General features: G+C 33.5%; 20 protein-coding genes and 1 pseudogene across 24 annotated transcripts in view; 9 read left to right on the forward strand and 12 right to left on the reverse strand.

The window, feature by feature from the left end:
• Window positions 1-14,472: 14,472 nt before the first annotated feature.
• Window positions 14,473-15,093, forward strand: LOC18016085 (TIR domain-containing protein). Its single transcript, XM_006398139.2, has 2 exons — window positions 14,473-14,930; window positions 15,081-15,093. The coding sequence occupies exons 1-2, from the start codon at window positions 14,473-14,475 to the stop codon at window positions 15,091-15,093; spliced, it is 471 nt and encodes a 156-aa protein (XP_006398202.2).
• A 3,947-nt stretch (window positions 15,094-19,040) lies between these two features.
• LOC18016086 lies at window positions 19,041-22,555 on the forward strand (annotated as a pseudogene).
• Window positions 22,556-24,449: 1,894 nt separating this feature from the next.
• LOC18016087 lies at window positions 24,450-25,235 on the reverse strand. Its single transcript, XM_006398141.2, has 2 exons — window positions 24,972-25,235; window positions 24,450-24,867 (listed from the first exon to the last, which is right to left on the reverse strand). Exons 1-2 carry the CDS (start codon window positions 25,148-25,150, stop codon window positions 24,450-24,452), a joined length of 597 nt encoding a protein of 198 aa, XP_006398204.1. The 5' UTR covers window positions 25,151-25,235.
• Window positions 25,236-25,576: 341 nt separating this feature from the next.
• Window positions 25,577-29,003, reverse strand: LOC18016088 (decapping 5-like protein). The gene is made up of 7 exons (XM_006398142.2): window positions 28,679-29,003; window positions 28,013-28,113; window positions 27,774-27,818; window positions 26,783-27,673; window positions 26,386-26,550; window positions 26,104-26,226; window positions 25,577-26,023 (listed from the first exon to the last, which is right to left on the reverse strand). Exons 1-7 carry the CDS (start codon window positions 28,887-28,889, stop codon window positions 25,844-25,846), a joined length of 1,716 nt encoding a protein of 571 aa, XP_006398205.1. The 5' UTR covers window positions 28,890-29,003; the 3' UTR covers window positions 25,577-25,843.
• Window positions 29,004-31,190: 2,187 nt separating this feature from the next.
• LOC18016089 (abscisic acid 8'-hydroxylase 3) lies at window positions 31,191-33,717 on the reverse strand. The gene is made up of 6 exons (XM_006398143.2): window positions 33,426-33,717; window positions 33,015-33,333; window positions 32,420-32,806; window positions 32,162-32,327; window positions 31,839-32,064; window positions 31,191-31,729 (listed from the first exon to the last, which is right to left on the reverse strand). The coding sequence occupies exons 1-6, from the start codon at window positions 33,623-33,625 to the stop codon at window positions 31,624-31,626; spliced, it is 1,404 nt and encodes a 467-aa protein (XP_006398206.1). The 5' UTR covers window positions 33,626-33,717; the 3' UTR covers window positions 31,191-31,623.
• A 22,661-nt stretch (window positions 33,718-56,378) lies between these two features.
• On the reverse strand, window positions 56,379-58,230 carry LOC18016090 (glycine-rich protein A3). 2 transcript variants are annotated; one of them, XM_006398145.2, is made up of 3 exons: window positions 58,128-58,230; window positions 57,307-57,586; window positions 56,379-56,853 (listed from the first exon to the last, which is right to left on the reverse strand). In XM_006398145.2, the coding sequence occupies exons 2-3, from the start codon at window positions 57,560-57,562 to the stop codon at window positions 56,600-56,602; spliced, it is 510 nt and encodes a 169-aa protein (XP_006398208.1). In that variant the 5' UTR covers window positions 57,563-57,586; window positions 58,128-58,230; the 3' UTR covers window positions 56,379-56,599. The 2 variants fall into 2 exon arrangements, with proteins under 2 accessions (XP_006398208.1, XP_006398207.1); XM_006398144.2 differs by lacking the exon at window positions 58,128-58,230 and adding an exon at window positions 57,989-58,030.
• Window positions 58,231-59,248: 1,018 nt separating this feature from the next.
• LOC18016091 (F-box protein SKIP31) lies at window positions 59,249-61,645 on the reverse strand. Its single transcript, XM_006398147.2, has 8 exons — window positions 61,416-61,645; window positions 60,792-60,995; window positions 60,605-60,678; window positions 60,419-60,494; window positions 60,153-60,263; window positions 59,895-60,069; window positions 59,647-59,814; window positions 59,249-59,538 (listed from the first exon to the last, which is right to left on the reverse strand). The coding sequence occupies exons 1-8, from the start codon at window positions 61,476-61,478 to the stop codon at window positions 59,468-59,470; spliced, it is 942 nt and encodes a 313-aa protein (XP_006398210.1). The 5' UTR covers window positions 61,479-61,645; the 3' UTR covers window positions 59,249-59,467.
• Window positions 61,646-62,833: 1,188 nt separating this feature from the next.
• Window positions 62,834-64,975, forward strand: LOC18016092 (WAT1-related protein At5g45370). The gene is made up of 6 exons (XM_006398148.2): window positions 62,834-63,143; window positions 63,533-63,595; window positions 63,714-63,830; window positions 63,920-64,361; window positions 64,454-64,605; window positions 64,724-64,975. The coding sequence occupies exons 1-6, from the start codon at window positions 62,929-62,931 to the stop codon at window positions 64,887-64,889; spliced, it is 1,155 nt and encodes a 384-aa protein (XP_006398211.1). The 5' UTR covers window positions 62,834-62,928; the 3' UTR covers window positions 64,890-64,975.
• Window positions 64,976-65,828: 853 nt separating this feature from the next.
• Window positions 65,829-71,619, forward strand: LOC18016093 (urea-proton symporter DUR3). The gene is made up of 10 exons (XM_006398149.2): window positions 65,829-66,208; window positions 66,823-66,930; window positions 67,027-67,122; window positions 67,225-67,307; window positions 68,187-68,407; window positions 68,806-69,068; window positions 69,387-69,625; window positions 70,065-70,495; window positions 70,592-70,816; window positions 71,171-71,619. The coding sequence occupies exons 1-10, from the start codon at window positions 66,038-66,040 to the stop codon at window positions 71,440-71,442; spliced, it is 2,109 nt and encodes a 702-aa protein (XP_006398212.1). The 5' UTR covers window positions 65,829-66,037; the 3' UTR covers window positions 71,443-71,619.
• Window positions 71,620-72,000: 381 nt separating this feature from the next.
• LOC18016094 (ATP-dependent Clp protease proteolytic subunit 4, chloroplastic) lies at window positions 72,001-73,884 on the forward strand. The gene is made up of 3 exons (XM_006398150.2): window positions 72,001-72,471; window positions 72,996-73,502; window positions 73,636-73,884. The coding sequence occupies exons 1-2, from the start codon at window positions 72,080-72,082 to the stop codon at window positions 73,477-73,479; spliced, it is 876 nt and encodes a 291-aa protein (XP_006398213.1). The 5' UTR covers window positions 72,001-72,079; the 3' UTR covers window positions 73,480-73,502; window positions 73,636-73,884.
• A 541-nt stretch (window positions 73,885-74,425) lies between these two features.
• LOC18016095 (replication protein A 70 kDa DNA-binding subunit C) lies at window positions 74,426-77,393 on the forward strand. Its single transcript, XM_006398151.2, has 2 exons — window positions 74,426-74,909; window positions 75,005-77,393. Exons 1-2 carry the CDS (start codon window positions 74,605-74,607, stop codon window positions 77,097-77,099), a joined length of 2,400 nt encoding a protein of 799 aa, XP_006398214.1. The 5' UTR covers window positions 74,426-74,604; the 3' UTR covers window positions 77,100-77,393.
• A 20-nt stretch (window positions 77,394-77,413) lies between these two features.
• LOC18016096 lies at window positions 77,414-79,284 on the reverse strand. Its single transcript, XM_006398152.2, has 4 exons — window positions 79,208-79,284; window positions 78,706-78,856; window positions 78,313-78,591; window positions 77,414-78,220 (listed from the first exon to the last, which is right to left on the reverse strand). The coding sequence occupies exons 2-4, from the start codon at window positions 78,826-78,828 to the stop codon at window positions 77,573-77,575; spliced, it is 1,050 nt and encodes a 349-aa protein (XP_006398215.1). The 5' UTR covers window positions 78,829-78,856; window positions 79,208-79,284; the 3' UTR covers window positions 77,414-77,572.
• Window positions 79,285-80,469: 1,185 nt separating this feature from the next.
• On the reverse strand, window positions 80,470-82,743 carry LOC112086404 (transcription factor MAMYB). Of its 2 annotated transcripts, none has more exons than XM_024155314.1 (2): window positions 81,734-82,743; window positions 80,470-80,838 (listed from the first exon to the last, which is right to left on the reverse strand). In XM_024155314.1, exon 1 carries the CDS (start codon window positions 82,691-82,693, stop codon window positions 81,755-81,757), a length of 939 nt encoding a protein of 312 aa, XP_024011082.1. In that variant the 5' UTR covers window positions 82,694-82,743; the 3' UTR covers window positions 80,470-80,838; window positions 81,734-81,754. The 2 variants fall into 2 exon arrangements, with proteins under 2 accessions (XP_024011082.1, XP_024011081.1); XM_024155313.1 differs by having other exon boundaries at window positions 80,470-80,809; window positions 81,734-82,742.
• A 551-nt stretch (window positions 82,744-83,294) lies between these two features.
• On the reverse strand, window positions 83,295-84,634 carry LOC18016097 (protein GLE1). The gene has a single exon (XM_006398153.2). It carries the CDS (start codon window positions 84,632-84,634, stop codon window positions 83,306-83,308), a length of 1,329 nt encoding a protein of 442 aa, XP_006398216.1. The 3' UTR covers window positions 83,295-83,305.
• Window positions 84,635-85,029: 395 nt separating this feature from the next.
• LOC18016098 (cyclin-dependent kinase F-4) lies at window positions 85,030-89,417 on the forward strand. Its single transcript, XM_006398154.2, has 13 exons — window positions 85,030-85,247; window positions 85,695-85,898; window positions 86,269-86,789; window positions 86,884-86,962; window positions 87,046-87,114; window positions 87,193-87,282; window positions 87,373-87,511; window positions 87,636-87,738; window positions 87,873-87,925; window positions 88,018-88,084; window positions 88,182-88,290; window positions 88,394-88,826; window positions 88,916-89,417. Exons 3-13 carry the CDS (start codon window positions 86,782-86,784, stop codon window positions 89,131-89,133), a joined length of 1,368 nt encoding a protein of 455 aa, XP_006398217.1. The 5' UTR covers window positions 85,030-85,247; window positions 85,695-85,898; window positions 86,269-86,781; the 3' UTR covers window positions 89,134-89,417.
• A 2,377-nt stretch (window positions 89,418-91,794) lies between these two features.
• Window positions 91,795-94,827, reverse strand: LOC18015961. The gene has a single exon (XM_006398156.2). The coding sequence runs from the start codon at window positions 94,594-94,596 to the stop codon at window positions 92,026-92,028; it is 2,571 nt and encodes an 856-aa protein (XP_006398219.1). The 5' UTR covers window positions 94,597-94,827; the 3' UTR covers window positions 91,795-92,025.
• Window positions 94,828-96,209: 1,382 nt separating this feature from the next.
• On the reverse strand, window positions 96,210-99,453 carry LOC18015962. Its single transcript, XM_006398157.2, has one exon. It carries the CDS (start codon window positions 99,216-99,218, stop codon window positions 96,435-96,437), a length of 2,784 nt encoding a protein of 927 aa, XP_006398220.1. The 5' UTR covers window positions 99,219-99,453; the 3' UTR covers window positions 96,210-96,434.
• A 2,226-nt stretch (window positions 99,454-101,679) lies between these two features.
• On the forward strand, window positions 101,680-103,129 carry LOC18015963 (probable disease resistance protein At5g45490). The gene has a single exon (XM_006398158.2). The coding sequence runs from the start codon at window positions 101,790-101,792 to the stop codon at window positions 102,924-102,926; it is 1,137 nt and encodes a 378-aa protein (XP_006398221.1). The 5' UTR covers window positions 101,680-101,789; the 3' UTR covers window positions 102,927-103,129.
• Window positions 103,130-103,279: 150 nt separating this feature from the next.
• LOC18015964 lies at window positions 103,280-106,358 on the reverse strand. 2 transcript variants are annotated; one of them, XM_006398160.2, is made up of 2 exons: window positions 106,233-106,358; window positions 103,280-105,750 (listed from the first exon to the last, which is right to left on the reverse strand). In XM_006398160.2, exon 2 carries the CDS (start codon window positions 105,714-105,716, stop codon window positions 103,500-103,502), a length of 2,217 nt encoding a protein of 738 aa, XP_006398223.1. In that variant the 5' UTR covers window positions 105,717-105,750; window positions 106,233-106,358; the 3' UTR covers window positions 103,280-103,499. The 2 variants fall into 2 exon arrangements, with proteins under 2 accessions (XP_006398223.1, XP_006398222.1); XM_006398159.2 differs by having other exon boundaries at window positions 103,280-105,759; window positions 106,233-106,342.
• Window positions 106,359-124,718: 18,360 nt separating this feature from the next.
• On the forward strand, window positions 124,719-129,259 carry LOC18015965 (probable disease resistance protein At5g45510). 2 transcript variants are annotated; one of them, XM_006398161.2, is made up of 3 exons: window positions 124,719-124,887; window positions 125,168-128,706; window positions 128,888-129,259. In XM_006398161.2, the coding sequence occupies exons 1-3, from the start codon at window positions 124,863-124,865 to the stop codon at window positions 128,900-128,902; spliced, it is 3,579 nt and encodes a 1,192-aa protein (XP_006398224.1). In that variant the 5' UTR covers window positions 124,719-124,862; the 3' UTR covers window positions 128,903-129,259. The 2 variants fall into 2 exon arrangements, with proteins under 2 accessions (XP_006398224.1, XP_006398225.1); XM_006398162.2 differs by having other exon boundaries at window positions 128,972-129,259.
• A 78-nt stretch (window positions 129,260-129,337) lies between these two features.
• Window positions 129,338-130,820, reverse strand: part of LOC18015967 — a 4,386-nt gene continuing 2,903 nt past the window's right edge. Inside the window, 1 exon segment of the mRNA XM_024155240.1 lies at window positions 129,338-130,780. Coding sequence (XP_024011008.1) covers window positions 129,467-130,780 — 1,314 coding nt within the window. The 3' untranslated portion in view covers window positions 129,338-129,466.

Here is a 130,820-nt window from a genome sequence, read left to right on the forward strand (position 1 = left end):
TGCTAAATTAGATACTACTGTCATTCAGCAAGTTAAGGCTAAGATATGATACATCTGGAAAGTGATTAACAAAAATTCACGTATTAGAATTGATATGGTTTTATTGGATGAGGAGGTATGTCATTGGACACTAATTAGAATCAAAATAATGTCTTTTATCATATGATGTCAATATTAAGTTCAAGTAGTGATAATATTTTTTCTCTAACAGGGATCAAGAATTCACGCCTTAGTTGATGAAGAGTTGGTAAAAAAAGTTACAATTATCAACGTGGTGGACATTTTTTAAATATCTCTTTGTGTATTGTTATTGTTTCAGGTTTTAATCTATCTACCAAGCAGATTAAAAATATTACATTGCAGGAAATTCAGGCCTTCTTAGAAAGCAGAGGACGTTCACTAAAGAAATGGAACTGTATGCCAAAACCAGATAATTTCATGGAGTACAACGGCAACCGATTGATTGATGATGAACTCAATTACAATGCTGAGGAGCAAAAAAATGAGAATGAGAGACTTCTTGCCATGATAACAGATGAGCAGAAATGTGTTTACCAAGAGATTTTGGATGCTGTTTTGAATAACAAAGGCGGTGTTTTCTTTTTATATGGTTTTGGAGGTACTGTTAAAATATTTCTTTGGAGTTACCTTTCAACTGTTAATTGATCTAGAGGTAAGATAGTATTCAACACTGCATCGAGTGGGATTGTTTCTCTGTTGTTAGAAGGTGGTAGAACAGCTCATTTGAGTTTCGAAATCCCAATAAACTCAGATGATTTTACACAATGCAATATGCCTCCTTGCTAAGAACTTGCCAATTTGATGAAAATGGATGACCTTATTGTATGGGATAAAGCTCCGATGATGAGCAAGTATTGTTTCAAAAATTTAGATAGAAGTCTAAATGATATTATTAGATTACCTGTGAAAAAACCATTTGGTGGGAAGGTGGTTGTATTTGGAGGTGATTTCCAACAGATACTTCCGGTATTCCTCATGCTGGCCGAGCAGAAACAGTTATAGCAACAATCAATTCATCAGAATTATGGGATGATTGCAAAGTTTTACATATTACAAAGAATATGAGATTGCTTGCTGGACTAAGTGATGTCGCTGCCGTTGAACTTAAGGCATTCTCAGAATGGATATTAGCTGTTGGTGATGGTAAAATCAATACTCCAAATGATGGAGTTGTGGATATTGATATTCCAGAAATTTTTTTAATCAAAGATTGTGGTGATCCAATGAAAACTATAGTGAAAGAAGTGTATGGAAACTTAATAGATAGTCAACATGCTGAAAACTTTTATCAACATCATGCTATTCTGTATCCCATTAACGATTATGTTGATCAAATTAACTATTAAATGTTGTCATTGCTGCCAGGTAACATATTAATTGTTCTGTTTATATGTACTATATATACATATATTATTGAATTCCAGTTGTTTACTAAATTTGCTGAATTTCCTAGAATGTTTATTTATAGGTGAAGAACATATCTACCTGAGCGCTGACAGCATTGCACCCAGCGACAAAGACCCATCTAATAAGGTAACATATCCTATAGAGTTTTTGAATGAAATCAAAGTATCTGAATTGCCCAAACATTGTTTAAAACTTAAGATAGGTGCACCAGTGATGTGTTTGCGTAACATTGATTCTAAGGGAGGTCTATGTAACGGCACTAGATTGATTGTTACACAATTGGCTCAGTATGTCATAGAGGGTAGAATCATAACAGGAACCGATAAGGTTAGAGATAAGGTTCTCATTCCTAGAATGATTGTTACACCTCCAGAAACGAGTTTTCCATTTAGAATGCGTTGAAGACAATTTCCTGTGACATTGACATTTTCAGTGACAATCAACAAAAGTCAGGGACAATCTCTTCAAAATGTTTATTTATTCCTACTTAGAGCAGTGTTCTCACATGGACAGTTATATGTTGCATTATCACGAGTGAAGTCTAGATCTGGTTTGAAGATTTTGATTACTGATAAAAATGGTAATGCGCAGAAGAAGACAATTAATGTTGTGTACAAAGATGTGTTCAGTAAGATTTTTAAACGTTCTTTACGACAATCTATTTAGGTTTTTTAATGTTATTGCAACATTATCAAATTAGTACGTTTATTATGGTCCAATTTCATTCTGAAGTACGCTTAACGCTTTGCATTGTGTTCTACAGTTTTTTTTTGTTATCGTTAGAATATTAGTGCATGCGTGAAGTTTTTTTTTAAATCAAAACCACGATCAATTTTAATATCTAACTATCAAAAGTATTAAGTAAGTATAATAAAATATATGGCCAAGTAAATAACTTCCAAGTAATCAAATGTTGTATCCTTTATCCTTTTTCTATGAAAAACTTATTACACTATGTAGCATACCGTTCGGTTAGTCTGTTGTACAATGGCAATTTTACTACAACTATATACAATAATTGGAAAATATATTAATTGAAAGGTTAGAATGGATAGTAGTATTTGAAAGATATATATCCGACATTCTCGAGGATCACATCCGCTGTCAGAAGTGGAGAGAGTTAAGTTGATGTAATGATTTCGTTCATCTATTCTATTGTTTTGTCAGAGAATTTACGTAAGGAAGTTATTAATCTAAATATGTTTTTTTCTGTTTTATGTTAGGAAGTTATAAACTTGCTTGTGCAAAAAACTTCCATGTTGTCACGATGGATATGAAAATGCTGATTGACGTATTTCTGTCTCATATGTTAAAGCTACATATACATTAAATTTCTGCTTTTGTCAATTTTCCATTAAATTAGTTATTATGCTTTTATATGATTCTCTTCCTTTGTCGTATAAACTTTGCATTATTTATGATTTATATTTGAACTCTGGAATTTTTGAACAAATAGCAATATGTATATATTTAATACTCATCCCTTTATTTTGTTTTCCCTTTTATAACGTTAAACGGTTGGAATAATATAAACATGAGTATAATAACATTATAATGTGTGGTGAGAAGATAATATGATTTTCAACCATCTTGGTAATAGGAAGGATTAAAAGTAAAGTAGTTTATTCATTTATTCATTCACTACAACTTTTTACAACTTATAACTCAAATTTCCGTTCTCAAATAGTGGGAGTTCTTGAGTTGACATATTTCTCCTCTATTAAATACTGCACCGTAAACTTTCTTCTCATTTATACCACTTACCTCTTTGTTTTTCCAATCACCATTTATTTCTCACTTAGCCAACTAACGCAACAGTTATTTAGCATTTACTAATTACAAAAATCACAATCTTTCAAATAAAGAAACATAATTTTATTCCACTCTTTTTCTCCTACAAGAGAGATCTCCTCCTTTTATCAATCACAAAACTCCAAAGCAACATCATTTTCAAAAGTCTGGACTTGAACAAAACAATGGCAACCTATTTCACACTTGATAAACTTTTCTTCAATATTGCTAATCCAACGATCATCGTCAAAGTTATCCGACGATGGCGGAAATTCAACATAGTCAAGGACCGCTTTGAAACACACTTGATTCTTAGCGATGAGAATGTAAATGCAGTTTATCATTACTTTTATTAATACTAATCATTTTACCCAGTCTAAGTTAATCATTTACAAAACAAAATATCGTCTTAATACATTGTTAGGGTTATAAAATTGAAGAGATCATCGATTTGGATCTCATGACTGTCCTCACTCAAAAGTTTAAGGAAGGAGATTGGAATCATGTTTCGTTATTTAAGATAACCATTTAAGATAACCATTTCATCATCATCATCATGCATGATTTGGCTGTTTCATAAATTTTATCAACAACCATTTCATCATCATGCATGAACAAACCATTGTAACCAAGATTCCGGAATTGAACCGTAAGCATATGATGGATTTCATGCCCTTCGAAAATATCATCAATCAGAAGATATACTCTCAGTACTCTGCCGATTTGTATTCTGAACCATCATAGTTTGATAGAGTAGAGTGTTATCCCTTATATTTTATTTATTAGAACGTATTCTCGCAGACTTGATAGGTGTTATAATGTTTGTTGGTGACTTGAAGAGTTTAGAAGATGATTTGGATGCCTTGGCACATGGACCATGGAACAATTTATAAATTAAAATAAGGGACATGAAGTAAGTAGTTAAATTATTATACATAGGACCAAAGGAATATCAGTCATTGATGATATGGATATTATAAATTCAAACAGCTTCAGGGAAATTACAGTGGAACTGACTGGATGAATGGCTGTGGAATTTTGGAGAAAGTGGGAAAAAATTGGAATATATAAAACAGTGTTGATCTTTAGGATGTTTCGCGTTTTCTATGATTCTCAAGGTTAGTTATCTTTACTTTGCTGGATTAACAACAATGATACCTAATGTTTTAATGGTCATCAATTGGAAACAATGTTTAATATATAGTATTATACTTTGTTATAGGCGGTTTCTTCATTAGAAATGCTGATAACCAATCTCAAGTACTCTTTAATCCACATATTAAAAAAGTTTCTGGATTGGTATAATACTATTCTCAGTAAACTTCTATTCATTTTATAATGCATTTGTGGTGAATCTAAATTTTGTGGTTCAATTTTAAAGGTTACCATTTACCATAATATCCTCTGTCAACTCCGATTTTATTTCATTTCCTAAACTCTACTATATCTCTTACAATTCTCTTATATTTGGGGATCATGTTGAGCCTTTTACTTTTCTATGCTGAATCTTTTAAAAAAATTATCAGTTTATGATTTTTTTATCTTATTTTATGAACATTACTTGATCTGCTGTAATAATTTTTATTAAATAATTATTACTGTATGCTGGCTATTTGCTATTAATAGTGTTATTATAATTAGTATCATATGATTTTGTGTTCACATGTACTTATAATTTAAGTTCTTAAGTTTTACCAAATTCTTATGCTAAGAATAGTATAAACTTTACTCAGTGTGTTAATTGAAGATTACTATATCTTATAACATCTATTGTTACCATGAAGAGAATTGCAGTTATAGAAGTTAATATATTGTACTAGATTCTACCACTTGTACCCGTAGGGGAATTACTTTTAATTTATCAAATTTCTTAATAAAATTTATGTTTTTATTTTTATTTAGATATAATTTTTAAATAAGTTATAATAATTTTTTCTGTTTATATATAATTTGTTTCTATTGATTTTTTTTTTTAGTATTATATATGATCACAATTAAAAAATATTATTTTAATCTGTTCATTTATATTATTTGTATATTTTAAATATTAATGAAGTTGAAATTTTAAATTTTAAATTTATTTCATAAAAATAAAAAATAATATATACGTTCATCTTTGTCATTGAAAATTATATATATTTTAATATGTAAATTAAATTTAAATTAATATTCGATTCATTATTTTTGTAAAAATATAATAATAATTTATTTTATGATTTTTAGTAAATGATATATCCTATATTTAAGAAAATCTATAATATATCTAAATTTAAATTTAAATTTTCGTATTTATATTAAAATAGAAATTAAAAATATATTATTTAATTGAAATTAGAATATCAAATATAAATTAATATCTGATTTATTATTTTGTAAAGATAATAGCTAATTTTTTAATTTTTGGTAAATAATCAAATTTTTATTTTAAAAATCTAAAATAATCTAAATTAATTTGAATTTAAATTTATAATTTTTATTAATATTTAACTAGATTAATCTGTTTGGCAACAGAAATACCAGTTATCCAAAAATAAAACAATTTAAAATAAAAACAAAATCCTATTTGGACACAAAAAGTGCTTCCCTTTTAATAGTATAGATATATTATGTACATTATAATTTAACTAATCCAATATTTTATCATATAATGACCGAATATACATATTTTTTTAAAATTTCTTAACAATATCTTTCAAACCCTAAATTATTGCTATGATAAGTTTTCAATATATATACAAACACTAACAACATATTTAGCCTACACATCTTATCGGAAAATGAAACCACTTGATTACATTGAAGACTTGAACAACAGCTCAACTGAATGGTGCAACTGTGTTAAATTGGTGCGAAAGTGGATTGAATATATTGATGCCTCAGGGCGTAAGATTAGAATTGCTTCTTACTGGTTCGAAGGTAAAATTTAGATTGGTAAATGATTTTAACAAACTTCACTAATTCCCATATCTTCTGACGTGTACAAAAATATACAAATTCTTTCATTTCTAAAGGACCATACAATACACGCTTAGGTTAGACGATAATTTCATGATATATTCGAACATCTGGTCATCGAAGGTTCATGGTTTGAGATTGAAAATTTTGTTGTCAAGAGTTTATGCAGAAATGAGAGTAGAGTTTCAAACCGTTTTTTAATTCAATTTATAATATACACTTCCGTAAAGAAAATTCCTTATGTTCAAGGTTAGTTATTTTTATTATTTTTATCGGTTTTCAATTTACATATCATTGGCAATAAATAATTTTATACATTTTATTGCAGTTACAAGAACAACAATTAATGGATTACGATGCTCTTTCGAATAAATCAGGTTTTTAATGTAATCTACACATAATAGTATCATGTTTTAAATTTATTTACATCTTTGCATTTTTTCTTTGTAAACCAACCCTAAATTTTTGAATTGCATGGATTTTTTGATTGACCAGTTAATCGACAGAAAGATTACAAGAACTATGTCATGTTTTTTTTTTACCAAATACTCACAAATTCTCAAACAAGATACATCGTTACAATTATGGGTTCTTTTGGAATTAGGTGTGATCTTCATCTATACTTTCTTCATTATACATAAATAGAATACATACAACAATACACAGCAAATATAAGTCCATCAGAACACACACTATAAACTATCAATATTGTAAAATTCAACCCAATACACTTAACATTATACCCAATAACATTCAATCTTTAGAAATACGTTCAAGCCGACACATGCGTGCGAGCCAGTATTCTAGTGGTAGTTAAAAATATTCAATTCCATGTTTTCTTGGAAATACTGTTTTAACCTACTAGTTTAACCTTTTTTACTTTTGCTTTTGATATAGGTACAGAATATTTACACAAGACAATGCAATAAATTGAAACAAATGGGCTGATATAAAATATTCAATAGTTTAGATTTTCTTCTTTACAGTTTTATTTAATCATATGGTAACATAATATTGTTTTCCGATAATTTCAAACTAATATTCTTTGGAAGTTATTATGTACAAATAAAATTATATAATCATATATTTAGGATTTTTATAAAGTTATTATAATATAAAGGATATTTTTAAATTGTTATTACTTTCTAAAACCAGATGCATCTTACAATCTTTAAAATTTTCGTATATTCGTGTCAACCCTAATTATTCCATCTATATATTTACATATTATTTTTGTGAACTGCAACTTCATTTGTTACGCTGATACCAAACCCCTATTCCCCATCTCTACTGCTATGAACATGATAGGTAAGTCTTCTGCGTTTCACTTTTATCGATTAAGAAACCTTATATATTATATTAAAACAGAAGCACTTTTAGTGTTTGCTTCCAAACACTCCCCAAATTTTTTTAAAAAAAATTATATATAAATTTAATTTCGAAAATTAGATGTTAATTTAGATAACTAAAAATTTCCTTAAATATAGATTATATCTATAGATATTAATTTAAATAGACTTCCTTAATTATAGGTTTAATTTAAAATTTCAAATTTAAATAAGATTTTCAGAATAACATATATGATTAACAAAGATTTATTCATATTTTTTTAATCATATTCTATCAGATTAAAAGTTTACATATTGAAAATAGATAAATATTAATATTATATAATAATTTGATGGAACAAGTTAAAAAATTTTTTTATAATTATGGTCTTATGCGGGTTAAGTTATCAAAACATGCAAGATATTAAGAGAAAAGTATTTCAAAATTAATAAATATTTATATTATATAGTATTATGAACAGATATGTTAGAATTATGATTTTATAACCATAGTTTTTTCAGATTAATAAAATGAACGAGTTAGAAATATGGTTTTATAATAACAGTCAGTTTTTTATTAATAAAATAATCGGGTTAAAATTATGTTTTTATGATCATGGTCATAATTATAATGAAAAAAAAATAAAAATATATATATCTATATACAAAAAAAATTATATCACTTATTAAAAAATTATATCTATAAAAAATATAAATTATATTACAAAATTTGATTAAAACAAAATTCGCGTGCGAATGCACGGGATAAAATCTAGTTGTTGATTAAAACAGAATTACAAATAATATCTTATTATAGTACAATATTTGTTTCCTCTCGCAAGTTTTACCAAGTCCTTTATCGCTCCCCTGTTGGGGAAAACGACCTATGTCACCCTGAGAACTATTACATAGTAACCAATCACCCCAGAGTTTGAACCTCGTCGCATATCACCCCACTATATAGTTTGTAAACTTATTTCCCCCTATTTTTCTATTTTACGACGTTTTTAACCACTTTATCAAGTTTCAAATCTAAAATCCCTCCAGACCGAGTTTTGTGTTGGTTTATTGTTGACCAAAAAAAGGTTAACCACCTAACTAAACCTTAAAACCAAATTATGACCCGATTGCAGCCAATAATCTGTGATTTGACCCGATTAAAAATCTTAAACCAAAAGTTGACCTGATTTGAAACTTAACCCAAAATTTGACCCGGTTCCACTTCAAAATCGATTTGACCCGAGTTAAAATCCCCAATTTCTCAAGATGAACCCTAAATCGAATTTGAGAGAGTTGGAAATCGGGGTTTAGTGAGGGAGAGCTGCTTCGACGAAAATTCAGTGCTCTGCGACGACGAAGAAGCTTCATTTCTGGACGACGAAGAAGCTTCTTTCTGCGTCGACGAAGTTTCACCTGCGATTTCGACGAGGACGACGAAGCTGCTTCAAATCTACCTGCGATTTCGACGAGGACGACGAAGCTGCTTCACCTGATAGTCTGAGGTATGTTCCTTTTACTGTTTTATCTACCTGAATCAAAGTTGTTAATGTCGATTTTGACGAGGACGACGAAGCTGCTTCACGTGGTCGGGTTTTTTTATGATTTCGAATCAGATATAAACTGGATCGGGTCACAGCTTGGTCGGGTTTTAAAATCATCTTGGAATCGAGCAAACCTGGTATTCTATCGGGTTTACATCATAAACCATTGAATTCAACGGTTTTGGTTAAAAACGTCGTGAAATAGAAAAATAGGGGGAAATAAGTTTACAAACTATGTTGTGGGGTGATATGCGACGAGGTTCAAACTCTGGGGTGATTGATTACTATGTAATAGTTTTCAGGGTGAAATAGGTCGTTTTCCCATCACTGTTTTCAGAGATTATTCGATTTCATCTACCAAGAACAAATTCTACAAAGCAAAACAAGGTCGACAAACTTATAAAAAATACAAAATTTATTGCTTGGATGGAGTGTAACAAGGTATACGCAACGGCCAGATTCCTACTCTATACTGAACTATCTCATCAATTTTTCTGGAATGGCACATTGCATGAATGGAAGCCTCGGTTAAAGGGTTCAGTGAATCCAACTATTCTTCAACAATATTCGATTTTTGATGGGGAGGTATTTTATTTGGGTTTTTTGTTGAATATCATTATAGATCCTTGCAGTTATGAAGATATCTGAACATTTAATGGTGTTATATACGACACTTTCAAAGAAGCTTGCTATGCAAGGGACTTATATCCGATTTATTACATTTAAATGTCAAGCTTAATTTTGTATTGATAACTGCATGACAAATCTTTATTTTAATAAGTTACTCCTTTTTTAGATTTTATTCTTCTTCCTTTTTTTACAGTACATTAAATGTTGAATTTATGAAATACTAAGTTAAATCATTTTCTAAATCACAAATACTACATTTGCAGCAGTTACATATTACATAATTAATACGAGAGTCAACAAGTTGAAGCTTGATAAAATATAGTGTAACTAATAATTTATATCATCTTTGAATAGTGAGTAAACCGTTATGATCATAAGTTTGAAGTATTGTTGATGCAGATTAATTGTAAAGTAATATTTCAAAGGAAAAAATATCTCACAAATTCTCAAAATCACTCAGAGAATAATTCAAATTTTTAAATTTTCAAATACAACTGACATACATAATATAGATCATTCCGAACAAGTCCTTTCAAAAAAATGCAAATGGAGAAATAATAAACCTACCTTTGCGGTAAATTAGAAAAAACATTATAGATTAACATGTGGACTCCCACTTAAAAAAATTTGTATTTGTTACACAATGTTGGTTCTCAATATTATACATAACTATTATTTTACAGAATTAAAGTACTTTCAAAAAATTTCAAAGAATAATAATAAATCTAAATTAGCAATAAATTAGGGAAAACATTATAAATTAAGTACACAGTCAATACTCTCTCCTGAATTTGATAGAAAGTACTAACTGTGTACTTCATATCAAAAGTGAGCATTGACAAGTAACATAATTAAAATAAAACTGTGGCGGTACAATGAAATAAACTACTTCTCCTGATGTTATTTTTTATAGATGCACAAACAAATTATTACGTAGGAAAACATATTTTTTGTATATCTATGAGAGGATCACATCAGAAGAAATAGTTGTAGTATGGATTGTACTTGAGTGAAGAAATTTTTGTTTGGTTACTTGATGAAACTTCTCTTCTGTTGTTTATTTATAGAATGAGTAGAGAGTGACTACTCATGTTTTATCTATGTGTTTCATATTCCCCAAAAAAAATTTCTAATTAAAATATATTAACTAACATTTAATTCATTTATCATAAATTTTCAAAAAAATACATTTACATCTTCATCTATATTCGATAAAATATTTATGTTCAATATACATATTCTGGAAAATAGCTTAAAAACAAAAAAATTAAGGTCTATACTCCGAATTAAATATATTATTCATCTACACTTTCTTCATTACATATATATAATTGTAATTACGTAAAATATATTACTGCAAATATGAGCTAATCTGAACACACTCTATAAACTATTAATAAACTAATATTCAGCCCAATAAAATTAACATTGTACCCACTTACATTTGAATTGTAGAAAAACGTTCAAATCCACACTAGTTGATAATTAAAGTAAAGTATAAAAACATATTATTTGCAATACAAAATATAATAAACTTTAACGCTTAGTGTGGATTTTCTCCTAATAAAGATCAAAGAGAATATACGAATTGACGTTCCACGTTTCCACCAACCCATAGGGAAAAAAGAACAATATAAAGACGTTTTCTGGGGTACGTACGAAGGTTGTGTATCGGTAAACAATGAATAAATAAGAGTTAACCGTTGGCTAATTCTTTCCGTGCCCCAATGCCTTTTGAATTATAGTTATTAATTTGACCCAAAAAAAGAAAGACTTAAAATGTATATTGAACCGGCGACTTAAATATGCGCAAGAATTATCAAGCGGTAGATAGAAAATAACAAAACAAAAAGGCGACTTAAATATGCGCAAGAGTATTATTAGTGACAAAAGTGGTTTTGTTGCCACGATCCATTAAGACTCCATCTTGTTATCGTTAAGATTCAGACAAAAAGAAATTGAATAAGATTGGTGGACTGGACTTAGAAAAATACCAAATTGCATTGTACGATGAGTTATAAACTAAATTGCATTATTGGTTTTTTTTCCACAGGGGCATCGGAATTATTGATTGGAAAACATTATGTTTAGAGGAATCTATTTTTGGTCGAACGATTCCTTTATTAAGTGGAGATGATTTTAAAGCAGCAATCTGATGCAACAACTATTGCTTCGTCAATGACTCCTTCCTACCTTCAAAGCCGAATTTTGTTTAGCTGTTTAATTATGGTCGTACAACCGAGAGTAATTTTCCTAACTACAATTAAATCATAAATGCTGTTATAACAGTAGAAACGGTGAAAATTCAGATAAGCTATCTTCCATTGCCAATCGATGTTTAACACATCACAGATAATAATTCTGCATTTCAACGTTTCAAAGATTTATTTATTTTCACTGAGGAAGAACGTAGGGTTTTTAGTTTTAGTGAGAGTTACCATGATCTCTAATTGGAACCCTCTCTAATTTGACCATGTATTGTGTTTGTAACGATGGTGATTAAAGTTATAATTAACAAGAGTTAACCAATGTGTAGTCGATCTTACTAATGTCATGATTTTTGTTTTGAAACAAAAGAAAAAATATTTTCCATAATCGATTATCATACTGAGAAGATTTGTCTAATGGAGAGAAATATTTTTACAGATCTTGCTCATCAAAAGAAGAGTAAATAAGAGATCACCAAAACAAAAGTTTTTGACTAATGCAATTCAGTATCTACAATAGATTATGAGTGTATAGAGTAGCAGTTTGATGCTATGTTGATTAATATTTAATAGTATGGGATGTAATGACATTCTTAGATCTCATTGTCATCACTTGCAGACACATTAGGAATTGAGCCTTTTCACATGAAACTGGTTGAAAAACAAAACTCAATAAGTCACTATCTGATTGATAATGTTATTGTAAAAAAAAAAATCTTATATTTTTGAACTTAGTAGATGATATTTTCATTTTAATAAAACTCTTTCTACAAAACCTTTTGCAAAATTCAGGAAACAAGATAAGCTAACGAATGTATACTGTTTTTGGCATGAGAATGATGATATGCTCAATTCTTTCTTCTTTTTTTTTCTTGATTTTGGCTAACATATTTATTCTCTCTCTTGATGGATCTACGTCCTTGAATGAGCTAAGCCGGGAAGAGATCAACCAGATCGTTTTTTTGCAGCAAACACGAACAAGGAACGTATCGTTGGGTTAGCGGGACTTCCGAGCATGAAGTATTCTAGTTCCGGTTATCAATACCCGCCTCCGAAGTACGAAACGGACATCGAATGGTTAACTCAGGACGTCAAAGTACCTGATGAGAAGATTGAGGCAATGGAGCAGCGGTATGAGGAGTTGGCGACCGCTCACACCGCGATTTGAGATGAGGTAGCTAAGATGAAACAAATTATGGAGTTGCATTTTCTGGATTTATTTAAATAGTTTTGTTTTTTTTAGTTTAAGACTATTTTTTTAGATAATTTATGTTTTGAAAATTATGTTTTTTATTTTGGAATTTAAATTTAAATTATAAAATTAATTAAATTTATCTATTTATTAAATTAAATTTCTTTTATTTAATATATAATATTTGTTGGAAAGTCGTCAGAAATGTTTATAAAAAAAAAAACGTTGGTTTTCTGTCAAAAATGATATCTGTCGGAAAGTCGTCGAAAATCAATTCGTCAGTTTTTCGTCAAAAAATTAATCCATCGTAAAGTCATCAAAAATAATGTCTTCGGTTTTCTATCAGAATTTTCGAACACTTTCCGATGACCGTTTTTCCATCGAATTTCTGGCAAAAAGTCGTTGGAGTAGAGGTCGTCGGAAATCCATCATACTGACGGATTAATCCAACACGTAATATCCATCGGAAAGCATCTTTTCTCACGGATATTCGACAAATATGGCCGTCGAAGGCTGTTTAAGGCTGTTTTCTTGTAGTGTTCAATGAATTAACATTTTTCCCTTCTTAAAAGCCTATTAAAATTAATATAAACTATTCATTATTTCATTTGACTACACTCGAAAGTATATCGCAATCAAAGTTATTAAGCTGTAACATAAGATCACGTACTAACTACGAAACAGCAATCTTTAATAATCAATCTATAAAACATTTCTGACGACTGTATATGGTGATGATGAGGTTATAACTCTCTCTCTCTCTCTCTCTCTCTCTCCCTCTCTCTCTCTCTCTCTCTCTCTCTCTCTCTCTCTCTCTCTCTCTCTCTCTCTCTCTCTCTCTCTCTCTCTCTCTCTCTCTCTCTCTCTCAGAGCACAAGAAAGAGAAAAGGAAGGCTTGTTCTCTGTTTCTTCAAGCTGTTATGAAATGAACTTGAAAACCACAAAAAAAAAATCTAAATTCCTTGAGCATATAGATTAACCTGCACAAGAGATTAGGGTTAGACTTGATAAGACTGTGGTCCTTCATAGACCATACCCACCAATACCTTGCAAGGAACTTTAGTTCGTTGCACGACGGTCTTGTCCATTATACATGTGCGTCCAATGCGACTAAACAAAACCAAAAGTGAATACAATAATGAGCTTAAAAAAAAAAGAAACATTCCCATTTGGCACGGGCTTGTTGAAATATAAAATAAATAAATCCTTGTAAGGCCAAAGTAAATGACAACAAGTGTTGTCTTAAGAATATATCAAGAATTAGATCGTGGAATGAACTTAGCATGTTGTTGACCTGTCAATGTTGTCCCATAATACTTAACGAGAAACTATGAAACTTCATTTTCTTACACATATACTGTCTCCTTGTCTCCAAACTATATCCAACCAAAAATCTTAAAATGGCCGTCCAAGAACCACTGCTTCCGAGCAATCAAGTGTTTCTTAATTTCCGGGGAGATGTTCGCCACGGCCTCATCAGTTATCTGGAGAAGGCATTGGAAAATGCAGGGATCAATGTGTTCACAGACAAAAAAGAGATGAGGGGAGAAGATCTAACGGCTCTTTTCCGTAGGATCGAAGAATCAAATATCGCATTAGTCGTGTTTTCGAGAAGGTACATGGAATCAAAATGGTGTTTGAACGAGCTGGTGGCGATCAAAGAACGTGTCGATGAAAACAAAATTGTGGCGATTCCCATATTCTATAAGGTTGAGCCAGATGAGTTAGAAAAGCTCCTTGATGAAGCATGTGAGAGTCATCACAATGTGCATGATGATGAGCACATTATGAAGAAGAAGTGGAAGGTGGCATTGACATGTATTAAGTCAAAGATGGGCTTGACTTTGAACGAAAAAAGGTATTACTTTGGCACCCTTCGCATTATATTTTTTTAAGGAAATTGTTATGTTCAGGGCTATAATTTATAGGTGAATGTGTAAATCCTGACTTGGTCAAAGAGTGCCTCTAGCAATTTATGGTTACCAATGTGAACTTTTTAATGTGGTAGTGAAGATAGATAGGGGAATATTTGGTTTATGTTTTTTTTTTTTTTGGTATGCTTTTTTTTTGGGGTATGCTTGGTTTATGTTTATATCAATGTGTACTTATGCCCGATTTCAATCATTTTTGTCATCGGTATACGACTTCATTGGCAGGAAAATTCGATTTTTTAGTCTGGGTTTTAATCTGGAATTTTTTATAGTCTGGCTTCAGAGTTCAGGGAATTAGTCTGGGTTTTTTTTTTTTTTTTTGAGAAAATTTAGTCTGGGTTTTGATCTGGGATTCCCTAAAAAGTTGGTTTATGTATCTTAATTGATTTGGATTGTGAAATCTTATAACTATTTTGTAGATTGGGTTGTAGATTGGGTTCATTGTAAACCGTGTAGGTTTTAACAATTATTTTCGAAATCTGATCAAAATAACGATGTTTGTTCTCATATTCGATAACTAAAAGACATTTTGTTAAAATCTAATATGAAATCAAAAACTTGTGAAATAGTTAAACACAATGAAAAATTGAGTACAAAATAACACCAGATTTTAACGAAAACTTTTATAAATTAATATTAGATAAAATTGATAATTATTATATAATAATAATTTTTTCTAGTCTTGAGTCGAAGCAATGTAAAAATCCATTAAATTCGATAAAATAATAATTTTTTTGAAACTCTTATATAAATATAGTCCTAACAACAAAATAATTTAATATTTATATAAACTAGTTAATTTCTATATATGTTAACCAAACATAATTTTATAAATAAATGATTTTAAGAATATTCAAAAAAAAATTTATCTCTATTCTAAGTTAGACGAATCCAAAATTTAAAAATAAGCTTTTGATTTTAACAAAAGGGTTCAAAAATCTTTCTGAAGTATGTAGTAAGAAATCGAAAATTCTATTCTAGATATCATAATTAACGACATTTCATTAGACATATAGATTTCATTTATTGTTTTTTTTCAATTGTTTCCTAGATTTTTACTAAATTTTGGTTTTATAAGATTATAGAAATCGAAAACCATATAAATATAAGAAATCGTAAACACTATAATAATTAACGATATTCTAACATAAATTTTTGGAAACATAAGAAATGGTAAAATTTCTAGTTTTTGTATTTTTTTTTTTAAAAAACATTTTTGTCTATTTGTTTCTAAATTTCGGTTTAATATAAATTTTAAAACGGTTTAATTTAACAGCAAAATTAACCAATAAACTATAATAATTTAGACCGATTTGTTTTAAGTTTTTTTTACACGTCATCAGATAAGAACCAATAAAAAAATGACATGTAATTGGAAAATAAAGCTAAACGGTTTTTTTGCAGCCAAAACTCATTCTGGAGCTGACACGTAAGCGAACAGCGGTGAAACTCGTTGTGAGCGCGACACGTAAGCAAATCACTACACAAATAAGTATATAGATTTATGTATAGATAAATAAGGTAATATACTAAAATAAAAATTCCATATAAAATCATCAACTAAATTTCAATGATGAGCTTTTTAATTTTTTAACTTTTTACTGCCCAAAAAAAACCTGAAATATATTTTCTGCCCACTTTAAATCTTCAAATGTTATCGGTGTGATCATTTTAAAATGTCTCGATAACAGAGGTTAATGACACTTACGATGATGTTTACTTACTCTGATTGTCTGTTATCTATCTAACCATGGTTAAAATGAGATTTGTTTTATAAATCTCCAAATGTGTAAACCCTAAATTTAATAGCTACTCCATTTCTCGTGTGTGCATATGGCTGCATACCTTTGACAGTTTCACTTACACAATTTCACATCGTATTGAGTTTTCAAAACATACCTCAATAGTTGATCCTTGAATTCATCCCCATTGTTAAAGGTTTGCATCAACCATAAGTATGGAGGCTGATCATAATCAGCCTTACTCTTCCCTTTGAACCTCTTTCCACAATCGTTTGTGTTCTTCCAATTAGCCCATTTTTCATCAGTGTCTGCCAGAGAATCTGGGTATTCACTATCTTTCCTTTGTCTCTTCCCTTCAATGTCACTATCAACAGCTTCGTCATCTGCTATAGTCTGAGTAGTCTCACCACGAAATACAAGAGGAGGCTCTTGTTTGAGTGATGCAAACAGATTGTCAAACCGTGGGTCAACAGCTCCTTCACCTAATATCTGATTCTCATCCTCAGATTGCAGTCCACTCTCTTCTTCTCTAGTTTCTCCTAAACCACCTTCTTCATGTCTCTCTTCTTCCTCATTTTCTTCCGTACTGTTTTCAACATCACTCTTGTCACTCTTTTACTCTATATCCTCGTCATCACTATTACTTTCATCATCACCATTCTCACCATCGTCCTCTTCCTCTCCATCCTCCCCATCACTACCGTTTTCAGTGCCATCAGTACGAACAACATCAGTTAACAACCTCAGCCTCAACACCAACGGATGGTGGAATCTCATAATGTTCAATGTAGATGTGAACCTCTCTACATTCATTTGCTTCTAACACCATCTTCATAAGCTCACGATCGTTATCCTCATATATAGATCTAACTATTGACATATCATCACTAGGTAGTCTATACCACAATTTCACCATATCATTCACAACTTCACGATTTCTACTAAAATCTTCGAAAATTGAAAATGTGAGTAAGTCGGGGTATATCAAGATCCATCTATCCTCCTTTATAACATAACTTTTTTCCTTCCTTCGACATTGAACCTCTATAGTGAATGTAGAGCTTCAGATTGTCATCTCTGTTACTGCACAAACACACACACATTCATCAACGTTAGCAATATTCAACACACACACACAAAATTGAAATAAGGACTCGATTTAGGGTTGACATATACCTAATCTTTCTTGATTTTCTTTCAATTCAATCTCATCAACTCGACTTAGAGTTCATCTGGGAATTGAGAGTTTTAGGGTTTCTACTCAATTTAAGGATTGTGCTTCTGTCATGGTTTAGATCGGGTTTTAGGTTGCTCGAGAATAGATATATCGGGTTTAGGATACATGTTGGGATAGTTTAACCATTGCTTAACCATTAGGAGTTATTATAGTTAGTTTGTTGATGGGATTCGAACACCGTTCTATTTTCATTTACTGTCGTTTCGTATACGGTGTAAAATAAATATACAGATTATATTTGAAAATTTGAAGTAGACAAAAATACTTCAGATTTTTTTCTGGACAACCAAAAAATTGAGGATTTAAAGAGTTCATTATAATTTAGTCGAGAATTTTATATGAAATTTTTCCTATACTAAAATATAATTAATGTGTCATTTGTTTTTACTCAAAATTAAGTTTTATTGAAACTTATTTTTTATTTATATCAATAACTTCTAATATTATTTTTCTTATCTCATGAATTTGTAAAAAAAAAATTAGATATGATCATTTGTGTAAATATTTTTAAATGTTTTGTAGTATTGTATTCAATTTTATCATTAATATTAAAGATGGTAGCTATAACTTTTTATTAATTTCGTACTACTGCATATATATATATATTCTTATATGGATAATCTAATATACAATATGTAGTTTTTTGGCGATTGCAATTGCTTAGATTAATTGTCAGAAATTTAAGTTTGCCCATGTAAATTTACAAGCAAATTCATTTAAATTTTTAAATATAATATTATTAAAGAGAAAACTTTTTAAAAAATAGAATTTAATTAAAAAATATTAATTTATAAATAAATTAATATCAAGTATGGTTGGAGTAGCTGGAAATATGTTTGATATAATTGTTTAGGTTGGATATTAGATTGATTGGATTTTTTTTTTTTTTGTCGTAGATTGATTGGATTTAGTAATTGGTTTTGGATGGTTGGAGATATATATATATATATATATATATATATATATATATATAGCTGACCGGCCTATAGAAATATGACTTCATTTTCGGTTTGCTTTTTTCTGGTTTGATCAATTTGTTTAATCTGAAATGTTATCGCTGCCACTTCTCCACACGACCCTAATCTCAGAGGATTCTCCTTTGAACCATAATCCGATGAGACCACCTGGTGACTGAATCATTTGTTCGAATTCGATTCAGTACCGTACTCTCACTTGAGTTGATATCTCTCTTGTTATATGGCAGTGACGAGGCCAATTTCGTCAAGAAAATCGTCGACGAGGTCATGAAAACGCTCAGCACCATTCCATGTTTGGAAGGAGAAGAGCCTGAAATGGCTACGCCCTTTGGAATCGAGCACCGGATTAAGCAAGTCGTGGAAAAGTTCGGTTTCGATCGCGGCGACGAAACTCGAATCGTCGGAATCGTTGGGATGCCTGGTATTGGAAAAACCACTCTCGCAACGGAGCTGTTCAAGAGGTACAAACCCAAGTTCTATCGTTGCGTGAATTTTCTGAATATCCGTGAGAAGTTATTAAAGCTTGGTCGTGTTCGTTTGAGGGAGAGTTTCCTTGAAGATTTCAATTTACTTGAGGGCTACATAGCTGGTGAGACTGCATATGTTGATTACCTAGAGAGTACACTGCGCTCTAATAAAATCTTTGTTGTTCTTGACGATGTGAGTAGCGCAAAACATATAGAAATTCTTCTTGGGAACCGAAACTGGATCAAGGAAGGGAGCAGGATTGTTATTACCACCCGTGACAGGGCATTCATCACTGAGTTTGATCCAAATCCTTACGTGGTTCCAAGATTAAACCCTGATGATGGGTTGATGTACTTCAGCTTTTATGCCTTTAAAGCTAGCATCTGCGATCTCGAGATGAGAGATTTGTCTAGAGAGTTTGTGGATTACGCTAGAGGCAACCCATTAGCTCTCAGGTTATTGGGTAAGGAACTTCTTGGAAAAGGTGTGGCTTTCTGGAAAGCGCGGCTTGGTACAATGGCAAAATGTCCCAACAAGAGAATTCAAGATCTATTGAAGATAAGTTATGATGGACTTAGTAAACAGGAGAAAGATGCGTTCCTTGACATAGCGTGTTTCTTCAGATCAGAGGATGAGTATTATACTAGAAGCTTACTGGATTCTGGGGATCATGAGTCCTCCGAAGCTGCCAGTGAGATAACGGCTCTTGCCTACAAATTTTTAATTAGTTTCTCTGGCGGGCGCGTAGAGATGCATGATATACTACATACATTTGCCTTGGAGCTTTGTTCATTATCATCCTGTGAAACAAATCAAGAGAAATGTTTTACCAAAAAACAAAAAGATCAAGAGAAATGTAGGCTGTGGAAAAGTAACGACATTGTGGCTGCGCTGCAGGAAAAAATGGTGAGGCTAATCAATCTGTTAAAGCTTCCAACTTTCTTATGGTATCAGTGTGATAAGTGAGTATATGCTTTTTTTTTCTTCTAACTTTTTTATTTTCAGGAAACTGAAACTGTGAGAGGCATTTCTCTAGACACGTCTGAAGTAACGGACATGCCTTTAGACAGTTCGGCCTTTACCAAAATGCGCAATCTCTGGTACCTTAAATTCTACAATTCCACTTGTCCTCGGGAATGTGAAGGCGACTGCAAGTTAAACTTCCCTGATGGACTTTCGTTACCACTGGAAGAGGTCCGATACCTCGACTGGCTTAAATTCCCATTGGAGGAACTTCCATCAGACTTCAACCCGAAGGATCTTGTTGATCTCAGGCTGCCTTACAGCAATATTAAAAAAGTCTGGAAACTTTCCAAGGTTAGTATTGATATGTCTGGTTTCTTTGTTGTTATGGTTGAGTAGATTACTGACTGGTTTGTGGTTTTAATAGGATACACCAAAACTGAAGTGGGTCGATCTTAGCAACTCGAGAATGTTGCAGACGTTGTCAGGGTTTTCAAAGGCCCCAAATCTCTTAAGATTGAATCTTGAAGGTTGCACAAGTCTAAAATGTTTATCTGAAGAGATGAAGACAATGGAAAGTCTTGTTTTCTTGAACCTAAGAGGATGCACAAGTCTCTGCCATCTACCGAAGATGAATCTGAGTTCATTGAAAACTCTTATACTCAGTGGCTGTTCGGAGCTTCATGAATTTCAGCTAATTTCAGAAAATCTTGAATATCTGTACTTAGATGGAACTGCAATAAAGGATCTCCCTTCAGACATTGTGAAGCTTCAGAGACTTATCTTATTGAACCTGAAACAGTGCAGGATGCTGGGGAGTCTTCCAGAGTGTATTGGAAATCTAAAATCGCTTCAGGAACTTAATCTCTCGCGCTGTTCCAATCTCAAGAGTTTCCAAATGTCGAAGATAACATGGAAAAATTCCGGGTTTGCTACTTGATGAAACTTCAGTCGAAGAGGTTCCAAATATACTACGCGGTATTAACAACCTATCCTTTCTGCGCCGTCTATCTTTAAGCAGAAATGATGTGATCAGCAGCTTAGGATCTGACATCAGTCAACTGTATCATCTCAAATGGCTGGACTTGAAGCACTGCAAGAAACTCAGATCTCTTTCGACACTTCCACCGAATCTCCAATGCTTAGATGCACATGGTTGTATCTCCCTGCAAACAGTCGCGAGTCCTCTAGCTTTAATTATGCCAACAGAAGAGATTCACACTATGTTCATCTTCACTAACTGTTGTAAACTCAGTGAGGCCGCAAAGAATGAAATTGCATCCCACGTTCGTAGAAAATGCCAATTGATCTCAGATGATCACCACAGTGGGGTAGTCTTTTCTTTTTCATCTCAAGCCTCAACTCCACCATTATCTGCTAAAATCTTTTAGTTTTCTGATATTTTTTTTTGTCCTTCGCAGAATTTTGTCTCTCGAGCTTTAATTGGGACTTGCTATCCTGGATACGAAGTACCTCCATGGTTCAGTCACCAAGCTTATGGTTCAGTGTTAGAACCAAAGCTACCTCCACATTGGTGCAACAATAAGTTTCTTGGAATAGCTCTATGTGCCACTGTCTCGTTTCGTGACTACAGAGATCAAAACAACCGTCTCCTGGCTAAATGCACCTGTGAGTTTGAAAATTTAGATGCACCATGTAGCCGGTTTAGTGTTCCTGTTGAAGGTTGGTTTGAAACAGGGAATGAGCCACGTACGATCGAGTCAGATCATGTCTTTATCGGCTACATAAGTTGGTTAAACATCAAGAGACGACAGGAAGAAGAGTTCAAGAAAGGATGTGTTCCTACCAAAGCTATCCTAAGATTCCAAGTGACAGATGAGACTGGTGAAGAGATTGCACAATGTGAAGTGGTTAAGTGTGGGTTCAGTTTGGTGTATGAACCTGACGATGAAGTTTGTAACGTTAGTTCTTCCGCGGCGGCGAGGACGAGGATGAATGGGGAGAGTAGTCAAAGTGAAGTGAGCACTTTAACATCTGCAGAAGATGACAGTGATTGTCCAATTGGAACTCCAACAACAGCTAACTCTAACAGTGAGAACAGTAGTTTCTGATAGGGAGTGTTCAATCCTGCTTTTTTTTATTTGGTAAAAGCATTAAAATGAATATTTTGCTAAAATGCATGCTTTTTAGTTTTTTATTTTATAATAATAAGTTGTTTTTTTTTTGTCAAATAATAATACGTTGTTTTACTCAAATATATAAACAAAAGAAATTCAAAGAATAAGAGGGAGGATAAGAAAATAATTATGCGCTACTGAGCTAGACAGATTAAAAGAAAGTAGATAAAGGATATACAGATACAGATGTGACAAAGACATTGAATCATATTGAATCATATTGCCCTCAGATTTTTAAATTTTTTCCGAACAAATAAAAGATGAGATCGCTATATCAAAGACGAAAATAGGACACTATATCAAAGTCGAAGAAATTGTATCAAAGTCTCCGAATAATATGTACAATCAAAACTATTCATCCGTTCTCAGAAGAACCAGAACGCAATCGTACATCCGTTGACTAATCAGATTTATGCTATCTTCCAAACGCCAAAGATCGAGTCTGTGGACCTTATGAAACAAAACAAAACAAAACAAAATTTTAAATTTAATTTCAAAAATATTATGTAAAAGATGAAACAATTATTGAATTTTTCATTTCGTGCACAACTTTTGAGCAGATCATGATCCAAAAGAGCTGGGTTTCGAATTTCAAGAAGATATGTATTTCGAAGTTTAAAATAACTGTATATTTCAAAGTTTAAAAACTTGTTAATTATAAATGATGTGGACAAACATTCGTGAAGAGCATCTGTTTAAATAAAAGATTTTTGATTGTTAAAAATTTGTTTCATGTTAATTTATTTATTTTTAATATACATACATACATATGTTAAATTATATATATATATATATATGATAATTAAACTAGTATCCATTTAAGTGGCAAAAACTTTTGATATCATCACAATAACTCTCAATATTGTATTGTTGAGCTACTATTTTACATTGTTTTTTACGAATGTAGATGGAACGGGGACACAATAATATTTTACAGGATTTAAGTTAATGATTTAAGTTAATCATGCGAGATGCATATTAAAAGCCTAGAGCAAATGTTTCAGGTTGCTTCCACAATCAATAAATAAAAATAAAAATCTTTTTAACTCAACTATTTTGATTGTTTGTTAATTTGTACGCCTCCAAGCATTTTCTACATGTAGTACTATAGTGATTATGCCCAGGCTTAGAACAACACTCAAGGTCCAAAAAGTCGATGTTTTCCAAAGACTAGATACATACAATAAATAGTCCGAATTAGAGGTAGAAGTTAAAATTTACCCCAAAAAAGTTTGTTTTTTTCCTGTAGTCTTCCAATTACAAAAAAAAAATGGTTAATAGGTAAGTGCCGTGAACCAAGTGATTAGGCCTTCCACGCCTAAAGAAAAAGGTTTCGGCAAAAGTAAACTTTATGTTGTAGGATGAAAAATAAGCTTCTGATAAGCTGCAACATACTTAATCCAGGAGAAAGAAAGAAGGTTTATAAGCACAAGAGGCATGAGAAGATCGTTGACTGAAGGAACGTTGACCCAAGAAAGACTCTCGTTCGAAGAAAGGGTTTACTGTTACGAGAGATCCTTCGTCTATATTGTTATGTGTTGTCATTTGAATTTGTTTTAGACTTCATTGTGGGAAGTTGTTGAGTGAGTTGAAAGACTTGAGGCGATCACGAGATTGCGAGAGAGATTGATTGTTGGCAATTCTAATATCTCATTGTAATTACATTGTCTTCTCGATTCTATTCTATCAATAAGAAATACCATTCAGCTGATTTACTGTTGAGAGTGAGTTTGAGGATTCATTCTTAACAGCTTCCTTCGTGACATCTATTCAAAGTTATTCAGGTTCATTTGATAGTATATTATGAACAATTATATTGATTGTTACCATTACTTTTGAAATAAAATAAAAATCAACCCCAAAAATATATAAATAAAACTAACTAATTTAAAAGAAAAATCAAATGAGAGACGAAGAGCTCCTAATGCTTATGAGCAGAAGTGCAAGGAGATGGGATGTAACTATGATCAGACGGTCTAAACCTAAGCTCACAGCTAAGATTACACTCAAACTTGACCGATCCTAATGGTCCGACTCGCCATCTAGTCTTTGACCCACCTTTGAGCTCGAACGTAATCACATCTTGTTTTATCGCATAGTCAATGGCTTGCATCATCGTTGGATTCAAAGGTATTGGAGATGACTGAACCAGGAAATGAGCGTACATTGATCTCTCTTTATCAACTTCAAACTCGTCCTGTTTTAAATACGCAATCGTTTTACCTTCATAGCTTAGCGCAAACACGGTATCATCAAACAACGCGTGAGCCTTAGCGTTATCATTCTCTGAGCGAATTATAATCGTTAACTGCGTCTGCATGACTCCAACTATATCATATCTGAGTCAATAAAACCGAACAAAACAAAATAAAAATCGATTATTAACGATCAAGATTCAAGATTCAAGATCAAGAAAATGGGGAAAGTGTCTTGGAAACCGTACTTTAAGAAGTCGAGATGAGCATCGGTGACGCTAATGATGGGAACTCGCGGGTGAATGACCATGTAACCAACGAAGACAACAATGCCACCAAATATCACAACAATGGAGATGATGGCACAGATGATGGCTGCACACCAGATGAAAGGACTGGTGCCATGACGAGAGGTCAATCTGGGCATTATTTTACGTGGCTGGTGGCTCTCGGACTCGGGTTTTGGTTAGGGGTTGATGAGACAGCATCCGGGCTGGGACCAAGTTCTTGGCTTTTTGGTGGGTTTGAGAGAAAGAGAGAGAGGATAATGGAAACGAAGGATTGGGTACTTAACCCTAAGTGGTGGGGAAAGTCTTTGGTATCTTTCTTTCCCTTGGTGTAAAGGCAAAATGGGTATTGCAAGTAACATACATAATTGTCTAAAGTTGTATACTTAGATTTTAAGGAATCTTCTACTTATATATATATTTATATCTTATGTCTAATGTGCTTTTATGTTATGTAGAAAGAAATTCTTAACTTGTAAGTGTTACTAACTTTGGCCTATGTTTATATTTATATATTAAGTACTGAATAACAAAGCATATAAAATATGTATTTAATGATTTGCATATACCAAAAGGTTCATAGTACTTTTTGTTTTTTTCTCTACATGGAGAACCAACATTCTCTCCTGAGGGTTAAGCTCATCAGACAGACTAAAAAATAGGAACTTGGAACTTGCAAATATGATATGCCTAACAATATTGAGATATAGTTACCGTAAAAACTGTTTTTTTACTCGAAAAAGTGAATTCGAAAAGAGAAGTAAGCAAAAGAAAGTGCGAGTGCGAGAGTGAACAACAAAAGCTCTATTTTAGGAAGACAGAAATTCACCAGATCAGAAATGTGAGTGTCTGCCTCGGCCTCTCCCACCAGAGTAGTAACCATAACCCGAATTTGCGTAGTAGTTGTTGTTGTTGTTATTATTATATCCGCCTCTGTAATTGGTTTGTGCAGCGAGATATGCACCTTGGCCTGGTTGTGGTTGAAGCGGCCTTTGAAAATGGTTACCAAATACCTGAAATAAGGTAAATAAACACTATTGTAATTTGAGGAACAGAACTTTCTGTTGGTGAATATAAAAAGAATGAAACAAACCTGAGGATCTTGTCTCATGTGCTCTGGAAACTGGACGTGTTGTTGTTGTTGTCCGTTTCTAGCCACACGGTCAAGTGAATTGACCGAGATTGTATCGAAAAAGTCATCCTTGTTATAAGCAGGCTGCAACAAGCAAATAAATGTAAGATTGCGGCTTGAAATATCATCAAATAAATGTAAGACTGCGGCTTGAAATATCATATAGAGCAAGTTAACTAAAATAACGTCAAGGGCTTGAGATATCAGATCTTCATTAGAATTGATAAAGATAGATATGAATACCTTTGCCTTCTCTTCTTCGCTTGGCGCAACTGCAGTTTCGTCCCTGTGATTAACTTGATTGTTTTTTCCGAGAAACCCCCATAGTTCACTCTTCTTGAACTTTTCATTCATCGCCTCGAAATCAAATTCTTCAGTGAACTCAATGCTAGAACTAGGGATCGGGGGCTGCAACACATTTAGAACCAGAAAAAGAAGAACCAAATTACAAACGATGGCAAAAAAGATACAAACAGCAATGGCGCTTGATAAGTGGGTAAATGATCACTGCTAGTGCCAACATGATTCTAATAACTAATGTAATCATGAAGAAATTTCATAACAACCATGAGAAATTATGCATAGATGTGATAGTTACGAGAAAACATGAACATAAGACTAAAAAGAAAAAAAGAGAGACCTGATGAGCTGAAACTGGAAGAGGCAGCAATGGCGCTTGATATGTGGTAGCAAGACTTCGTGATGGCACATCCATTGATGCCGGGTTAGTTGCACCAAACATCTCTTGACCCCTATTGACCATCTGCTGCCTAGATTGCAGTAACGGCTCCATGCCCAAGAATGACTGAGGCGAATTCGAAAACGGACCAGGAATCACAGGAGCTGAGCCATAAGTCACAGCCGGTAACTCGTAAGGTATAGATCGGTTAGGATGATTAGACCGAGAGTCGTAGACAACTTTACCACCAGCCTGGGGTGCAATGGGGTAACCGTTCTGATTATATGGAGCAGAAAGCTGTGCTTCAGAGAGTGGAGAAAGGTTGGAGGGTGATGAAGCAAGGCCAGGTGGAGCGTGGCGTTGAGCTTGACCAAGGGGAGAAGGGTTAGAGGATTGTGCTGGATTAGAAGCAACGTCGGGTGTACGAGTAACAACCTGTGATGTATCATCTACTAACCCCATGATTGGTGAAGAAAACATATCTACAATCTGTGGATCATTGTGCATCGTAGAGGGGGATGAAATTGCCTTGTGCATCATACCAAGAGGGATACCACTGGAAGGTAGTTTGTTTCCTTGCACAAAAGAAGGCATGGGCATAGACGGACCAGCATTACTTTGAGTTGCCTGAAAAGTATTTGTTGGACCAGTAAGGCTTGCTGGTGATTCCGTCAAGCTTCTAGCATTAGCTGAAGGAGGCTGGAAACTTAAAGGGACAGAGGAATGCTGTGTGGTAGGAACCGGTTTACTAGTCAAAGCAGGTGTATGGGGCCACTGTGCTCCTCTACCCGAACCGTAACCACTATCGTATCCAGAAAGAGGAGAGCTTATAACTGGCCTTGAGTGAGAGGACTGTAAACAAGGAAGAGGGAATAACACAATGAAAAATCATGCAATCTAAAAGTTTGAGCATACAGTTATCATTATCCACGCTATACACGAATGTCTTTACCTGATTGATGTCCTGTCCACTTTGAGAAGGGTTAACTTGCAGATCCTGAAAACGCCAATACAGTATCATCAGTGATTATATTACTAAATTTTTCGGCTCTAGAGGACTATTGTCCTAAATAATTATAAATAATCTTCAAACTTTTGTAATGATCATGTTTCAGAGATTCCAAGTTATAAGTCCAGCTACGAAGTACATCAAACATAAAACCTGTAAATGGTAAGAGTCTTAACAAGAACCTTAATGTCATTTCCGCGAAAAAGAATGTAGTCGTAAACTGTATCACATGGTGGAATTTGCGGCCCATCTTTCTTCCTCCCCTCCGTTCCACAAGATCTTACTGCCATACCATTCAATAGATAACACAAGAGTATTATCATTCAGCAGATTTTGAATAGCAACACAGGTTGAGCGGTTTTCTAACTTTACCAAGAGTATTATCATTCAGAGTATTATCATTCAGCAGATTTTGAATAGCACAAGAGTATTATCATTCAGCAGATTTTGAATAGCAACACAGGTTGATTTGCGGTTTTCTAACTTTACCACTCATGGTTCGGTTACATAGAAGTTTCCATATTTTGGTCAGAGTTACCAAATTCTACATTCTCCACTAAATGTCCACACATATTTGAATTGAAACTACTTATAAATGAATGCTCAGATTTTGCATTTCCTTGAATCTAAGACCAAATCCAGAAAGCACCACATCAACGGAATCAGAATCAAAATTCCAGCATATAAAACTGAAAACTCAAACTCCAAACGCAAACAAAGCGATAGAGAGATATACTTACTGTCGCCGATACAAATACACAAACAATAGCATGTAAATCCGCTTTAGAACCAAAACAAAAACTAAAATAGAGAAATCCGAAAATCGCAATAGGTTTTCGAATCCGTACCGCTCTTCAGACCTAACGTAGAGTCCTGAACGTTGAGATGGTACAGAATGCCTTCGTAACGGATCTCGGAATTAGAAATTAGACTGATGAAGCTCCCTATAAACGTATCGCCGACATTGTTTCCCAGCGACGGAGAAGGTAAAGATGACGGAGATTGAGATGGAGACGGCGACGGGGATGGCGAGGAAGATTGGGAACTCTCACTCGCCATTTTAGAGGTTATTTTGTGGAAAGGAAACAACGAAAAAGTAGAACGAATCAGAGCATGTAAATCGATTAGGGTTCTTCCTCTTTCTCTCCAGTTGCAATATTGATTTTTGAAAAATCTCTCTCTGAACCGTCATGGCTTAGGTTCGTCTCCGTCGTGATTTTAAAGGCGGGGACATCTGTGTGCCGTTGGTCCATCTTTGAGAATATTTGGGCCTTTTTGAGGCCCATTTTCTTAACTTCCATTTACAAAATCTTTTTCTAATTCAATTTGAAAACCTAATGAGCCGTTAATGGCCTTTTGTAAACCACTAATAAAATTGATTTGAACTGGTTTAAAAGGAGTATTTGGTTAACCAGTGGCGGACCTTTGTAGAACATAGGGAATTCAATTGACACCCCATTAATTTTAAATTTTTTTAAGGTTAACTTTGAACCAACCTACAATATTTTTGTTTTTGACACCCTATTAATAATCCATTTTCATTTTTGACACATAACTAATCTCAGTACAATATTCATGTTTTGTTGATAAAGTAACAAAAAGCCCACAAAAGAGAGAAGTAATTAAATTAGCCAATTCAAAAGCAACATTAACCAACGAGGCCTCATTGAATAATAGCTAATAATGACCTAGAGTCCAATTAACCAAGGAGAACAATCATAGTTTAGGAGAACCAAAAACTAGAAAACGGTACAGGAGAAAAAAGAAGAGAACAACGAGAATGCACATATGATCAAACGAGTTCGAATCTCTTATGCGTACCATATGGTTCGGCCATAAGCCTACCTAACAAATCAATTATAGCCTTAGATCACTCAGATTTTCTCACTCACCAAGAGAGGATTACCAAGATGGATAGCATGGATTGCTCTCAAATGAAGTATAGTTTTCATTTATTTTATCTTTTGTGTATTATCTCATACTGGTGGAAAAAAAGTTTTTTTTTTAATTATCATCTATTTCTGTTCTTTATTGATTAAAATTGCAACAAATGTACATGACTTTGAATTAAAATGAGTTTGTGCCAAAGAAAAAAAAAACAAGCTATTGTTTTAATTTTGTTAGCACCAATGATGATTGGAGTTATACAAAGATCTTTGAGGATTGGAGTTCGGATCCATCTCTTCACAAATAATCAAGAAAAATATTCAGTAATTTTGCTAATATATATTCACATTTGTATATGTTATATTTGTTTTTCCTTTGGCACAATCCACGATGATTAGAATTTTACAAGATCTTTGAAGATTGAAGATTGAAGATTGAAGTTTGGATCCATCTCTTCACAAATAATCAAGAAAAACATCCAAGTGATTTTGCTAATATAGATTTACAGTTGTATATTCTGAAAAAATAATATAACAATGATATTTACTAGTTACTAGCAATTAGGTATTTGGCCCCCCTTTGCCCAAACAAAAAAAATATTAAATTTCTTACTAATAATTTAACGAGCATATCCACAGCATTTAATTTAATATTATATATTCACTGGGTCAAAAACTATTAATAATATTAAAATATCAAAATATTTTGTATTATAAAATGAAAATTCGAAATCACCTTATATTAATAAACGAAGGAAAGTATAAACTAAATTTAATCACATTGACCGAGTGAGCACATTATTCACGACTTTTGGTCAAAGTCGTCGGTAAAAATATTAGAATGGAATCAGCTTTTAGCAATTCCTACGTTATTTAATTAAATAATTTCAAAAACTGGTTTACTCCAAGTCTCCAACTGTCTTTGATATGGTATTTACTTTTCATCACGAAAAGGTATTGAATTCTTCTGACCAGCTAAATTTTAAGATTATCATTAGTTAAAGTGTTACATAAGTAACAAGTGTTTTGGTCAAAATTATAAAAAAAAAACTAACCAAGTGAATGGTAAACTATTGATCATGATTCTATTCGTCGATGCCATATATTAGTATATTCTTACACGATTTATCTTGTATACTGCAAATCTCAAAACGTGTTTACATACTCCACTTCATGTAACATCAATCAAGCTACCTAAGATCCTGATCATCAATCAAACTACCTAAGATCCTGAATTCCTGATCATCAAAAATCGAATAAGTGAAATTTCAAATTTGTATTGTTTATGCAACAATTTTGATAAGAGATATTTTGAGCTTCATTTGTGATTACTTGACATAAAAATAGTATACATGAGAAGTTTAGTACAAATATTTTGTTGAAAGTATGATCATAGAAGTTAACAAGATTAGTTAAACAATTATACTGAGTAGTAGTACTGGAAATTTTGTTGGAAACTTGCTACGAGCATTACATGAATTATATTCACCCATTGATAACAAAAGAATTTACAATTTCAGAGAAATAACAAAAACCAAAACGAGAAACAAAAGAGTGGGAAATTCTCAATTATAACTGACGAACCAGCTTACATCTTGCCCAGGCGCTATGAAATAAATGGGGGTCTTTCCTTCGCCTATCGTATACACATTAAACTATTTTCCATTTTCTCGCAAAATTTAATTCTCTACATTTAGTTACTAAAACCTAGACTAAAAAAATAGGAGAAATTTATGTACACTTGGGGGGTCCCATTTGGGTTTTTTTTTCTTGTTCTATTTTCCGTTTCATTTCTATATTTTTGTCTCTTCGCCAAAGAAATGAAAGAGAATCACTTTTCTCTTTAAGATGGAAAGAATTTCTTAAACTTTCTAATTTTAGAAAGCTAAGGGGTACTCTCGTAAGTGTCAAACGTCAACCTCTGGTTTTCGTTGCAAGGCAATAGGTAACCCATTCTGTGGAAGAGCGAACGGCCCATACTGAATTCCATCGCTAGGTCCCACTATTGACCACCTGAAATTACAGAATTACCCTTTATCAGAAAAAAGATCCCAAAAATACCAATCCAACGCCGTTTCACCTCAACTTCAAAAAGGACTAATATGATTTTATAAGTACCAACCTGTACTTAGTGGTGAGATGATGGATTAGGATGGAGATTTCCAGTTTAGCTAACTCATTGCCGGGACAAGAATGGATCCCACTTCCAAATGGCATGAACGTATTTGGTTTCTGCGCAACTTCGAATCTCGAGGGATCAAATTTTCCGGGATCAGAAAAGAAATCAGCATTGTGATGAATATTTCTGAATAGTGGCAATACTTTCCATCCCTTTGGTATCAAATATCCTGTGAACAAAGAAACCAGAAATTAAACTTTAGTATATTTCTTGTGTAACATATTGATCTAAGAATATGATATACAATACGTATAATTTGTACATACCTTCGTATTCAACATCTTCTACAGCTTCTCTAAATGTGAAAGATAAGATTGTAGCAACTCTCATTGTCTCTTGGACGACTCTAGAAGTTAATGTCATCTTCTTTGTATCTTCCCAAGTTAGACTTTCTCCTTCTTTTTTCGTTTTCCTTATAGCCATTTGCTCTTCCTGTTTTTTACCCAATAAAACCCCATTAATTTACGAAACTGCCACTCCTTTATGAGATCTTGAAGTGTCCTTTTGGGAAAAAATGTGCTTACAGTGACAGCTTCTAGAACAGTTGGATTATCCGCTAAGTACTTGAGGATCCACGTCAGCACACTCGCCGTTGTGTCTCTTGCCGCGAAGATTACTCCGATTATGTTGTCGGCGATTTGCTCGTCGCTTAGTCCTTCTTTGTCTTCCATGAATGATCCGAGGAGATCTTTGTAGGAACCGGAGTTCTGTCTTCTTTTGGATAAGATTTTAGCGAGGATTTGAGCTAGCTCCTTACGAGCTTTCATGGCTTTGTGGAATAGTGTTCCCGGGAGATTAATCGGCATCGAATTGTAACCTTTCTCAAGAATGTAGTAGCATCGTTTTAGATCTTCTCGGTAGAATACTTCGTCTTTTCCGAGTATTGAGATCAACGCCACATTGAAAGTATACTGTTGATACAAAAAGAAAAATAGAGTCAGAAACAGTCTTGTCAAAAAAAAAACAGAGGATACTCTGTTTTTTTTTAAGCTCAGAAGAAAAAAGAAGACACTTGTTGTGACCAAAACAGAGAAGAGCGAGATAGAGAAACAGGGGACACTCTGTTTTTTTTTGTTTTAAGAAAGAAATTAGAGGAGAGAGAAAGGTGTGGGAGCTTACTGTTTTCATTTCTTGGTAAGTGTTGAGTTGAGTTCCATCCCAGGAATTGAGTGATTCTTGAGCGATTGATTCAATGTTTGGGACCATGTTTCTGATTGAATCAGGCATGAAAGCTCTTAAAACAAGCTTCCTGAGTTTGGAATGGTAATCTCCTTGGTGAAAGAAGATGGCTTGTTTTCCGAGCATCCTCTCTTTACTCGCCGGAAAAGTCGGTTTAAACAAATGAGATTTCGTAACCAATACGAATTTCGCTGCTTCAGGGCTCGAGATCATCACACATGGACATCCCAATACATGAGTCTTGAACACCGATCCGTATCTGTTTCACCAAAATAGATTATAAAAAAAAAAGTCAACTTTTCTGTTATTGACAACAAACTTCAAATTTTCGATCTTTTTGCAAAATTAGACCTTCTCTGTTTTGAGGCGAAGAACACATTTGGGTCTTGTGAGTAAAGCTGGAATGTTTCGCCGATGTAAGGATAGCCCATTGTTCCCGGAGGAAGAGGGAGTTTCGAGGAGGAGCTACGGCGGAATCCGGCGGCAAACCGGAGTAAACAGAGAAACAGAGCCACCGTGAAGAGAATGAGAAACACGCCGGAGAAATCCATTATACTTAGTTTTAGATCAAAACCCGATTCGTATTTGTTGACAGTGGGAATTTGAAGAATTTTTGTAGATACGAGTTTGATTTGTGTTGTTTGAGATGGAAAATCAAGTGGGAGAGATGAATTGGTTTTATAGGCAGTGGAGGAGAGAGAACCATTTGGAGGAGAGGGGAGTTTCCTAAAGGGAACCTTTTTTTTGGGGAGCCAGCTAATTTCAGAGAGAGTGACGAGAGCACGTGTCGAAGAGCATGCAAACCAAAAAAAAAAAAAGAGCGTGTGAGATTTTGACCAAAATTTAGCCATCGTTAATTCCTTTTATTAAGGTTTTTTTTAATTGGAATTAAGTCAAGTAAAGGGGCAATTTTGGCCCTTAAGTAGAGACAAAGGAGGCAGGGGGAGGTTTTTAATTAAAATGGTTGCCATGTTAAATTTAATTGAAGGCTACACTTCAAGTACTTCTAGGCTAAGTACTAACCTCTTGTGGTTATCTGTATTTCAAGATATTTAACAAATAATAACAATCATTAAAAAGAACGAGAAAAAAACCCAATAAGAATAATAAAAATGATTGAAGATAGAATAGACTTTGTAACTTTTCATACTCAATTTTGAAACTAAATAAATTTTGAATCTAAGTTATAAATTAAATATATTTATGTATGTTTTTAACGTAAAATTGTGTTAAAAATGTCATTTTGTGAAATGAATGTAGTAGAATATAAATATTTAATAGAAACGAATTAAATGGACTGAAAATCATACCATGGTTCTGGCAAAAATAAACTTATCTTTTAATGTAATAAAAATGAAACTGGACCGAATTGAATAAAAACTGAACCTGCAAAAAATGATATATCTGGTTAAAACCAAACTCATAATATACCAATACACCCAAACTAAATCGTAAGAGATTTTGTTTCATGTTAGCTTATATTATTTCCCAACCAAAGGCCAAAACAAAAATCTGAACTGAAATTCGTATCTGGAGTATATTTGCTCAAGTTATTTTTGCAATTAATTTTGATTTGGCACTAATGAAAATTTGAATCTGATAATTAGACCGTAATGGAAAGACCACGTGGTCATGAAAACAAATGACACACTATACAAATTTTCAGGATTAATTATTCATGATTATATATATCACTCACTAATGGTAAGCCCACTTGTTAATTTGTTATTTACTTAATTATTCATAGATACTACTAATTTTTCTCCCACTGTGCATTACAGCCATATATTAATGCTTTAATAATACTTATACAAATTAATCAAAACCTACGTGGTTGACATTAAAAAAAAAAAATTCAACCTATGTGCTTAGAACTTAATTAGACCATATAAAAAATAAATTTTGACTTTCATTTTTTCAAATCATCCTACTAGGTTTATTTAACAAATATCACCTTCAGTAAGAATTTTAATTTGAGAAATGTTTTAATATCCATTGCATTGACTTTTGTTTTGTATCTATTTTATATCAATTGACTTTGTTCCTGTAAAATATAACATTACTATTTTCTTTGAGAATCTATGACCAAAGACTTGAGTATTTATTTGTCTACTTCCTTAATAATTGTGAAAATTGGAAAAGTCTAACTATCACTGAATATCTTATAAAATTAATACAATACTCATAAGCCAGTATTATTTTTAACAACAGTTAGCGGAAATGTTTAGAAACATACTAATGACACCATTTATCCCCAACAATACTGTCATCAAGCTAAGTTGATGCATGTAGATATAACAGTTTGATATGCATTGATCGCGTAAATCTCGAAGTTCTGTTTTTGTTAGTTAGGAAATTTAAAACTTTATTCATAGTCTTTTAAGTTCTAAACTGATTATTGAAGATTTTTTTGAAATAATAGAGTACAGTGCAAACTATTAAACCATCAAAATTCGTTTATAAAGTGAAATCTGTAAAATCTGTGAAACCTGTAAAACCCATTAAATTTAAACAAAAAAAAATTAAGAGAGCAAAATATAGATGTCAATATTATTCATAACATAATTGGTTTATGAAAGTGTACAATAATATGGATGTCATCAATATGTGTTAGGAATTTAGGTTCTTATACCAAATTCTATTCTATATGAATAATCAAATAGTTAATATGAGATAATATTGTGGCAAAATAAACTATATATTTATCGAGAAAAAACAAAGTCACGTTATAAACAATTTATGATAATATTTATAACCGATTAAAAGTTTTTTTTTTCTATAACCCAACTATTATATTACATTTAGCCCATTAAGGAATTGGTCCGAAAACCATCTTCAACTGACTCATTTGAGAAAAAATATTGTTTTTTGCTCGAGCTCCTTTTGCAAGACTATCTGCTCGGACATTTAAGCTTCTGGGGATATGAGATAGAGTGAAATCCAAAAAGCTTTTCCGAAAAATGCGAAGGGCTTCCAGCTCTGATGAGAAAGATGGCCAATCCGATGGAGATTCATACATGATTACCAAATCCGAACAATTGGTCTGAAAGTGAACGGATAAGATTTGTCTCTCTATCACACAAGACATAGCCCATAACAGACTCTCCAATTCTGCATGAAGGACCGATAGGTTTCTACGGCAGCCCTGTAGGCCAAAGATCTCACCACCTCTCTCATCCTTCAGACTCCACCCGAGCCTACTTACCAAGCCGTTACTTATCCAGGAAGCATATCGACCTGACACAGCGGTAACCTCTGGACAACGGGTAGAGGACTCAAGAGCAAAGTAGTGAGCGGCGCCTCATCTGGTTCGTCCTCTACTTCTTCCGGTTGGTTTGCAATCTTCCAACTTTCTGTTTCAACCTTGGCGTGGATCAAAGTATCTACCGGGGAAATTTCTTTCCCGTTGAAGATCTTGTCATTCTTCGCTTTCCAAATGTACCACAAGATCCAAGGATAAATATCCTTTTGAGGATCTGTCATGCCTAACTCTTTTGTTTTCCAAAAGAGAAAGCTCATATTTTGGTAAATAGAAGTACTCGAGAAGAGACTCGGAAGAGACAGAAAGTCCGATAACGCCCAGACTTGTAAAGTCGGGGGACATAAACAGAAGATGGTTGATAGATTCTTCATGATTCCCATAGCGAGGGCAACTCTTGTCCGTTCCCATATGCCTGTAGGTAAAATTTTGGCAAGTAGCGATACATCCTGATAAAGCTTGCCACATAAAATGTTTCATTTTTTCAGGTGTTCGTACTTTCCAAACGAAGCTTTGAAGAGCTGTGATACTCGGTTCTCTCATGACATCCAAATTTTGTTCAAGGTTAGATTTTCTAATCAAGTCATATCCAGATTTAACCGTGTATATTCTTGATTTAGTATGGTTCCACGCAAATCCGTCAAGGGTGCGGTTCCTACTACGTCTCAACCCAAGGATAAGAGAGACATCCTCAGGTTGAAAAAATTCCCTTAAAAGAGGCTCATCCCATTGCTTCGTGTCTTGACGAATAAAGGAATAAACTAACACTCCTGAGTCCTGAAGTCCGATCTGAGGGGTTGCTCTTGATGGACGGGCATTGTCGTCGGGAATCCAAGGCTCACTCCACACCCTTGTATTTAGTCTTGACCCTATCGTCTTCCTTAGTCCCATTTTAAGATACGGTTTTGCGGCCAACATACTCCTCCATCCATAGGATGGTGAGTAGACATTTCGGTCCTCTAACGGTCCGATTGTCGATAATATCTTCCTCTTAGCACCCGAGCCAGAAGAGATGAAGGGTATTGGATGAGTCTCCACAGTTGCTTTGCTAGCAATGCAAGGTTAAAATCATTTAGATCTCTGAATCCAAGGCCTTTCATTTCATGTGGAGTGCAAATCTTGTCCCAAGCAATCCAGTGGATACCGCTGTTGGTCTGTTTTGAGCTCCACCAAAAATTGGTAATGGCACTTCGAAGTTTGTCTGTAACTCCTTTAGGAAGAAGAAAGCAAGACATGACATAAGTGGAGATGGCTTGAGCTACCGATTTAATCTGAATCTCTTATCCACCCTTAGAAAGAAGTTTTGCGGACCAATGATTAACACGATTACTAAGGCGATCATGAAAAAAAAAGAAGACCTTCTTCTTTGATCCACATATTTGTTCTGGTATGCCCAGGTACATACCCATACCGCCTTTTGTAGTAATACATATGGTATTTTTAATATTTTGTTTGAGGTCGGAGTCCACTTTATCTCCAAACATGATGGATGATTTCCCCAGATTCAGTTGTTGTCCCGACGCCATTCCATAAGTGTTTATGATTTGGAGGATCTCAGCTCCTTGTTGGATATCCGCTCTACAGAAGAACAAGCTATCATCCGCAAAGAGAAGGTGGAAAACTGGGGGACTTGCTTGAGCTATTTTCAACCCAGAGATGCGCTCCTCTTCCTCTGCTCCCTTGAGGAGCGAAATAAGGCCTTCTGTACACAGCATAAAGAGGAAAAGGGAAAGAAAATCCCCTTGTCTTAAGCCCCTCGATGGTTTGATGTTATCTTTAGATTTTCCATTAATAAGGACCTGGTACGTAACTGATGAGATACAAAACATCAGTAAACTGACCTATCTCGATGAATATCCTAATTTGATTATGAGAGCTTCAATGAAACTCTATTCAACACTGTCATATGTTTTGCTCATATCGGTCTTAATTGAGCTATTTTCAACCCAGAGATGCGCTCCTCTTCCTCTGCTCCCTTGAGGAGCGAAATAAGGCCTTCTGTACACAGCATAAAGAGGAAAAGGGAAAGAAAATCCTCTTGTCTTAAGTCCCTCGATGGTTTGATGTTCTCTTTAGGTTTTCCATTAATAAGGACCTGGTACGTAACTGATGAGATACAAAACATCAGTAAACTGACCCATCTCGATGAATATCCTAATTTGATTATGAGAGCTTCAATGAAACTCTATTCAACACTTTTATATGTTTTGCTCATATCGGTCTTAATAGCCATAAATTTTTTTCTATAATTTGTGTTGGTTCGGAGTGCATGAAAATTTTCTTGTGCTAACAGAATATTATCCGTAATAAGTCGTCTAGCCATGAAGGCCGATTGTGTTTTCGAAATGATGATTGGCAGTGTTTTTTTGAGTCGTTTGCATAAAAGCTTAGAGAAGATCTTGTAACTCACGTTACACAGGTTGATTGGCCGAAATTCCCCTATTGCTTTAGGTTTTTTTTTTTTGGGATTAGACAGATATTGGTCTGGTTAAGTCTAGAATCAAAAGTTCCGGAGTTAAAAAAGTTTTTAACCAATTTAACAATATCTTATAAAAAGCCAGAATTTTTGATAAAATTTGCTTGTCATACCGTCAGAATCAGGAACTTTATCCGAATTAATATAAAAAATGCGTCTTTAATTTTTTTTCTCTGATAAATCCTTTAAAAATAATTAATTTGTATTATTTGAGACTTTCTCGGTAATAAACCGCTCAAAAGTTAAAGTTGAACTCAATTGAGAGTATTTCTTTTCACTTAAAAAGCAGCGCCGAAGGAACACCATACAACTACGCACTTTGACCCAAAATAAGTTGAACTCAATTGAGACAGTAGTCAAAATTGGTCAGAGATCGACAAACTTATTATGATCAACACATAGTTTAGTGACATTTGTCTTATCAAGGTTGTGGCCTCCCTTACAATCTCTTAGAAGATAAGAAGATGTGACTTTTCATATTAAAGAAAACATATACATCTCCACATCGTTTAATAGTTACAAAAATTCATAAATTCTAAAAGTGGAGTGGGGGCTATATAGTTGGGGAAATTAAATCATAGAACAATTCCAAATTTAATGTTCTTCAACAAGAAACATATATACGCGGTCGAATAAATATGATGCACTGTTACGCGGTCGAAAATTTCGCCTTTCGCTGCTGGTTTGTACGTAGTCGTGGTACGACTTCTTCAATTTAATATTATAGTGTACAAATATTGAATTATTATGTGATTATCTGTTGGGATTTAATCATCAAACACGGCATGTAATCATGCAGGTGTTATTACATCGTGAAGGAGAATATTCAAAGTGACAATTTAGTCAGACACATTTTACAAAATTTAATATACTACACAATCTACACTTACATGCTTTAAAGTTTAAGCCAAATGTGTTGTCTAGAAGCAGCCTTTTTTGTTTACAGGTTTAGATATTTTATTTAGTATTATATCTACTTTTTTAGTTTAGAATATATATCCGGATACAAAAATATTGATTTTTAAAAAATAATAATATCTATGTATGTAAATATCTAAAGGTATCTAAAAGTTATACATTTATATATCTAAAGGTATCTAAAAGTTATACATTTATATATTTCAAAAAATTAATATACTATACTTACATGCTTTGAGCCATGCAAGTTTGTTGTCTACCAGCAGCGTTTTTGTTTCTTTTTATTATCTTAAGATATTTTAATTAGTATTATAATTATTTCAGTCTAGAATATATCCGGAAACAAAAATGTCGATTATTTATCTCTTATATATGTATGTATATATTTAAAATATCTAAACGTATATGTTTTATATATTTCACAGAGATATACTACAATTACATGCTCTAAGCCAAATGTGTTGTCTAGCATGCAGCAGCGTTTTTGTTTTTTTTTTCTTAATTTGTTTTAATTAGGTTTAGATATTTAGATAGTATTATAAAATGTTTTTAATATTTCAAAATATTTATTATATATGTATGTATATATTGGATATTATTATTATTGCAATGAAGTTATGAATAAATCAATATGCATGAAACCATGTAATACTACAGTTTATTAGGATATTTAGTAATTTATTCGGTGGACACAAGTCTAACAAATGTGCTTATTTCAGGACAAACATATTTTGCATTGCATTAATTCAAGTAACTTTATGGTTCGCAGATGTTTGAGCATAAACAATATGTTGCGCACGGTACACAAATCACAAAGATAGAAATAAATAAAAATAAACATGAGATTTTAATGTCATTTTTACGTATTTATTTTTTTTTTAGTTTTTAAAAATGGGACAAACTTAGAAAAGAAACAAAAATTTTTTTTTTAGTTTTATCCAGCAAAATGATTCTACAAAACTTATTTTGATTAGATGATATTTGATGGTCTAGTGGTTTTTAATCGTCATTAAAAAAACTTATTTTGATCATTTGAAAATGTCAAAATGATTAGTAAAATTTTAAAAAATTATATCTATAACTCATCAAATCATCAATCGATTTTCTTTATTTTGGTTCGTTCATTTGCTTGTTGTGTACTAACAACAAGTATTTTTTTTTAAAGCAAAAAAAACTACAATTATTTTTCCCTTCGCTTGTCTCATATTGTTTGTTACATCGACCATTCATATTTATAATGTTCAAACATATATCTTATATATAACTATACTATCGAGTAAGACAAAATAGTTCATATTGATTCATAATATCTTATATTTTTTTTGTTAAATATATTACAGATTTTTATAGTTTTGTTAAAGTTTTTGGTCTAGACCAGAGATCGATTTTCCATAGAATGATAGAAGTGAATTTGCACCATTTTATCAAATTGATTACCAGAGCTTTCATATGGTCTCTCTGAACTTCTGGGAATAGTCAGTGTTGGGGAAGTTTGTTCCCTAAATTCAATCGAATTACTTGAGTTATAAAAAAAATAAAAATATTTTGTTTAGAATCAGAGAAAAGAGCTGTAATTCAAACTAACCTTCAAAATATGTATAAAAATTAACTGGTTATTCTTGTTATATAACTTTCTAATAAATAATATAGTGCAATTGATAATTTGATATAGTGGGAGGACAAATCTGATAGATTGGATTGTGTACGTGTTGGCTGCAAATGTGCAATGTATTGACATATATGTAGAGAAGTTCCTCTTTTTTTTCTTTTGTTATTTTTTAATTGATCTCTTTTTTTTGTCGTCTAGATAAGTAATTTATATACACGAACGAAACTTTATATTATATGAAAATATTCTCAAATATCAGGAATTGAACGTCACAAGCTAGATGATTAATTGCTGTACTTGTACCTTCGACCGACGATATCTTTTTCATAACATGCAAACATGCCTTTTTGCGTGCGTGACAGAAGCTTACTTTACTGACATTCACGTAGGCTACTTCCGAATAGTAGATAAGTACTTAAAAAGGAATTAAATAATTAGTATGAGTTCACTTTTAAAGTATATATATGCCAATTTTGTCTGTTTAGTGGTTTGTTTCCGCTGTGGAAATCTTCTCTCGGCTTCTTCATTCCACTTCCCAATCTTATAGTTAATTGGTTTATAATACAGAGTTATAACTTACATATATATATATATATTAAATTCATTATGTACTAAAACTTAAACTCTTATAATGATAGCATAACATAATCAGAAAAGAAAATAAAAGAGTGAATTTATTCTATATCAATGGTTAATCAAAAAATTAAATATATAACATTCATAAATTAATAATTAGGTAAGTAATAAAGAAGTTTTTTTGTTTTATCCATTACTATCCTTTTAATTTTACTTATTTACACAAATTGTCATTGGTCTTTTTTTTTGGCAAATGACATTACTGTATATACTGTTTATCATCGCTGACACTATTCATCTAAGAGAATATACTTTTTATTATTGGATAACTATTTAGTTAACATAAAATATATGAAAGTTATCGCTATAAGTTTGTGTTAATTTTGTTATCATATAATATATTAACATGTTAACAAATATATATGATAATTATAAATGGTAACAAATATATCAGATAATTATAACGTGATAATTTCAAAAATTTATAATAAAATATTAACATGTTATCGTTATAAATATAAAATTTTGTGTTAAATATGAAAGTTATCGCTATAAATTTGTGTTAACTTTGTTATCATATAATATATTAACATGTTAACAAATATATATGATAATTATAAGTGGTAACAAATATATCAGATAATTATAACGTGATAATTCCAAAATTTTGTAATAAAATATTAACAGATTAACAATAATATTTGTTAAATATAAAATATTAACACTAATAATCGAGAAATATAACATGTTAATAATAATATAACAATAATGTTTATATTAATACATAATTTATATAAAATATTAACAATAATATCAACATAATATATGTATTAACAATAATTTATGTAGAATATTCATTGATAATAATTAAAAAATTATCGTGATAACTGTTATAGCAAAATTTTGAAAAATAAGGATGATATAGTCTTTTGTGGTGAATAGTTCTGTGGGAGCTACACTTAAAAGGTGTCTCTTAATTTTGATAATATCTATTACTCTTTATTGCAATTATTCAAAATAAAAATGTATTACCCATAATCACAGTGCTATAAATACAACTTAGTCTAGACTCTAGCCTCTTTAGAGACCAAGTTTTTTTTCAGACAAATTTAGAAAAGAAACGAAAAATAGGTTTTTAAGTTTTATCCACCAAAATGATTCTACAAAACTTATTTTGATATTTGATGGTCTACTGGTTTTTGTCATTAAAAAAAAACATATTTTGATCTTTTGAAAATGTCAAGCCTCTCGAGTGCCTGCTTACGTATGCATAATCAAAGTTATCAAACTTGATATACATTCATTGTACATACATACGAAAATTACACGCCGTCCTCGTATATATATGAATTACAATAATTGCACAGAATGCCAACGAAAACTTATAAAATTAACTGACACAAACTTTACATTGTGCACTCACCCCTGTTCATCACTAAAATACTAATAAACCCCTACACTAAACTCATGTATAACTATAAGATTGGGACCTACAAAAACTTGTGTATGTCGTAAGACTTGCCGACAGCGATATTAAAAGTGTAGATTTCTTTTTTTTTTTTTAAATTACGATATTAAAAATTCGATTTAGTGTTACTTAAAACCTCACCGTTATCCGTTATCTGAGTTAGTCTTTCTCATCTAAAAATCTCAAAAAAACAATCAGGATACAAAATAATCATTGTTACCTTCAACATTTCGTTAACAGAATTAGTTAGTAACGTTATATACAAATGTTGTAATTTAATTTTAGATACTCACCCATTTCTTGTTTTAGTTCACAGTTAACATTTGCAGTTAGCTCGTTATCCAAATTATCTGCTAACATCGGAAAACCAATTCAAGTTTATCTTCAATATAAAACATTTTCACACCTCATTACATACACTTTATAAATAATTTAATTGAAATTATCACTCATTTGTTGGTCTGATTCACAATTAACATTTGTAGTTAGCTCGTTATTTAAGTTACGTGCTAACGTCGAGACAATAATTTTGGTTATCTTCAAAACAAACATTTTCACACCTCATGTTTTCATTCTTAATCAGATAACGCAACTACACTGTTTCGTTCTTGCTACAAATATTGGACCTTCACCCATTCGTTTATGGCGTTGACAGCTAACATTAGGAGTTGCATCGATATCCAGGTTACCTTATAAGAATAACATAAAAGTTTCACTTAATTTCCAAGAATACAAATATATCCACACCAATAGATACACAGATTCATGAGTTATGTTATCCAATAGTGTCCTATATATCCCATAATACCCTTTGGAAAAGACATTGAAACCTGTTTTATCTATGTTTAGAAGATAACACTTCCGGTTATGCAGACAATAGAATTATCTCCATTAATATAGAAGATAATGTTCTATGTTATTTTTTTATGTTAACCGAAATAGTTAACAGATAATCGTCAGATATTATTTTGTTTTATGGACGGACGAGATTAAAACGCTAAGCGGCGATGAATTTTCTTAGAAGATATCAGTTGTATATTTTTATTTGTTGTTGAGGAGTCAGAGATATAATAAATGTTGCCTGCAAAAATTTTCTCTCTGAAGTATAGAGATATTTTGGTCTACAATTTTTATATGAAATTGTATATACTTTATTTTAAACTATTGATTTCCATTTCCTCAATTAATGAATCATTCATGGGTATACACCCGCTTAACTCTATGAATTATAGAGGTTATAACTTATAACTGATCACGAAAACTTGAAAAATCGTGGAATAAATTAAAATAAAAAGAATAGGGAGGCTAACATCTAACTGTAGCCAGCGAACATTTCTGGGTCGTGAAATGATAATTGTAAAACGTGTATATTGTCCTACACGTATCATCAACTCTCATTCGACACGTCTTTTAGGGTTTCCATATTCCAATTTCCAAACCGATTCTTATACATTTTTGGAGATAATCAAATCATTAGAATTTCTTTGTAACATATTATGTCTGGATTTTACATATGTACGTATGCATATATAGCAAAGGAGAATTTTCCCATGATTTGTTCTTGTATATATATTTCCATATGAAATTTACGTAATCTCTACAGTTGTTAAGCGTGAAACTGTCTGATAAATAAGTCAAGGAAAATACTAGCATTATAGTAGATCGTTTGCTGAACACAAACTTATCGAAGGAATCTTACATGTTTCGACTACATATTTTCAACTTAACGAATAGACTATTACAGACAATAAATGATAAAGCATTACTTGAAAACTATAAAAAATTATTGGCTAAGTTAATTTGTCTAAGTACAACTCAATGATCATTACCTTTTGAGGTATGTTGAAATAGTGATTAATAGTTTTCATGAATATATAATCTTAATCCTTTAAACGAATTTTGTAAAAAAAGACACGCATGCGGATCCCCAGTTTATTTTGTAGTTGTTGTTGATGTTGTTGTTGTTATTGTGTGATAATGTGAAGTTTTCAGTAGTATATATGTAACTGAAGCAAAGTGAGACTTAATCAAGTACACTGAAGACTGCATATTATCAGACAGTTCCTTATAAATTTTATCAATCTACTTATAGTGGTGGATTTAATTTTTTTTTTTATCGGAGACACTTTTAACGGAAAACATATTTTTGACAATATAAATGACACTTTTACTATTAAATCATTAAAATAATTCTTATTAATAATTTACTATATCTCTTATGAACATATGTTTCTGATTAACCAATTTTCATTAAAATCATTACAAAAACTTTGAAAGTAAATTATTACATAAGCAAAAATATACGTCATGTACTCAAGGCGATAAAAATAAAAAGTGAATTGAAAGATGTTTTTAATATATTAAATAAAAAAAATATCTCTAATTGAAATAGTAAATAAGAAAGTTAATATTAGGTTTTTGTTTAAAATATGCAAAATACAAAAATAAAAAATTGAAAACAACACTTCTTGTGAACCGAAATAGAGGCAAAATGCATATGTGGGTGACACTTTTTTAATTACTTGCAAAATGCAAACAAACAAAAAAATGGGTTAACGTTTGAGGGTAGTTGGTTATTTCCTTTTCGACGCCAAATATAACCGGATAGTCACTGTTGTCAATTAACTACACAACAAAAGAGGTCAGTGTCCACGTCATCACCAATTTATATTTTGCATGCTACCATGATTTTGGAATTGGGACATTTTTTCAACAGATATCCAATCAATAATTTCAAAATAATAAATGATTTAATCGGCTAGGTCCATATGTATTTCTAGTCAATAAATGATTCGATCGGATCCGATGTGTCGTATTCAAATAGATTTTACATACGAAGCTATATGATTATACTAAAATTCGCACAATAAAAAGCATACTAAATTTTAGCAACAAAAAAAAAACATTGAAAATGAACTATTACGAATACGAGTGGTATACTGTGGCTCTCACTGATAAGTAATTAAGAGGAAAACTGAGGAAAAAAAACAAAAAAATTACTCCAGGCCTACAATATATTAAGAGTAAAGAAAGATGTGAAAGAATTATCATCAATGTTTATTTCTTTTCAATGTTATAAATGATCAGATGGTAGCTAAGCGTTCATGTCTAGCATCAAAATAGATTAATCAAAATCTAGGTGTTAATAAATTATTTATTTAATTTTTAATACTCTTAAACGTATAGAAAAATGGGGCAGGTCAAACATAATTTTGAATAGAATTAACTATACTAGAAACAAAGCCAAGAAAATATAAAATTTAACTGGTATGTAATATTTTTACGTGTTGAAAATGTGATTCTGCACCATTATTTACAACAAAATAAACAGAATGATAAATAAAAAAAAAGTAACAAGGGAATTTGTATTCTTCATGTACGTGTAAATTACATAAAGAGATTAGATAAAGCTTTAAATATATCGACTAAAGACTAGCATTTTGTTATCTTTTTCTATAACCATTATGTTTTTAGTCTTGAAGTTGATTCAGCTTATAAGTTTTTTCGTTAGAATATACTATAAAACATAAATACTTAAAAAAAAAAACAAAGAATAATAGGCGTCACATAGCCAAAATAAAAAATAAATATAAAACAAATGGTGGAGACTGAGAAGAAGGATCAAAGTTAAACTAACTGTGAGCAACTGACAATGTAGACAAAGTATGAAAGTAAGGCAGAGTCGTGGTCCGTGAAGATGAATCAATTGAACCCTAATCCATTTTAACGCAATAAAGTGATTTGTCCGACTTAGAGCATGTCTATCACTGAACTTTTAATGAAAGAGTTCATTCGAATATAATAATACTTTTTTTTGGGTTTTTTTTTTATTTTTTAAATTCGAAAATTATTTTTTAGACCAATTAGAATGCTCTATGTGTGATGATATCGTCTCTTCAGGTTCATCGGGAAGAACCTGGGCCATGAACCTCTACCTTTATTATTATTATTTTATTAGATTTCGTCTTAAAACCTGTGCCATGAACTCTTGAAGAACCCGTGATGGACATGCTCTTAGACCGTACTAAAGCGTTTAGACCGATCCCCTGATTTATCAATTCGATTATAAAAAATTGCACTTGAACAGTATCAAGCACGAGCCACGTCTAAACCTTTTTTTATATTAGTTTTTAAAAGCTAATAATGGTAGAAAAATTTGCGTTGATTTTCTATTTTTTTTTCAAGTAGAGAAATTATAATGTATAACCAACAATAATTCTATAATTAAGAAAATAACTATATAAGAAAGATGATTACTATATTTTTTATATAATATATAATATATACAACAATACTCTTGAATATTTCCACTGGCAAAAAATAAAATATTTACTTTAGTATTTTTTTCTTCTACTTATTTTTAACACATTGCTTACTCGTCTGCTTACCATTCTCTTTTTGTGTATATGAAACTCCACAATTCAGAGCAATCACCATAACAAAATTTCAATGAAAAATCAAAATGGGTTCTCAGAAAATAAATATTTTATATATTCATTTAATGTCTGCATGCTTTGTTATGTAGTCAAGATTTGAAGCTTAATTCTGGGTTTGGATTTCAATTTGTTGAATTCTAAGTTTAGATTTATATTTGGATTTTGATTTCGATTCTGGGTTGGATTTCGATACTAAGTTTCGTAAGACATATAGTTAAATAGACTTTCTATGTATAGAAATAATATACAGTCAAACTATGTACAAATGTTCTATACATATATAGTAATCTATACCCTATCAATAAAAGATCAATTCATGTATGTATATCAAGAAAACACAAACAGATATATATATGATTTACATATAGTCATTCTATGTACATTCTATATACAATAACGAGTGCAGCACGTTGAGAAAAAATTATCTCTCCAATTACCATTTACTTTATTCCTTATCCATAAAAGTATTTTCGTCTCAAAATCTTCACAATGTTACTTATTTAATTATTTGATCTTTATGGTTATATTCTTTATTAATGATTAGATTTTGGTTATTCATTAAATTAACCTTTCTGTTTAGAACTTTCAATAATTTTTATTTTTTTTACTAGATGAATACCTGCATAGATATGCGGGTTTTTTTGTATAAATCTATATATTTATGTGTATGTATTATTAGTGATTTGATTAGTTTTTTCTAAAAAATTAATCATCTAATATACAAATTTGAAAACTTTGTTAAAATAAATATTTTCTTCAGATATTTGGTCATTATTTAACCTACATCAATATCACCTGAACATGAATTACATAATCAGATTAAAAAACATACCATATTTTTTATGATATTAAACTTTTTACTAATTCATTTGTCCTAAAGCAAACTAATCTAATTTTGTTTGACATTGGTTAAGTTTTATGATTCAGCACTCAAATCATTAGGTACTTGGTTTTCTTTGTTCTATTTACCAACCACTTTGTTGTATTTTATGTCTGGCTATAAACATCAGAACATATATCCTACATAAAAATTTACCGAATTATACAAATAGTCTTAACATGGATGAATTGTTTCTTTTACATTTTCTATTAAAATATTGGATAACTTTACATTATGGAACTCTTATTTGTCTTTTTTTTTTTTGTTGGTGACATCAAAAGAACGTGATGTATCAATGTGTTCTATTTTGCGTTTTGGTTTACTTTCAATTGACAATAGTTTAATTTAATTCACCATCTTCATTACAAAATACACCCAGATTTCCTATCATTAGCACAGATCCAAAATTCAAAAGAATTATTATTTCCTGTATATAGTTAACTGTGGACAAATTACAAACATCAAGTTAAGAATCAAAATGTAATTCATTAGAAAAACTCTTTGCCTGATTATTTCTCTTAAAATTCTACATTGAATATCTATTTCTATCAAGTAACATGGAGAGTTTGTGATCCTGTTAAATAAATATGCTAGTTTGTTTCTGAACATTTGTAATAATATAACTTTAATTTGTAAGACGTTGTTATTTTAAATTATAAAGACAGAGAAATGAACTTTGATTTGAAATGTTTTTTAAAACTAAACATAGAACAATTGCTAGAACCCATAATTTTAAGAAAATAGTGAAAACTAATTGTCTATAAAAATCGACAAGTATTTAAAATAGATGAAAAATCAGTATTTTGTTTAGTGTTCGTTTTATACTGAATAACTTATTTTGCTATATCTTGAAATTTCTTTAACTTGTAGACATTTTTTTTGTTCAGTCTCGTCTGTTTCTCTATTTTTTTGTTCAACAATGGATATTGTAATGTTTTTCTTTTTGGAGTTTCATTCAAATTAAGATACAATGTATTTTATTATTATAAGTAAGGTAGAAGTAATTATTGTTAGAAGGTTGAACGTGCATGATAAGAATATATAATGTTTTTAAGGTGTTTTTACTTTAATTGATTGGACCAATGACAAATGTTTAATTTATTTCAGCTATGGATTTTTTGTTTTTAAATTATTTTAAAGAGCTGATGTGGTAAATGATGTGTCTTAAGGATATAAGCTTATATGTCAAGTTTGTGAGACTTAAGGATATAAGCTTATATGTCAAGCTTGTGAGACTCAACTGAGTCTTTATATAATAGATCTACCGATTGGTTTGCCATATCATTTGGAATCGTGGCTGTGGTTTTCCGTCAAGTCAACATCACTCTTTTTGAATGGTTTTCGTATATTTAATAAAAAGCTTCCTTTATTCATTAAAAAAACAAAATATCAAGTATATTAATAATATTAAAATGCTACGACAACAAGTTGACGGGACTTAGACAACTCTTAATTACTAATTTTCCTATGTTGATTCCTTTCATAAAGACTCTAAAAAGTTATTGTCTTTTATGTTTGTTTTGTTTTCTGTATTTGCCCCCACACGGTATCCAAGTTACAGTGTAATTAAAGTAGAAAATAATACTCATATGATTTGACAATGATAAGTTAGATTGTCTGTACCAAACCTGCAACTTGTAACTATAATAAATATTGTTACTAATATTCTTCTTTTATTCAACAAAAATTGTTAACATTTGTCCAAAAGAATAGTAAAACAGCAGTAGTAGAAAGAGGACGTTGGTGAATTTTTGCTACGAATTAACTTTATAGGACGAAGTAAAAAGCATAACACGATGTTCTGGTTTGTATGGCAGGCCGTCTTAACTTAGGTGGCAGGGATGAGTATTACATCTACTGTTATGTTTTATCTTATCCAAAAAGTAAAAATTCAAATGAGTTAAAATAAAAATAAAACATTTTATTTATTTTGTGAAGATTGAGAGATACTCAGATACATATCCTATGAATTTAGTTGTTAACAATTTTATAAAAGAATCTAAAAATTAGGATAGTTTTTTTCATGGCTGTACTGCCTCTGAGCAGTGAGCATCAGATTAGTCAGGTAGTCAGTGAGGATGATTATATATAAATGGGGGCACCGGGCACGTAGTCACGTACAACAGTACAAGAAGGTAGTGTATGAAGAAGTACGGACGTGTTGCATAATTGAATTCGAAAAACAAAAAAATAATAATAATAATAATTGAATTCCAAAATTGTTTCGAAAAGAAAATATAAATAATCGATCCTAATCATAGCTACTTCTCTTTAAAAAACTTTTTGACAAATTACAAGGCACGCAGTTTCTCTATGTAAAATTTATTACATAAAAAAATAATGAAGACAGTTCATTTAAGCTATTGGTCAACTTTGAAACCCCCCACAGTCTTGGACTTGGTATTAAAAAGTCAGCTCTTAATATGTTATATTAATGGTTATTATTGAAAACTAATTCTTACATAAGTATAGTTTAATTTTTTACGAAAAATAAAAAAATTGTAATTTCTCAAATATTTATCTATAATATGCTTTTTGAAAATACAATTAAAAAGAACAAATAACAAAATTGCTCGAGGTTATAGAGAAATTTAAAATTATATTTTCTCACATATTTTATTTATTTATTTTTATTGATATCAAGATAACATTTAAGCGAACTTTGTAGGTTTTTATATAAAACTGGCTATTTTTGATTTGGCCAGCGCTTACCTTTAAATAATAATAATAACAAAAGTAATTTGTTAAACATATTACCAAAAGAATTGAGTCTTATAATTTTTAAACTAGAAACTCAACTAAAACATGTACATCAATAAATATACTTATATGTAAAAAGAAAGAAAAAAGGAAAAATCCTGATGAATAGTTTGTCATGAAGTACTTGGTTAAGAAAAAGAATCCAAGATATTTTCATAGTAAATAAGTAAAAAGTCAAATAACGAGATCATACAGTGACGTTCGACCTAACTAATATACAAAAATCTTGACAAGATGTTAAAATATATAAAAACAAAAATCTTGACAAATAGTGATATAATTAATTATCCAACAATCAACAAATATCGACTGAACAAAAATAAATAAATAACGAACACAACAAAAGAAACAATCAGAAATGGCCAAATATTAGTATAAATTGTTATTTTAATCCTTCATTAAATTGAAGTAAGCGTAAGAATGTGGGAAATAAATAAATAACGAAGCAGAACAGTGGGCTTGTTAAAGCGGTTTTGATCAAAACCAGGGACTTCCTCACTAGCCGTGGCTCGGAAGATGCCAGTTGTCACACCAAATTATTTTACTAAAACTTATCGCATATTAATATGCATATGTTCATATGCTATTTTTAGTCAATGTCTGGTTGTTGTCGAGATTTTCTGTTAAAAATATATATAATAAGCAAATTGCATTGGGACGCATACTTCTGAAGTTCAGATAAGATAAAGGATGGAAACGTAAATAGCCCGTTATGTTTTGCTATTTTAAGAGCAATCTTTCTATTCACGTATAATATTTGTTCCAAATAATACAATCACTGAGAATGGTTTTATAATTCAGTGGCTTTATTTTAATAGTCAATATAAACAACATTTTTATGATAAATATGATGAAGAATTTGAAGATCAATTAGCTTAGTTTTTGCAAGAAATGTGATTTTTGCCATTATTTGTTGGTTCTTAATGATAAACTTTAGACAAAGGTTTAGGAGCTTGGAAATTTATTCAGACTTTCATCTTGTGTAATGAATTAGATGAAACTTGAGATCATTTATTTTTTAATGTTCGTATTCATATACATTGTGGTTTGATGTCGTAGAGGAATTTTTTTTTTTTTTTAATACTGGTTAACTTAAATTGGTTAGAAAATCTAAACTATATATTATCACTCAATTTTCAATTGTTTTTTTCGATTAGTGTCAATAGAAAAAGGCAGTTCGTATCGTCCGATTTATCAACAAAATCATCAGAAACATAGTATTTTCTACAAGATCTAGAACCTCACTTCGCTACAAACAATTTCTCTAGAATTGGTTTAAACTAATAACAAATAATTACTTTGCATATTTTTTCGTTTTCTTTTTTTTTTGGTTTTTCATTAAAAACTTGTACATTTGGACGAAACATTCAATTTTAAAAAATAATAACTAACTCGTTAGTAATCGATAACTAATGCTCAAAACTGGTATAAATTACTGGCATTATTCAAAATGCTTACATTGAGATAAATAATAAATATGATTTTATCTTTAAACCTAGTTCAGGATTAACCATGATATTTCTTTATAATATTATTTAAATAGACATTTTAATAAATAAACATTATTTTTGTAAGATATTACATAGTATAGCATTACAAATATAAAGAGATAATTGAAATAGCAAAAAGATATAATTATTTTTTAAAATTATTGAATCAAATATGTAAAATATATGTTTTCCATTTATGAGATGATTTATTATTTAGTTTTCTAATTACTATAATACTAAAATTAATATATGTTTTAAATAATAATTATTTTATATAAATATTTAAAAACTCTGTTCTACGAGGGTATTATTCATTTATATATTTTAATTGATTTAGAAATCCATATAAGATTCTTGTATTTGCAAATATAAGCAAATACGAAAGTCTTACCTCAGATTTAAGTCTTTGTATTTTTAACATGAAAATCATCTAAATTCACTTAAATTCACTAAAATCCTCTTTCAAATCAAATCCATAAGTAATTCAGTATGATTAAATAGTCCATAATTTGAAAATAAAATTTTAAATCATAGAAATAATAACACTAAATTTAGTTTGAATTTCCAAATTTATTAAAATACATAAACCAATAACTTCCATTACGTTTTACTATAAATTATTATATTTTATTTGACTATATAAAAATAAAAATATATTTGGTGAACTTTTACGAAGAACTAATGAACACATGATTTTTAAGGTCTCACAACCATCTTATAAGATGTTAACAAAATCAGAACAATATTTATTTACATAGTTTCTTTTTATTTCATAAAAAAGCACATTCAGAAAATAAATATAAATTATTTTAATACTATTTCACTTTCACAACTTTTAGTTTATAAAAATTAATTTATATAATAAATTAATAACAATTCATTAATATTTAAATTCAAAGAAATAAATTTTATAGCTGTCTAAATCATATTTTCATTTTGTAAAGACATAATATAATATAATTGTGTAACGTTTATAAAAAATTTAAATTTTGTTTGAAAAAAATATAATTTAAAATAAAATAATTGTTCTGCATTGTAGCACAGGTTAATTCCTAATTAATATAGAAATGATTTAGGTAGGTGGGAGCTAATCAACAATTTATATTCTCTGAATCTTTTCATCTACTTAAATATTATTATGGAGACAGAGAGGAGGGGGGGGGGGTTGAAATCTATGTTTAAATTTAAGATTTTATAATTCATCCAAAATTATTTTCAGGAGTCATGACTATCTAACTTAATATTTCGTTGATGATGAATGTTTAAACTTATAATTGATGCCATTTGTCTAACTTAATTGATGATGTTACTTCAGTTTCGATATCCTCATCAGTGCTGACGCGGCTAATCGGGTATAAGTAGATATCCAGCTTACCCAAAACATGTGATTGGCTGATTCATTATGAAAACCACAATTATTTTTTTAGTTATTGATTAGTATTTGGTACTGATCTATTTTATTCTAAGAAAATGTTATTCAATTATGGTTTTTATAAATTTAAACTTCAACCTAGAGAATTCACTTTAAATTCATTGTTAAATAACACCCTATGAATCCAACTACTTGCTATCTTATCTCTTCTACTAAATGATATTCCCTCCGTTTCACAAATAGTGTCGTTTTGATATTCTTCACACAAATTAAGAAATAAGATAAAATATCTCTTATACCCTTATTAATTTGCAGAAAATGACTCTTGAAATCATATTTATAATTAATTTTCTGAATTTATTGAAATTAAAAATGATATTTTATGTTAAAAATTACATTGGAATTTTAAAACAATATTCTTTCTGAAACAAAAAAAAGTGTCAGAACGACATTCTTTGTGAAACGGAGGGAGTGAGTTTTTTTCTGCATGCCCAATGCTCATTTTTTGTTTTTACAATCTAATTTCATCATATTGAATACGAAAGCAATTATGTTGTGACATTAAATAGAATTACTATTTATAAGAGCTGTAACGTAGGCCTTTTTAATAGTTGTTCATAATATTAAAATTTAAAAATCTTTGACCACTGTATATCTAAAACACATCCTAATAACTGGGAAAATCCTAAATTATCGTTTTGAAAAAACATACGTATAATAATTACAAAAAAAACAAAGATTATTTTCGTTTGTCAACGGATTAGTTTATTTAGAACTCACATTTTGATATCTTGATGATGTGATTCATGTTTTGACTTTAGAACGATATTATAATTAAATACAAAACAAAAATGGAAGACATCTGGTTTGTAGGTTTAAATATGATAATGCAGAAAAGTACGTCATACGTACAACGAAAGGACGAATCAGAATAACAAAGCCAACTCACTGATCATATATGCAATCAATAAATAATTATGTAATTAATTAAAACAAACACTCAAGTCCAAGATCTATTAACCCAATACAAAAGTAGGTACACGTCAATTTTCGTGCTGTACCGCTTAGCTTTCCCGACAGCCATTTGTTGGTGTGTAATTGTTTTTTCTATAATTTGTTTTTAAAAAAATCCAACAATTTTTTTTTTCACTAAAGTTTTTCCATTATATTATACAAATGAATAATACGTGACTGAAATACGGTTTAGAATACTAAATCGGCGGAAGCAGAAATATCCCAGAGTCTAAGCCCGATATACAGGAAACGATACCCAATTAACAACAGAAGAACATAAAAAGCTAGACCAAAAACAACATAAACCATAATAAACTGATTAATCCAGAACTCCAACAAAAGAAGAAGCCACAAAAAAAAAAAAAACGATAATGGAGAGGCTTAACAACTGACAATAAAATATGGAAAGTTACACAAGCTTATTCAACTCAGTCTAAGAACACCGAGGTCCATGCTGACCGTGAGATTACCATGACTACAATCTTCCTAACAAAAACCAAAGAAGACCCAAACGATTGAGCCATGATTTAAACCGATTTTTGGAAGATAAAGAAACTGTTAAAATGCGTAAGGGTTGAACAGAGAAGAAACATCAAAGACAGCTTTGAGAAAAAGTCATGTTATGAGTTTTATCTAGAAAATGAGTATTTTTTTCGTGAAATATTTGATTAAACATTCAAACTCCAGGAAAATGGATCTTAAATTACTTAATTACTCATACAGAAATCATTGACAGTTAGAGGTGTTTTCATATAAGAGAAGAATTTCTGATTAGAAATACAAAAATTTAAAATTTCATGGTTAAAAGATGGTACTATTTCTAAATTTGTTGATAATTATAACATTTTCCTAAAATCACCCAAAAACATCTACTTATCAAAATTCAAATCATTCAGAGGTTGGATTGATTGCACACCTAGTGTTGCTTTAAATTGGTTTTCTGAGCCAAAAGACTTTAAAGATACTAAGAAATCAGAAACTAATATAGTTCACCAATTGATCATACTTGAGACTTCCACTAGCTTAGACAACGACAAAAACCAATAGATACAAGGGCAAAATATATAAAATCTTAAAAACCAGAATCTGTTCATTATAAAGCCATAGATAGCTTCATAGTACACCATAAAATATCATATCAATCAAGTCTCAATTATTCCAATTCGAACCAGCGATCTATACACCAACGAAAGTTAACTTATAGTTTTTGGGGTTTATTTGAAACATTTGGTCAGTCAAGAGATATAGATCCAAAGAGGTCTTTAGATCACTTCCACTTCTTGAACTTACCTCCTCCAAACATCCCATGCTTCCCATGTTTAAACTTGCCTCCATGATGCTTGAACTTTCCGTGCTTCCCATGCTTGAACTTACCATGACCATAACCGTAGCCATGTCCATGGCCAAATCCGTGACCATACGCAGCATGTCCGTAAGGACTGTGAGAGCTATGAGCTATGTGGTGAGCTCCATAGGCAGCTGCAGCACCCGCAATCATACCTCCGATACCTCCTGCGTGTCCTGAAGCAAGTAAAGGCAATTACACGAAAGAAGAAACCAAAAGGGGTAAACAACACTTAGCGGTCAATAGAATCTACGAAGTTGTCTTCATGATGCTCTAATCGAATGATGCTACATGAGCACACTTTCAAAGGTTTGATCTTTGGACAACTTATATAACTAATTTCAATCAAGAATAGAGCAAGTCAATGGCGTCTTAGCAATTAGAGAATACAAACTCTTGCATAACAATAACAGTTCGCTATTTCAGTCATTATATTATCAACCAATCCTCTGTTTCAACTTCTTTCTAAAGTGAAATCTACCACATTCCACATATATGATACTGAATTTGCAACATATAGACAAAAATTTCTACCTTTCAACTTCATTCCAAAGTGACATTCACCACATTTACTCGTGAACTTGACTTCTATTGAATTCTTGCATTAGCAAAAGAAAAAAAAAAAGTACCTGAGTGATGAGCAGGATAGCCAGCAGGAGGATAACCACCAGGAGCAGGAGGATAACCACCATAACCAGGAGCTGGAGGGTATCCACCAGGTGCAGGTGGGTATGCACCCGGAGGATAACCTGCGGGTGGGTAGGCACCAGGTGGTGGAGGATAACCTTGTTGTGGCGGGTATCCAGCAGGTGGATAAGCTCCAGGACCCGGTGGGTATCCAGCGGGTGGGTACCCATGAAACCCTTTGTCTTTGTCACCTCCCATGTTTTTCTCAATCACCAACAAAACCTACCCAAAAAAAAAAACCATCGATTTAGGTCAAAAGAATCAAGCTTTGATAATGTGATTAACCAAAGACACAAGATTCAAGTAAACAGCAATGTAATCTAGGTCAGAGATTAATGTTATTGATCTCAATCAAATTACATAAAGCATGCATTATGGTCAAAAGAATCAAGCTTTCATAAGGTGATTAACCAAAAACACAAGATTCAAGTAACCAGCAATTGTAATCTAGGTCAGAGAGGTCAATGTTATGAATCCCAATCAAATTGCACAAAGCAGGCATTAATCTCAAGCTTTTCATTAGGGGATCAAGCAAACGCAGCAGAGTAAAACAACGAGATAAACTAGCAAATCAATTTACAGGCAAATGCTAATCAGAGAACTCGATTTAAGATAATCACTCACAAACGGAGAAACGCGATTTTCAATCATAGGTGAAGTTCGAAGTATACAGATCAGAACAAGCGAAGGTCCGATTAATCAGAGAAACAAAACTGCGAGGAAAAATAACCAATTTAAAGGAAAAAGATGAGAGCTTTCTTACCCGAGACGAATCGCGAGAAAATGTCGAAACTGAATTGGAAGAGAAAAAAAAGAAAAGAAATTGGTGATATATATTGATGAATTTTACAAAATTTCCTTACGCGGCATGGTTTACAAAAAGGCATTAATTCATCTTTAGTCCTCGTATTTTAGTATGAATCAGAATCTTACCCTTAACTCTTCGTCAGTAATAACGGAGTCCCAATTTCGAAGAACAAAAACCGACAAACGTAACAATATAATGGTTTAGTTAGATTTTGTTTTCTACTTTTGGCTGTGTGTAAAAGTTTATTTTCAATACAAATATTGAAATATGGTTAAATTAAATGGTTTGTTCTAAAATTCGAACAATTCTGAACTACTTATTGGGAGTTTAAGAAATACAATTAAGTTATGGGGGGCGAAGTAGAGAAAGATAAGAATATCTTGTACGTATATTTAGCGTTGCGGGAACGCGTAATGGACCCGTGATTCAACTATGAACATACGTAAGTGGATAAATGCCAAAAAGGATCGAATCTACACAAATTCATAATTTTCGAAATTCTTTTGTAACAAACTAACAATAGATTTAACACATAAGTTGATTTCACGGAAAAATGGCTTATACGTGTCTTAATTATGTTTATGTGTGAGTGTGAATATGTATACACGAACTTAAGGACAATACTTATATCTAATTGTCCTTTTTTAAATTTCTCGAACTGTTAAGTCGTTACTAGTAATATTTCAAATTTAAACAAAAACAACAGAATACTTATATCTATCATTCTTTTGTTTTTTGACGATGTATTTCTCTTCAAGAAAACTGTTTAGCTATCTAAATCAACATTGTTAGTAGTTTGACTAACATTATTTAGATCAATCTAGGTATTAACCACGACTTAATAGATCGGCTATGTAAATTTAGAAAATGAGAAATTGAGGTAGGTTTAAAGTTACATGAGAGATATTTATAATCGTAATCACTTCCGACGAGGATAAAATTTGCGACATGGATTTAACAATAGCTGATAGCAAATTAATATCCGTTAATTACTAATTGCTATGTATTGAAGAGCAAATTAATCTCCAGTAATTACTAATTGCTATGAAACCACTAATCACCAACAGGATTTACTGTAAAAGTTGGAACGAACTTAGATGCAACACTTTTTTTAAGGACAATAGAGCATATTACAGACAAATATCTGGATACGTTACAAAGCTAAGAGACAACTAAGATAACAAGAGCTTCTCTTGAGTCATTGCACTCCATAGATGTGTAACCGTAACAACACAGGCAGACTCAAGAGTTAGAGAGATAGAGATGAAATTTGACGAAAAGGATGAGACTTTTGATCAGCAGAACCCAAACGTACGTTCTAATTCTCGCTCACTCTCGCAGTTGTATCCAAATTCAAAAGCTCGATCTGCGGTCAAAAGAAGACACAAAACCGTTCAATAATATGTTGGAGATTAGAGGATAAACACAAAGAGAGGAGAGAGAGAGAGAGAGAGATAGCGCCATAGAAATGTACCAAAACGGCCCTTTTCTGTTAATATTTCAGCTTCTTGTTCAGCTTCTTCCTCGTCTGAGTCTGAATCAGCTTCTATGAGCAAATTATCAGAACAAAGCCCTGAGATAGTACACACCATGTTCCCACTGTCCGGACAATATATTACTTCCTTGCAGTTTTCATCGCATACTGTAATAAGACCGTTAAAAGAGGTAAGTTTAGGCAACAGAAGCAATAATTTACAAAGTTAACAGCGTTTCATTTCATACCATGAACATGTCCCGTCTCTTGGCATATGAAAACGTCGTCAATCTGATGGTAATCACATTTTGTTCCTAAACAAACATGGTCCATTACAACCTTATTGGTAAGTCCCTTGCTTTTCTTCCACAGAGATACTTGGTCAAGTACAGTTTTGTCAAGAACTATCCGGTCATCCACCATCTAAACATTGCAAACAAGAACGTGAGAGAACACATCAAACGATGATCGTAGTGTGATAAACAACTATGAGATGCAGATGTTACCTCAGATGGAAGAGGTGCTTGGCTCCGCTTTGCTGCTTGCATTTGAATGTAATACTCTTTAAAATCCGCCGGACAGCTTCTAACAAGTTCAATCATGTCCTTCTCGTCCCGCTAAAGTTCGACAAGAGAATCAGAAACGAATCGCTTAAGGGCAATATATGAATGACCTCTAATTATTACCTTACAGTAACATTCTATACTCTTCAACACTGTAATATTACTTGGCAACAAACAAATTTAATACAAAAACAAAGAGAGGAACTTACATCGATGTAAAGCTTCTTCCAAGCGCATTCACGTAACCTTCTAGTTGTAGGCATTATACCCCAACGAATACAGTACCTGCAAATAAAATCAACCAAAAGTGTATTGCTTCATTTTGAGTACAAAGTATTGATTTTGAAAACTAGATTCTTTATCCACAAGATTACTTAATATGAGAAGAGACTTACAGGCGACGCCATAAGGATTCATCAGAGGCTGCAAAATTGAGAAATTTACACACCAAAGAGCACGACACAAGATCCTGTAATCAAATTCAAACAAATTAAATTAAAGGGAATCCTCAAAATTGTGCTATTCCAGACAATTTGATTCTGTATTAAGAGAACAATAACTTGAGATGCAAATGAGCAATACCTCAGATGACAAGAACTTGAAGATATGACGAAATATCTCTGTAGGTACTTTGCTGAAAGCTCCACTCTCTATTCTCTTTGCACCATTTCTGTCCTTGTTACCATCTTCCTTTTGATCTCCATCCTTCTCTATAACGTTTGTTTTGTCTTTCTCAAGACATTGTCGTTTAGTTTCAGGTTCTTTCGTTTCTTCTTTATCCTCTACCTACAAAACAAAGACAAGAAAACACCAAAAGCATCAGTGAAAAATTCAACCTTTCACAGGAAAACATGAACAAGAGGTAAATCACCATTCTCAATGGACATAGATCGAGAAAAATGAACCAGATGTGTCTGATTTTTAAAATTTCACATTAATAATATTCATGTAAGATCGACCAAACCCAAAATTCGATGTAATGAATTAAGAATACAGAGAAACCAAGTATGAATTAGACGAAGAAACATCAAATTACAATCCAAAAAAACACCATCGAAATCGCAAAAGAATGAAAATTCAGAGAAGCGAGATAATTGAGATAGGGTTTCAGATTCAATGATGAAATCGAAAACAATTTTGGGGGAATTAAAAACCAAACCCTGAATGAAATTGAAAAATAGAATAATGATGAAGAAAAACAAATACCGATGAGACTTCTGATTCGAGGAACCGAGCGAAGCACTCGTCTTCATCATCGGAAAGAGACATATTGTCGGATGGTGAAGATCGGAGCTCCGGCGACGACGATAGATTTTATATGGCCAAGGAAGGGATAGAGAGACGAGAGGGTAGGCGATTGGAACCGGTGGCGTGAGATTGGAGACGATTCGGGCCAAACAATTTTGAATAGTGGGCCTAGTATAGCCTAAATTAACAAATGAGCTGTATTAATAAGAACTAAGCCCAGATATAGTCCGAAGCTATCTCAATGTCATTATAATCAATAGTCGATGCTATCTCAACGTCATTAATAAGCTATCTCAATGTCATTATAATCAATAGTCGATGCTATCTCAACGTCATTAATAATCAAATAATATAGTCCAAACTCCAAAGCTATCTATCTCAACGTCATTAATAATCAATAATCAATAATCAATTCCACGAAAGTAAATCAAAATTAGTTTCCTACAAATCTTTATTACGGTGTTATTTAGAGTTGGATTTTTAAATTTTCATAGAGTTTTGTGTATTTAAACAATCTACAATATCACAAATTTTTGAGAATCTGGGATATATCTAGTTTGAAAATCTTAAATTGTTGAGAACCCATATCTCAATAACACTTTTTGATTAATAAAAAATTTTGATTAAATTTTAAAAATACCAAACCAATAACAATGAATTTATTAAAAAAATATCATAATCCATAAACAAATAACAGTGAAATTTTTGAAATTGTAAAACTACATACAAAAATAACCACAAAATATTAAACTCTCATTTTCTTTAGGAATCAACAAACCAAGACCCCCAATTATTAAAATGATAGTTTTTAACAAGAGACATTTCCAAACTTTGATGACCTTTGCGCTACAAATTTCATGTTTTTATTATAGCATTTTCTTTCTATTTGCAACATGCATTAATGGGGATTTGCATCCGATTAGTTATGTTATAATACTAGGTATTAACACACATCACTAAACTAAATATCATAGATTTATAATCATGCGTGTTGTTATAGTTTTTCTCTCTTTAAAAACACAACATTTGATATTTGGATAAACAGGTTTTTTCAGGAGTTTTATATTTATATATTCGTTTTCATTTATAGAGATATTTCTTAAGTGATTAAAGTACTTTAAGGAAAGATCAATATTGTCAGATTTGAGGAAACATTTTAGTTTTCTGCATAAAGACATACAAATGCGATGATCTAATATGTTTTAATTTACTTTTGGTAATTAAGAAGATAATCTAGCTAAAAATGTCTGTATAAAAACATATTGATTTCTCTATTTGTCTTTAACCAATTTAGGAAAGCATTGTTCTTCGAATTTATTTTAATTTTTAAAGACCAGATATAAGAACAATCTATCGACTACGAGAAATGCAAAAGTCCAAAATTTGGAATTACAGGCAAAGCAAGGACCTCAATTTCCTAATCTGCAGTTGTTTGTTATCTTCTTTGATTTGGATGAAGAGATAGAGACATATGGCAGCTCCGGTGATGATAAACGGCGGCGATGCGACGGAGAGGGAAGCTCGAATGGCACACTCTGCAATGACCTTCGTTCAGCTCATTTATGGCGCTTACCATGTGATTACGAAAGTAGCTCTTAACGTTGGTATCAATCAGCTCGTCTTCTGTGTCTTCCGTGATCTTCTTGCCCTCTCGATTCTCGCACCTCTCGCTTATTTCCGCGAAAGGTCTCACCTTTAAAATTCTTTCTCCTTCCTTCTCATGTTTTGGTTATATTGTTTGAATCGCTAACACATATGAAGTTTCTGGTTTCTAAAATGACCTCTTTTTGTGTTGGTCAACGCAATTTCTTGATTGATTTTGTGGGTTTTATCTGGTTTACTCCATTTTTACTAGATTTGACTTGGATCCAAGGTCTTGAGTTTCTGAGAAAAAATGTTCTTTTTGGTTCAAGTTTCCTTATTGGTTTTTATTCTCATACTGTTTTATCTTTACTCTCTCAGTCTTAATGTTGCTCTTGAAACTGCAAAATTTGCTGAATGATTGTAATTTGTAAATGTCAGAGTCTGTTTTAAGACACAGTCAATAACCATGGTTGTTCTTTTAAATCTTGTAGAGGGATCAGGCCTCCTATGAATAAAAGCATCTTCTTTTCACTCATATTTCTCGGTTTAGCAGGGTAAGTAACCAGCATTTGAGTAGCCAAGATCTCATTAAACTTTACAAAAATCATGTTTATGAAGACTCTTATGATTTATGAGTATTCTAAATAACATTCACTCTCAATCTTGTGATAGGATATTTGGGAACCAATTACTATTTCTTATGGGTTTATCATACACGAATCCAACTTATGCCGCTGCTATACAACCATCCATCCCAGTCTTTACCTTTCTATTAGCTCTGATGATGGGGTGAGTATGATTCTCCTCAACATTACCGTAATATGTATATATGTTTTATATATTCAATCTTTTTGAGGGTCTCCTGCGTTTGAATGCAGTACAGAGAAAGTGAGCTTGTTTAAAATCGAGGGCCTTACTAAAGTTGGAGGTACCCTAGTTTGTGTATCGGGTGCAGTAGTGATGGCTTTGTTCCGTGGTCCAGCCTTGTTTGGAGATAAAAATGCAGACTTTACAGAAAATACTGTAACCATTGATAGAAGTCAACCTGAGCTTCATGGTTGGTTAGTCACTAGTTTTCTTGGTCTTGGGCTAGATCTATGGCACATTGGAGTTGTATGCTTGATTGGAAACTGCATGTGTATGGCTGCTTTTCTCGCTGTCCAAGCACCGGTTCTGAAGAAGTATCCTGCGCACCTCTCGGTTACTGCGTATTCATACTTCTTCGGTGCATCAATAATGATCACAACTGCTCTCGTGTTTGTTAAAGAGCCTAAAGATTGGAGCTTGACACAATCCGAGGTTCTTGCTGTTATATTCGCGGTAAGCTTTTCACAAACCAATGTAACATGATTATTTGGCTGTGTTTGACGCAAAAGATTGGAGCTTTCTTCATCGGTTTTTTTGCTTCTCAGGGAGTGTTTGCATCAGCTCTAAACTATGGACTCTTGACTTGGTCTAATAAAATTCTTGGAGCTGCTTTGGTTTCTCTCTACAACCCTCTACAGCCTGCAGCATCCGCCTTTTTATCGACGATTTTCCTCGGCAGTCCAATCTATCTCGGAAGGTTATTATAATTTTAGACTCTGGCTTGCATCTTTGATTCATCCTTACACACATAGCCTCTTTCTCTGTTCTTCTTCTTTGATTGAATCTTTTAAAATGGATTTTCTTTCTCTGCGCAGCGTTGTGGGAGGAATTCTTATCATTTCCGGGCTTTATATGGTTACTTGGGCGTCTTATAAAGAACAACAAACAACAGTTTCAGGAAATGCGATTGCTTCTTCTGGTGATGTAAGAATCGTAGAACCTTTGATTTACAGAGATGAGACTGATAATAAAATCAGGTGAAAGACAGTCATTTTTGCTTTCAGACAAGATGTATATTAGACAGTTTTTTTTACCAGTTAAGCTTTATTCGTTGCTTTACTTTTGAATTCATCTGCAGCAGCAAATTAGCAATAGACTTGATAGAAGAGTTTTGATCAGAATTAGCCAAACTGAGAAAAGACTATGGGTTTGTCAAAGTAACAACTCGATGATTGTGGCTGATATTGCAAATTGTATAATATTGGAAATAGAAACTTTATTTTGAGAAAAGAAGAAGAAGACAAAGTGTGTAATCTGCGGTTTTAGCCAATTAAAAGTTCTTAATTTAACCAAATATACCCAATTAAAAACTTAAGATCACCTCTTATTACAGAAAGTATAAAGCTTTCGTGTGTTATGTGAATTATTAAAATGTTGAAATGATAGAATAACGAGGAAACCATCCCTTGTACAGTCATTGTATTTCAGGATCCATACCATAAGTCTTCCCAAGAAGATTGGACTTAGTTTCCACAAGCACTCAGTTTTGGCATACCACTTTTTTTTTATAAGTTTGAATAAATAATTATTGTATACCAAAGAATTAACATTTATTTAGTAACTTTGAATTTCTAAAGTTCTGATCATATTTACTGTAAATGTTTTGCCTCTTTTTTTATTTTTTCCCAAATTTTCTTTGAATTTTCGTTGAACATTTCCTTCGTATATTTTTTCAATAAATATAAAATTTATAAGTTTCTTATGAGTACTTAGATCACTGATGACATCACTGTTCTATAGTGAAAACCATTAAATAGCAAATAAACAAAAATCAATGACTTATTAGAGTACGAAATAATTGACTTTCTCCCATTTCATCATCAATAATGTTACTGATTTAAAGTATTTTAGTTTCTGACAATTTGTGTGGATAGCAGCTTACAGCCTTACATCTATCGGGAATGGTTAATCTACAAAAAAGAAATAAAGATTCAATTGTTTTTCCTTAGTTTTATAAGATTCCTTTTTAATCATGTCAAGATTCTTCCTAACTATAGATTCTTTCTAAAAACGATTTAATATATACTAGTGCTACTACCTCTAAGAATCTTTCAACTATCACTCCCTACAAATTCAGGAGATACATACTCACTTTTCCATTAACAACGTAAAGTAAGAAGAAATAAGAAATGGCCACGTGTCCTCCTTTCGACTACTCGGCGAAATATTACGACGGTGAAGGAAGCGTATGCGAGAGGCGGAGCAGCTTCTTCGGAGATACGACGGTGCTCGATCAAGGGGTTGGCTACGCCATTATTATCGGTTTTGGTGCTTTCTTTGCCGTCTTCACATCTTTTCTGGTTAGTTTTCCGGTTCGAATAACCAAAACATTATTATGAAAAACAAAAAAATTATATTTCTTCTCTGATTTTCTCGTGATCACAAAAAAGTATGCCTTTATATTATTTTGGTTCAGAAAATAAAACAAACGATTGTACTTTTCAAAGTTTCACATACTCCCAAGCGTAGATGTTAATAAGGATTTTTCATTTTTTGTTTGTTTGTTTTGCATCTAAGTTTTTAAGATATCAAATTTTGATAGGAGGAATTTTTTGGTCCCTCGCATATGAAAATGGTGGCGGCCGTACATAGTTTAAACAAAAAATCAATTTCTATTCAGAATCTTCTCAAAGTTACTATTTAAAATATTAAGGAGCGGTATTATACTCAAAGTTTTCGAAAACTCCAGTTGCACATGCTAATATTTAGTAGAGATCATATTCGAACAAAAATTAGTTATACAGAAATTTACAGAGCAAAAAAATACTAAATTTGATACCTATCCGAAATAAAACCGAGCATAAGTACTATAACACGATTTGTTAATCCTGTTGAGTGCAACAGCTAATACATATATACAATAAAACTTTGGTTATAATTAATTTCTAAGACCGCTCTGGTATAATGAATGAAGGTTTGGTTAGAAAAACGATATGTGGGTGCTCGACATACCTCGGAATGGTTCAATACAGCCGGAAGAAACGTTAAGACAGGACTCATTGCAAGTGTCATTGTGTCACAGGTAAAAATTATGATTTTTCTATTAAGTTTTCAACTGTAAATTAATTTGCATGGTTACCATATATTGATTTATATTTGTTGGTCGATGGTTGGGAAGTGGACATGGGCTGCAACTTTACTCCAAAGTTCCAACGTCGCATGGCAGTATGGTGTTAGTGGACCGTTTTGGTACGCTAGTGGAGCCACCATACAGGTTATAGTTTCTTCTATATTGCGTAGTGATTTTAGTGTGTGTGTGTTTTTTTTTTTTTTTTTTTTTTTTTGACTAGTGAATAATCGATGATGAACAAAATAGGTACTCTTGTTTGGGGTGATGGCTATTGAGATAAAAAGAAAAGCTCCTAATGCTCACACTGTCTGCGAAATCGTGAAGGCTCGGTACATAAATTCTCAATTATTTGGTTTATTTCATTGATAGAGCAAACCGAATTATCTAGATAGAAGAGAGCCAAAACTATTTTAACAATTTTAGAAATGTTCAAAAAGAACAAACTATATCGAAATCAAACTTGGGGTTATTGAGAGTTGGATTTATAAAGACTTTGATTGATTTTAAAAGTTATGAGATTAGTCAAATCTTTAAGAGTTTTGTTGGATCTGTAAAATTTGCAAAGAATTTTGTGTATTTAAATAATTCAAAAAAATATTTTTATTATGATAGATTTGAAAATTTAAAAGATATAATAGTATTTTGAAAATATTGATTTATGAGTTAAATTGTAAAGAATTTTTATCCAATAACACTAGATTTTAAGAAAACTATAGAATCATTAAAATACAATTTTTTGAATAACAATAAATTTTGATTAGATTATTAAAATTATCAAACCAATAATGAATTTTTAAAGAATGTTATAATCAGTTTACGAATAACAATGAAATCTATTAAGAATATAAAAATCCATAAATCAATAACCATAAAATCTTAAATTCTAAAACTCTTCATAAATCAACTTCCCAATAACAGTCAACCCAATTTTTTGTTTTCTTATTAACATTGGAAAATATTTTTACTCGATCGTTTCAGTTAAGCTTAAGAAATTAAAACCATATATTTGTTGTTTTAATTCGATAACATTTCTGGACCGAATAGACCAAATAAACCTGAAAACTGATATGCTTTGTATGACATATGTAAGTTGGAGTTTAAATTGGGTCGGACCAAAGATTAAGCATCGTTTATTACTAAATTAGAACTATATATTCGAGCATATACGTTTGAGGTTAATATGTTTTGTATGTTTTTATGTAAATTAGTTGGGGAACCGCAACACACATAGTGTTCTTGGTGTTTTGTCTGGTGACAAACATCTTAGTGACGGCGATGCTCTTGGTCGGCGGCTCAGCCGTGGTGAATGCTCTCACCGGAGTGAACATATATGCCGCCAGCTTTCTCATCCCCCTCGGCATTGTTATCTATACTTTGGCCGGAGGACTTAAAGCTACTTTCCTCGCAAGCTACGTTAATTCCGTCATCGGTAAATAAAAAACGTACCTTTGAAATAATATTTCTTCGAGTAAAATGGTTTGGATTTTTTTTTTTCTCGAAACTACCATTCATTAACATACAAATACTCCTAGAGGTGTGAAACATAGATAAACTGAATTAATAGATCTAACATGCCGGAAAAAACTAAACGAAAAAAAAGCAAAATGAGTTTATGTTAAGAATTTGATTTTACTGATTTTAAAATTATCAATGTGGATGATATACTAGTGATAAAAATATTTGTTAATTAAATTTTGTTAGTTTGTTCTTTTGAAATACTAATTGTGTTAAGTTTTCTAAACATGTTACTTTTGGGTATGTATATCCTAAAGCAAAATCGGAGGGATCCTTATAATTAATTTTTGTTTGCTTCATTTATTTTTTCAGTTCACGTGGTTCTAGTCGTCTTTGTGTTTCTGGTCTACACTTCGAGCAGTGAGCTTGGGAGTCCGTCTGTGGTCTATGACCGGCTAAAAGAGATGGCTGCTAAGTCAAGGATATGCACTGAGCCGCTCTCGCACCCTGACCAAGCTTGTGGTCCGATTGATGGCAACTACAGAGGCTCTTATCTCACCATGTTAAGCTCTGGTGGTGCTGTCTTCGGTCTCATCAACATTGTCGGAAACTTCGGCACTGTCTTCGTTGACAATGTAAGATCTATTTTCAGTGAACTACTTGTCTTAATATTGACTAGTTCAACGTTTTATGATAAGCTTGCGCAAGATTCAAAAATTTAACACCATTGATATATATTTTTTTTCATATTAGAACTGTTATTTTTATAATTTTCATTAATCTTGTAGATTGATGAAGAAAAATCATGATTTTGAAGAATTATATGACTGATTACCCATAATTAATCAAGTAATTATTTTGTCATGACGAGCAAAAACTGTTTAATTATTATAAGTTTTCTGTTATTGATGATTGAGGAGTTTCTTATATATATATATATTTTTTTTGTATAGAGTTATTGGGTGAGTGCAATAGCTGCTCGACCATCATCTACGCACAAGGGATATTTGCTTGGTGGACTCGTGTGGTTCGCTGTGCCTTTCTCTCTAGCTACCTCGTTAGGCCTCGGTGCACTAGCCCTTGACTTGCCTATAACTGCGGATGAGGCTAACCGAGGTCTAGTCCCACCTGCTACTGCCATTGCTCTCATGGGTAAATCAGGATCTTTGCTTCTCCTCACTATGCTTTTCATGTAAGTACACTCTCTCTAGATCATATATCAAACAAGTTTTAGCATAAACAAAATTTATAGGTGGATATATAATGGATGTTTGGTTTCTCTATTAGATTCATTTAGTTTTTTCACATTATCTTTCTACTGATAATTGTTCTAAATTAGAGAAAACAATATCATACGATCAAGTTTTAATTAAATTTCGGTCTTATAGAGTCATAGTGATTTTGTTCAGTAATGTGATTTTGGTAAAAAATTAGAAAAATAATAAAATTTCTAGGCTCGGTTCGTTCGGTTCAATAACAAACTCAATTTGGTTTGTTTGTGTCTATATGTTTTCTTGCTTTACACGCCAGAAATTGTTAAGATGTCTTAGTTTCTTCTTACGCAAGAAACCTATCTCACTTAAGAATACTTATCTGATTTATCATTATGGTCAAAATTTGTTTATCCACAGGGCCGTAACATCGTCTGGTTCTTCCGAATTAATTGCGGTCTCATCCCTTCTCACCTACGACATCTACCGAACATACATAAACCCTAGAGCAACGGGCAAACAGATCCTGAGAATCTCAAAATCCTCAGTTTTCGGATTCGGATGTTTCATGGGGATTCTTGCAGTGATACTGAACAAAGCCGGGGTTTCACTCGGATGGATGTATCTCGCGATGGGAGTCCTCATTGGCTCTGCTGTTATTCCCATCGCCTTCATGCTCTTGTGGAGTAAAGCGAATGCTTTTGGTGCGATTCTTGGGTCGATCTCTGGTTGTCTTCTTGGGATTGTTACTTGGTTATCAACCGCAAAGATACAGTATGGACGTGTTGATCTTCATACCACTGGGAAAAACGCTCCTATGTTAGCTGGCAACCTCGTCGCCATACTAACAGGTCAGGATTCTATTAGTTTCTTTTTATACCAAGTGAAGATATATGATAAAAGTTTGGTTTAGTATGTCCCTTACGTGTAAATGAATTAATATGTAGGAGGGTTGATCCATGCGGTGTGTAGTCTAGTCCAGCCACAGAATTACGATTGGTCGACGACGAGGGAAATCAAAGTGGTTGAAGCTGAAGGGACTAATATTGATGTTCCTGTGGAGGAGCTAAGAGAAGAGAAACTGAGAAGAGCCAAAGCTTGGATTGTTAAATGGGGTCTTGTCTTCACTCTACTCATTGTTGTTATCTGGCCAGTTCTCTCTCTCCCAGCACGTAAGTCTTGTCTTCCCATATAAACCAAAACTAATTTTTTTTATTTTTTATTAAAACTTAAGGTTATATTAATTGCAAATTTTGATACCAAAGATTAATCATGGTTCATTGACGGATGTCGAGTGCTGAATGTGGGGAATAACTGCACTAGATTAGGTCATTGCATCTATAGATATCCTATATTAGCTTCTCTTTTAGCAATTAGACAAAATACAAGAAATTGGATATTTTATAACCGTTTGATCATAATTATATATATATATACAGATATAGATATTATTCAATCGCTTTTTAGATATATTCTAGATGTTATCCAAAATAAAAAGTAATGTATTATTCATAACCATGTTGCAGGTGTGTTTAGCAGAGGATATTTCTGGTTCTGGGCAATTGTGGCTGTAGCTTGGGGAACAATAGGATCGGCTGTGATAATTGGTTTGCCTTTGATCGAAAGCTGGGACACTATCAAGAGTGTTTGTATGGGAATGTTCACTAATGATAGGTTAATGAACAAGCTTGAAGACTTGAACCATAGGCTTCGAGCTTTAACCATGGCCGTACCAGAAGCTGAGAGGCTTTATTTGTTTGAACTCGAGAAGACGAAGAAAACCGATGAAGAAATTTGAAGAACGATCAAAATGGGTAAACCAAAAGATTGTTATTTTTCTTTTCTTCTTCTTTTGTGTATATGCAATTTCTTGCTCATCTATCTTGTTTGTGTGAATGTGTGTTATGTGTGTATACCAAATAGACAGTGAAAGACAGTTGGTACGATTTGACTAAATTGGAGTATCCAAACTTACACTGACCAAATTTTTCACTATTAAAAATAATTGGTAAATTGAGGAATGATAGAATTGCGTTTTTAAATGCGATTTCTATAGATTTTTTGTTAATCAATAAAAACCTGCAGAATGAAAAAATAACTACAAAAATGCAAAGCTTAAAAAAATACAAAGATAAAACCATTAAAAAAAATAAATTTTAAGAAAATTATTTCATTCCGCAAGAATCATTCTACTATTCCGTATCTTTCCAAGCCCACTATTCTGCTACTTTGTAAAAGAGGCATACAAAATGGGCCAAAGCCCACTATTCTGCTACTTTCACATCAACGACCATAATAACTTGACCCGGAAATATAACCGGGTCATTTCATTTTCACTTTAGTCGCGTGTATCTTTCTTCTTCCCGATTTTTTTTCTATCAATCCACTTTCCCCTCAATTTCTCTCTCAAACTCGTCTTCTTCTTCGCTTCAGCCATGGGAACCCTATCTCTCTCATCTTCTCTCAAACCTTCCCTCGTTAGCTCCAGACTCAGTTCATCTTCTTCTGCGTCTTCTTCCTCTTTTCCGAAACCGAACAATCTCTACCTCAAACCCACCAAACTGGTTTCAGCACCACTCAGAACTTCGCCGTCGCCACCAAGATTCGCCAATGCTTCAATCGAGATGTCGCAGACACAGGAGGCAGCTATTCGCGGCGCGGAATCCGACGTCATGGGTCTTCTCCTTAGGGAGCGAATCGTCTTCCTCGGTAGCCAAATTGACGATTTCGTCGCCGACGCCATTATGAGCCAGTTGCTGCTTCTAGATGCTAAAGATCCTAAGAAAGATATCAAACTCTTTATCAATTCTCCTGGTGGTTCCCTCAGGTTAAATCTTGATTTCACTTCTCTTTTCTCATCTTAGTTTCTGCGTTAATGGCAAAGTTTCATTCATTTGCTGCTTATTTTGGGATAAGACTAGAATCGTTCTAAGCTGAGTTCTCGAAAATTAGGTCAGATTTTTGGATTTGAAAAGTAATTGAATTATGTGTAATTGCAGTTGAAGTGTCTCCACAGCTAATTTGCTAAGAGCAATCTGATAAATTTGTTATGTGAATGCTAACTTTCAGCTCAGTTGAAGTGTCCCCTTAGCTAATCTGCTATGAGAAAGTTCAAGTGTAATTCACTAATTTTCCTCCTTATCTGACATTCCAGTGATTACTTAATCTAGTCTTATGTTGATAAATTGAAGTGTCTCCTCAACTAATATGCTAATGTTACTTATGGTCTAGTATAAGTGCCTATCCCTCTTCTGAGTATCAGTAATCTTGTTGTCCTGGGTATATAATGTTTGAATGTGTTAACCCCTGCTTCAAATGATCTAACTTATGCTCTCTTTTTTAATCTGTTAGTGCAACCATGGCTATATACGATGTGGTTCAGCTTGTGAGAGCTGATGTTTCGACGATTGCTCTTGGCATTGCCGCATCAACAGCTTCGATAATACTAGGTGCGGGAACTAAAGGCAAACGCTTTGCTATGCCCAACACAAGGATAATGATTCATCAGCCTCTTGGAGGTGCGAGTGGTCAAGCTATAGATGTTGAGATCCAAGCTAAAGAAGTCATGCACAACAAGAACAATGTCACGAGTATCATCGCTGGATGTACTAGCAGGTCGTTTGAGCAGGTCCTGAAAGATATTGACAGAGACCGGTACATGTCTCCAATTGAAGCGGTTGAGTATGGTTTAATTGATGGAGTTATTGATGGAGACAGCATTATTCCTCTGGAGCCTGTTCCTGATAGAGTGAAATCGAGAGTAAACTATGAGGAGATCAGCAAGGATCCGATGAAATTTTTGACTCCTGAGATACCTGATGATGAGATTTACTAAGAGACAAGCCCGTCTAGAACCAGGTGATTGATCATATGAGACTATAGCTACATTCTTGTTCATGTTTAGCCAGTGATTCTTCAACTTTTGCTATTTAGTGGTAAAATAACATGGCGAAAACTGGATAATAATGCATGAATCTTCTTGTATCTCCAGGTATCTTTCAATGTGACTGAGACTGGTAAGGTTAGAGGAAAAAGCTCGATAACATCTGCGGTCATTGGTGAGTGACTTTGCAAAAAATCGAAGTTGACATTGCTTGCCTTTGTATCTCATATTTTGCTTATTCAGAAAGATATTTGTTCTCATATGAGTATAATGACTAAAAGAAACTGTAGTTGATTTCATTTGTATGTCAATCTCTCTTCAAGTGTTCTATGGATTCATGAAGTATCACTCCACTTACTAGTTTCTTCTTCCAAGGATTCAAAGTTTGATCTATTAGTTTATGAGAACCTACACTATTTCCAGATCCATATAAAGATCACAAACATTGGATTTTTTCTTAAAAATATTTGGAGAACTCAAAGCATATGTAATTTTCAAACCTTGTTTTCTAAACTTAGTTAACCAATCCAGCGTTTACATATGAACATATGAATGATAAATCTGGCTGATTATGGTTAAGGTCTGCAAGACTAATCAGCCTCCATGAAAGCGATTCCCTTATTTCTCAGATTTGGGCTCTAATTGGGCCTGGACTAAGACCTTCTTGTCATTTTGAGCTAAAAAAAACTGTTGACTTCTTTTTTAATTTCGGATGAGGTTAATCGTGGCCCACTAAGTATTCCACATCAGCATTTCCTTTGAAGCTTCCTCTATAAGCTGAAATAATTCTTGGGGTTTATACGTAATTCTTATAAGCTGAAGCCCCAATATGTTAATAGTCCAAAACTCACGGAACGCTCTACTTTCCCTCTCAAAATTCCCCCGATAGCTTTCACCTTTTACCACTTAGGGTTCATTAAAACCCCTAATTCAATTATCCTCTCTGGGTTTCTGTAAATTTCAAATCGATCGCATCGAAATCGAAATCCTCTTTCGTTTTCTATTTCAGATTCCGAAAACCTTCTTCGATTTACGGGATTAGCCGATTAAGATTCACCAATATTCCTCCTCGAATCGATGGCGGCGAATTTGACGGCGGGAGCGGTTGCGAAGATGTTGAACGGAGCAGTGTCGAGCGAGGCAGAAATGGTGCCGATTCTGCAGGTGACGGACTTGAAGCTGATTCAGAGCAAGCTTAAACAATCACGGCAAAACCAGGACTTGAGTCAGGAGAGATATAAGCTCTCGTTATCCGATGGTTACAAAACGCAAGAAGGAATGCTTAATACTAACATGAACACCCTCGTGAATCAAGGGACTATTCAAGTTGGGTCGATTTTGAGACTCACACGTTTCGTCTGCAACCTCATTCAGCATCGAAGGTAAAATCCTCATTTTTGTTGCTTTCTCGATTTGAATAATGGGAGATTCTGGTTTAGCAAGTAATGTGTAAATCTCATGGTGATTGTGATGGCAGGATTGTTATGGTTTTGGAACTAGACATTATTGCGGAGAAATGCCATATAATCGGAAATCCTGCACAAACGTTGACGCCTATTGCACAACCCGTTGGTAATCCTGAGCAGCAACAAGCTAGAAGGAGTGAATTGAATGGTGTTCGTCAAGTTAACGATTCTTCAGCAGCGAGATTTGGTGTAGCCAATCCACCTCAACCTCATGTTCCTGAAACATCACTTTCCACTCTACCATATGTGAGCTCAACTTCAGGTTATGGAAGCTCTAGGCAGGAGCAAATCAGGCCTCCTCAAGCAGCTTCTTCTCGTCCAGTTCAGCCGAGTTATAAGCCTCAACAACAGCCTCAACAACCATCGATGTATGTTAACAGGGGACCAGTGGCTAGAAACGAAGCTCCTGCGAGGATAATACCAATCTCTGCTCTTAACCCTTACCAGGGTCGGTGGACCATCAAGGTCAGGGTCACGAGTAAGGGAGAACTTAGGCGTTTTAATGGTCCTCGTGGGGATGGGAAGGTGTTCAGTTTCGATCTAGTTGATGCTGATGGTGGAGAAATTCGGGTGACTTGTTTCAATGATGTGGTTGATCAGTTCTTTGACGTGATTGTAGTTGGTAATGTTTATCTGATCTCAAAGGGGAGTTTGAAACCTGCTCGGAAGGAGTATAATCATCTTCCCAATGATTACGAAATACATTTAGACAATGCGTCAACGATACAGCAGTGCCACGAGGATGATGCTGCCATTCCACGCAATCAGTTCCATTTCCGTAACATAAGTGATATTGAGAACATGGAGAACAATGGTATCACTGATCTAATTGGTATTGTGTCGTCCATCAGTCCAACGGGGTCGATTATGCGGAAGAATGGAACTGAGGCACAGAAGAGGGCACTTCAGTTGAAAGATATGTCTGGTCGAAGTGTTGAGGTAACCATGTGGGGTAATTTCTGCAACGCAGAAGGACAGAAGCTGCAGAATCTTTGTGATTCTGGGGTGTTCCCGGTTCTTGCTGTCAAGGCGGGTAGGATCAGTGAGTTTAATGGGAAGCAAGTGAGCACCATTGGATCAAGTCAGTTATTCATAGAGCCAGATCTCCCTGAAGCCAGAGAATTGAGGGAATGGTATGAGCGAGAAGGACGGAATGCTCCTTGTACCTCAATATCTAGAGAGTTTTCCGGCTCTGGCAGAGAAGAGGTTCGCAAGGTGATCACTCAGATCAAGGACGAGAAGCTAGGGACTTCAGAGAAGCCGGACTGGATCACAGTGAGTGGCACCATTTCATTCATGAAGGTTGACAATTTCTGCTACACAGCTTGTCCTATCATGAATGGAGATCGTCCATGCAGCAAAAAAGTGACCAATAACGGAGATGGGACTTGGCGGTGCGAGAGGTGTGACCGATGTGTGGATGAATGTGACTACAGGTATATACTGCAGCTCCAGTTACAGGACCATACAGGAATAACCTGGGCCACAGCGTTTCAGGAAGCTGGTGAGGAGATAATGGGAATGCCTGCGAAAGATTTGTATTATATGAAGTATGAAGATCGGGATGAGGACAAATTCGAAGACATCATCCGCAAGGCTGCGTTCACCAAGTACATCTTCAAGCTGAAGATTAAAGAAGAAACTTATAGCGACGAACAACGTGTTAAAGCAACAGTTGTTAAAGCGGAAAAGGTGAACTATTCTTCAGATACCAGGTTCCTGTTGGATGCAATAAATAAACTCAGAACAGAAGATGCAAATCCTCTCCCTATAAACCAGGTGACTTCCAGTCACGGGTCTGGTGCATTCAACTCCGGCATTGGAACCTCAGGGACCAGAGAGACGTCATCAGTGGACGTACCACGCAGAGAAATTAGATTACCTGCAGCAAACCAAGTGAGTCAGTTTGGCAATGAACACACTAGCGGTTCAAGACCACTTGGCGGTATTACTTACTGTAACGCATGTGGTGGCAATGGTCATGCTGCTGACAACTGCCCAAGCTTTATGAGTGAGCCGCAAGGACAACACACGAGTAGTGCTTACAGAAGCACACCGGGAGGATACGCAGCAGGAGGCATGCCAAGGCAACATGTTCGCAGCTAGTGAACGACTTATGTAACTATTTCATTTTATCATCATTATCATCATCATCATTATCATCATCATCATTATCATCATCATTATCATCATCTTTCTAGATTTGCATACTGAGGTCAGAGGCTGTTTTGACCGTTTGAAGTTTCCTTCTACATATTTCAGTAGCCTTTTTTTTGTGGATCTTTAGTTTCTTTTTTCTTGGCTTTTTCATTGGACACTGAAGATGTTGGTACTTCGCATCAGTCTCTTTATTGTTAGATAAAGTAAAGTTCTGTGATCAAATAAAGCCAAATTACTTTATTTTGCGCTTGTAAGAGAGGTTACTGGGGAATTATTCACCTTTTATTTCGACAAATTTAAAGGGATAAAACGACACCATTGTACTGGTTTACACAATTCACTGAATTACAAAACCTTCCCACACATAACACATCCAATCCTCACATAGTAACATGTTGGTTTTTAATAAGGAACATATATCAATAACAGAGTCCAGTTGGTTTAGCAGATTCTCCAACATTCACATTGTAATAAACCTCCTTGACTCCTTCCCCTGCACCACAATGTCCTTTAGCAAAGCCTGAATCACTAGAGCTGCTCTGGTTGTATCCAGAACCAGCAGTAACAGTAGATGTTTCAGCAACTGTTCCCTCAGCTACCGATTTGAGACGGTAACGTTCAGCTCTCGACCCAATCACCTGTCCCAAGATCGAAGCTCCAATGGTCAAAGCCATGGCTGTTTTAGGCATCAGCACAGACTTCCTAAGCATTGCTATAAAAGGCACAGCAGCATGAACCGCCACAAACCATGAAGGCGAGAACTTTTTGGTGTGTTCTCTCCAAACTCCGAGAGGCACGTTCGCAGCCATCCCCATGAGAGCGATCGCGAGCATCTTTTCAGGTAAAGGCTGAGGTCGAAGGCTTTTAACCAAAGCGGTCTTGGAAAGTGCAGCTCTTGCAGCTACTATTGGAGCTGGACATCTAAATTTCATACCAGATGGTGGCTGTAATGCTTTAGCCACAAGGGGCATGACTTTGCTTGCAGCTCTGTAGGATTTGGCGATGGGACAGTTCCCGGTTTTTAACCATTCGTCTCCAACTGCTTCGTGTTTCGATGAGTCCCCAGACTGCAAAAAGCAAAGCAAGCATGCAAAAACCGAATAAGTTCTTGATCCCATAGTAAAGTCTTTGGAGACTACTAATAAAGCCATTTTTCTACCTGTTGTTTCGGTTTCTTCTGTTGTTTCTTCCATTTCTCTGAGAAGGGACCAAAGCCAAAAGGTCCATTAGGACCAAAAGCTGATAGGCTTATGGTAGCGACCTTTCCTGCAAGAGGATTGAATTGCGGAGTGGCACGAGGAGTCTCGTCTTCGACATCATCTCTGAAACTTGAATGTCCAGAGAGCGGCACAAGTCCATCTTTTCCATGGAAGAGGTTGAATGCTGAATCAAATCCAGGACCATCCTCAAAGATTGGACCTTTAGTACCTCTTTGCACCTGATTAAAAAAAAAAAAAAAAAAAAAAATCAAGCCCAAGAGAAGATAAAGTTTATCCACCATTGAATCAAACAGATCACATATGATTTCAGGTTTGAGGTAAGGAAATATTACAGGAACTGGAAAACTCAAGGAGGAGAGGGAAAAATTGGTAGGCTTGTTGATGTTTCTCAGGAAAGGGCATTTTTGGATGATGCTTTCGGCAACGAAGGGACACTGAGATGATTCTTGATCCATTGATTTCCTTTTCGCTGAGAAAAATAGCCTGGGAAAATTGATATTCAAATGAGCAAAGTGATGATCAACGAACAAAATCTAAAATTGATTTCATGAAGAAACAAACAACCCAGGATGCGAAGAACAGAATTCTAAATACTCAAAACTTTAATATACACTCTGAAAATAAAATCATCCCAAAATTAAACCAACTGTGTATCGAATTCACCATGAAACTTAATTTCCAATTGAAAATCGGAAATCATTCAAAAATTTCCAATGAGAGATTCGGCAGAAATTTAAAAAACTGATTACGAAACCTAAGATCTGCTTCAGATGGAGGCAAACAAATTCAAAAATTCGATCGATTTTAAAATATGAAATCGAAGTCGAAAATCACCTGAGGATTTTTGATTGTTCTCGCCGGAAATAATTTTGCAGACCAGCTTTAGATTTTGATTAAACGTGTGGCGAACACAGACGTATATAGGTGATTCTCGATTTCGATCAAGTGTAACCGGTTGAGTCAGTAAACCGAAAAACTGATCTTTTTAAATCCACCGGTAATCGCCGGTTGATAATTTAGATTGGTTGACTTTGTATGCACCACGTGGTTGTGTTCGGTGAGAACCGTGACTATTTGGGACTAGAGATGGATCTCATGCCGTTTATCGTTATGATAATCTGATCCAACGGTAGAGATTTAGTGGAGTAGCTTTGAGAAGTTGTCGTAGAGTGGTAGTGAATGACATTTATAACTTTTTACCAACTATGGGTATGGGCTACTAAATTGTAGATTTTATTTATTATTAGGTGAATACCCGCGTTACGTAGGAGTTTTTCTTTTTAAAATTTTTAAACTTTATTTTTATATTTTTATAAAAATTAATATAATCATCACTTGTTACTTACTTACTTATTAATATTTTATTCTAAAAAATTATAAAATATTAATATATATTAAATATTATTTAATAATTTAAAGTTATATTAAGATTAATAAATATCATTCAATATTTTTAATTAGTTATAACATAAATTTTTGTTTAATATTTATAGAAATATTAATTATTAGTCAATTAATTAAAAAAATAAAATTAATATAATCATCATTTCATTTGTTACTTGTCAGTATTTTATTATAAAGAATTTTAAAAAATTAATTTAAAATACATCTTGAATATTATTAAGTAATCTAAATATTATTAAGTAATCTACAATTATATAAAAATTAAATACATATCAATATTTTTAATTAGTTATAACATAAATTTTTGTTTAACATTAATATAAATTTTAATTAAGAGTTAATTAATAAAACAAACTTTTCATATTCTTTAAGTGTTTTAAAATTTAATATTAAAATTTATTAATTAAAATTTAAGGACAGGTGTCAACCTATCCAATGCTGATGTGTCAATCATGTGGAGAAAGTTGAGCAACTTTTATATATAAGGTTTATTTTTTGAGATTTGATGTCCTTTTTTATTAATGTTCTTTTATTAATTTAGACATGATAATGGTAAGTCTTTTTTCCGATTCCTTTTTTCCATAACTGAAACCAAACAAGTAACAATCCAATATCCAATCGGCAACGTAAAAAACATGTACATGAAGCATGCAGGAGCTTTCGAAACTTCAATTGTTTATTAAATCTAATAATATTAATAAAAATAGTTGATTCATCAATACCTCTTAAAAAGTTATATATGAAAATGCTATTTTGGGTTAAGAATATTGATGGTATATTTATACTAAAAAGGTAACTTTTGGTACACAGATGACCAAGTCTTGTAATATGAACCAAAGCTTGAAGTGAAGAAGAAATAAATCTATGTTAGTTTCTTTGGCATAGTGAGTGATATTCCCTTTTGCCTGTCTCTAACGAAACTTCCTGCGGAAATCTTTGATTACTTCTAGGACTTCAAGTTATAAACTCAAGTAGCAACAACAAAACCTGTTCTTCCTCTCCTGATTCTCGCCGTAATCTGACCAGATTTCCCTGCATTAACCGGTTCGTGTCAGTAATTCCTAAACCATTTTAACAGAAAACAAGATGTGCGTAAAGATATTTAGACAAAGTTATGCATGTAGACAAGTTTTCTATTTAAGTATCTTAACACACATTTAGATCAAAAAAAGTTTTCTCTACTTGAATTACTTTCTTCTATACTAAATTGATTAGATTCTGCAACTTGTGAGTATAGCACTATTCTGATACATGTGGTTATTCTGCAGATCTCAAAGGCCTATACCAAAAATATGATTGAAAACCATCAAATGCAGTCATATTTCAACCCCTAAAGATCAAATCGTACGTGATTGAGGATTCCGAGATTCTGCTACAATGATATTGGACGTATTCTAGTAATTTGAGTCGGTCATTCAGCCTAAATCTAGATTTCCTCCAATGATATTCTACTAGGGATAGATATTATAACCCAAAAACAACTGTGAACCTAAACCAGTTCCATTCTATGCCAAGTTCACCCCTTCTTTCTCCTCGCCAAATGCGTTAAGAGTATGCATTTTGCTAGAATATCAAACTTTAGTAGGTTCGCTAAAGTTTCTAACTTTCTATGATCCTTCTCGCTGTTTTCAAAAGACTTCTATTAAACTCTAGAGTAGAGCAAAAATTTAACTATAACATTACGCAGCCTAATTGATAAGTAACCTATAATACATCAGCTAAAGAATAAGTTCTTAGCATTTCAGCAACTCTTCAATCTCTCCTGATGAGTGATTATCATCTTTCAGGAACTACACTAATGGAGAGATCACCAAGCCTAGGAAGATTATACAGCAAAAATGTAGCAACAACAATGGAGGTAAGGCTCTAGTGGCTTCATGTTGACTCACAATCCTTTCACAACCATTGTAAATAGTAAAGCTTTTATCCAATAAAAGACTCTGGTTTATCGATTACCTCATCGGATTCTCCTTATAGCTAATTTGCTCCAGATTTTGAGCTCCTAAACCCTTTCTTAAGCTCTGTAACTCTCTTCATACAAGCTGCCTTCGACTTCCCAGGAACTGCAGCTGCTATCTTTTCCCATCTCATAGCTGCTTCCTTTGGAAAAGCTTTTAGAGCACTGAGCAGTGCAATGTCTTCTCCATTACTCCAACTCTCCTTATTAGCTTCGTCATCTCCGCCAGCTCCAGAGTTCTCATCTTCTTCTTCACCCAATCTAGGATCCGAAGCTTTCCTATTCTTCAGAAACTGAGCATAATCGTCACTCTCGTAGATTTTCTTCTCTCCGATCTCTTTCGCTTTCTTGATCACATTCTCCGTCCTGTATCTTCCCCCGAACGCCGCAGCAACCGCTTCCCACCTCCCAGGCTTACCGGCGGGATGCTTTATCAGCTGCTTCTTCAAAACCTCGATCTCTTCTTCAGTCCAATCCTTGGTTTCCTTCACAGATCCATTCTCATTAGTTTGTGGAATCCCACCTCGATCCACTTTTCTCGAAACTTCCGTCGCCGGAGAAGGATTTTCCGGCGGATTATCGTTCTTCGTCCCCTTATTAGATCGCTTATTCACCGATTTCCTCCTCGATTCGCGCTCGTTATCAGTCGACAGCTCACCGCCGTGGATCTGTTCTGGCTCAATTATCTGGCCATAACCGACGCGAATCTTACCACCAGTGAGCGAAGAAGGCGCGAAAGGACCGACGAGGAAGGAGATGGAAAGCCATAAGAGGAGCGATTTGGAAGGTTCGGATTCGAAGTAGAAGAATGAGAGTGATAAAATGAGGAGAGCGATAGTGACGGAGATTGAGATAAAGATCTTGTTGGAGGTTTTGGGATCATCCTCCTCCGTCTTGCGAGAAGAGGATGGACGTGATTGGAAGACGAATCTAGGCCTGTCTTCGTCGAAGAACTCCATTGCTCTCCGATTCGTCCGTACTCTTCTGTAGAAGAAGGCAAGAAGCAGATAGAATTAAAATTTAATGTTGCTTGAAAAAGATAACTAAGTTTTGAGCCTTCAAGTTTTGTTTGGGCTTTTGGGTACTATAAACTATAAAGTCCATATAAGAAGATTTTTGAGCTTATGTGAAACTTGGATGAAATTTCATGTGTTTATTTTTTTCCGGATTTTCAAATTCCAAGTATCCGGAATTAGCCGTAGATATTCCAAATTAAAAAATAACTCTCCATCCCAAAAAATACTAAATTTTGAGTTAAACAGTTAATTTTGAACATAATTAATACGGGTAGTATATATGCTCAAGATTGCAGATATACAAAAGTCACAAAAGATTGTGCCACTAATCACAAAGATGGAGTCTAGGCTCCTACAAACTTGGAAATCAAAACTACTCTAAACTTGACTTGCATTTCAATTTATCATGAACATGGAGTCTCAGATCCTACAAACTTGGGAACATCTTTCTTCCAAACAAAACAGGAAATAGAGCACAACTTACTTATTTGTAAAAAAAATACAAAACTAAATCAAAGAAGAAGACTCAATCTTGGTACATGGATTTGAGCTTCCTTACTGATGCTTGTTTGTTCCCCTAGACAAAAGATTCGTTAGCATAGTTCTTCCTCGAGGTTCCTTGATATACATCCGGTCATCTAAGTAGGCCGTGATATCGTTTATGATAATCTGCAGACCAGAAGAAGAAACGTCCTTTTCCTCCTTCAACTTCGCCAAGAATTGCTCTCTGACAACACTCAGAAGTTTCAAGAACTGAGATCTGTACCTCTGATAAAGACCAAACCCTGCGGTCTGGAGAAACGCGTTTAAAGCAGTTGCGGTAGCTCTGTTGTGTGCTTTGGTTCTGTTAAGGAACCGAGCAAGCCAAACCCATCCGTGTTCAATCCCATGAACGTTACAGCGAATATCAGTCTGGACAAGTGCACCGTATAGTCTCATAATGGAATCTAGGCGTTTATATGCGTCTAAGTCCCAAGCTAACTCAATATTATGATTTGGGACTGTTGTGTAAATGCAAGCTTTGTGGAATTCAGCAAGAAGAATATCCATCGCTTGTGGAAACTGTGAGGTGATGTAAACGATGACGTAGCTGCAAGCAAATGGATTTCCACAAGCTGAAACCATCTTCTTTGCAAAAGCTGAGATACTTATGGATAAGGGACAAGAAGGGTCTCTGAATATTCTTAGAATCTCATTGGTACTTGCGACTACGTTATCCTCTGTCCCGCAGATTTGCCTTATGATTCTTGCGATACGCTTCTCAAAGCTGCTAAAGTCTTTACATGAACGTGACTTTAGCCATTGGTTCACTGCTTCTAACTCGTGAAGCTTCTTCAACATGTATGTCATGGATCTTTCCGCAGCTTGATCACCATTATTGTTGTTCCATGTCTCTTGCTCAAGTTTTTCTTTTACTTTTGCTGCTTTTCTCTGATCAGCTTCTTTTTCTTGATGTGTACGTTGTTGTTGGACTGAAGTCAGATAGGTATCGAGTGATTCAGCAAGTTCTCGCTTATATTGAAGATCAAGTCTACGTTCCACTTGTCTCCTATCCTCTCTGTAATTTTCAACGCGGGACATTGCAGAGCGAAACGTTTCAGTCTCGTGCAATATCTCTGTTTCAAGAATCTGAATATCTTCCTTGATTTTGGTTTTGCTCTTGTCGTTGATCATCAGATATGAATCCTCATCGTAGGCAAAACGTTTCTTGGCTGTACATATTTCACAATATTCTTCTTCTTCTTCTTCTTCATCGCAGTCAATCTCATCTTCAGACACATGGATTATGAATTCTTTATTACCATTCTTTGAAAAGACATTGAGATTCTTTTCTATATAATCAATCTCAGAGACCAAGCTGTTCAATTCTGAAACAATTCTCATTACGCAATACGCAATCAAGAAATCGGAAACGGTGAAGCTGGAAATAATAAAGAGATCGTCTTTCTTGTTAATTCTACTTTCCGAATCAAAGATCGCACAATCTATTGATTTTATTAACAAAAAGAAAAGGAAATTCTGTTGTTAGACAGGGAAAAAAGGAAATTATTTAGAGACAGAAAAAAGGAAAGAAAATAAAAAACGAGTACGAAAAGTCAAAGCCTTAAGCGAGTTATTTATCTCTTGCTTTACAACTTGGAGTTATTAAATTCTAAAATCGGACGGTTCAGATTGGAGATGACGTCAATAACGAAACAATCTACGGTTTATATGTAATTTATTACAAAAGGTAGGTGAGACGCAGGAGATAATAGCTAGCAGCCTAGCACCCACGAGACACGACACGACCATAATATTATTCTTTTTTTACGCTGAGATATTATAAAGTAGGGTTTTTTTTTTTTTTTTATATGTTATCACGAGAACCTCACAAAAATACGCGGCAAGGAGAGAGAGATAGAGAGAGCGGTGGAGTCGTAGTTTTGGGAACGAGAAAGCTCTGGATAACGTCTTTTACCGTCGTCGGAGACGGATTTTATGCCTTTCGGCTCTTGAGGTAATCAAACATCTTTATGATTTTGACTGATTTTGATTTCTCCGTTTTGATGTTCCTTTTTGTTTTTGCGCTCAATCGGATCGGTTTTGGTTTTGGGTTACGCTTCTGTGGGTTTTTTTTTTTTGGTTATGTGCTCGTATTGGATTTTGAATCTCTTCGTTGATTGAGATCTGAGATAAATTTGGCCGGTGATTGCTTTTGTTTGACGAAAATTGAGATTTTGGTGATGATTTTGAATTTCCTCGTTTAGATTGCAGTTTGGTTTCTTAGGGTTTTGTGAATTTCTTGGAGTCTATTGGAACTGGAATTTCATATTTTTTTTTCTCCAGATGATACCTTCAATGGTTTCCATGGTTATGGAATCGTTATTGTTTCTTTTGTGTTTCAAGCGTATTTGTTGTGCTGCTTCTGATATTGATTTGTTACTGCTGATGTGTTCATTACCAGGTTATATTAAGCTTCTTTTCTAGTGGATTTTCTTCTTTTGAGATATGGAACAAGATTACATCTGCTCAGGCTGCTTCCAGTATCGGGTTTTCTCATTGCAAGAAGCACTCGATTGGCGGTTTCTTGCGCGCGCAGATATCCTTGTTGGCTCTTTCGTGAACTGCACTTAGTGGTCAGACCTCCTTCTGCAAATTTCCGAGTCAGGTATGGTTTTTTGGACGAAGCTATTGCATCTTATAGCTTACACGAGATGTTTCTGATAGATGGTTTTCGTGAGTGTATGAATTGTCTCTTTGATTTCTTGACTTACTTGAGGAGAGCTAGCTGTAAATTTATTGAGTATATAAGGAGGTTTATCAGATTTCTACTATATTTTTTTGGATTATGAATACAGAATATGGAAATTTAGAGAAAGGAAAAAACTCCTATCAAGAATTTAGGAAATCTCAAAAAAGGAAAAATAGATGATATTGTTATAAACACGTCATATACTCCAAACTTATAAATAGATTATCCGAGTCTTGTATTTTCTTTTACGTCATATTTTCTGAAACATCATCTTTCTTTTGTGCAGGGCTGATGTCTGAAAGTTATCGTTCCTTCACATAGTCGTAGAGTCCCTGGAGTTAAAAAAAATTGTTAGTCCCTATTCCACATCTAATCCTATGGGAGCTGATTGAAGAAGGATGTACCAGTTTCTTTTCAAGTTTTGACATGTCGTAGAGTTGATAGTCTTTTCCCCGAGTCTCCGAACCCCTTGACTGTAATGTTGTGAGCGTGGGTTTCCTCCTGTTACCCAGAACATCCATTCTTGTTGGTTCATCGCGTCGTCCGGTTATCAGTCCTTCTTGTTAGTTCATCGCGTCGTCCGGTTCTCAGTATGCTTCGTCGTCTTCTCTTGGTGTCTTTCTTTTTCGTTTATGGTCAACCGATTGACTTTCAAAGTAAATAACGGCCAGTCTACTCAGCGGGAGAATCATTGAGTTTGCTGCCATACGAACAACTGGAAGCTTAAAGTTATAGACATATTATAGAAGTTATCTACAGACAAAAACTAAAGGGGATACTTTGCTTTACCGTAGAGACGATGGAGAGGTAGGTTTAATTCTCTTTAACTTTTCTCTTATCTTTGGCTTCAGACCCATTGATTTATAATCTGTTTGCTTTTCGATGCCTTATGCAACTGTAGGTATAATTTAATCAAAGAAGTTGGTGATGGAACTTTTGGGAATGTTTGGCGAGCTTTTAATAAACAGACGGGTGAAGTTGTAAGTTGTTTTCTTTGAGAGATCAAGGCTTCTATACCATTTTTGCTTTATTTTTTTAGGGTACTGAAGTTTTTAATGGACAGGTTGCAATTAAAAAAATGAAGAAGAAGTACTACTCTTGGGAAGAATGTGTTAATTTGAGAGAAGTGAAGGTATTGTATCTCTTTTACAGAATTGATATCAGTCTTTCTTCTTGTATGTTTGCTGATTCCTCTCTTTTCTCATATTAGTCGCTTAGCAGAATGAACCATCCAAACATTGTGAAGCTGAAGGAAGTCATCCGGGAAAATGATATCCTCTACTTTGTGTTCGAGTACATGGTATACTTCTTACTACCTTATTTTAATCTTTTTGCCATATCTTATTCTTCTCCATTCTTCTGAAAATTCTTTCTGTTCTTATTCGACCAGGAGTGCAATCTTTACCAGCTTATGAAGGATCGCCCTAAGCTTTTTGCGGAATCTGATATCCGTAATTGGTGCTTTCAAGTTTTTCAAGGCCTTTCTTACATGCATCAGCGTGGATACTTCCACCGTGATCTTAAGCCAGGTAATTGATTGCCAATCAACATCAGCACATGTGCGATGGAGATGGACTATTTTGATTCAATTTCCAAGTTTTTCTACTGCAGTCATAGTTAACAGTGAAACATGTGTACTTTTTTCTGATGCAGAAAATCTATTAGTCTCTAAAGATGTCATTAAGATTGCTGATCTTGGCCTGGCCCGGGAGATCAATTCAAGTCCACCTTATACAGAGTACGTCTCCACACGCTGGTAAGATCCACTTCCCTTCTCTGTTGAAATGAGTCCTCAACAAAATCCTCTCATTGTAGTTCGATGATACATCTGTATTATTCCATATCTCTTCCATACTCACCCCTAAAATCCGTGCTCTAAATTTCTAACAGGTACAGGGCACCTGAAGTACTGTTACAGTCATATGTGTACACGTCGAAAGTTGGTTAGTGTTCTCTAAATTCTAATTAAAGAAGCGTCTTTCAGTATGGTGTGATCCATTGCTTTAATAATGGAGTAATTTTTATTGTGTTTCAGATATGTGGGCAATGGGCGCTATTATGGCTGAGCTTTTGTCTCTTCGCCCTCTTTTTCCCGGAGCTAGGTATTTGTCAATGGTGGTTTATTACAATTTCCCTGTATAAATTATTGTTGCGGATGTGATGCTAAACTAGCAAAAATGTCTCTTCTAATGGTTGCAGTGAAGCAGATGAGATCTACAAAATCTGCAGTGTGATAGGCAGCCCAACTGAAGAAACATGGTTGGAGGGGCTTAACCTTGCTAGCGTTATCAATTACCAATTCCCTCAGGTAAACTCTTTGCTCAAAACTCTCAAACGTCTCTGGTGAAAAGAGCGTCACAGATTTTTGTATTCTTAGGATTACGAGTAATGACCTGTTTGTTATCTTGCAGCTTCCCGGTATACACCTCTCTAGCTTGATGCCATATGCTAGTGCAGAGGCGGTTAACCTTATCGAGCGTCTCTGCTCATGGGATCCATGCAATAGACCCACTGCTGCAGAGGCTTTGCAGCATCCTTTCTTCCAGAGTTGCTATTATGTTCCACCATCTCTCCGTCCCAAACCTTCTGTCGGACAGAGAGGCTCTCTCGAGCATCAGCAGCAGCAATCCGGCAAGAGGTTGCCGGCGACTTTGACCAATAATACTGCTACTAATAATAAGCCATTCAACAGTTACACTACTCCAAAGGCGTATGCTCCTTTTGGCTCACAGAAGTTGGACATGGCAAATAAGATTAACCAGGACACGGCATGGAACAACAAACCTGTGGGAAACTGTCATGTCAGAGATGCAAAGTATATACCACCTGGAAGGAAGAGTCCTCGTAAGTAAAATTCACATGTATAATATATATTTTGTTTCACATAATGTCTAGTTTGATTATTCATCTGAAGGAAATCAACTCGTTTGCAGAAGCATCTACGAACAAGAACTGGGTGTTTGCTCGTGGGCCATCAGAGACTACGAATAAAGTGGCAAACGCAGCAACGGTGGTGGGAGGAGGAAGATGGGGTGAAAGTCAAAGGCAACAACAACCGGCGATGAAGGCAGGGTGGATGGGACAAAGTGGTGACGTGTTCCTCAGACCTACACAGCCTCCCAATCCTTACTCTAGGAGAATTGCTGGTTAAAGCCCAAACCAAACACACGTTTCTCTTATGACTCATTATGTTATATGAGCCATCATCATCATCATCATCGTTTTGCTTTGGATTATCCTCATCATCTACTATGTTTCCTCCTCCTAAAACTTTCTGGTTTGTCCATGGAGTTTCTTCCGTCTGTTCCTAACTTTTATGTTTCGGTCTTGGCTTGACTATTATGTATGCAGTATTTTTTTTTTTTTTGCCGCAAGAAAGGTCTCGACTTTGGACCATTTTTCATAATGAATGAAATCAGAGACGATAAAATTGAAGTTCTATAGTTAAAAGTTTTCATAATGCACTTATTTCGCCTCTGTTGCGACAGCTTCTCTTCTGCAACTTTGGCCTCTGGACTGATTTTAGGAGGAAAACCATGGACTTGTTGATGATTTTGTGTACGATACCTTTTTTCAGTTCTTGCACTTCCCTCATTAGTCTCATTTCTACCATGAGCTGACTCCATACGTGCGGCCAATATTTGTGAAAGTACCAAATAATTTTTTGCACATCGGACATGTATAGGAACCGTATTTTTCATTTGGTAAGCCACGTGCCCGCCCCGCGTTTTCATCATCTTCCTTTTTTTCGTCTTCCTTGTAATCAACATAATCAGGGAACTCAGTAGATTTACGGAATTTCTTCACCGGCCGACCATCTTCGTGAACATATTGCTCATGACGACGATGTTTTGGCGACAAGTCACGTAGGTCTAAATTCTGAAGACATGTAGGGACTTGTTGTAAAACAATGAAATCGATAGGTTCAGGGTAAATTGGTAAGTACTCTTTATCACAAACATGTGTGATATGTGAATGGGAAAATCTAGGATTCGATATGGTTGGTTGGGAAGTCATGACACGCTTGAAACGTTCATTACTATTCTGGATAGTGACCATATTATTGGTCGGAACACCAGTAGCATGATACCTTTTTGTGAAAGTTTTTTTGGAGAAACGAGTTTGAGTTTGAGTGATCAAAACCGGAGAAAACTGAGAGTGAACAAAACCTGAGATTTGAGGCATGCAAGGCGTTCCCACAGCAGGAACCATGTTGCTTCGCATCGGGTAAGCCAAACGTGAATTGTTGGCTCTCAAGGAAGGTGAAGAGACTTGGGAATCATAATAGGAAGAAGTAAAAGATGGAAATGAAGAAACCATATTGGAATGGCTTAAAATAGAGACACTCTACACTAACCAGAGTCTCTATCACACTTAAGCTATTTCAGCTAGTGTTATATCCGAAGCTTCTCACTTGAGCTTCTTCTTGATACTCGATCATCGTCTATCCTTCACATATCTACCTATTTATATTAGTTAGTACACATGCATTTAAAAGGCTAGTTTAGAAAATTTGGAAAAAAGAGAAATTATTTTAAACACATATATGAGTCACATTTTTCATGGTGATTTGTTAGTCATTTCAATCAGAAATTTCTATGTACGAGTCCAAAATTTTTATTTTCTTTTTTCTTTTGCTTAATGGCTTAGCTGCAGTTTGTAGAGAATCATTTATTATGTTAATTACTCTTTAGTTTCCCTTTAAAGTGTATATCTCATAAAAATTGTAAAAAATTCTTTCTAATCTTTTATCGTTATCTTTGTAATCGTTATCGTTATCTTTTGTAATCGTTTATCGTTATCTTTTGTAATCGTTTATCGTTTTCTTATTAGTTAATATTAACAAAACGATTACATTTTGTATTCTTACGATGTCCGTTGGATTAGCATCAGTATTCAGTACTGAATTGAGGAAAATAAACTAAAGTGGTACCCTAGTTACACAAAAAGACCCTTTGTTACACAAAAAAAAAGAAAAAAAAAAAGAAATTAAAGTGGGCTAGATAATAGCACAACACGAGCCACACAATGAAATCGACGGCCCATAATTCACGGCACTTTTACCAAAAGGCCCATCAAATTTGAAACCCCTAACGACTTTTTTCTCCTATCTAATAATAAATACGCATGGGCCTTGGGCTTGAGCTTCATCGTTCCAGCCAAAGAGAGATCCAACGGCGACGATGGTTTTCCCGTTATCTCCGTCCCGTCACTGAGCGGAAGAGGGAGAAGAAAGGAAACGAAGAAGAGATGAGAAAATAGGCGGGAAAATCGAGAGTGGCGAGAATCCTGCCTCCCCCACCAACACGAAAATTAATTAACGGTACTCTTCGATGTTGTGGAATTCGATGAAATTTGTTGTTCATGGTTTTTGTTTGAATAAGGCTTCTGGTTCACGACTATGTATCGATTAATTTGATTTCCCATGAAGAGAATTTGACTATCCGTATAGCTGATGATAGTGCCATGATTTCATTTGAGCTCAACATCTACTTGTTTCTTTTTAGGTTGATTTGGTTTCTGTCCGTGTGATGTGTTTTGTGTTAGGGATTTTGATTTGATTGTGTGTGGGTTGTTTGTTTGAGATGAAATGTGTTGTTGTTTTTCTTCTCTCTTCAGTTATGGTGAAGATCAAGTAGAGGGATTTACGATCTTACATGACAACATCTTTGGGCTATGTATGATAACTGTGCTATGTGTAATCTGGACTCAGCCAGACTGATCTTAAAGCATACATATGTCATGAACCCATGTTGGATCATTTGGCAAAGGTGATAGACATCACAAGAAGCATTACAGTGTCATGCCGAAATTAAAAAAGAGTTCATGGTTTTGACTTTTGATCAGAAAGTAGAAGCAAGAGTTCATCGTTTAGCAAAACAGTGCAATAGACAACAGAAGATCCCATCACCACAAAAGCATACAACGTCATCATCTCTATGGTTTTTTGAGCAGAAGGTAGAAGGAATACAATGCAGAATAAATATTAGATACCGGGAAATGGCAAAAGTTATGGAACAAAGTCTTCTTTATTTTTGGAATCTCACTTGCCTATTATGAGTTTGGCCCTTGCATCTCCTTTGTTGATTTGGAACTGATCTGTTAGTCCAAAGTGAGCCATCAGAAGCCAAACGAAGTTGATAAGCTCAGCGCCTCTGGTGAGTTGCTCCACATGAGCCGTAGCATCGCAATGACACGCTGCATGACAGAGCAACTCCACCCACACTTTGCTCAGTATCTCCCACTTGTCTATCTCAAAATGCTCCTCCAGCTTCATAAGGTCTTTAGCCAGCCTACTCGCATCAAACAAAACAGACTTACTTCGATCCCCCTTGACCCCCATCGGATCGACATCACTACTGATGTCGAGGATCGTCTCGCTGGCTAGCTCCACGTCTCTATAGTTCTCAATATGCCTCCTTTGGAAGAACTTGTCAGCTTCAGCCAATGTGTCTCTGAATCTGATCTTCCCAATTCCAGCAACCTCTGACATCAGACCAGGTTGCAAGATCAGGAGATACATCATGTAGTCTGAGATGATCTTGCTGAACTCGCGGTAACTGTAATGCTTAGATTTATCATAGTCCTTAGGGATGGTCTCTTTTTTGTTTTGGTAACAAAGCTCGGTTGCGATGTGCCACATCAATAGACTCTGATCATAATCAACGTTTGTGACATAACGCACCAGTTTTTCCCGGTCTGCGCCTTCTGGCAGGTTAGCTCGTAGAGTCCATTCTCCACGAGCCAAAGATATCCTTTTGGCGTTTTCAGGACTGTCTCCAAACTTTGATTTAGTTTTCAGCTCCTCGAACATGAACTCCCACAGCTGTTTCGTCATGGGCTCCCCGTGAACAAACAGATTCTTGTGGATCTTATCAAGCACATCCGAGATGTCGAAGAAATCGAGGATGCCATTACAAAAGGATTTGGTAGCATGAGGAATGTTGGATACGAACCCGATATAGAAAGGGAAAAGACAACGACGAGCCCAAAGTTTCTTTCTTGATGTCTCATTGACTTTGCGGGTGATCGCCCTGTGCACAACACTGATCCCCTTCATCATCCATTCACCAAGTTTCTGGATGACGAAGTTGACTAGTCCAAATGGGTAAGCTATGATAATCCATGAGTAAATGCGGAACCCACTCCTGGCGTCATGAATCCTCTCTACCTTTGCATTTGTGGCGTAAGCTAGAAAGTTGAATACGTTCATGCTTCCACACCACCTCCGGAGGAAGAATTGCGTCGTGAGGACGTCATGCACATTGACACACTTACATTCTTGGGTACACTTTTGCTCACACTTACATTCTTGGGTACAGTTATGCTCACCATTCTCGTAGCACGCTTGCTTCATCCAACTCAACTTTCTTTGACCAAGTAACCAGTTGAAAGCTTTATGGAACGGGGACCATAGAGCTTCTTCAGGGTCGTCTTTCAAGCTAGTTAGTGCAGCAAACGTCCAGTCAGAGAACATAAACAAGAGGATGGATATGAAATCCAAAGCTAGGCCAACTCCGAACAGCGTGTAGGTAACCACGACATCAGCATCATGAAAGTCTTTCCATTTGTTAGGTTTCTTATGAAAGAGGATGAAGGCTGCGACAAGGGTACCAGAAGCAACAACCCGTGAGAGAGAACCAATGAAGGTATGGAGAACCGCGATCTTGGTAAATAGAGCATCATAGAGGAAACCAAGCTCAACCTCAATGATCCTCAGAGCTTCCTCTGCATCTTTCAAATTCTCAAAGATCTCTAGGCTCTCGTCACGCTCCCTGAAGCTGAAGATGAGGTTGACTACAAGGCCCTTGAAGGTGTTGAAGAACCTGTAAGCATACTGAACAATCTCAAGATGGTACAACTTTGTCGTGTCTTTTCGTCCTCTAGATGAGCCGTTTGATGGATGCTGCGAGTCTTTTCTTTCTCCAGACAAGGCCTTTGATGGATGCACTAGCTTCTTAGGCCTATGTTCCTTGTCAGGCTCATCAATCAGAATGATCTTTGTGGGTAGTCTTGCCTCGTTCTTGGCCTTGTACTCCTCCATGAGCTTGGCGTAGTTTGGTCCTGGATCTGGTGCTTGAATCATAGAATCCCTAAACTTGTCCAAACTCGCACTGTACAAAGCCGTTGTCCTCTCGATATACTTTATAGCCCCAGAAGCGAAAACTAAGGCAATTATTACCAAGAGGCTATTGGGCAGAGACTGGAGAACCACATAGACACCAGCAATCGCCTGAAAGACAAGCCCAAAGACGTGCCTGAGCCAAAGAGCGTTGTCTTCAAGAGCAAAAGCTGTGATTGTGTCTGGTCCACCAAGATGCAAGAGCAAGAATGGTGCCCATAAAGCCATGAGCTTTTTGTCCTGTGGAGGGTCATCAGGCTTGGATTCTTTACCTTGGTTCTTGGAGATGAGACCAACAGCGAAATTAGCAGACCAATCTGCTAAGAGGTAAGAGGTCCAAACGAGTATGATCAAGAGGCTTCTTGGTGTGCGTTTCCTTAAAGGAGAGAAGCAAATGAGAATTGCTTGAAGGGTTAGACTTAGAATGATTGCTCCTCTTATGTTCCATCTATCCCACACATCTTTTATGTGTTTTGGTATCACATCCACCATTTTTGTTGCTCTCTAAAGAAAAAGAAATAGCTTCTTCTTGTTCTCTCCTCTCTCTCTCTAAGATTCTCACTTAAGAAATTTGTGGTTCTTCCTTTTCTCTCTCTTGATGTGGTTCTTCCTTCTCTCTCTCTTCTGGTTATTGAGATGTTTCTTTCTCAGATTTACTTGAGAAATTTGGGGTTTGTGGAATGGGTTTGGGAAGCCATTGATGTTTTTTTTTCTTGTTTTTATTTGTTTAATCAGAAGCTCACTCGGGAGGGAGAGAGAGACGACTCAGCGGCTCAGGTCTAGCTGTATTTTGTTTTTTTTTAATAAGAATTAATTTGCATTTTCACTCTCTTTTAACAATTAATGCGTCATTTTTTTGGGCGGGGTGTTGAGACTTGTGAAACGACTTAACTATTGGTCTTTTTTATAATGTAAATATGTTGAATAATAATTACAATTTATTAAATAGTTCAAGTGTCATTAGTTGAGCTCGCGTCGTTTTAGTAAATAATGCATGGAACCACTAAAGTCGAAGTTGAATTTTTAGACTAGGATTTTAAAAATAATTGTTAAAAGTATGATTGCTATGGTTATCTAAAAAAAATTGTTGTGTATTATTAAAGATTGTCCCGGGTTCATATTCTTTTTTACTAAAGTCATTATTTAATGACCATTGACCAAAAAAGAAAATATCAAAGATTAAAAACTACTTTTCTTGCTGTCGATGCAAAAAAAAAAGCTTCTCCTTTATGCTAAATTTTATACGGAGTAACTCAATAATTTAGCAGATAGTTTGATTATGTGGGTAATTTAAGTGTAAAACCTCAAATTTAAGATAGAAAAAAAAATGTCGAAAAAAAAGTGGCAAAAAAATAACGTGTTCTATAAATTTGAGAACAAACTGTTTTAGTTTTATCTTGTCGGGAAAAAACACCAACAACATTTGCATTATTTATTTAGAAAGACAAAATGTTTGATTTTCATTTTTGTCAACAATTGTCACGAAACAATTTTATTGAGATTTGAGACAATTTACCCTTTTTCACTACTGTATTTTGTTTTTGACAAAACGAAAAAACAGCCGAAAACAAAAAAAATAGTTTGTTCATAATTTACCTTTTTCACTATATTTAGTCAAGAACAGCCGAAAAAAAAAGAAAAACAAAAAAACCTAGGTGCGAAATTGAAATTGAAATTCCATCGCTGCGAATTGAACACTCTGTAGTGTTCATAATTCTTTTTTTTTTCTCGGAGAAAAAGAGAGAATGCCAGAAAGAAATTGAAGGGATAACGAAGGTTCGTGGAAACGATTCATGATCTGAGTTTCATATGAATTTTTTTTTCCCGTACTCTCCAATTGATGATTTAAGCGTTGAAAATTCGCCGTTTAGGGTAAATATGTATCACGGATTTGAACCTGAGTTTCTCGATTGCATCAGTTTTAAGTTAAGATTCTGATTGGATGATATTCAGTATCACTGATACCTTGTAGACAATATAGCATTCAAAGACATAACAAGAGTTTACATGCTTTGTCCGATTTCCTCTAAATTGGAATTTTAAAATTCCTTGTTTACTTATTTTGTAGGATGTAAAAGTAACAGCCTTTTGGAGAGTATCACAGGAATCAATGAAGCTCCCATAAAATCAATTTATCAGCCAATCAGTGGATAAACAAGAAGGAAAGGAGTTACAATGCAGATTATTCAAGAACAGATAGTTTCTGGTAATGGTATGATAGCTCCAAACAGTTCAAGACAATACCCTTTTGAAACAAAATTTATACAAAAAGAAAACACAACTGAAGCAACAGGATACTAATGTTGCTGCTACTTTTTTTTTGTGTGTGATCACTTGCCTATGATCAGTTTGGCTCTGGCATCTCCTTGGTTGATCTGGAATTGGTCTCCTAATCCAAGATGAGCCATCAATAGCCAAACAAAGGTTATGAGTTCTCCACCTTTGCTGAGCTGAGCTGCGTGTTCTATAGCTCCACATTTAGTTGCTGCATAAGAAAGCAACTCAACCCACACTTTGCTCACCATTTCCCACATCTTTGTGTCGTCCTTGTCCTCCTTGACTATACCCTTCAGCTCCTTAGCTAGCATGCTCCCGTCAAACAGCACTGACTTGCTTCTATCACCTTTCACGTCGATAGGTTCAGCTTTCGCCGGAGACTTCACGGACATGATCGCATCGCTGGCCGTCTTTATGTTTCCGTTATTGATATGCCTCCTTTTGAAGAACCTCTTAGCCTCCTCGCACGTGTCCCGGAACCTTATCTTTCCAATACCAGCAACAGCTGACATCAGAGTTGGTTGCATCATCATGAGGTACATCATGTAGTCTGAAAGCACTTTGCTGAACTCACGGTAGCTATGGTTCTCTTCAGTGCCTTTTTCTGTTTGGTATAAGAGCTCAGTGGCGACATGCCACACAAGAAGGCTCTGATCATAATCCATTTCCAACACATACCGTAGAAGCTTTTCAGTTGCTGCGTCTTCGCCTTGTATAGCTCGTAGAGTCCAGTCACCTCTAGCTGAAGATACCCTCATGGCGCTTTCTGAGTCGTCAGCTGAGCGGGATTTCGATCTAACCTCTTCGAATATGTGTTCCCACAGATCCAGGGTGAGACGATCACTGGATGTGAAGATCATCTCCTCTAGCTGAGCTTGGATTCCGAAGAAGTCCATGAATTTTCTTATTAGATATCCAAACATATGAGCAAGGATAAATAACCAGTAGATGGAGCCCCTAATAGCATCTTCATTCAACCATTTGCTATCCTTGCAGCTGAGACTTATCCTATTGTCACCCCACTTGTAAATCTTTTCAATTCCCTGGTTTATTTCCCTGAAGCAGAATGCAATGACTTTTCCAATTCCTTTGAAGATGAATCTGATGAGGAGGACTTTGATAATCCAGCTAAATGACATGTGTATGAAACCCTTGGTATGGTGGATTCGTTGTGGCCTTATCCATAGGCAGTATTCGATCAAGTTGTGTGCATGCACGTACTCAGACCACCTGCGTGACAGAAAAAAAGTGTCGAGTACTTCATGACACGTTTTCTCCTTCTTGACGCTTTCTTGTTCCTTCCACTGCAACCCCATGGAACTGAGGATCCTGATTAGAAACTTTTGGAACCTGTTATCTTTATTGTCCTCTTCACCAGACGTTTTGTCCTTGTTACTCTCGCAGCTTGTTGTGTGTTTCTTCTTCTCCAACCCCATGAAACTGAGCATCCGGGTTAGAATCTTTCCGAACCAGTTGGCCTCATTGTGCCCCGTGTCCACTTCACGAGACGTTTCATCCTTGGTACTCTTGGGGCTTGTGTGTTCCTTCTTACCCAACCCCATGAATCTGCCCACCCATTTTAGAATCTTGACGAGCCAATTATCTTCCTTGTCCGGTTTATCCTCGGTACTCTTGAAGCATTTGTACTTCTCTGTCTTCAACTTTCTTCTGACCCCCAGGATCCACTTAAGAATCCAGTTGAGAGTTTTGTCTAACCAGTTGTCATCATCGTCCACTTCGTCCTTCATTTTCCTCAATCTGACAAACGTCCAGTCAGATAGACAGAACATGATAAGAGCAATGGAATCCAGAGCTATCCCTCCTATCAGCAATGCATAAGTAAGGCCAACATCAAATCCAACGTATTGGTCCTTTTTCTTGTATTGGAATATGCGGAGGGCTGCTATGAGACATCCCAGGGCAATGAACCTGAAGCTGACTCCTATCCAATTATGCAGAATCTCGGCTTTCGTGTAAAGAGCTTCGTAGATGAAGTTGAGCTCAACCTCTAAGATTCTTAGAGCTTCATCTGCTTCAAGTGAGCTAAAGAATCGCTGGCTCTCAGCTCGTTGTTGAAAGGTAAATATGAGATCAACCACAAGACCTTTGAAGATGTTGAAGTACTTGTAGGCGTATTGGAGAATATTGAGCTCGGTCAGCTCATCAGGCTTAACCTTAGCATCGGCTCTTGGGTCTTTCTCAGGCTCTTCCATCTTGATGATCTGTGTAGGCATCCTCATAACTTTCTTGGCCGCGAATTCCTCCATGAGCTTCGCGTAGTTTGGTCCAGGATCTGGCCGCTGAATCATGGAATCCTTGAACTTGTCAAGACTCGCCAGGTACAAAGCTAATGTCCTCTCGACATACTTGATCACTCCTGTCGCAAACACTAGCACAGTGGGTTTCCAAAGAGCGTTGGGTAGCGACTGAAGAAGCACGTACAGGGTTGCAATTGCTTGGAAGGCAAGACCCAGCAAGTGCCTTAGCCATAGCTCATTATCTTCAAGAGCAAGGGCAGTGATTGTATCTGGACCACCGAGATGCAAGAGCAAGAAAGGAACCCAGAAAGCTAATAATTCTCCGTTCTTGGCCGGTTCTCCGGGCTCCGGGTCGTCTCCTTGGCTATCTGAGATTTGTCCGGCGGCGAAATTGGCTGCCCAGTCGGCGAGAAGGTAAGCTGACCAGATGAAAGAGAGTAGGATTTTTCTTGATGTGCGTTTCCTTTGAGGTGCAAAGAAAATGAGAAATGTTTGGAGGCTGAGACTGAAGATTAAGATACTTCGGATGCTCCATGCGTCCCAGATGTCTTTTATTGGCTTTGGGATTGCGTCCACCATTCTTGAAACTGATTTAGTTCTTGATTTGTTGGAACAAGAGAAGAAAGAACTGATGGAATCTCAGACACAACACAGGCGCATCTAAAGGGATTTTGGTTTTTCTTCTTCTGTTTCTTTTTTCTGTTTTTTTTTTTTGTGCGAAAGTTTGAGTTATTCTTGGAGGACAGCCATTGGAGGCACCTTGAGGTTAGTCAAACATGTTCGCAGAGCTCTAAGTCTCTTTCTTTTTTATTTAGTTGTTCTTTTTATATTATTTAAAACGAAAATACATAAATATTCTATACTTATCTTGTTCTCTTCACTGTTACAAATTGGAATGGGAGACAACGTACAAAATTTGCCCATGTGACCACTTGTTACTTCTCCAAGAAACCTGCTAAAGTGGGTGCATACATTTATTTTGTTTATTTCTCAATTCATATTATTATCTACAACCTTTGATTCTTTTTAATTCTTTTTTCCTTTATACTCTCTTTAATATAAATAAAAAAGTTCGTATGATGATTGTTCAATGTAGGATTATCTATAATGAATTAAAGAATCCATTTGTCATTGAATCAAAATCACCTTTTTTTTTTCTCTTGGACCCTGCTTGGAATTACTCCAAATAATTACCAAATCCAGATAGGATATAGAACGTAGGGGCCACTACATTTCTTGTAAACATCTAATGTCTCCAAATAATTGAATTTACTGACCAACGTAATTACTGACCAACTAAATACTTTTCCCACGTCCTGTCATGTGATGATAAAAAAATATTACGAGAAACCGAGTTGGCAAACTTGAATTTAATATTAATATTTAAAATAGGTCGGATCCTGGATGTGTCTTTTTAAAAATAATAATAAAAGTGTATTTATTTCTACGACGACCTTTTCGTGCCAATGTGACGACGACTTTATACTGGGTCGTTTTTTATTATTATTTTTTTGTCGCCGTTTTTTATTATTATTTATGTTTCTAAACGTGGGAACGGCTATTTTGTATTTATACGAATAGTTAAATACATTTTAAAAATACTTTTTTTTTGCTAAACGAAATACTTTTCTTTTATACAGACCATTTGTGCTTATTGTTGTTAATTGGTTTCTTGCAGTAATTAAAAGCACGTAGGTTTTAGAAATGTTTTTATATGCATAATTGATCATATTTAAAGAGGTCAAGAAAATCTTTGATAAACAACGAAAAAAAAAACAACGGAGCTCAAAGCTAAATTTGGCTCTATATTACAGACTGTATTATACATCACTATTTTAGAACCTTAACTCGAGTAGTTGATACCGTGATTAATGAATGCTGATGTCACAAAAAAAAAAAAGCTGGAGTAATTGATATCCATTATCTCCCGACCTTTAATATTTTTCTTTTTCTTTTTAGTTTTCTTTTTTTCTTTTATACTCTGCTAAAAATATTGCCGGGAACCGAGGTGACATACTTTATTTATTTTAAAATTTACAAGTACAAGTGTACAACTGTGCATAAATTAATTCAATCATAGTTAGTTGGATATTTATTTTCACACATTTAAGTAATGGTTATGGACTTTTGGAACCAGCTGGGCAATAATTGAAGATTTGGAAGTATTACCATGACGACTATTTGTGTCAATAATATTGAGGTGACTATAAATGTAGAGCTTTTTTGTTACAAAAAAAAAATGTAGGGCTTTTTTGTCGTCAAATGTAATGTAGGGATTGTAATTATATTTTCCCAACGCCTCGATTAATCTATGCACGTGGAGACGGTGTATTGTGTACTTTGATATTTATAGTTAATGTTAATAGTTAATGACTTAATGTTAAGAGTACACAGATCATTTGAATTTAAGTAACAAAAATAGAAGATAAAAGTAAAAGTATAGCTTATTAAGTAAATAACTATTTAGAGTCCAAATGGACAAACATAAAGACACATTATCTTTATTTTTCTTCTGTTCTTTACTATACTTTTTCTGTGCATAACAAACAAAAATTATCCTATTTGATTTTTCTCTTTATAAGACTTTTTTTAAACATGTGTCAAAATCTAATTTAAATTTTCCTTTTTTGACATTATTGTTTAAGATCTAATATGAATTTTTAAAATATATTTTCTAAACTATCTTTTTCCTTTTTTAATAATTTTAAAATTTAATCGTATAATATTTTTAGCTAAAGTATATCCTTTTAATTTTATACGTTAATGTATGTATAATGTGTATATCTCCTTTTTCTTTTTATGTTAAAAAAGTAGTAATTATGAATTTAACATTATTGTTTCAGTTTTACATTCGTTATAGTGTTTAAATTCTTTTTAAATATATTTGCTTAATTTGTAATTCTTTCTTTCTTCTTTTCATAGAAGTTTTTAAAATTTTAAAATTTACTATTTTTTCTTGGTTATTTGATCAAAATGAGACTATATAGGTGAGTAATTTTCTTGATCTAAAACACATCAAACAAGTTGCAATTAAACTACTTTTAAATGTGATTCTCACTCTCTTTTATTCCTCCTATCCTTTTTTTTCTTTCCTTCTTCCCCATCACCATTCCTGCATTTTTCTCTCTCTTGTGTTAGCTTTGCTTGAATATGGCTACAGAAAATCCAAAGCCGGTAGAACCTCCAGTAGACAAACGCGAATTCATAATACGCTTCCAAGAAAAATATGAAACATGGCATCAAAAACTCCAAAAGAAGAAAGATACTTCTGAACAAGAAGACCCGAAGACGAAGATGATGGAGGATGATTCTTCTAAACAAGCAGAGTCGAAGACGAAGATGGAGGATGATCGTGTGGAAACCTTCTCCGAGCTTCCGAAACACGAAAATAAGAAGAACAAGGAATATGTAATCCACGGTTTTGAGAACGAGATCAAGTCGCTGGAGAACTTCTTGCTGGATCAGAAGGTCTACAAGGAGTTCAAGAGTCTTGTGGTTCTTGGAGAATACGGTGTGGGGAAGACAACATTGTGCCAGGCGATATTCAACAAATACGAAGTCAAGAGTGTTTACGCCCCGGGGATTTGGGTTTCTATGTACAGCAAAGAGGAGACAAAGGACGGAGAGGACAAGAAGATATCTCTGTTGAAGAGGATCTTGAAGGATCTTGGAGTCCAAGATAAGGTGTTGGCAACCATCAAGAACGAGGCTGTACAAGAATTTCATGATTATAAGGAATCTGGCAACAATGACGGAGAGACGAAGGAAGACAAGGAGTTCTTAGCTCTGCTCTATGCGCTTCACTTGAATCTGAGGTGGAAGAAGTATCTGATTGTGTTTGATGATGTCCGAGAAGAGGACTTGAACCAGATTCTTCAAGAACAAGATGTGGAGAAACTCAAAAAGGATAAGAAATGGGGAAAGCATCTTTCAGATGGATTCCCTAAAGGGTCTGGTGGGAGAGTCATATACACCACCAGGGTTGAGACATTGGCGAGGAAGCTAGTTGCAGAGGAACATGAGATTCATCGTCTTTGGCCTCTGTCTGATGATCAGAGTGTCTGGAATATCTATGAGGCAGTGATTGAAGACCACGATAAGGAACCTCCAAGGAACGACAAGAAATGCATAGATGACCTGATGAACAAGTCTCGTGGTCTTCCTCTGGCTGCTAAATTGCTGGCCAAGCTTGATCCTGTCTTCCTCGACGATGAAGTTGGCCCCAATGATTCTACCGATGGAACAACCGAAACCAACCAACAGGATCCGCCTCTGACTAGTGGATGAACTTGACTCAACCTCTTGGCTCAAGATTGCAGAGCCGTGTCAGTGATGGTTGTCATCAAGCTTGCTTTTGTTTCTCTTGATTTCTTCTTGTATGTGTTTGTCTTTTTTTTTCTTGATGTTGTCAGTTTGTCACTCTGCTGTTGTATCAATAAATCAGAATCTCTGAGAAGAGTTTCTTGAAAGGAACAATGTTTCTTTGACCTTGCAATCTTTAAGTGTTGTTGACCTTATCAGAAGAGAATAGATAACAGAAAGTTTCTCTTGCAGCTGCAGTTAATCAGAGCTCCTTGTTCTTAGCCACTCTCTGCAGTTGTAGATATAGAGATTGTACATCTTCTCAGATAATACATGTCTTATTAGAACACATATATAACAGTCACAGAATAAGCAAATCAAACACTCCAAACTCCTTTATTCAAATGTTCACACAACAACAACAACACTTGAAAGCCAAATCAGCAAAACATCTTAGAAAGCAACACACAACAACAACAACAACAACAAACCAAAAGGAAAGAAAACTTGAGAAAAGAGATAAACTCGCAGTTCTGAGCTGCTTACACTTGATGTGTTTCAGGGCTTGCGCCATATTCCAATTCCATCGCAGGGGCAGAAACTAACGTTAGGGCACTGATACTTCTCCAAGAATTCCAGATTTGGAAAGTACTTTTTGCTCAGGTCCCTCCACTCCACTTTTAGCTTGGGAAGAAACTTCAGACGTAATACCTTAACTCTGCATGATGGTCCCGCAGGTAATTCTCCGAATCCGGTAAGTTCCGTTCCTCCTTTAATGTAGAGTTTTTCCAGATTTTGTAGCTGATTAGGCCTAAGCCAAGTGGGAAGATCTGGATCAGGAAAACACTGCAGGTCCAGTTTCTTCAATGTAGTGGGAATACCTGGTTTTCCGGAATCTTTCTTATCACCGAAGATCCTGGTCACCGCTCTTTCCAACATCCCTTGCTGTTTCTTTGTATCCGCAGGAGCGGTTACCTCGTCTTTACCTTCCTGCTTGTTTCCTCCATCTTCGCCCTCATCCTTTTTTTCCTGCTTCTTTCCACCAGCTATGACCTTTTCCTTGTTCTCTGGACGTTTATTTATACCTCCCCAAGCAACTTTTAGCTTTTCTAGACTCTCAAAATTAATAATAGCCATGAACAGATCATCTACAGTGAAACCTCCTTTGTTTATTGTAATGGTTAGCTTTCTCAGCTTCTTCAAGTGACTCAACTCCTTTAGAGTGCAGACCGTTTCCTCTTCAGCATCACTAACCACAAAGCCCTTGAGAACCTCCAAGTCGTCCAGCCAGGACAACCTCTTTGGCATCCGATCTATCATGTAGCAGTCTGTAATGTCCAAGTAGATCAGCGCCTTGAGTGAATCTATCTTGTCTGGAAGTTTCTCCAGATTATAGCAGGCTCTGAGGTCCAAGATGATCAGCTCATGAAGCTTACAGACAGCATCGTCAAGTCTTTCAATTCTTGAGATCCCTTGAAAACTCAGAAGTTTGAGTTTCGTCATATGCTTCAAGTATTTCATGAGCTCAGGATTCTCTACCTCGATGTGGCGCTTCGCTGTTCTCTCCCATCTACCCAAATAGAAAACCTTGAGCATCTTATACGTAGTTTTTGATAGAGGATTGATCTTCTTGGTCCCTGATGATTTATCCTCCGAGAACCACTTGAATGTGAAATCCGGGAACCTCTCAGAAACATTGAACACTGTTTCGATGCCCACTGCCGGCATTTTTTTAGCTTTTGCTTCTTTTTGGCTTGAAGACTCTTCCACGAGGCAAACCTTATACAAGCCTGATTTTGTCATGGCTGGCTTTTCCCCTTTTTCATACATTTTAAAAAGTCCTATCTCCTGCGATATAAGAACAACCGAAGAATGCACAAAAGGGCTCATCTTGTAGCTATTTGGCTCCACTTTGCCTTTGTTTTCAACAGGTTCAATCAAGTTTCTATCCGTGAACTCCTTGAGAATCTTCTTGACGACATCTTCTGGTTTCTCTTCGCCTGGTTGGACTTTATAATCCAGAAGGCCCTCCCCGATCCACCAATACATCAGCATCGTTCTGTTCACCTCTTGATTCTCTGGGAACACCGCGAAACTCAGCAGGTAGATCTTCTTTTTAACATCAAGCTTCTCAAACTCGCCTTGCACGTATCTGTAAACCGCGTCTCCTTTTAGATAGTCTTTATCTGCATGGATGCCTTGCAAGCAAACAATACCTTTGCCACTGTTAATCTCGACATCCTCAGAATCCAAACCTCCTGTTTTCTTGCGTTTGTTTGGCAGCAAAGGGACCTGACACATGAGGTTAAAGATCTTCTTGTTGATAACCTCCAAGTCTTTCTTCATACCTTTGGTCAACGGAGGTTTGGGAGACTTCTTCTCCTCTTTTGCAACTTTATTAAGCAGCTCTTTAAGCGGCGTAATATATTTCTTCACCTCCTCTGCAACTTCGCTGCGAAGATCTTGCAGCTTAACTACATCCTCCCTGAGCAAACGGAGATTACGTTGCAGCTTAGAGATATGCAGTTCCTCCGTATTCTTCTTAGGATACTGGAGACTTAACAGTTTGTTCAGAGCCTTCTCTGGGGCATGAGCCTGAGCGAGCTCAGGACCAGCACTCCTATGCTTCCTCAGTGTTCCTCCCTCTCCCAGAGATTTACTAACTGTCTCTTGCAAACTGTTCACGATTTCAAGGAATGAATGGATTTTCTCCTCTGGATATGGATCAACTGGCTTATTATCCGCCTGTGTCTGCGTCTGCTCCTCGGAAACCATGACGCCTCAAAACGCTTTCTTCTCAGCACACAATCTGCAAAATCTTGAGAAAAGGAAAACGATCTGAACAAATTGCTCCAAGAAACAATCAAAATAAACCAAAAAAAATAACAAGAAACTGCATAGTTCTTAACACAATGATACATATCTGAGATTCACCTAAATGCACACTCAATTTACTACTCCCTACCATCTCTGTCTCCCTCTTTTTCGCAGGTCAGGCTATGAAAACAAAATCAATGATTCAAGCAAGTAACAGCTTCAATAGTCGCAGAGCTTGGTTAAAAAGTAATGGGATTTTTACAGAAATTCTACAGGTCAAAGTTACTCGAAGCGAATCCAAAACCAAAATCAGTAATCAAACCAAAGACAATGGATAAGAAAGGTTCGATCTGTTTTGCAGGGAAAATCAGTAATCAAACCTAAGAGGCTAAGACAATTGGATAAGAAAGGTTCGATCTTTACTGTAGGGAAAATCAGTAATCAAACATTTATCCGAGAGGAATTGATTCTGACCTGTTTCCCCGGAGAAGAAGCAATCCCTCTGCGTCTCCTTTGCAACTTCAGTCAATTGCCAAATGGGCAAATTATGAAGGAGACTTGAGAGAAGAAAAAGAACTAAACAGTTATTATAGTTTTGTTTATTTCTTTTTCTAAATCCTGAGATATACAGTACTTGAGACTTTAAAAAGTCTATGCTCAAAAAAAAAAAACAAAAAAAAAGTTCAGAATAAAACTGAATTTTGTTTGAAAACTGCTTGAATTTTAAAGAACGGAATATTTAACTTGTTTTCAAATGATGTAAAAGAAAACAAAAACAAAACATGTCTTTAATTCAAATGATTAAAACAACGTTTATATCAAAATGTAGGGAGTAGTATCTATAATACTAAAAATAGAATATTATTTATACGTAATTACACATATAGATAATTAGATTAGGTTCAGCATCTCATGCGGGTAAAATATAAAATATGGATTTTAAACTGATAATATTCATAACTAAAACCTGTATAATTTATTTTTTAATTAAATATTTAATTCACAATTAAAAATTTTAAATTTGATTTATATTACCATAAATATCCATCTAAATAAATATATTATTCTTCTATTTTATATAGATTTTGATAGTTATCATTTTTTCAATTTTGTAGTTTTATTTTTTTCGTATTTTCTTTGATTTATTAGTTTTTTTTAAAAAAAAACATTGAAAATGGAAAATTCATATTATTATGTTGACATATATCACTATCTTAATCAACCACGACACACATGTCAAACAATGCAATCTTCCTCCAATAGAAGTTACCCGGTATTTATTTTTCTGCTTGTTTTTTTTCTATGCAATTACTCTATAATTATTATCACAAAGTATTTATTAATAACCTGAAGAATTATTATCATAGAGTCTTTATTAATTTAGAGAGTATTAATTCAAAGAAGTTTTAATGTACATATTTTCTTGTTAACCAAAAATGTTTAGAATATTTGTAAAATATAGTACTATATAAATTACTACGAATCAAAAGAAAAAAAAATATTACGCATTTGGTTGTAAATGAGTTCACAACTCCCCTTTAAACAAAAAGTAACAAACAAAACCGCTCACAATCCAACTGATAGTTAAGTAATAATTAACAATATTTTTTAAAAACAATTGCAAAATTAAAACAACTTTTGCGTGCAATAAAAGAATGACAGCTGGCTTAAAGTATATTATTTATAACTTATAAGAATCTTTTATTTTGAAGAAACTATTCAGTCCACAATTACAGAGTCTAACATGAGTTATTACTACTAATTTACCCATTTATAAACACTATATCGGTGATTATTGAGTATTTTTAAATTGAGGAAATTTGATTTAATATTCCAAAATTTTTATATATTTTGAAAACTAATCCTGTTTTAAAATGTTTGAAAACTAACTTATTAATTAATTAACAGGATAATTATACCTACAATGAATTTTAAGAATTTATTAATACAATTAATATATTGAGTTTTGATTATTAATTTCGGAATAGAATATATATTGTAATAAGGCATTCTCCTAAATAATAATATTATACTCCTTCTGTTTCACAAAGAGTGTCCTTCTGACATTCTGCACACAAATTAAGAAATAAGATAAAAGGTCTCTTATACCCTTATTAATTTGCAGAAAATAACTTTTGGAATTATATTTATAACTAATTTTCTGAATTTTTTTTAGTTTAAAAATGGTATTTTATGTCAAAAATTACATTGAAATTCTAAAACGACATTCTTTTTGAAACAAAAAAAAGTGTCAGAACGACACTTTTTGTGAAACGGAGGGAGTATATAAATATACATCTACTAGTGTAATTCAAAAAGAATTTACTTACCAATTACAATTTGTGAACCCAATTGCAGAAATTAAGACATACCACTCTAGTTGAATTATATATTTTCAGCATCCAATCAATATATTCTACCATGAACCTAGGTGAATGCAATACAAAAGCAGGAATTCAAAATTTACCAGCACACAGGTAAAATGGGAGCATGAAAAATTGTTGGATTCATTGTACATAAACAAAATTCCACATAAAATTGAAAAGTAGAGAAATACCAGATCTCAAAAGCTAAATTCTATTATGTTAAAATGAGAAAATTTGAAATTACATGTAAAACCAATAGAAAGCAGAACAGAAGAGTAATACCAAAATCCAAAGTCACACCTAAAACCAAATTGAACAATAATTATAAAAACTAAAACAGATTCAACCTATGAATATTCATAATAATTTCATATGCCCCAGAATGTCTTAATTTAACTAATAATTTTGAAATAATATGTTTGCATTCAGTTTTAAATCACTCAAGAATAATATAACTAAATTTTAAAACAAATCATTTAATTTGTTTGATTTATCTTGGGTATTTTGGAAATTTTAAATGCAAAGTTAGTTTTCAAACTTTTTAAAAAATGGGTTAGTTTTCAAAATTTATATATTGTTTGAAATATTAAACCAAATCTCCCTTTAAAATTTGCATATTATTTTTCGTGTAACTAAAATTATCACGTCTTACATACAACGCATAGTACATTTGTAGATATTGGTCGCTTAAAGCCTTAACCATGATCTAAACATGATACCACGTAAGCGTTACTGCTCCGCACATGGAATTTAAATGATAAGTTATTTAAGACTGTAATGATAAGTTAAGACTGTAATGATAAGTTAATTATTCAAAGCTAAGTAATTTGATTTTAATTGCAGTAATAAATAAAAGACCCACTCGTTATTAACTTATTAAAGTGTACACCGTTTCAGCGAGCATAGATAATTAAAAGCCCTACAAAAATAGTCACCGCAACTATTATGTACACAACAAATAGTCGTCATGGACCTCATGGTATAATACTTCCAAATCTTCAATTATTAATTAACAATGCCCAGCTGGTTCCTAAAGTCTATACCCATATACTAAAATGTTTGAGAATAACTGTATTTGATTTAGTTTATTCACAGTGCTACTTGTAATATTAAAAGCGTAACACTAGCTAGAATATAGGATAAAGATTGATTATGTCAACTCGGTTTCGGACAATATTTTGTTTTCAACATACTTGGTACCGCTCGTTTATTTTTCCAATAAGGTTAATTTGCTTCATTCACTCTCTACATTGTATATGTGTGTATAATATATATATAATTTTATACGTAAGTTTTAGCAGAGTATAAAAGAAACAAAAAAGAAGAAAAATATATAATTAAAGGTTGGGAGATAATGTATAACAATTAGACAAGGCTTAGAATAATGTTTAAGACAGTCTGTACTATGAGCTTGCGGGAACTCAAGTCAATTGTTTTGATTATATACAAATGGTCATAGGCAAAATTAGCTTTGTTGAGCTCTCTAGTTTATCAAATATTTAGGTGACCTCTTTAAATATGATCAATTATTCAATTATGCATATAATAACATTTCTAAAACATACGTGCTTATTTACTGCAAGAACCAACTTATAACAATGAAAAGCACAAATGGTCTGTATAAAAGTATTTTGTTTGCAATAAAACTATTTAACTTTAAATACAAAATACACGTTCCCACGTTGATATAGACATAAATAATAATAGTAAAAAAAGACCCAATATAAAGTCTTCGTCACATTGGCACAAAAGGTCGTCGTAGGATAATAATATAATTTCATAGCTTCTTAGCATAATCTCTGTTATTTAAAAATTATACATCCAAGCCAACTGTTATAATAATTCAAGTATGCCAACTTGGTGTCTGGAGTTTATTTTTATCATATAACATGACAAGACGTGGGAAAAGTTTTCATTTGGTCAGTAAAACATAAAATATTTATGTTGGTCAGTAATTCAATTATTTGGAGAAGATTACAATAATAAAAGATGATTACAATAAATATGATTACAATAAATATAGTTGCCATACGTTCTATATCCTATTCCTATTCGAATTTGGTAATAATTTTGTTCCAAGCAGGTCCAAGGGAAAAAGGTAATTTTGATTAAAATGTGACAAATGGATTCCATATTAATCCTTCACTAGGAATTAATCCGCGTATAGCGTGATATGCGAAATTATAATATTTTAAATATTATTTTAGAAATTAATTTTAAAGTTTTTAGTTAGAAATTTTAGTTACGGAAAATTATAACAAAATAAACAGTTTATTTATCTTGTTGACAAATCATAATAAGTTGTTTATTTAGCTCATTGACAATTATAATATTTAATAAAATTAAGTATACCACTTATTTTTAGAATTATTATTTTGAATTGCAATTTTTTTTTGTAGATTTTCAAAAATTAGAATCATAACTCGTTCATATTAGATTAAACCATTTATTTAGCCCGTTTTTTACTCGATGTAAATATAACTTTAAAACCATTAATTCTAATATGCACCAGACTTTCATTCCACCATGAATTTAAAAATAAAATAAAAAATTCTCAAGTCAAACTTTTTAATAAAATAATTTTTTAAAATATATATATGATCATGTAAAATCTAGCAGATTATAGTATTCAATATTTTTTACTATCATAACTTTTAATTTTGATTTTTCACATTTGAATAATTTAGAGTTTTTTTAATTGAATATATTAAATAATATTATTTGAAATAAAAAATATAAGAAAATATCATATCTTTATATTTAAAAATTAAATAGTAAATATACTCTATTAAATGACAAATATAGACTTTCCATTTTTTAATAGTTTTGAAAGACAATTATATCCTTTCCTATTTTAAATATTCTTTGTTATTTGTAATAGTATTTCATGTAATAATCTACAAAATAAAAATTATTTTTTAAAATGTCTACTCAGTGAACTTTTAGCCGAATATAAAGGGAAAAAGTAAAATTAAAGGTTGTGATAGTTATATTACTTGAGAAATAAAATAAAACAAACCTACTTTAGCAGGTTTCTTGGAGAAGTAACAAGTGTTCACATGGCCAAGTTTTGTAAGTTGTCTCCCATTCCAATCTCTAACGCTACTTGAGATAACCTCGTATATCTAAATTAACATATCTGAGTACTGATTCCTTAATATTGACAATATAATTTTCACAAAATAAAACGAAAAAGACAAAATAATTTTTAGCTTAAAATATTTAAGTGTTGTTTAATTCCATAATTTCCATAAACCCTCAAAACTAGTTTAAATAAATAAAGAAAAGAGGACAAGATAAATATAGGATGTATTCGCTTGGTCTCATTCATTATCAAAAGATGGAAGCTTTGAATCAGTGTTTTTAACCTTTTGAAAAATGACAAAAAAAAGAGTTAAAGAGTAAAAAACAAAAAATATAACAGCAGATAATAAGAGTCATATAAGTTATTTTTAAATAATATAAAAAGTTTAACATGAATAATTACTACTAATCCACCTATTTATAAACACTGTCCTGACGATTATCAAGTATTTTAAAATTGCATATATTATTCTTCGTGTAACCAAAGTTATCATTTCTTACATATAACGCACAATTAATTTATATATATATATATATATATATATATATATATAGGTCGTTTAAGTCTTAAACATGATCTAGACTCTAGAGGATAGCACGTAAATATTAATGTTCTGCACATGGAATTGAAGTATTAAATTGTTCAGATTATATTTTAATTAAGAATGTAATGATAAGTTAGTTATTTAAAGCTAAGTATTTGATTTGCTATTCGCTACGACTTTTCATTCTAAATTTCAGTAAAAAATAAAGACTCAGAGAAAATGAAATAAAAACAAAGACCCACTCGTTATTAACTTATTAAAGTCGTTGTAGCTTATAAATGATCAATAGGGCATTCTTTATTTTACTAGTTGGGAATACAGAGCTGTATAGTCTTATTCTTTGGCAATAGTCAATAGGGACTTGTTCTTGTTACCTTGGACACTTGCACATGAATGAAGTTATGACCTTAGCTTATGACATTACTAAATACAAAATTAACAATGACTTTAAAAAGCTATTTAAATCAGTATTTTAGTAAGGAAACTATACTCTTACCAAAATTATTTGTCTACTTTTTTTTTTTTTTTGGTCAAAATTTATTTGTCTACTATAATCTACAACATCACGGTGGAAGTTTGAATCAGAAATATTTTCACTTTTCTTTGATTCGGGCCTCATTTTTGTTTGTTCAAATCCCATTTATGTGGTCTGGCCCAAACCCAACACGAGTCTTTCGTGTATGCGTTTTTGTCTCTCGAAGTTCTTCTTCATTGTTTAGGATTTCGGACATATTTTGTTTTCTCAAAAATTTATAAGTACAATTGTTCCTCTTCATGTGCAACCATGTAATGATTTAACCATATTTCTCAATATCGGCTTTAAATTCAGTTTAAAATAAAGAATAGTATAGTATAACATTTATAAATTAATATTCGATAAATTAATACTTTTGTGATAAATATATTTTTTAGGTTTCAAATTAGTTTTTCGGATTGATGTTTATATCGATAAATTAATAATTTTAGAAATTAATAGAATATTACAGTCCAACATTATTAATTTATAGAAGTTTAACTGTATACAGTGGCGGAGTTAGCCAAATTTTTTACGGAGATCATTTTTAATTTACAACATATTATGAGCAAATTTTAGAGGGATTATTAAGCTAGATTTTCAACATTTAATTTATTTATTTATTTCAGAAAATACAAGTATATATATTTTTTTTTATTTGACATGGGTCAATTAACCAACCTCTCAATATGCTGCCTCCGTCACTTACTGACCGTATATGTCATCATTTAGATAACTAACTAGGGTTCTTTCCTAGAATAAAAAAACTTTTTTTTGAAGAATCAAACTATCACGTCTTACATTATACAAACTAGTTAACTTGTCCGCGCAAGGCGCGGACTGATATAAATTTTTTTTTGATTTTTTAAAAATATAGTAGTAGTTTTATTTGGTTTATTTTTTTTATTGAATATACATTTTATTGTTTGTAGACGATTATGATAACATACTAAAAAAATTAGAAAAATGTATGTTTCTATGGAAATAATTTTGTTTAATTGTTTTAAAATATTTTAGTCATTGTTCTACGTTTTTTAGACATATATTGTTTCTTTTACTATTTTTTTTGTTTGTATTTAAAGTTTTTTAGTATTTATTGTATTTGACGTTTTATGTATTGTTTATTTTGTTTTAATAGGATAATAATAGAGAATATATTTGTTAATTAAACCTTTATATGTTTTTTTCTTTATTTATTGTATCTTTATTGTTGTGCATTGTTTATTTTTAAAAAAAAATTTGTTGGCTATTTTTTTATCAAATGAAAGATAATATATAGTGTAGCACTCCTAAATAATAATGAAGTTAAACACTAAACAAATGATTAAACTAAAAAAGATTAATTTTGAAGAAAACATAATCTATATGTTGGCAAAAACCTCCTTGTAGACGATATTCTTTGTAGTTTTCTGCGGTTCTCCTTTATTGTCAGTAATCAATATTTTTAAGCCATTTCTTGTTGTGATCCTTGAAAGTGCAACGTAAAGTTGACCATGTGAGAAAACAGGTTTTGGCAAATACAATCCTACCTTCTCCAAAGTCTGACATTGACTTTTGTTTATCGTTATTGCAAAAGCAAGCGATACTAAAAATTGTCTTATGCGCATCTTGAAAGGGAATCTTGCATCGGCTGGAGTAACAAACATTTTTTGGGATTAAAACCTTTTCATCTTCATCACTGTTTGATTTTCATGTTATCACTTTTGCCTCGATAACATGATTTGCTAACTGAGTAACAATAAACCGGATCCCATTGCACAATCCTCCGTTTGGGTCAATGTTTCTAAGCAAGATAATAGAAGCTCCGATCTTCAAAACCAGTCTAGGATTAGGCAAGCCTGAAATTTTGATGCTGTTCAGGAACTCTTGTGTGTAGACAATATCTTTTGGAAAATCTGTGTCCAAAGTATCTATATCATCTTCTGGAATCACCACTCTTTCCGATGGGTCGATACTATCAGCGCTCAAATAAACTATTTCCTCACCTATAGAATTATACAATTAGAGAGTATGAGATATTCAAAATTTAGTAGGAAGACGTTTTAACATATATTTTATTTTTAAAGAAATAATATTTTTTAATTGTGTAAGCATATACTCATTAATTCTCTCGACATCCAGATTTGTTGGAGCCAAAATAGCTCGTTCTTTGAAAAACTTGGGGGTCATCTCTATTAGCAAAGGATTCTCCATATATTTCCCTTACTATAGTTTTTACTGGATCATCATAGTCTTTAATTAATAAGTCTTTGGGAATCTCTATCTCAGTTTCTCCATAATTAGGCTAATTTATTTTTTCTTCTCCGATTTCCAGAATCCATTTTGAAAAAGAGCTTATATCATTTGCATCACTCTCACTTAGACCGGTGTGTAGTCGCATGTTTTTGGTTAGCCGTAGAACCTAATATTTTTTCCAAAGCTTTGATGCATTCAAAGCAGCCATTACTGTTATATTTCTGCAGGCATCTGGTATTACCGGTAGAACCTGACGAAAATCTCCCCCAAAAACAATGACTTTGCCTCCAAAAGGTTCTTCAAATATCATTATGTCTTGCATGCTTTTGTCGAGTGTTTCGAAACAGTGTTTACTCATCATTGGAGCTTCATCCCAAACTATTAGCTTTGTTTCATTGATCAAGTCTGCTAAATGTGTACCAGATTTCATCGAACATGTTGTGCTGTCATTGACATTTATGGGAATTCCAAACCTAAAATGGGCTGTCCTACCCCTTTTAATAGCAATGAAGCAATTCCGCTTGATGCTACATTTAGGACTACTTCACCTTTAGATCTCAAAGCTGTGCCTAGAACACTCCAAAGAAACGTCTTGCCTGTGCCTCCAAAGCCATATACAAAGAAAACGCCGCCTCTATTGCTTTGAACAGCATTTAGAATTTTATTATAAACACCCAACTGTTCTTCTGTGATCATTGTCATGTATTTAATATGATCTGTGCGTAGTTGTTCCTGATCGTAATTCTTTTCGTCGTTGAGCAGTTGATTGTTGAATTTATCAATTTCGATATCGTCTGGCTTTGGCATATCGTCAAAATTGGCAAGAGTATTTCCATGAGTTCGCATTAACTTTTCAATCTCCGAAATAGTGAAATTATTTATCTGTTCCTCTGTTAGTACCAACTACGAAAAATGTATAATTAATTGTATAAGTTCAATTTACAGAATTTAGAGTCATTAATAATACAATAAATTTTTAAGATATTTAATTGTGAACATATTAAGAGAAGTTTATATAGGTAAATATATACCTTCTTTATTCCGTATTTTTTTTTGTTGGTACAATATATCTTCAGAGAGTATTTCCTATGAAACATTCCAAACTCCAAGTACTGAACCTACACTATTTGAGAGAATCATGATAACAAACAATTTGCGTGTATATCTAGCAGAACACCAGAAACTGGCCTCCTTTATTGCTTCAATATATTCTTTGGCATATAGTTGGTTTATAATCATTAGTTGTTCTAATATTAGTTATAGTTGTCAATAAAAATCTAAATAAGAGATATTTTACCCATATGCTGTGATTCTATTCTTGTCTTCATTTTCTGTGTCATGAATATATAGTTGCATAAAGGATGGGGTTTCACCAGGAGGTGGCAATATATCCCCGATAAGATGGTAATTTCGCCGCACAACTTAAACAAATAAAGCCCTCGGTCGTTGTTTACTGCGTGATCAATTTTGCCACCAAGAGAAGTGAATGAGTACATCATATTGTATGCTCTTATAAAATCTCGATAATTCTTGCTCCTATCATCTTTATTATATAATAAAGCCTTGAGAGTGTCTGGAGGATCTCAAAGTAAAGGAATATCGACTTTTCCTAGATGACAACACAATGTGAAAATTGGTTGCACTTTCTTGAATCTCTTATTTAGTCTCTCTCCAAACCACATATATGCTTGACTATGGTCGCACATGTTAGTCATATCACCTTCATCTTCATATTCTGAATCATTGAATACGTAAACTTTGTTATTAAAATGATTGTAAAGAATAATTTATATATAATTCATTTTTTGTTTTTTTTTAACCGAATGAGAAGATGGCCCATGGCGAGTGTCTTTGTCGTTATCTTTTGTAGTTTTTGCTGGTTTTGTATTTTGAAATTTTGTTTTTCTTTTCTTTTGCTGAGATTTTACTTGTACATCTTCGCTACTTTCGTTGTCACTTTCCGAAGAATCATCAGATTCATCGTCATTATCTTCTTTTTCAGAATCTGTAGCGACAAAGCAAGTGAATTCTTCTGTATTTATTTGATCTGTCAAGAAAGTGATCATCAAAATTGACTAATTAAACAAACGTCAATCGATCTATAATATAAAACGATGCTTAGTGAATACCTTGTTTTGATTTATCTCCAGCTTCCTTTTTCTTTCTCATGATTTCGATTCGCTGCTTTCTATTCAATGCATAATATGGCTGAACAGGATTGACATATCCTAAACTTTGATGATAGACTTTTGCAGTAATAGATGGAGTTCCAGAACGCAATGTCACTGTTGAGTTTGTTCCTAAAATAATTAATAATCAGTAGAGAAACAAATATATTATTTTTCCTAAAGAATGAAACTACTTTTTAACTTACGTTTCGTAGTTGGATTTGCTGGATTTGTTTTTGTTTTTTTGTGTTTCTTTTTTCTCTCCATCATTTTTTCTGTAGACTTTGCTGTTGATGTTTGTGAAGATTCTATTTTTCTTTTCGTTCATTGTGGCTGAACTTTTAAATCTTCTCTACATCTGGTTTCATTATCAGATAAATCTTCGGAGCCATCATCACTATCTTCTTTTTCTGATCTGTTGCGACAAAGCAATCAAATTTTTCTGGATTTTTTTTCATCTGCAAAGAAAGTGTTAAACAAATTTGTGTTAAAAAACAAACACAATTGATTTATGTCGTAAAGCGATACTTTGTAAATAATTTGTGTATGATTTTTCTGAAGTTCGCTTTATAGCCAGCCTATAATCTAGATGAAAAGGTTTGATCCATCCTAGAATTTGAGGATAATGTTCTTCAGTAGCAGCTGGAGTTGCAAAACATCGTAATAGTGTGGAGTTTGTTCCTAAAAAAGAAATTAACAGCACTGAAATTATTATCTTTTTGTAATACCTAATCAATAATTGTAAGATGCTCTGAAAGCATAAAATAATCAATCGTTCAACATTATTTTACTGAGTTCCTTTTGTTAATGATTAATCTGACGCTAAACATTATTTCGAAGATATTAGAAATGGTAAATTTTTTTTTTTAATTTGTTTTTATAAAAACTTTTTTGAAGATATTAGAAATGGTAAATTTTTTTTTTTTATAAAAATGTTTTTGAAGATATTAGAAATGGAATTATTTCGAAATATTAGAAATGGTAAATTTGTTTTTTTAATTTATTTTTATAAAAACGTTTTTGAAGATATTAGAAATGAAATTATTTTGAAAATATTAAAAATGGTAAATTTCTTTTTTTTTTTAATTTATTTTTATAAAAAAGTTTTTGAAGATATTAGAAATAATTTTTTTTTCTTTTTAATTTATTTTTATAAAAACGTTTTTGAAGATATTAGAAATAGAAATATTTTTTTTAATCTTAACGTTTTCGAAGACATTAGAAATGATAAATTTCCTTTTTTAATTAATTTTTTTTTTCAAAATTTTGGTTTAATCTTATTTTAAAAACGGTTTGATTTGATAGCAAAATTAAGCATAAACAACAATAATTTAGGTCAGTTTATTTTACGTATTTTGTTTACACGTCATCACATGAGAACCAATAGAAAAATAACACGTAATTGGAAAATATGGCTAAACGGTCTTTTAACGGCTGAAACTCATTCTGGAGCTAACACGTAAGCAAAAAACGGTGAAACTCGCTGTGAACACGACACGTAAGCAAATCACTACATAAATAAGTATATAGATACAACACACCATATATAGTCTTAACCATGATCCAGAGAAGACCATAAAATGTAACGAGACATTATTGTTAAGAATATTTCATTTTTCTGATGTTATAGTAATCCGTTCTTTATTGAAATATTGTTATTCCTTAATACATTTGGTGATCAATTTAATTAAAAATAAATATTAATTTTTAATAATTTTTTTGTTTATGGATGGTTGAAATTAATCCTAAGAAAATCTTAAAAGGTAATTAGGTCATCTCCATCTATAAATATATACTTTTAATTCATTATAAAATGTAAGGTATCCAAATACATAATATAAAAAGTTTACAAATAAAGAGAGAAAAACCAAAACTCTATCTCAGATTTTAGTCTTTTATTCAAGCTACCATTTAGAGAGAACTCATTGCAACAAAAAAACTCTGCTAATCTTCCTTTTTATTTTATTATGTGATTAATCTAGATGTTTAAAGATTTTAGGGTTCATATAAAATTATGATTACACTTATTCCAAACTTACTAATTTGATTTTTTATTTTGCACTTTTTTTCATGGCAAGCAGTAATAAATAAAACTTAGGAATAGGATAAAATAAAGAGTCACTTGAACCAGTCGTCATAACTTCCATTCTAATTTGCCGTAATAAATAAAGAAAGGAGACCAAGAGAAAAATAAAAGACCCACTTGTTATTAATTTATTAAAGTCGTTGTAGCTTATAAATGATCAATAAGTCCTTCTTTATTAAAAAAAAAAATAGATCAATAAGTCCTTTTTATTACTATTAAAAAAAGTCTTTCTTTATTATAGTCCTACACTTCTATTAGCTGTAGTGTCTTTATTCTTTGGGAATAGGGACCTCTTCTTGTTTTCTCGGACACTTGCACAACTAACGATTAGAAGTAATCCATTTTATCTGAACTTATGATATTACTAAAAACAAAATGAAAAATAATTTTGAAAATATAAACGTTGAAATGACCCTACGGGTTGGTTGATCAAACAGTCGGATATAGTACCACGATGATGACTCCAGAGCAATAGATATAATTTTGCGAACCCAAAGATGTTTGGACGACTTTTACAGTCACAATTTTTGTTTGATTTGATTTTTTTTTTAAATAATTAAGAGGTTCTAGACCTAAACTCGTATATCTCTTTATATCTAGTATCAAAGCATATTATGTGATCCTATTTCACAAGTTACTTGAACCAATAACCTTTAGGTTTTGCCTGAGATCTTTACCAGTTAAGATATTGACTCTTAATCTATTTAATTTGATTTTAATTTGGACGACTTTTTCATTGCAATTTGTAATACATTAAAGAAATTATATAAACCCAGTTATCTAATCAGGGGTAGATGTACATTACGTCGAATGGGGTTATGTGCCCTCTACTATTTTTTATTTTTCTTAAATAATTTACGTAAATTTAATCAAAATATTATAAATTTAGTATAAAAAAGAAAAAATTGCCTCTAACTAATTTTTTTTATGTTTATAAAATTATACCCCCAATTATTATTTTTTTCTAGATCCGCCACTGCATCTAATTATCAAACTTGTTGTCCTTGATCAGAATCTTATTTGTTTTTCTACTTAATTTTCGAAGATTTTTGGGATAAGCCTCATGTTCATTTTCGAAAATTTTAAAATTTGGGTTTGTTCAACAAAAAAAAAAAAATTTGGTTAAAACTTAAAAGCAGAGATTTTGACAAAAATCTTAAATCTTAAATAAGTAAAATATGTGATAAATTTGCATACAAACTTGAAAAAATCAGGAAAAGAATTTTAAAAAATCTAAGAAAAAAATATAAATTTCTATTCTGTACGCCTCACAAAAAATATAATTTTATAATTTCTTAGACATACTAATAAAGTAAAAGTTACAGTATGTTTTACTAAATAATTTATTCTATGATATATTAATCACTGAAATTACAATAACAAAATCTATTTTATGTCAGCCTATAATTTTTTCAAATAAAAAATATATTGCGTATTAGAGGAATATATAATATTGATTCTTACCAATATTTATACGTCTTATAAATATATATGTGTCTTCATTGCTATTACCAGAATATATCTGATTATTATGTGCAACTTTTATTTTCGAACTCGGGCCTCATCTTTAATAGTCCAAAATGTCCGGCCCAAACCTAACATGAGTCTACAGTGTATTTTGTTTTTCTACTCGAAATTCTTCTTCATAGTTCTAGGATTCCGACATATTTTCTCTTCCTAAAATTTTTAATTTTCTACTACACTTGTTTCTCATTCTGTGAAACCATGTTATAATTGTATATCTGTACGTAGTGTCCTCCTCAATTAGATATAACTAACTTTTTCTTTTAACATCTGTTATAACTAACTTATAAGTTGTAACTTAGTGTTAGTGGCATATTAGTTTCACATATAACTTGTAAGTTAAGAGCTTATAAGTAAAATTTTTAAAATTTTCACATAAAATTTGTAAGTTGTTAACTTGTTTTAAAGCAAAAAAAAAAAAACAAAAAAACTTGTACAAATTAGTGGTATTGGTATATATCCATATCCCTTTCAGTTTCTAACAGATATTGTATCCGTTAATGGTGAGACATTTAATAAAAAAAATTGGTGCCTACTGTATATTTCTTATTTAAATGATGGCATATTACATCAATACTGGAGACATTTTAAATGCCAGCATTGTTTTTGTATATTGTTTTTCCTTAAATGATACTCGATCTTGATTGTCTTTATGTAGCGATTACAATAATCACGTCTCCATCTCGAATATATATATATATATATATATTAATAAGTCATCAATAATTAATTACTTTTTCTTCACCTCTATAAGTTCCAGTTTTAACCATAGTTAAGAGGAGAGGAGTTCTTACATAGAATTATATATATATATATATATATATATATGTAAAACGGTAGGACGAAGTCTTTAATTTGTAATTAGCATTGACTATACAGAAATAGGGCACTAGGATTTATGAGGTTCATTATTCATTATTCTCTTCAGAATACAAGCTTTTTTGGTTTTATATGGAAAATATTACCACCAAATGCATTTTTTGAAAGTGTAATTGCCAAAAAAGTTATTTTCTGAATCAGGTGACTTATCTTACTTTGCTCATATTTTTGGACTTTTTTACTCTTCTTTTTCTTTTGTCTTACCAAAACGAACGGGACCCACTTAAATTCATTCATCAGCTTATACACACTAAATCACATAGAATCCATCTTAATTTATTAGTTTTCACACATTAAATCACACAGAACCCACCTATATATACAACTATATAGATACACATGTAAATATGCACATATATTTATATAGTTACATTCATCTATAATATATGCATATGGATATGCATGTATATATATATGTATATCTATATAGTTATATCCATTTATACTCTATGTACGTGGATATATATATATATCCATATATTATGTGTTCACGTATACGCTACTATATAGATATGTATGTGTATACATATATTATTTATATAATTGCATATGTATCCATATATTTGTGTCCATGTAGACGCTACTATATGAATACCTATGTGTTTATCACTAAACGACGAAAAAATTTAAGTTAAAAAATAGAAAATGGGTATCAAAGTATTAAGAAAAAAAATTATATAATTTATAGTGTCAAAATAATTATTCGATTCTTTTTTAAATAATAGATAAATAACAACAAACAATTATGAAGAATGTGTGATATTAATATAATATTAAATAAAGAAATACTATAGATAACTAAACAAAAGAGTTAAAACAGTCATTTGTCTCCTCTAAATAGTAGAAAAATATGTCTTCTGGTAATTAAAACAGAAAAATCATTTTTTTGAACATTAGATAACTCAAAAGTACACATAGTGGTAATACACTCTTAGATGGAGTACATGCGTACAGGTTACCAGCTAATCATGTTTTGAATAATGAACAACATAAATGAAATGATGGTGGTTTTGAGGAATTAGTATGGTCATTAGTTTGAATCTATTTAAGGGGTTCATTTACCATTTAGATGTGGCACATACATCAGATCAAAATATAAACCAATAGGTTCGGAGCTTTCATAACTTATCTGAAAAAACACATATGTTGTTAACTATGATCTAGAGAAGATCTCGTATATGTATGTTTGATGAAGCTTTCCTCACAAGAAAATCTTGGTTTTTTAACAAACTTTGAATTTTTTGGAGTATAGATCTTTTGATATATGTCACATAACTCAAAATTAAATAACATAATTTTTATTAGCTGTTTGATTTGCACGACTTTTGATCTCAATAAATAAAGACCGCAGAAAAAAAGACAGTCATAAACGTATAAAAAAAAGAGTCATGTGTGTCTTACCAATTACCTTTAACGACACCGTGTAAGAGAGTTGGCTATTGTAACGCCGCTATGCTGTAAGTCTTTTAATAATTTAGGTCAATATTAATAACATAAAATGAAATGATTTAAAAAAATAACATAAAATGCAACATGACTGTTATATTTAAATCGTTTCATAGGGAAGACTTTTGAGTGCAAGGGAAAATGATCGGTATACTCATTCTAAAGGAGTAATAAAAGACACACATGAACGGGCACGTTATTTTGACAAACTATTTTTACCACCATTATCCATTTATGACAGCCACGTTACATTTGTACCTTGGGGGACATCCAATAATAAAAAAATAAATAAATAAATTGACAGCCACGTTAGTTAACATTATTTTGATGAACTGGTTTTGGATTAGAAATGTAATGTATTTTAAGCTTTTTTTCATCATGCCATAACTCTTCACTAAATACAATAAATTTAAAGCATATAACAGTTTTTAGCATTATTGTCTGATTCCCTTTATATAAGTGGCATAGCTGTTTGAATTTATGCGTTTGTGGCTTATTTTCAAACTGGTTGACAATGGTTGTAATAGCTGTTTTACTTAAAATTAATTAAAATATCTATAATATAACATTTTTATAAGAAAAAATATATTATTATGATCAAATTTTAAATTGTAATTATATATAAATTATAGAATAAAAAACTACAATATTTTAACAGTTTTAGAATATTAATTTGTATAATATATTTTAACCTATTAAGTATATATAAATTTCGATTTGATATAGTTGATATGATATTCTAATTTTTATCAATGATATTTAAGATAATATTTGTTTATTTTTTTAGCATTCATAACTACGACAAATATTTACGGGAACAACATTTAGATTTACAAAGATTCTAAATAGCACAAACGGTACAAAGCGGTATAAAATGATTCCTGTGATTGTTGTCAAATACTTGTAACATAAAAACCAAACAACACACTAATAAAAAGCAGAATTTGTTCACAAAAATACAAAGATACTCTTAAACAAAATTTTGATTTAGTATTCTAAAAATTTTGTATATTTTAAAAACTAACCCGTTTTTAATTTTTTTTTTAAAATTAAATTTTTTATTCGATAAAAAACCAATTATACTCATCATGAATTTTGAGAATAAATTATAAAAAATACAATAATTTATTTCTTATTTATTTTCGGAATAAAATATATTATAAAATAAATTATAACAAATATAATAATTAATTTTTTTATTTTCTAAATATATATATAAATTATTCTATGATTCTTTGCTCATCATCTAACCTCCATAAACTCCAAAAATCTGCACCATTTTTAAGAAAAACAATTTTTTTTTGAAAACTCAGTTTTCACTCGACTCAAGTCTATTTATAAATTAAAATTTCTCAAATTAAATCTCTTATATATCTATTTTTTGTAATATCTTATTATCTGTTGAATTACGCGATCATATCTCTGATAGAATTATGTTGAATTTGATAGTAAAAAATCTATTTTTAAAACTTAAGAATATTATTTTTTATATAAAAACCAATGCACAAATTTTTAAATTATCAATTTTTTAATTTTTATGAAATGTAAATAATATAACTAGATTTTATGATAATTCCTATTTTTTATTTTACTAAGGAATTTTGATAATTTTAAATAGTAAAAAGTTAGTTTTCAAATTTTTTTTAAAATAGATTAGTTATCAAAATGTATAAATGTTTTAGAATATGAAATCAAATCTCCTTTTATTTTTTTTAATATGAAACATACAAAATAACTAGAGACCCTCAGTCTGAATATTTTGAACTTTATAATATTTTTAAAAATAATTTTCTTCCTGATATTTTTTTTAATCGTCTATTATAGATTAGGAGAACTATTATAAGGACAATTTTACCATTAATAATCTATCATTCTAAAAAATTTATTTAGCCTGGGACCACAAACGACTTTTTTTATACCATGCTGAAATTTTTTTTGAAATCCAAAATTCTTGGTGTAAACGTATTAATTAACCTTTAGTACCACGAACTTCCGCTATTTCCTTCCAGGGTTAGTAAGAAAAAAAAAAAGCAAATATAGAATTGTCGGTAATTAAGAAAAGAAGTATAAATAAGTTGGAGATTATGGGAAAATGATGTTTTAAGGGGAAATAACAGAGAAAGAGACAAGGAGAGAGATGATGGGAGAAAGAAAAGGGAGAGAGAGTGAGACACAGAGCAGAGGTTGACTTCGCTTTGTTGCGAAGCAAAGGTCCCGAGAACGAACAGAAAAAACTTATCGGCGAAGGAATCCGGTCATGGCGGAGCCGGAGATCAAAAAAGGTCACTACTTTTTCTTCTTCTCTTCTTCTCTTCTTCGCTTTTCGATCTCGTCCTCCGGAATAGTGTAATTCTTACGCCCTTTAGATGTGTAAATGTAAGAACTTTCTGATGATCCTGTAGCGTTTGTTAATCGATTCTTCTAGAGAGATGATGAAAATGATATATATATATATATATATAGAGAGAGAGAGAGAGAGCTGGATTTATCTTTGATTTTGAGTTTGAACGAAAAAAGGGAACCAAATTTTTAATTTTTGTTTTGTTTTGTTTTCTGTGGCAGTTTCTTTTGAACCAACGGGTCCTAAGAAGAAGGTTGAGGAGTTGTGTGAAAGTATAGTGAAAACTCTGGAAAGTGATGGTAATCAAAAAGTTATTCTGGTTGGTGAAGCTGGAATCGGGAAGACATGGATGGCTAAGAAGGTAGACGAACATGTCTCTAAGAAGGATGGCTTGTGCTACCAGACTATTTGGCTGCATCTCAACAAGAAGTTTAAAGTCAACGACAGCTATGTAGCGAACAAGCTTTATGAAGACGAGTGGACGCTTTACGAGAACATAGCTTCTCAGTTATGTGTGCATTCTGATTTTGAAGAGACTGAAGTTGGTGATAGAGATGAAGAGGAGGAGGAGCAGAAGAAAGTGGAGGTCTTGCTAGAGGACATGAAGAAAAATATAAAGGAAGAGCTCCGGAAAAAGTTGAAGGCAAAACTAGAGAAGTTGGCTGAGGAGGATGAGAAAAAAGCCAAGAAGTTGGCTGGGGAAAAATCAGAGGCTGTTAAAAAACCGAAGAATCCTCTTGGAAATACGAATCAACCAGCTGGAGAAAAGGAGAAACTGGCTAAACCAGAGGAGAAGCCAGCTGAAGAAGAGAAGAAAAATACACCATCTGCAAGAAAACCATATCTTCTGTTGATTCTTGACGATGAAGGGATGACCAGTGAGGAAGAGGTGATGGTGCATTTGGGCCTTGAGTATTTTCTTCAAAATCACACACCTCGGAAAATCCTTATTACAAGAAGAGAAGCAAATAAGAAGCCTGCACAAGCTGGTGGGGAGGCTGAGGAGAGAAATGAGTCGGATTCCAATGTTGAGGGTGAGGACGTAGATAGTGGAGGAAGAAGTGAGCCGGGTGATGCGGCCACTAACAATGAGGAGATAACTGAGGCCACCGGTGAGGAAGTCAAGGGAAAGGATACAAATCTTGATGTGAACACTGTAACCACTACCACGGGTGAGTTATGGGGGGATACGTTTTGTCATGGGAAACTTGAGATCCATCCCACGACTTTTTCGGAGGAGTTACTTGAACCCTTCAGTGACAAGGACCCAGAGGATTTATTTCACTCCTTTTTCAACGATTTCCCCGATTTTTTGCTTGAGAAGTCTCATGTGCGTGATGTGACATTGATATCTCACTTGGCGGAAAAGAGCAAGAATTTGCCAGCTGGAATCGTGGTGCTAGTCAAGTCACTAGAGTACACATTTCAGAACACTTCCGATCAGTCTTCTCGGAAAGAAAAGGAGACGTTAGTAAAAGAAATGATAGAAAGGGTTCTCACAGCGGAGCGGGAGGAGAACGATATCAAACCACACAAGGAGAATCCAGTATTGCTTCTTGCGTACGAGTTGTTGACAATCAGTGAATTGAATCTTCCAATCGTGGATTGTTTTTGGCATAGCTTGGACTTCTTTGAGCACTGTGGCAGTGTTTACTACCGTGACCTGATCACACAATGGATACTTGAAGGCTACTTTGATCCTGTTAGGTCTGTCGAAAAGGCGTACCAAGACGGTCATGTTATCTTGATGGAGCTTGTAGACCGTGGGTTGCTGAAGATACAAGAAAACAATGTAGTGGTACCAGAGATGGCGATGAGAAATGTGATTGATCCTCGACGTCGCGGGCATTTAGGGACATCTCGACTTGGATTCTCTAGAGTCTATGGTGGTAACAAGAAAAAAGGCATAGGGAAAATCACACAGATAGATGATATGATTAAAACAGTGCAAGCGAAGAAAGCAGACAAGATTTTCACACTTCTTGTTAGTGGTGATCGTCTGCGTCGTGTAACTCTTACAAAGTTTTTCAAGGAAATGGTAGATCTTGAAGTACTTGGCCTGTTCGTACCCACATTGGACCCTTTTTTCGAGGGATTTTCAGAGCGTTGTTGCAAACTCCTCCGGGTTCTTATAATCAGGGATTGTGATCTACTCAAAGATATTGAGCAGCTTAAGCATCTTCATGGGCTACATGCTCTTGAAGTTTCTGGCGCTAGCTCCCTGAAGAAAATCTCTGACGATTTCTTTAAGACATTGTCTAAACTTCAGAGTCTTCACCTCTCTGGGCTTCAGATCACATCTTCCCCTTCCAGCATTTCTCAACTGGAGGATCTTCACTGTCTCATCATCAGGGACTGCCCTTTATTGGAAGATTTGCCAGACATACAGGAATTAAAGCTGCTTGAGGTTGTTGATATTTCTGGTGCTCGTGGGCTCCAAACTTGTTTCGACAACACAAAAGGCGTAAAGAAAAACAAAAGCAAAAACAAAAACTTTTATCATCTTAAAAGACTTCAGCTCCTTGACTTCTCGGAGAGCCAAATAGAGCGACTACCTATATTCCAGGACTCTGCGGTGGCCGACGAGCTTCACTCCGTGACTCGGCTCTTGTTACGCGATTGTAGCAAATTAAGAAGATTGCCTAGCCTGAAGCCCTTGTCAGGTCTGCAAATTCTTGATCTCTCTGGCACTACTAGCTTAGTGGAAATGCTTGAAGTGTGCTTTGAGGATAAGAAGGAACTCAAAACTCTTAATCTCTCGGGCACGAATCTCAGCGAGTTGGCTACCACCATCGAGGAGCTGTCCAGTCTCAACGAACTCCTACTAAGGAATTGCACCAACCTAGAAGTTCTGCCAAATATCTCAAAACTCATGAATCTCGAGGTCATTGATGTTTCCGGCTGTACCAAGTTGCATACAATCGTGGGATCTTTTGAGGACATGTCTTACCTACGTGAAGTAAATCTCTCTGGCACCAAAGTGAAGACACCAGAGCTGCCCAAGGAGACCAAATTCCGTTGTCCAAAGCTTATTACTCTGGCAGATGGAACGTCTTTTAAAGGTGAGGAATGGAGCCAAATAAAGAAAAACACTGAAAGTGAGAAATCTGAGAAGGCCAGCTCTTCGAATGCAAATTTTGAATCCCGAGAAATAAAAGAGATTGAGCCGAATGAGCCTCGCGCCAGTGATAGTTCCAGTAATGGAGACGTAATCAAGGAACCTCTTCTCCAGGTCCTCATAAACAGGCCTCTATTTAAGACGACATTGTCAATCTTTGATTCTGCAAGTCAGCAGGAAGTCATGAAGATCAATGAAACCAATGAGCCAGGTGAGGAAGCCCTGGCTAATGCTGAGTTTGTGTCTTTTGTGGACTGTAGCTCCTCAAGAATCACATCTATCTTGAACAAGATCAACTCGGTGAAGAGTTGCTGGGTAAGGATGTGCATGGATACAAAAATGCTTTTCTCTGGTGTGGATGAGGAACGCTTGGGATCGCTGGAGACTTTGTCGATTACAAATCTTCCATTGTTGGAGACTATAAGTTGTGGAGGTAGCTTGAAGAGTCTGAAGGAGCTAAGCATAGAATGCTGTCCGAATATCATAACGCTTTTCCCGGATGCAACTCAGCTGCCTAGCAGCTTAAAAGATCTGCATGCCAAGTATTGTGAGAAGCTGGAGAATGTTATTGGAGGAGTCGATTCGTCAGCTCTCACTAATCTGCAAGAGAGAGTGGATGAGAAAACTTGCCCAAAGTTCAAGGTAAGTTGCAATCATATTAAACTCTATCACCTCTCGAGTGAACATTTAGGACCAAGAACCATCAATGCCTCTCTTGAATTTTATCTCTTCTTCAGAACTACTCATCAGGACAGGAACATTAACGAGTCCAAATTGTCAAAAATCATTAGTATCATTATTAATTTTTTTTTCTCTTTTGCAGGTCGTAAGTGTTTGAGTCGTCTTGCATCAAATCTCGTCTCTTTTCAGTCTCATCTTAGCATTTTACACTGCTGTGTATTTGCAGGACTGGATTATGGTAGATCACAGTGACGCATCACCACAAGACTGAGAGGATCACAGACGTAGCTAGAGCAAGATCTACTTACACCACTAAATCATCTGGATCGTTTCCTCTATAATGATTTACGTTCTTTATTTCTGCGTGTTTCTGAAGCTTTGTGTGTGTTGAATAACGACCGGCTTTGTAACATCATCATACCGGGTTTTCATTTTTTTGTTTGTTTGTTATGTTTCCTGTTTTATGAGTGGAAGAGACCTATGTTTTGATTGTTCTTTCTCATACATTATATAACACTTCTATTTGAAAGATCTGATGATTCTATGGCAAGAAGATACAGTTTACGCTGAACATTTGATTATACAGGTAAACACACGTACTTTTATTGAGAGTGTCAGAAGACAGATACATAATCTCTAGAGAAGTTACTAAGGCTCTTGACGTTTATAAAACAGAAGGAACTTAACAGGTGGCTATGGCAGTGATGAGAAACTATGTAACTTAATCTTGGCATTGCTGTGACCTCCAGACTCCCTTACCATCTGTGGGACAGAATGAGACTTTCGGGCATTGATATTTCTCCAACAGTTTCAGTTTTGGAAACTGTGCCTGCAAATCTTTCCACTCAGCCTTGAATTCATGCAAATATTTCAAACGTAAGATCTGAATGCGGCAGTTGTTTTCTGCGGTTGGATCCTCGTCACTGATTCTGCTAAGGTTTCCTCCTTTGATGGAGAGCTTTTCAAGACTGTCAAGATTTTTGGGATTTAACCAATTTGGAGGCTTCTTGTCAGGGAAACATTCTAGCTCCAACTTCTTTAAGCTCGTAGGAAGTTTATCTATTGTTGAATCTTCTTGCCCTCTTTTCCCCAGTTTCTTGGTTTCATTTCTCGGTAACCTGAACGTTTTTGGTTTACTTGATCCAGATTCCTTGGGAGCTGTCTTTTTAGGTTTTGATGGTGATGCTGATTCATGAATCTCTTTCGCCGTTGCGTTGTCTTTCTTCAGATCATCTGGCTTCTTCTGGATCGTTTCTTCTGAAAAGCTCACTTTCTTTCCAAGCTTGTTCTTGTCTGACTTCTGAGTCTTTGCTTCTCCTCCATCGAGCTTTTTTAAAGCAGGCTTGATCTTTTCTCCATCTCCTTCTTCCTGCACTTTACTATTTTCTCTGTGATCATCTGGCTTGCTCTGGATCATGTCTTTGGATTCTTGTGGTGGAGTTTTCTTCTCATCTTTCTCGATGACCTTGTCTGGTTTTGAGCTCTCTGCTTTCAACTCATCTTTCTTCTTTCCTTCTTCTAGATTAACCTTCTCCTTTTCTCCGTCTCCTTTCTCATCTTGTTTGTCACCTCTTTGGTCATCATCTGACTTAACAGTGTCTTTGGATTCTTGTGGTGGACTTGTTTTCTTATCTCCCTTAATAACCTTGTCTAGTTTTGAGCTCTCTTCTTTTACCTCATCTTTCTTCTTTCCTTCTTCTAAATTAACCTTCTCCTTTTCTCCATCTCCTTTCTCATCTTGTTTGTCACCTCTTTGGTCATCATCTGACTTAACAGTGTCTTTGGATTCTTGTGGTGGACTTTTTTTCTTATCTCCCTTAATAACCTTGTCTAGTTTTGAGCTCTCTTCTTTTACCTCATCTTTCTTCTTTCCTTCTTCTAAATTAACCTTCTCCTTTTCTCCATCTCCTTTCTCATCTTGTTTGTCACCTCTTTGGTCATCATCTGACTTAACAGTGTCTTTGGATTCTTGTGGTGGACTTGTTTTCTTATCTCCCTTAATAACCTTGTCTAGTTTTGAGCTCTCTTCTTTTACCTCATCTTTCTTCTTTCCTTCTTCTAAATTAACCTTCTCC

The sequence above is a fragment of the Eutrema salsugineum genome, unplaced genomic scaffold, assembly GCF_000478725.1.
Source record: "Eutrema salsugineum unplaced genomic scaffold, Eutsalg1_0 scaffold_20, whole genome shotgun sequence".
NCBI classification, from domain to species: domain Eukaryota; kingdom Viridiplantae; phylum Streptophyta; class Magnoliopsida; order Brassicales; family Brassicaceae; genus Eutrema; species Eutrema salsugineum.

What these genes read in the sequence shown, in the direction of transcription:
- LOC18016091 (XM_006398147.2), bottom strand. Translation starts at nt 61,478, where the DNA reads ATGTCTCTTTCCGATGATGAAGACGAGTGCTTCGCTCGGTTCCTCGAA. An exon ending in GAATCCTTATGGCGTCGCCT is followed by an intron (nt 60,495 to 60,604) that starts GTAAGTCTCTTC and finishes TTTTATTTGCAG; the next exon opens with GTACTGTATTCGTTGGGGTA. An exon ending in AAGCACCTCTTCCATCTGAG is followed by an intron (nt 60,070 to 60,152) that starts GTAACATCTGCA and finishes TGCAATGTTTAG; the next exon opens with ATGGTGGATGACCGGATAGT.
- LOC18016092 (XM_006398148.2), top strand. Translation starts at nt 62,929, where the DNA reads ATGGCAGCTCCGGTGATGATAAACGGCGGCGATGCGACGGAGAGGGAA. An exon ending in CTATTAGCTCTGATGATGGG is followed by an intron (nt 63,831 to 63,919) that starts GTGAGTATGATT and finishes GTTTGAATGCAG; the next exon opens with TACAGAGAAAGTGAGCTTGT. An exon ending in TTCTTGCTGTTATATTCGCG is followed by an intron (nt 64,362 to 64,453) that starts GTAAGCTTTTCA and finishes TTTGCTTCTCAG; the next exon opens with GGAGTGTTTGCATCAGCTCT.
- LOC18015964 (XM_006398160.2), bottom strand. Translation starts at nt 105,716, where the DNA reads ATGGTTTCCGAGGAGCAGACGCAGACACAGGCGGATAATAAGCCAGTT.
- LOC18016087 (XM_006398141.2), bottom strand. Translation starts at nt 25,150, where the DNA reads ATGCCCAGATTGACCTCTCGTCATGGCACCAGTCCTTTCATCTGGTGT. An exon ending in GCTCATCTCGACTTCTTAAA is followed by an intron (nt 24,868 to 24,971) that starts GTACGGTTTCCA and finishes TTATTGACTCAG; the next exon opens with ATATGATATAGTTGGAGTCA.
- LOC18015962 (XM_006398157.2), bottom strand. Translation starts at nt 99,218, where the DNA reads ATGGTGGACGCAATCCCAAAGCCAATAAAAGACATCTGGGACGCATGG.
- LOC18016085 (XM_006398139.2), top strand. Translation starts at nt 14,473, where the DNA reads ATGGCCGTCCAAGAACCACTGCTTCCGAGCAATCAAGTGTTTCTTAAT.
- LOC18016088 (XM_006398142.2), bottom strand. Translation starts at nt 28,889, where the DNA reads ATGGCGAGTGAGAGTTCCCAATCTTCCTCGCCATCCCCGTCGCCGTCT. An exon ending in TTCGCGGAAATGACATTAAG is followed by an intron (nt 27,819 to 28,012) that starts GTTCTTGTTAAG and finishes TGGCGTTTTCAG; the next exon opens with GATCTGCAAGTTAACCCTTC. An exon ending in GCGAAGAAGAGAAGGCAAAG is followed by an intron (nt 26,227 to 26,385) that starts GTATTCATATCT and finishes TGCTTGTTGCAG; the next exon opens with CCTGCTTATAACAAGGATGA.
- LOC18016090 (XM_006398144.2), bottom strand. Translation starts at nt 58,015, where the DNA reads ATGATTGAAAATCGCGTTTCTCCGTTT. An exon ending in AAAATCGCGTTTCTCCGTTT is followed by an intron (nt 57,587 to 57,988) that starts GTGAGTGATTAT and finishes TTTTTTGGGTAG; the next exon opens with GTTTTGTTGGTGATTGAGAA. An exon ending in CTATCCTGCTCATCACTCAG is followed by an intron (nt 56,854 to 57,306) that starts GTACTTTTTTTT and finishes TACTTGCTTCAG; the next exon opens with GACACGCAGGAGGTATCGGA.
- LOC18015961 (XM_006398156.2), bottom strand. Translation starts at nt 94,596, where the DNA reads ATGGTGGATGTGATACCAAAACACATAAAAGATGTGTGGGATAGATGG.
- LOC18016094 (XM_006398150.2), top strand. Translation starts at nt 72,080, where the DNA reads ATGGGAACCCTATCTCTCTCATCTTCTCTCAAACCTTCCCTCGTTAGC. An exon ending in TCTCCTGGTGGTTCCCTCAG is followed by an intron (nt 72,472 to 72,995) that starts GTTAAATCTTGA and finishes TTAATCTGTTAG; the next exon opens with TGCAACCATGGCTATATACG.
- LOC18016096 (XM_006398152.2), bottom strand. Translation starts at nt 78,828, where the DNA reads ATGGATCAAGAATCATCTCAGTGTCCCTTCGTTGCCGAAAGCATCATC. An exon ending in CCTTGAGTTTTCCAGTTCCT is followed by an intron (nt 78,592 to 78,705) that starts GTAATATTTCCT and finishes TTTTTTAATCAG; the next exon opens with GTGCAAAGAGGTACTAAAGG. An exon ending in AGAAGAAACCGAAACAACAG is followed by an intron (nt 78,221 to 78,312) that starts GTAGAAAAATGG and finishes TGCTTTTTGCAG; the next exon opens with TCTGGGGACTCATCGAAACA.
- LOC18015965 (XM_006398162.2), top strand. Translation starts at nt 124,863, where the DNA reads ATGGCGGAGCCGGAGATCAAAAAAG. An exon ending in GGAGCCGGAGATCAAAAAAG is followed by an intron (nt 124,888 to 125,167) that starts GTCACTACTTTT and finishes TTTCTGTGGCAG; the next exon opens with TTTCTTTTGAACCAACGGGT. An exon ending in AAACTTGCCCAAAGTTCAAG is followed by an intron (nt 128,707 to 128,971) that starts GTAAGTTGCAAT and finishes GTGTATTTGCAG; the next exon opens with GACTGGATTATGGTAGATCA.
- LOC18015963 (XM_006398158.2), top strand. Translation starts at nt 101,790, where the DNA reads ATGGCTACAGAAAATCCAAAGCCGGTAGAACCTCCAGTAGACAAACGC.
- LOC18016097 (XM_006398153.2), bottom strand. Translation starts at nt 84,634, where the DNA reads ATGAGAATTGTTTCAGAATTGAACAGCTTGGTCTCTGAGATTGATTAT.
- LOC18016095 (XM_006398151.2), top strand. Translation starts at nt 74,605, where the DNA reads ATGGCGGCGAATTTGACGGCGGGAGCGGTTGCGAAGATGTTGAACGGA. An exon ending in AACCTCATTCAGCATCGAAG is followed by an intron (nt 74,910 to 75,004) that starts GTAAAATCCTCA and finishes TTGTGATGGCAG; the next exon opens with GATTGTTATGGTTTTGGAAC.
- LOC18016089 (XM_006398143.2), bottom strand. Translation starts at nt 33,625, where the DNA reads ATGGATTTCTCCGGCGTGTTTCTCATTCTCTTCACGGTGGCTCTGTTT. An exon ending in TTCGCCTCAAAACAGAGAAG is followed by an intron (nt 33,334 to 33,425) that starts GTCTAATTTTGC and finishes TTGGTGAAACAG; the next exon opens with ATACGGATCGGTGTTCAAGA. An exon ending in CTTACCAAGAAATGAAAACA is followed by an intron (nt 32,807 to 33,014) that starts GTAAGCTCCCAC and finishes TTGTATCAACAG; the next exon opens with TATACTTTCAATGTGGCGTT.
- LOC112086404 (XM_024155314.1), bottom strand. Translation starts at nt 82,693, where the DNA reads ATGGAGTTCTTCGACGAAGACAGGCCTAGATTCGTCTTCCAATCACGT.
- LOC18016098 (XM_006398154.2), top strand. An exon ending in TGTGTACACGTCGAAAGTTG is followed by an intron (nt 87,926 to 88,017) that starts GTTAGTGTTCTC and finishes ATTGTGTTTCAG; the next exon opens with ATATGTGGGCAATGGGCGCT. An exon ending in CCTCTTTTTCCCGGAGCTAG is followed by an intron (nt 88,085 to 88,181) that starts GTATTTGTCAAT and finishes TAATGGTTGCAG; the next exon opens with TGAAGCAGATGAGATCTACA.
- LOC18016093 (XM_006398149.2), top strand. Translation starts at nt 66,038, where the DNA reads ATGGCCACGTGTCCTCCTTTCGACTACTCGGCGAAATATTACGACGGT. An exon ending in CTCCTCACTATGCTTTTCAT is followed by an intron (nt 69,626 to 70,064) that starts GTAAGTACACTC and finishes GTTTATCCACAG; the next exon opens with GGCCGTAACATCGTCTGGTT. An exon ending in AGTTCTCTCTCTCCCAGCAC is followed by an intron (nt 70,817 to 71,170) that starts GTAAGTCTTGTC and finishes ACCATGTTGCAG; the next exon opens with GTGTGTTTAGCAGAGGATAT.